Source organism: Diadema antillarum, unplaced genomic scaffold (genome assembly GCF_040938485.1).
Source record: "Diadema antillarum isolate AM-2024a unplaced genomic scaffold, OU_Dant_1.0 seq00001449_RagTag, whole genome shotgun sequence".
Lineage (NCBI taxonomy): Eukaryota > Metazoa > Echinodermata > Echinoidea > Diadematoida > Diadematidae > Diadema > Diadema antillarum.
The window spans coordinates 299,550-432,177 of NW_027272195.1; the positions used below are offsets into that span (position 1 = coordinate 299,550).

Consider the following 132,628-nt stretch of genomic DNA (forward strand, 5'->3'; position numbering starts at 1 on the left):
TTATGAAGTAAGGAACATGAAAATACCATGCAGATAATCATGATATATAGTTATGCTTACACCCCTAGAAAGTGCTGTATTTGAGCAAATCTCTCCTATCCGGCCAAGTTGATTATCCGGACGCCTGCCAGTCCCGATGTGGCAGGATAATCGACTTAGCGCTGGTCACCCCGAGAGCGTCTTAATCAGACAGACACCTTCACAGGGTAAGATTTCGCTACCCCAAGGCTACCCCGAGGCTGGCCACTGTGTAGCGTCTTAACAGACAATTTTCCCCGGGGAACAATATTTGCCGGAGGCTACCCCGAGGCTACCCTGATTATAAAAAGAATCCAGACAGACCCCTCGACTATGCTACCGCAAGTAGGTGTAATACTTCGTCGTTGTGTGCCGCGCCTAGCTAGGAGAGTTGGAAGCTTCCAGTCACAGGGATCTCTATCGACGGTCCTGTAGCTATTAGAAAAGGGCCGACCGGCACTCGCAAGCAAGCGATGGCAGCCCACTTATTTGGAGATATGGTGGTCGAGTAGTTGCCTCGCTGAGCTTCCGACGAGACGGTCTAGGATTCGAGTCCTACAAGGGCACTTGTGTCCTGGAGTTTAAAAAACAAGCACAAAACACACATACACACACAAAAAAAAAAAACCCTGCACAATGCTATACCAAGGTTTGAAATTGGGTAATCGCTGTAGGAAACTAAGCACCATTGTTGATGGAATTAGCATGGACATTGTATTCGCTGTAAAAATCAGCTACCGGGCTGCATGTAATGTTTTCTTGGGGGTAGGTCGAGATAGGCACTGGAGGTGCGGGTTTAATTCCAGTGGGCGGGTAAATGCTGCTTAGCACCGCGACGTGGTAGAAATGTGATGTATAAAACGAATGTTGCTATGTTATCAATGTTATTCAAATTCATGAAAATCTATCATGGCTACTACTAAAACACTGATCAATTCAGTGCTTATTTACGTCGATGTAGGGCAATTTGTCAATCAGTTGCAAGGTTATCAATGTTGTTGCTATAATCATCATTGGTGCGTGGTGCACAATCAGATTGGTTCCTCCCGCAAATGATATACAGTAGCCTATACTTATTGTTCATTGCCTGCTTAGAATTCTCCACCTCAACTTGCCCATGTTGCTGGAGGCACCACCAGCACAGAGACGAGGGTCATCCGTGAGTTGCACACCATTTTGGTAGTTACAGCCTCCCATATACATAGGCCTACCGGAAGGACATGCCTCTGACAATAGCTTACCTTAGACTTCCGCAAGTGATGTTGGGGGAAAAAGATATGAATTCCCGTACAATGTACCGGAAGTAGTAAAAATGGCTAATCATTACCATTGTGATGTAAACTGGATTGGATGCTGGTGCTACCCGGGTGCACCACTGCCGGTTGTCACGTGGTTGCAGCTGTGCAGGACGCCGGGGATAGCCAAGGAGTGTTTATCGTCCGTCCCCGCTCACATTGAGAGGTTGAACGTGGTGTCTATTTCTTTGTTTGTTTGAGATTGAGATTATGTTTTGTTTGTTGTTGCTGTTGTTTGCTGTTGCTGTTGCTGGTGGTGTTGGTGTTGGTGCATGTTGCTTTTGTGGTCGTTTTTCTTTTTTTTTTTTTTTTTGGAGGGGGGGGGGGGGGGGTGGGGGTCCTCACCAACCTCCTGCAAGTCACTTGTTGCAGGCTTTAATACCGACGGTGTTGGTCACCTTCCTGCATGAACCATATGAATTAACAGTATGGACATACCATTTAGGGGCGTAAGTCGAAGCGCTTCTGCATGGAGTACTCCTGGGCCCAGTTGTGTGTATAAAATGGGGTTTTTTATGCCTCCGCTACGAAGTGGTGCCGGAGGCATTATGTTTTCGGGTTGTCCGTCCTTCCGTCCGTCCGTCCGTCCTTCCATTCGTCCGTTCGTCCTTCCGTCCGCCCGTCCTTCCGTCCGTCTTTCCGTCCGTCCGTAATGAATTTTGTGGACAACGTAACTAAAAAACCTTCTGAGGTATCCTACTAAAACTTGGCATGTAAGTGTATTAGGCAATGAAGTTGCGCCTATTAACTTTTGGGTGCACATGCTGAAGGCCAAAGGTCAAAAGGTCAAGGTCAAATGCTTAAAATTTCACTATTTCCCCCATATCTATGCAATGCCTGAAGATATTTTCTTGAAACTTAGTGTATACATTGTATTACCCAATTAAGATTCTCTGGTGAAAGTTTGGGGTCATGAGGACAAAGGTCACAAAGGTCAAAAGGTCAAGTAAAATGTCAAAATTTCACCTTTTTCTCCGTATCTTGGAAATTGTTCAAGGTATCTTCATGGAACATAGTATATATGCATTTACTGACTGGCAGTGATTATCTAGGGAATTTGGATTTATGGGGTCAAAGGTCAGGGGTCAAAGGTCAAGGGCAACACACATTTATGCAATGCCAGCAGGATTATTTTTGTTAACTTGGTGTATGGATGTACAACCCAATAGAGATTCTCTTGGAAGTTGTTTTTCTTTTCTTTTTTGCCAAAAAGGTCAAAGGTCAAAAGGTCAAAGATCGAGTGAAAGTGCTGAACTTGCTTAGTTCCTCTATATCTTGGAAGCGGCTCAAGTTATCTTGAAACTTAGCACATATTTATGTATGTTCTGCCTGACGGTGATTCTCTTATGAATTTTAGGGTCAAAGGCCAGATGAAAATGGTAAAAATTTACTATTCAATACAGAAATTGCTCTTTTTCTCCATACCTTGAAAATTACTCAATGCATAAACTTATGAAAGGGTCAAAGTCAAGTAAAAGTCCTTAACTCCCCAAATACATGCTCCCCTATTCATCCAATTAAACCTAGGTCAAGTAAGGTGAACATTCAACACATTTGTGACAAACATGTCATTTTAATATTTTGCCAATTTTGTGAAAATGTAATCACACATTGTCCACGTGTACTATCGACCAATTAGAGAATCATGCATCATGGCGGAGGCATACCAGTCGGCATAGCGACATTTCTAGTTTCATTTTATGTTCCTGTGTACATTTTTTTGTGTCCTTGTTTTATGTCTGCTGACTGAAGTCCGGGGACTAGCATTGGTATTCTATTTTTTTCCCGACCTGTGTATCTCAAAATAACTACATGTATATTGTTATAGAATAGTATATCATTTACTCATTATTTATCTAGCGATCCACGTCCGGCAAGCTTTGCTTGCTAGTGGATCACTATTTTCCATAATCAAATTTATTTTCCGCTCGCTCACGAAGTTTTTATACAGTGTTCCTCCTAATTATTGTACATTATGTTGTTCTGTAATTCGTCTCGTATACTACATGAATCTTTTGCAAACGTTTGAACAATATTATTTCATGACATGTATACTTTGTACTATGTTTTTGATTTTCGGTGAATGGAAATAAACTATGATTGAATTGAATTGAATTGAATTGAATTGAAGCTTGAATCATAGCGCTATTTATTTGAGACCTAAGGCACTCTGTATAACATGGTAATCAAGAGTAATTACGAGTCAAACCATAATGAGTGGTTACTCCCGGATCTTGAACGTGTCCTGGCTTGTTGTTGTGAAACTTATTGTGAAACATCATGTGCGTGGATGCGTGCATGCTGTTTCGGGAGAAGCTATGATGGGTAAGGTTTCTTTATTCTCTTACACAGTATTTTATTCTCATGTGGAGCAAATGGGAAACTATAGCCAATGCTTACATTCATTTCATGATTATGTTTCAGAATAATTATATACAAGAACGAGCAAACATTTACCTACCTACTAGGGTGTGGACATAGAAGGCTCAAGTAATGTAGCAATGTCACTCAAATTTCATACCCTTTATTTTATATCAACTTCCCCTGTGTAGCATTCATACATGCTTTCTTCTTTTGTTCTGCTTCCATGAGCACCTAATCATGCATTCTGATGTGAAGCTGCTATGTCAGAATCCTCTTTCATCGTGATTTATTATGAATTTTGAAGACATTCTTATTCCTCATCCCAATTGCTACAAATCCTCATACCATGTTTTGACAGGTCTTACCCCGACAACGTCAGGACAATGTCCGGACAAAATAATAACAAGAAATATCCACGCCTCGGACAATACAACTGCAGGAGAGAGCGAAAGTTACCATCTTAAATAGCCTTTGGCCAAGGCCCTTTCACAGCAGTGTGGTGGCGAACCATCATTCAGCAGGAGGGCCTTGTCAAAAGGCTACGTCTTAAAGGGACATTCCAGACGATTTTTATAATTTCACATCATGTAGTACATAAATCGACAACTCCATGTACAGATTTGTAGAATTTATTGTGGTTCTTGAGAAGAGAAACAATAGTTTGAAAAACCTTAAACAAATTACACTGAACAAGGATGATGACATAGGAGGCTCACATATATTTCAGAAATGTACCAGTGTAATTCCATTACAACATAACCGCTTGCTTGCAAGTTCACCTGTGTATAATCTATGCATGCCTTCTTCTTTTGTGCTGCTTCCTTGAGCCCCAACTCATGCATTCTTATGGTGACTCTGCCATGTCATCATCCTTGTTCATTGCAATTTGTTTAAATTTTGAAAATATTCTTATTCTTCATCCCAATTATCCCAAATTCTGAAACTCTGTCCTCAGTATAACTAATTTATAGTTGTTCAAATGTCGAAATCTGAGAATCATCCGGAGGTCTCCTTTAACGGACACTGACACTGAAAACTTGCGGTTATACAGACTTCCATAACAACCTACTACATGTGTGAAGGGTGTGGTTTATACAGTCCATCCACGTGATCGGGGCGCGTTGTATCATATACTGTCTGGACTATTGCGCATGCGTGTTGAAGGTTTCAGGGGAATGTTACCTTAAGAGCGCCTTGACAGGAGACTGTCAGGACGTTGTCGCGGTAATGTCAGGGTAACGTTCGGGGGTAGTTACCCTAGTTGGCTATAGAGTGGAATTTGGCAAAGGTTGCCCGACAACGTCTGAACGTCATCTTATTTTTTACGTGAAACGTCTCAACAGACGCGTTAAAAAAAGAAAAAAAGAAAAAAGATTGTCCGGACGTTGTTGCTGTAACACTGGTTCGAAAGGCTCTGTTAAAACACGGCTTAAAACTCTGTACTCAGTACATGTATAACCAATTTCTAGTTGTTCAGATGCAAAGGTCTAAAAATCATCTGGAGGTCTCCTTTAAAGCATGTACATGGTTTAATATAATCTTTATCTGGTGTAGACTGATTATACTCGAATAATGCACACCACATACCACTACTTGTATAATGCAAAAAAAAAAAAAACAAGCACGAAATTCTAAAAGTAAAACTTAACTGACTGTGAACGTCCTCTTTTAATGAAAAAAACAAAACAAAACAAAATAATGACAAAATTACGTAGACCAACAGCCCAAATCAGTGAAAAGTGTTAACACAACAGAAGCAAGCATTGGTAATTCACATTTTTCCTTGTCAATATCATTATACGTCTATATGTGTGATAATTATCGTGTTCGAAAACAATCTGGCCGGAGGTCATTGAAGTGGAAAACAAAATACACAACAATCACTATATTATAGCGCATTTAAACATGTGTAAGGTAAAGTGCTTTTCTGTTGTAGCGGTTCGAATATCATTCTCGTGGCGCTGAAATTGAATCTACGTAATTCTTCGTACCTCGTCAAACTCAGAAATAAATGCTTATATACCTACTCATCTTTTTATCTACCACATTAAATACGGGAGCAAAATTATAGCAGAAATCATACTTTCGCCATTAAATTGGCACCTCTGAATTTCACTGCATATCTTACATTGGAGAAAGATTTATGGATGAAACTTATTGAAATAATTAAATCTTATCAAAATAAGGAAGACATTTACATTACCAATTTGACAGAGAAATAGGGACTGCAAATTTTCAAGATCTGTTGCTATAGTTCAAGACTTAGTTATGTATCTAGCAATTAAGAGGCTTTTCGAAATTCTGCCACGGAAATAAACACTTATATGAGACACAAAGGTCTCTATGAAAGGAATTCATCACACTTTCAATCTGCAGCAACAAAAAAAAAATAATAATGATAAGAGATAGAGCATCACAGCAAAACAGTGTGGTTTCTGGGTCTTCATAGTTAAGCGCATATTTCTTTATTGGAATAAAGAATCACCCACTTGAATGCCAAAACAGCTGGCTTGCTATATAATCGCTGCGTCACGCACAAACACGTTTAAAGTCATTATCCCATTTTACAAGCTTTTTAATAGTGTCATAAACGAGAGTAAGAGTATTGTGCTGCATGCTTAAATGCTTTCGCCTATCCTGGTCTGTATGACCGCAACCTGATCCGAAAAGGAGAAAGGGGGAGAGGGGGATACAAAGAAAGAATATAATGACAGTAACCATGCGTATGATAATGGTCAGTAAATGCATTTCTTTTTCCATTCTTTTGTTGCTTCCTTATCGTTGGATTTGTTAAAGGTTTTGGTGCAGTGTCAAGAGGCTCCAACGAAGATGATTTTGTTCAACACTTCATACAAACGTCGGATAGCTGGTTTTCAGATAGGTCCTTTGACGTCTGGGTAGTACTGTATGAACAAGAGAAATATTAGGCTATAATATTTACAAATTGATATTTCTTTATCTGCAGCACAGAGTATCGAGGCTTGATTTTTGTTCAATAATGAAAAATATTTGCAACAGAATAAATAAACGTGTTCTTTTGTAACACAATGTATGCTTTAAAATGGAAGAAACGTGAATGCATCGATATACAAAAGAAAAGACACACAAAGCAAAAACACAACATATCGGTCTCATGCAATATGCAATTGAAAAAAAGCTGGAGAACTGATGTTGTTTTGTGATACAATCGCGAGTCGATATGAAGCGTTATCATAGTTATACACTTCATTGCTCTTCCTGCATACACCTTGTATTGCAATGACGCAGTGCGTGGTTGAGAAATTCCTTTCATTTCACAACACGGATGAATTCCTTAAAGGAAACCAAAGAGCAACGTTGAGTAAGTGAAAGCAGCAACATTAGTAGAAACACGTCACTGAATGTTTGAGGGAAATGGGACAATCCATGCAAATGTTACGAATTTTTAAAGTTTTGGTGTTGCAATGACTGGATAAAGAGACTACTAGAGTTTATGACGTCATGTGTGGACAACAATAAGGAAAAAAAGAAGAATTCTACAAAAATCTTTTTTTTTTCATGAAAATTATGCATTCCATCAACTTGTTAATATCAAGGGTAATATCATTCCCCCTGCTTTCTGAAAGATGTTAGTCAAGTGTTCTTTTATTAAGCTAGAAAAGTGAAAGTATGTTGAATTTTATTTTTATTTTCTTTATATTGTTGTGCACACATGATGTCATAACCTGGATTAATCTTCCTATCCAGTCATTACAACACAAATCTTTAAAAATCCATAACCTATATAGCATCAATTGTGTGATTTTCCTCAAACTTTCACTGATGTATAATCTAAGAATGTTGCTGCTTTCACTCAATCCACACTGCTCTTTGGGTATTGGATTCCTCTAACCCGCGGGGCATCGTCTCTTGCACTGCACGGATGATGATACCAGGGAGGTGACCTCCCTGATGATACCGATGAATGAGTGTTATGTGATACGACTTGGTCAGAACTTTGTGATCATAGAGACAGCCAACAAAAACACCCAACATGATCCTAACATTTTTTCAAAGATATTCTGCCAGTCTGTCTATCCTTCATTTGCATATAAGTTGTTGTTCTTGTTTTTGTCCAGCAAGCTGATGATCAACCATATACAAGCATGATAACAATAAGAACCTTTTGGCTCTGAATTTCATCATAATGACATTGTACTTTAAGGTCCCGACAAGCCCATGCAGGGTCAATGCAAAGTTTCGCGCGTATGTCAAATTGATTTATGATAGATCTGTTCCTCCTTTGATATATTACTTTTCATTGCCTGTATATGAATTTCAACGTACACAATACTATATAGCGGTGACCATGGGTAAGGTCATGCGGTCATTTTTGTAATCTTTCTATTGCACCAATAAACAGTTTATGAATGGAATGGAAAATTATTACCAGCAAACAAAGAGACATTCTTTGTTTAAGAATCTACGAGGGTGAACAACGAAACTTTCTCAATTCTCGCACTATGCACGATAGCTTATTTATTTTCGTTTTTATTGGTTTGATATTCAGGGCTGGCAACGACTCAACGAAACTGTGCCTCCAAGGATGCATCCAGAAGATAATGGCTTTTTTCCTCATTAGCCAAACTTTCGGATGGTCACGAGAGAGAATGATACCTTATGATATTATGCCTTAAGAAATCAACAATCAGTTTATCACTAAGTCAACACATCAGCAGTGCACAACATCATTACTCTCCCGTTATAACCTTATATATGGTGCCTTTGTATATAATCGTATGTACACATACATTTCCACAGTGCATGTTTTAACATATCGACATCATCGTACTTGTAAGGTGAATGTCGTTAAATGTAAAAGTGAACGAAACGATGGGCGATATCCGGTTTATATAGTTATTATATCCCGTACAGCATCACTTGCTATTTTGCCGAGCTTTTAGCCTTTGCCGGCCTTGATTACGGCAGCGGTACAATGAAATTGATTAACAAATCTGAATCTGTAAAAATGGTCATGATTAAATAGTCTAAATGATAAATGAATGTTGATAGATCATACATGAATGAATGTAAATGATTCTGGTTGTTGAGTGTAGGAGATGTATAGGTGTGTAAGCATCTCATACGCGCGGTCATGTATTAGTAATACGTCCGTAAAGTCGTAACATTTTTATCATACAGGTGTACATTTCGTTTACAGAGCAACGGAACAGATTCACCCCAATAGTATGGTAATGTGAAGAGCATCTTAATCTTTCACCTCTTATTACGTGCGATGTATTTATATTGATTGATTTACATTCATTTGTCATTCAGACGACTTAACTTGACTGTGGACAAAGCTATACCTCTTGACTAAGCCCTAATGGACCGAAACTCGTTAAAAATAATCTCGCACTTAGTTTCATTCGCCATTATCTCTTCACTCTTCCAAAAGTTCAGAGTAGAAAAGCACTGTTTATACATTTAGGCCTACTTATACTTAACTTGTTACAACGTTGTCAATGCAAGACCGTTTTCATCATGTCAGCTTTTTTTTTTCTCCATGCAACGTGATATAAAACTGTTCTTAATGAAAATAATATAGGCCTATATCGTGTCAAGAAAAAGACATATATCATCCTATTTTGAAGTTCGTTTTAAATAACAACATCAGATCATGCATTTCATGCACTCATACTTGATGGCAGTACATTTTTTAACAATCGAAACTGGATCACTCTGTACATAGACCAGTTCAGCGCTCAAACAAGATTACGTAACACTTTGAAGTGTTTCAGTTTTCGGTATAATGTCCGGAAGATATCAGAGTAACCCCAAACTTCCGGAATACCTGGCAGACTTTACGTATGAAGCAACAATGGCAGTGTCAAAACAAAGAAAAAAATCTCTTTGTTGTCAGTGCAACTACTCTGTAATAAGTTAAAACAAATGATAATCCTATAGATATGACACTGGTGTAATGTTTACCATTGCATGAATACTAGGCAAAGCTACGACTACCATTTGCGAGAATATACGATATCATGGGAGTTAAAATGGCAATCCTGACTAATAGCAACAGTTTGGTCTCTTTTTGATGCAAATGTTTGTTGTAGACCATACCGACGCGTTGGGAATGAGTCAGTGGGGGGGGGGGGGGGGGGGGGTGAAATAAAGATGGTGCCTAGTAGTCAATTATTAGTTATCAATTGACTTATGAAAACCACTATACCGTGACTACAGGCACGTTCCTCATTTTAGGCCTAAAGGTGGAAGAGTTCGTTCCAACTACCGGGCTGCTTTGTAGTAATTATGGTAAATGTTGTTGTTGTTGTTGCTGCTGCTGCTGCTGTTGTTGTTGCTATGGTTGCTCTTGTTGTTGTTGTTGTTGTTGTCTTCCACATGACTTAACCATCTGCTTGTCACATTAAAACCTTGTCCATATAGCTATATGTGTGGAATCTGTGCACCTTTGCCACTGAAAGACTTAAAGGGATCCGTTATAACTACGTCAATCACAACCACTGCTGACTGATTTCAATCTTTCTTTCCTTTTTTTCTGCCGATTGTGGAAATAGCCGGTATATTGTGTGACAGTACCGCATGTTATGGGTTGGTTAGCAAAAACTGATAATGGTCACAGGTACAAGGAAAAAGGTTGATATAAAATAACCGACACTGCTTTTTCTTAACCAAAGTGATGTTTTCGTAACACTTACTGTTTCCCATCGAAACAAACATTATTGTCTTGTGTTGTTATTGTTCCTATTCTGTCGTCAACTCCTATTTGACTCACCTGCGCTTCATTTGAAATAATCAAGAGAGTTAACCTTTTAATGAAACCTGAGTTTGTTTTGTTTTTAAGTTGGCTTTGTGTATCGATTGAAATGTCAGAGTATTCCTTTATGAAACTTGTTGTTTGTAGTATCTGTTGGCTATCCTTGGACGCAATGCAACCTCAATGATTGATTAATGATTGTTTGTTGCTTAGCATGTAAGTGTGTGTGTTGTTGTTGTTATTGGGGTTTTTTCGATTTTTTTGCAGGGTATCTATACCAGATGAACTGTATCATTATCATTCCATCATTTTGAGTATAGAGTCGACAGACTTTAAAAAAGGATTGTTTTTACACGCAGAATGTCTCGTCTTACCACTAGTTCTCTATAGCCCTTTTTACACTTGTGTTTTTTAACCCCGGACTTTCTCTGACCCAGGACTATCGTTAGTCCCGTACCATTTTTTATTAGTCCCGTACTATCTCTTGTCCGGGGCTAAGGAGAAAACTGACCTTTTTACACTCGTATTTCTTAGCCCCGGACTTTCCAAACCACATGAATATTCATTATTACGCTGTGTACTGTACACGTACACGCACGCACCGGCAGCACGTGATTACCTCGTTTCTGATTGGTCAGAGAGGGTCGGACTTTGTCTCCGTCGCTTAGCCCAGGATTATTTTTTCGTTCTGTTTACACTCACTTGCTTGGCACTGCAATTGCGGTGCTAACCCTGCTATTTTGCAGGGCCAGATAGTACCGGACTATCGGTGGGGCTAGCCCACTTTGGCAAAAACGAGTGTAAACAGAAAGTGGGCTAAGAATAGTCCCGTACCAACGGTGGGGCTAAGGCCGCCCCCCCCCCCCTTAGCCCCACCGTTGGTACGGGACTAAGCAAAAATGTACAAGTGTAAAGAGCCCTTCTGAGAATGTGACCCAATTTAACCTTGGTGCTGCAGCAATTCCTACGGGTTGTAGACATTCAGACGGAAGTAAGAGCTCTTGAAATCAACATTTTATTGCCACTGTCATTCCTTCTTGTCTCTACTTAAGTTCCGTCTTAAAGGACAAGTTCACCTTCATAGACATGTGGGTTGAGTGAATGCAGCAATATTAATAGTAGAACACAACAGTGAGAGTTTGAGCAAAATCGGACAATCCGTTAGAAAGTTATGAATATTTGAAGTTTCTGCTCAGTCACGGCTGGATGAAAAGACTACTATAGCTTGTGATGTCACATGAGTACAACGATATAAAGAAAGAATAAAGAAAATTCAGCATATTTCCATTTTTCTCCCATAACAAAAGAACACTCAACTTCTCTCTTTCAGAAGGCAGGGGGAATAATATTACCCTTAACATACGTCAGTTGCAAGTCGAAGAACTGTGCACTTTATTCGAAAAGTAAAGTTTTGTGAAATTCTCTTTTTATTTTCCTTATATAGTTGTTCGCATGTGACATCATATACTGTAGTAGTCTTCTCTTCCAGCAGTGACTGCGCAGATACTTAGAATATTCGTAACTTTTGAACGGATTGTCCAATTTTCCTCAAACTTTCACTGATGTGTTCTACTAATATTGCTGCATTCTCTCAATCCTTATGTATATGAAGGTGGACTTGTCCTTTAATTTCAGAGTGCGAAGTCTGAAGCCTTAAATAGACGAGCGCAAAATGGATTAATTTTGGCGGCAAATTCAATCTTTTGCAGACACCCCAATTACTATATACATTATAGGCTACGCTTGTAAGATAAGTTTCTTTCCGTTCCGTCATTGGTTTGTTCAATTGATATCATCAGTTTTCCATGGGCATGGCCAAAACTGCGCAGCCACCCGTCAGTCGAGGATTTTATGCAATCTCTAAGACAGCCTTAATTGCAATCAATTTGTGATGCTTAGAATAAATTGAAATAGATAAGATATATTCTGGAAAAAAAAATCTCGTTAATTTGGTATTAAAAACTGAGCTAAAACGGAGTAAAGCCATGATAATGCAGTCTTGTTTATCGCATTCGTCATATTGTGATAGGGTTGCTCTGTCAGAAGATTATGCAGCTGTTTTCCTATACAGCGTCTTTGGTATGCCGAGTGTGGGTAATTATGATAATGGCCGATCAAAACGATGTACATTATTTGTTTTATAGAATAATGAAACACATCCTTGTCGTGTAATAAATCACCCTCATCTCAGAGTCAACTCGCGAGTAAATAAAATGATGAAATCTCGCCTGGTGACCATTACCACGTGAAAGTGCTAATGACCGGTCATTACTTTACTTATGACCGTTCAAAAGGAAAATACGATAAACAATATGGGTCCTCAACACCACGACATATTGTGATCAATAGAGATATGATTAATGTATAAAGTTTATGCTGTTTTCACCAACATAATGAATTGCTGCACACAAATTTTCGAGCGATTTTCGTGCAGAAATAAAACTGTTAGTGAATACAGCATGAACTTTGTCCCAGTTTTGTTTTTGATAATCACGCCAACACGTGGACAACCTACTCAATATACATACATGAATATATACTATACATTATAAACATTTGTAGAGCGTGCCATTCAACAAGGGTGCGCGCATAACAAACAAAGCCAGGTAACCGCTGATTTCCGAAACAAGAGTAGAATCCAACTGGTACATCATTATTATCACACGGATCGAGATCATCAAGACATCGAAACCGATCAGACCACAAACTGGCGTGAGGAGACTGGAATAATATGATATGGCCAGATACACGAGCAACGAAATTAATGTATGCGGACGTAACATACCAACGACAATAGTCCATAAATGCATATTCTCTTGCAGTCACACAAACAAACACAATCCGTACATATATTTAATACATAGATGCGTATCAGTATATATACATCGTATGCAGTTACACACAACATATATATATATATATATATATATATATATATATATATATATATATATATATATATATATATATATATCAGTGATGATGGTACTTCTTCGATGGAACGCATACTGTTACCGGGCATGTCCTATTTTTTGTTGTTGTAATATACTGTATGTATATTTGATATGTGATGTGATGTGATGTAATGACAAGATCTACAATGTGGCAGATAGGGCCTATAGTATCCGAGGGCAGTAGGCCCTATCTGCCGCATTGTAGATCTTGTCATTACATCACATCACATCACATCACATCAAATATCATGGTGGAAAGATTTTTAAAGGTCCTGTTTACCTTTGGGAACAGTGATTTTAAAAATTGCAATGTATGACATTTAATCCATATGTGTAGGTCTATTGTACCACAAAACATCCCACCATATACAATTTTCGCGATAAAGCCTAAAATATAAGGAGATAATAATCTAAATCTTTCTCAATAAACGGTAACAGTAGACGTTTAGTCTGGAAGCATTTTTATTATAACTATTGTTCACTTTTTGTATATTTAACAATATTTAACATTGATTTTACCGATTCAAATTTTTACAGTGCTTGTTTCTATCCCTAACTCACATTTTAGACCTATTTTAAAGCACTAATGATGGGTTTTTTGTTTCATCTGCAAATGGTGAATTATGCTTTTAAACATTATTATCATGACGACATTAACAAGAACGGGGGAATTATTACGTAACTCTCAAATAGAGCAGGTCCCCTGGGCCTCTCTGTGCATTCGACTATCAATATTATATCAACGCAAGGTAAATGTATTGGGTGTCTCCATTCTTTTTTCAGGCACAACATATCCTTGATAGAATCTGGCGTTACTGCCAGAAAGCTTCAGAAGAGTTCTTACCCTAATATCTTAAATAGCATTCTGCAGAAACGAACGAACATACATACAAACACCCAAATAGATAAGTAACGACGTGCACCTTTCTTCCAGCCAAGATTCATAATACATACATGCGGAGAACTTTTTTTTACAAGCCAATCGACTAATAACGTTTCAATACACAGATTTTTACTGGTTGTGAAAAGCAAGTGTATGGGGCGTATCGGGACAGTTATCCCCCGTGGACAATTCCCTTCCACCCCCAGCTATAATACCGGTTAGTGATAAGGTTAGAGTAGATAATAGGGTTAGGGTTAGGTTTAGGGTTAGGGTTAGAATCGGATTAGGGATAGGATTATGTTCAGGATGATGGTTAAGGTCAGGGGAAGGGTCTGGGGTAATTGTCAAGGGGTTAATGGTCCAAGACCCATATAGAGAAACTGTACGTCAGTCACCGTTCTGTTAGTGGATTGCTACGTACGCCCTAAACCGACACAATAGAATGGGTTAGGACACGTCTGAAGGGAGAATAGTACAACAACGTGCGACTGGAGTTTGATGAGCCCTCAGCCGGAAGCACCGAGCGTTCGTGAAAACAAGGCCGCAGAGCAAACCTTTCCGCTGGCTTTCTACCGCATCCTACGCAGTTCTGCAATCACCACTACGCTTTATATGTCATACCGATGTTGATCAATTCTTTTCGGAAGTAGCTATCTTCCTTCTTTGTACCTCCCCCTTCTCTATCTCTCTCTCCCTGGAAGAGTTTGTGGTCGATCAGTCTCGAGCTGGCACGGGACTACAATGCTAATTTCTGACAGAATCCTTCCGTACCATCCCGAGAACATACCAAGCAACATTGCTCAGGTTTATCAAGGTTAATTGCATTCTCATTGAATGATCACAGCCACAACCCTCCGTTGAACGCTTTCACGTCGTATATTCACTCGATCGGTATCCAGAGTTACGTGATTCCAAAGCGCTCATCGGGGCATCCGATTACATCGGAGGGGCTGGCAGTGTTTGATCGACGTCATCGTTCATTATTTTAACACCATCTGTTTTGCAACAACCACCCTGGATAATTGGAGCGTTTATCACATACCTCACTTTCACTTACTGTTGTCAGGATTTAAGAAGAGAAAAGACTCAAACGAAGCCCTTTAGCAGTTCTTTTCGCGGTGATGCAGGCGAAGGTACTTGGAACAAAGCCCTAAGGGATCAACAACATCGATCATGGCGTTTTGCAGGCGTGTTTTAAACATTGTTTTGGTGGTTACCACTTTCTTCGCGCACACCAGCATTGGTAAGTCGGGATTCCTTACCTCGTCTACCCGTCTCGAGACAGATATTATGTATGCCTGATTATACACACCACAACGTCGTAGAACAAGGTCCGATCTCCTCTTGTTGCCACGGGCGTCTTATTTGGTGGCTGGTCTAGAGTGTATATCCGAAAATGCTTTACTGTATTATTAATACACGAGTACCAGCAAACGTCGGACAAGCGTAGCTTGACATCATTTATGTGGGTGACGAATGCTTTCAACGTGTGTTCAAATGCATGTTGAGTTGAATATAAACCATATCGATTAGGGAACCTACACTGTAAAAACATCGGTGTTAGATTTAACACCACGGGTGTTAAATCTAACACCGATCAAACTTCAATAAAGGACCACACCCACAGGTGTTGAAAATGCACTGTGATGGTGTTGAAAAGTGTTCACCTGACACTTCGTGGTGTTAATATGACACTGTACCTGGTGTTATTTTGACACTGTACTGGTGTTAATTCAAAAATGACACCACATGGTGTTGATTTGATATTTGTTGGTGTTAATATTAATGGTTTAACACCCGTCCAGCTTCAATAAGAGACCACACCAGCTGGTGTTACTGTGGTGTAAATTTATTTTCACATTTTTTCAAAAATCTAGTATTTTAATGTAAAATTCTTGATCGTCTTGTTTAAATGAAAAATCAACAAGAAGTGCAGTTACTAAGAAACTCTTCAAAAAACAGTTTAAAATTTGGAAATGACACCCAGAGGTGTTAATTTAACACCATAAATGATCACCGAAAATTTAACACCAGCTCGGTGTTCACTATTTAACACCGGACTTTTTGCAGTGTACCTGACCATATCACAGTTACATCATAACAGACATACCATGTATTAATAACCCCCCCCCCCCCCCCCCCCAAAAAAAAAAGGAAATGGTTGGTTTAAGGTATAATGTTTCAAGGCATAAGGCATATTTTCTTATATGCCACTAGAAACTAGAAACCTAAAACAGCACTCAGAATACGGGAAGTGAAGAACACAAAGAAAATCACTTTCTAACGTGAAAAAAAAAAGATGTTCATGCCGATAACCCACAAGGAAATATCTGCGAAGAGTCGATATTTTGAATCATTTAGCATTGTGAAAGGAAACGCCGCCTTATGTTTATCATTATTCAACTCTCTGTTTTTTTTTAATATGTACATGAATATACTAAGTGTTATTTCCACTAGATTACATTGATATTGTTCAATCTGAGCCATTAAGTAAGAACCCAACCCTTACCACAAATTCCCACTATCATTGCGGTGGTCATTAACTTATACAATCAAAATAGAAGAAAGTGAGAATTAACTATACTTCATTATGACATTGCTTCATTTCGTTTACATAGTCTCTCAATACTCAATATCATCTACTCCCTTGAGGACTCAAACCGCTCAGTGTATAGGGATACAAATAGTCAAAGTATGTGTGTCTATTGTTGTACGATATTGTGTAACTTGTATATTTTTGTCAAAGAAACCGAAAGTTTTTGCTTTTCTATATTTTGGTGTAAGTTCAAAGAGCAATCGTTAGAGAGTACTCGTAACAAAGCGACCCGGCTCTACAGATAGAAGTCTGTAGAAACAGCAGCAGCAACCACAACAACAACCAAACATCCCACCTGATATAGAATGCTATATCTCTAAATCATCTACGAACACAGATCATACCAGCACATGTTTGTTACAGTTTCACCTGTTGAAGACACTCGAGAAACAACTCTTCATTAAACCACCACTCATTGTTTTATAGCTAACGCTATCACACCTCCAACCTGTTATTTGCAATAGCTCTTATACGCCCACTTTTAGCAGTACAGTACCACCTCCGCTGCACTAATTGTCACTGTTATTTCTGCTATAGTTTCACTAGTACGACAACTATAATATAGAGTTGTTAAATTTCATGCTACTTCTAATTGTGCTAGTTCTGTTTCTACCATTACTTTTACTTTTCCTATTTCTCCAATCTGCACTTCACTGGTATGCTCCTTTTTCATTCTACTGTATTCTGCTACACTACGGATCGACATCTATAATCCGGGCCCTATAAGATGACAACGTTTACTACTATATATACTTGTACAATGATATTGAACAAAACAGATCTCCCTTTGCCAATATCATAGTGCTGTGATAGTCAGTGGAATGTGTGTCCGTCTCTACAATGTATAGAAGGTAGTGATCACAACAAAGTGTATTTCTAACGGAGCCCTATTGTAATGATACACCGATGCCACCATATCATGACCCTGTTTGTGATACCGATTCCATCGTTACATACTCGAGTCAAATTACCATTGTACCGGTTGTAGAGTAGGACTACAGATTGTACTAGTGCCATGTAATGTACATGGTATATAGCTCGTCGCGTGGCGGAAAGGTTTATAAGGGTATACATATATGGCACAGAATATTCATTCTATGCTTCATAGACGGGCAAAGCCACGCAGTAGCAGGGCCTACGCATATCACTTTCATGATAGGCCCTCTATACGTATATACACATTTTTTTTTTTGTTAAAATAGAAGAAATGTAAAGAAAAAATGGGGGCGTGTGCGCCCCCCCCCCCCCCCCTTAATTTTTTGCACGGAATTCTTGGATCCGCCCCTGGTACAGATACGTTAAAGTCAGTAGAAAAAAACTAAAATAAAAGCACCTGGGCGGAGCAGATAATTTCCATCCATATAAACTGTGATTTCCACCATTTGATTTATAGTCCTCCATTGCCATTGCGTATATACTGTGTATACGCAATGGAAATGATACATGATTGAAAATGATTCTGCTACAGATCCTTATAGAACATGACTTATTGTGTCTAACTTATAAATTTATTCCGTTTTAAATTGGTCTTCTCTTGAATCTAGATATAGGAAGCAGTTGAACATGTTTGTATTTAGATCAACTCATAATATATTATCCTCATCCATGAATGATATATTCCAGCCTTCCTGTTACTCCTATTCTCTTCGTATAACGCAGGTAAAACATTGTTCTCCCGAAGCCTCGTACTGAGTATTGTAAAAGGACAACACATTGTAGGGGATCGATGCAATACAATTCACTGTCTTTATACCTTGAAATTGACCTCAAGTCCGGATATATTTTTTAAGGGATTAGAAAATTGTACTTCTGATTATTTATTATGATTATTGTTTATGTAACATGTAGGTGTATATTCCGGGTCTAGGAACAGTACCCCCTGGAAAACCACCCTCCGGATAACTACCACCCGGATAATTCCCCCCTCCCAGGACAATTCCCCCTAGGGCAACTACCCCCCCCCCCCCCCGGACAACTATCCTCCTAGGGCAATTACCCTCCAGGGCAATTACCCCCTAAGATAACTACCCCCCGAACAACTACCCTCCAAGGGCAATCACCCCCAGGGTAATTCCCCCCCCCCCTTAGGACAACTACCCCCTGGGTAACTACCCCTTGGATGTATACCCCCGGATGTATACCCCCGGGATAGCTACCCCCTGGATAACTACCCCCCGAGAACTACCCCCTGGGTAACTACCCCCCTCCCGATAACTACCCCCTGGATAACTGCCCCCGGATATCTACCCCCTGGATAACTACCCCCCGGAGAACTACCCCCTGGGTAACTACCCCCCGGAGAACTACCCCCCGGGTAACTTCCCCCCGAAAACTACCCCGTGGATAACTACCCCCGGATAACTACCCCCGGATAACTACCCCGGATAACTACCACCCGGATAACTACCCCCGGATAATTACCACCCGGATAACTATCCCCAGGTTAACTACCCCTCCCCCGATAACTAGGCCCCAAGATAACCACCCTCCGATAACTTCCCAAGGATGATTACCCCGGATAAGTTGGCCTACAACTCCCCCTCTCCTATAACTATCAAGAGGAAAATTACCCCCAGGACAGTGCCCCAGGTCAATTACCCCCTGGATAACCACCTCCCGGGTCATTGCCCTCCCCCGTCTTACTTTTACTAAAACTCTCGCTTTTAATAAAAGAAATAAAAAGACTATTATTACTTCAGAAAACGAAGTTCTTTGTATTATTTGTCAGGAATCACGGAGATGCCATACTGATACTTAACCTTATGAAAACAACATCTTAAAGATTTACGATTTGTATTGTTTGTATTTAGGACGATTTATGTACAAGCTTAATTTCTCCCTTCTGTATTTTGACTCTATGTTCATCAAAAATGAAACTGTCCCTGCATATCCTTGCTTATGTTAAGTGAATATGAAATGCAGTGAAACCAACTCTCATTTTCTTATGTCTTATGTGTTCTAACGGTAGAAAATGACACGCCAAAAGAGTAAATGATGACAGTGTAAGAGAAAGGTGCATTAATGTACATGACCTTTGTCTTCTGATATTATAGTGTTATAAACTTATGTCAGGACTGACAACTTTCATAAAACCGTGGCCGGATCCTAGCAGAAATTATGGCTTTATATCGAAGGGGTCCCTTGCTTATGTTAAGTGAATATGAAATGCAGTGAAATCAACTCTCATTTTCTTATGTCTTATGTGTTCTAACGGTAGAAAATGACACGCCAAAAGAGTAAATGATGACAGTGTAAGAGAAAGGTGCATTAATGCACATGAGCTTTGTCTTCTGATATGGTGTTATAAACTTATGGAAAAATTGCAACGGGTGGTAGCTTTCGGGGGGGGGGGGGGAGGAGGGCTGTCCATTGGGTAAGTATCCGGAGGCAGTGATGGTTGGGGGGGGGGGGGGTTGTCGGGGTATAGTTATGGGGTTTATATGGGGGGGTAGTAATCCGGGGTGGTAGTTATCCTGGGGGTAGTTATGGGGGGGGGGGGTAGTTATCCGGGTGGTAGTTATCCTGGGGGTAGTTATCCGGGTGGTAGTTATCCGGGTGGTAGTTACCCAGGGGGTAGTTATCCGGGTGGTAGTTATCCTGGGGGGTAGTTATCCGGGGGGGTAGTTACCCAGGGGGGTAGTTCTCCGGGAGTAGTTATCCAGGTGGCAATTATCCAGCGGGTAGTTCTCCGGGGGGTAGTTATCCAGGGGGTAGTTATCCGGGTGGTAGTTATCTGGGTGGTAGTTATCCGGGGGTAGTTATCTAGGGGGTAGTTACCCAGGGGGTAGTTATCGGGGGGGGGGGGGTAGATGTCCTAGGGGTAATTACCCTTGTGGGTAGTTGCCCTAGGAGGGTAGATGACCGGGTGGTAGTTGTCCTAGGGGGGTAATTGCCCTGGAAGGTGATTGCCCTAGGAGGGTAGTTGTCCGGAGGGGTAGTTGCCCCTAGGGGGGAATAGACCTGGGGGGAGGGGGTGATCATCCGGATGGTAGTTATCCGGAGGGTAGTTGCCAAGGGGGGTAAGTGCCCGGATACGGTATATTCCTCATTCAGTTTCTCTCTCTGCTGCATATACGTAAATGCCTATGGGGTTTTTTGTGTATATCTTTATCATCGAACTTATAACTGTGTCATTCTCTTGTGAAATATTTCTCGGAATGTTTGTATTTTCTTCTTATTTTTCATTTAAAGGACCCCTTTGTAAAACAGCGCTGTTACGATAACAGTGCTGAGTAGGGTCATCCATCCGTTGAAGGTCCATTTTATGTAATATGTCTTTTTAATGACGAAAAATAAATACAATACAACAATACAACACGCATTTCCAATAGACACCTGCCGGAGGATCCGAGAAGTAGAAAAAAGAAGAAATCTTCGGTGCATTGTCATATTTTACAGAGACCAAGTGGATTAACTTCTTGGAGATTTTTCTGGCAAAGATATATTTTGTGCCCCTCGTCACGTGAAAGGATTTCCGTACTCCAACATCTTCAACAACAGGAAAGTTGTTCCCCTCCTCCCTCCTCCCCCAAAAAAAGCGTGCGTTTGGAAACTTATTTCCGGGACTGTGCCCCACTTTATGTTTGTCACATGTACTGGAAGCCGAAACCCGTAAGGCCTGCAAGACATTAAAGGAACTATACCATGCAATGTACAATGTAGGCCTAAGTGTACGTTGACTTGTGTTAATTCATGACGTGCCCTCAACGTCACTCATGATGGTAAATCAAAATACATGTCATTATATATGTTTTATAATATTTTTCTACTATTTTTCTTCAGATTATTTGGATACGAACACACACACACACACACACACACACACACACAAATCCAAACCAAGATTCTGCCAGTGGCATATCTCCTGTCAATTAATACTGAAAGGATTAACAACAACAACAACAAATTCGCCGAGATTAGAAATAATTTGCCTGTTTCCATGTTATATAATTTTCAAAAGACATTGCAGGGAAGCATTACGTTCAGTCATAGGGGAAGCTGCAATCCGACGTCTTTTGTTAATCATAAATCACTATCTTACCTGTGATTGACAGATGATGTCATTGACAGAATCTTGGCATGGGAGATTTTTATTATCATTTTGTTTTTATTTCTTTGGCGGGGGCGTATCCAAGTAAGTAAAAAAATATATATGTATAAATAAAATTATTACAAAACATATGGAACATATGAAGACATATATCAGACATTGAGTGGTGATCAGGGTATAAAGAATGAATACAAGTCATCATGAATTTTCATTGGATAGTCCCTTTTAGACACAGGCACTTTGTCATCAACGGATTTTTGACCATTATAATGCAGCCTTCTCACGATAAAGTGTACACGCTGTTATCATTACTATGCAAGCGTGCCTGCGGTGTTATAGAAGGAAGCGCCTGTTGGCTGCAAGCAGTTTCGTCGATATACCAAGGCGGTATCGATGAACTGGGTCTCTCCCACCACTACACTTCTACGAAAATGCGAAAAAAAAATGCCCGCAAGACTGGTCAATTCCACCGATAAACGCTGTATAGTCTTGAATGTTTCTGTTATCAACCGCTTTTCTTATCCGCCCAAACTTGCAAGTTAAAGGACCAACTGGTAATGATAATATTTATTGTGTCACATGACGGCATATAGCAAGTTTATTCGATCGTGTGTGGTATTTGATTTTTATTTAATTTTGGTATTCGAACAGAACGCAACAACGCCATGAATAAATAACATATTCTTTACACGAGATGGAATACAAGGCATTGTATGATGGTGGATGGTCCTTTTAGGAAGTGATGCTACCAGAGGGGTCTGAAAGGAAATCACAAACTTTTTTGTTCCGTCGAAACAAAAACAAAACCCAGCAAATTGAAAGACTTCACATATCCTCCAAACGTGCTCGGACCGAATTGACTTAAAAGTAAATCTTCAACGGGAAACGTAGACCTGTTAAAATTTATGAACATATAATGGCTTGTCAACATAATATAAAGATTTCCACATACAACTAGAACTCTCTTTATTCACCTCATGTATCAACACAGTTGTCAGCCCAATGTCATAACATTTCAACTTTTATATTGGAAACTCTGTGGCCCGACTTCACAAAGGTGGTACAAATGAAACCATGGTTTAAACCATGAACAAAAACCATGAAGCGCCAAGTGTCACACGGAATATTTCGTTACGAAACAGGTCATTTCCATCGACAAAATGACCGTTTCTTTAACGAAATTATCATTTCGTGGACGAAATGTTAATTTAGTTACAAAATGTTGCCATTACATTACAAAATAATCATTTCACCGACGAAATGACTGATTTCGTAACGAAATATTCCATGCAACACTTGGCGCTCCATGGTTTTTGTCCATGGTTTTTGTCCATGGTTTAAACCATGGTTTCATTTGTACCACCTTCGTGAATTCGGGCTTTTCAGTTCAATTCATTTCGATGCAAGTAAATGTAATGATTTCATATGAAGTCAATATTTCATGTGCAAAGATGACAAGGAAACTACTAATAGGCCTGTAGCTTGAGGGTTGTGATTAACCTACCTTAAATGTTTGTTCGACGATATTGAGGTGACTTTCACATTCATGCCTTTTTTTATCAGGTCACAGTAAAGGTTTGCCTTAAATGTTTTGTCTCAATGTCTCATCAATATTCAGCGCATGGATAAGGAAAGAATAAAGTTACATGGATGACTCATCGTGTCAGAGTGCGACTTGTGTGCATCCTTTTCTTTTCTTTTTTTTCCCATGCAGTCTGGGTAATTGTCGTGTGTAAATATCATCTCATTCCATATCAACCTATATATTTTCATTTCCAACAAAGATTCAATTACGGTAAAACATTTGCACAAAATAAATACTAACAGCATATTGTTCTAAAGGAAAATAGTGTGAATGGTTTTTGTGTATTAGTTTCCTTTCAATCAGTTCTTTCTTTCAGAATTTAGGAAAATGAGGAATATCATAATGATGGTTCTGATGCACTCTTAAAAATCGTAATATTGGGAAAATTTAGTTGGGTAATTGTTGGCTGGTAAAAAAAGATCATCATTCTGGGCAACTATCGCCCAATTGAGCTTTTAGGTGATTAAACCAACATTGGGCAATTATTTTTACTTAAATATTGGGCGAATATTTACCAACAGAATTGGTAATGGAGAGCTGGGTACTTTTTGCCCCGCTGTTGTGTAAGTGACGCGTTCCCTTTGCGTGTTGGGTAATTTTTGTTGGGCAACTGATACTTGGGTAGAAATTCGCCTCATACAATTTACCAACATTATTTTGTTCATTTAGCCTGGGTATTTCTTACCAGTACTTGGATAATTTTGTTACGTTCCTTTCTAAGTTGGTAAATTTTCATGGACAAGTAAAAAAGTCTGTGCGTGTACGCGTGTAAGTGTGTATGTATGTGACGGTGTGCATGTGTGTGTATGTGTGTGTGTGTGTGTGTGGTATAGGCCTATGTACGGAAGGATGGCCGAACCTTACGATTTTGTGGGTACCAAGAATTACTATAGAGTGTTCTCCGTTTTAGGAATGGGAGGGGGGGGGGGGACAACACACACACACACAGACACGGTATTGTCTATATATATATATATATATATATATATATATATATATATATATACATCTATATATAAATATTATAATTAATATATAAAAGCAAGAGCTACATTGTGGACGTATTTTGACATAGTTTTCTTACGTTTCCCTTTATTCCGTCAACACCGGAGGGGTTAAAAAATCAACATTGTGGGAGTATCTGTCTGTGGGAGTAAACTACAGGATACTCCTACAATATTGCTAGCTTGTGTTTTGTGTGTGTGTGTGTGTGTGTGTCGGTTTGTGTGCAAATAGTTAAGTAGATGACACAATTTGAAATCCATATACCTGACTGTACTTGCTTACCACTTCATTCCAGATTAAAACCCAGTAACTAAACATTGAAATTTTGATACCAGTTGATACCAGTTGGTTTCTACTGGGTTTTTTGCTCATGAATATTCATAGGCTATTCAAGTTCTCTCCGTGAAGAAGATAAAATATTGTTAAATTTGGTGTTTTTTCATGATTTCAATTAACTCTGAAATGTCTTAAATGTAGTAGAAAATTATTGCCGTGATATTCACAATTTCAACTTGTACCTTTGATGAGGTATTTTCATATTTTTATAATAAAAGTGTAATCTACGTGGTAACCGTGTCTTAAAGCATTACAACTAAATGGCCATATATTATTTATTATGTGAACGAAATATCCCTGGTACTAACTAGGTCTAGGATGTAGGCTAAGCCTAGGATGTAGGCTAAGCCTAGATGTTCTTGTATGTATAGGCTTTACGACTAGCTGAAGGATTATGATAGGTTAGATATGAACAATGTCTAAGTGACATACACATGTTCTGGTAAACACCCATACATCAAAATTTAACCAAAATTCAAATTACTAAACAGTTGGACAAATGGAAGTTGGGCAATATCTAATTGGGTGAAATTGGTTAGGCAAATGATTACCCAACTCAAAATATAACCAACGGTTGGGAAATTGCAAAGTTGGGGAAAGTCTGATTGGTCAACAGCTGATGGGCAATTCAATTTGCCCAACCACATAGCAAACTCATTACCCAACATCAGTTGGGCAGATTTTAACCAATAGTTGTGTGGACAGTATGTTGCCCAGTGTTGGTTAAAAGTTGGGCATTTTTTTGCCCAACTATTTTAAGAGTGTAGTGATTTTTCTTAAATCGACATTATCGACAAAATTTGGTGTAATAGTACTGTGACCATTACATAAATGTGGCAACAATCATTTTCACTTTTCTCTTTGTCGTAAACTGGAACGTAAACAGGGAAGCACCGTTGATACTGCGTTTTACATTGTTATCGTATGAACATATCCGTTGTGTCCGTGAACATGAATACTTCCCAGTGCTCTTTGAGCATCCCTTCCTCTTTAAAAGAGAAAAAATAACTATAAAGTTTATATTTCTCTTGTTTGTTTCGTGGACCCTGTCGTGAATTGTTTCCGTGTCATAAGTGATGTCTTCCATATGGGAACGAATTTCCTGCCCTATGGTATCCTGCATCATGTAATATAACCCATGACAACAAAACGCTGCCACATGGAACAGTGATGCAAAACATCCATCCGAACTGAGTGAACCATTAAAGTGCAGGCAAGAAAGACATTTTCACATAACTCGGAAAGTCGACTTAATTAGGACGAATTTTGGAATTTTATAGTTCCACGTGTTTACACATAAGTATATTGGTCCCTATTCTGGTTACAGTTCGTTATTCCGAAGGTTCGTTGATCCGAAAATGGAATGAGATCGTAATTCCGAAGGGTCGTTATTCCGAAGGTCTACTTTGCCGAGCTTTGCCGAAGATTGGATATTCCAAAATTTCCTCTTTTCGGAAATGAAATAAAGTTCGTAATTCCGAAGATTTGTTAGTAAGCACCTTGAAGCTCTTCATTTTTGGATTAACAAACCTTCGGAATAACAAACATCACCTCAAAATTTCATCGAGCAGCTACACAGAGGTGATGACGTCATCAACTCGCAACGCGAGAGAAAGAAATAACGTAAGTGTAGTATACATATGCACATATTAAACGGGTTAGTCAAATACCGGTTAGTGATTGGCTAAACACAGTCACGTGATGGAGGCACATTGGCTATGTTCGCCCATTGGCAGAACATTTTGGTAATGTTCTCCCATGGAAAAACATTTTCACGTTACAAATGACAAACGATACCAAACGATTGAACGATCATATTTTTCACGCAGTAACCCATGATGGTATTTGACTAACCCATATAATATAACAGATGATTATTTTTATTGTCGGGAACATGTACCAAACGTTCCACCCTCAGGGTTTGAAATGCTATTTCGGGAGGCTATAAGTCCCTCGACTTCGTCTCGGGACTTATAAGCTCCCTCATTAGCATTTCAAACCCTTCGGGTGGAACATTCGGTATGTTCCCTCCCCCGCCAGTCATCATCTATAATCAATGATGTTAGGCATCAAGGATCTCGTGGTTCTGTTCGCTAGTGTAGCAACCACAACCATCTCTCCCTAAAAAGCATTATTGCTAGGTTACTACAATTAAGACAACGAAATTTGATAAGAAGAAAAAGAATGGTTATGACTTTATGTTACTAAAAGGAGGTAAAAATACATATGTGTAGGTCAGAAGAAGATTGTGGGGTTATGCAAACATCGTTGTCGGTAAGATTGATCTAAAGGAGAATGCTAAATCGCTGGCTTGCCATCCTGAAAGTTATAGGTTCTAAGGAGAAAAAAACGATCACATACACATATGTATCTATGGACAATTTCACGAGGTTTTAAATGGGGACCAAAGTTGTGTTGGTATTATGTCCTGCATGTTGCCCAACCCATAGTATCTTACAAGTTAGCTGTGTCTCTTACAAAGCACGGGATATATTTATTGGTACATGTACAGTGTATGATACTGACTATACGCATACAATAGCTGACGTGTATTCAGGATGTACGAGATTGGTTTTTACAGGATGAAGGTTTAAGGCAACAGACGGTAACATACCATTCGAACGTCTGGGCAAGTGCCAAAAAATATGAGGAAGGATTTTCTTAAGTTTCGTTGTTGTTGTTTTTTTGGGGGGGTTAAAGAACATTGTGGCTGTTCACTGCTCACACCCACACACATACAAACATGGCTCACCGGGCTTTTCAATAATGTTCAAGTAATAGCAAACATCACTCTCATTTCAATCTTATAATTTTGATTCATTCCTGCAGCTTTTTTTCAAAGGTACAATGTACAAAATGTAGATACAACAATAACATGAAGATAATGGTACAACTAGAATTTTGCAAACAATTCAGTGAATCACATTGATGCAAAATGCAGTGGATTACTGCATTTTCGTTTCTTCTATTATAGCTTGGTTGAAACTGTTGCAGTGGCCGTCGCAATTAATAAACACACAAAATGACGCTTGATGAGATGATAGTCCTTTTCTCAAAACAGAACGACTAAAAACTGTTTACACATGGCACAAAGTAATGAAACACTGGTCTGACTGTCCCCAACTGGAAGGGGGGGGGGGGGGAGGTGGAGGAAGAGGGACATATTTTTTCTCCCATCACATGCTGAACCTTCTGTTTGTATTTTGTATAACCTGCCATGAGTATCGCTGTTACATTGGCAAAGTCATTTAACGGTGTGGACACAACCATAGACAGACAGACATCCACACACTCACGCACACACACACACACACACACACACACACACACACACACACACACACACACAAATGGTATCGTTAGTCTTTTCCCTCCGAGATATGGTAAAACTCCCATATGGACTAAGTGCTTGACACATTGTTTCAGCGAGCCATGAGCTAACATACTGACATAATGCCTGCGTTGCCGAGTCTCCTTCTTGTTTTTTTTTCATTTTCCAGGACAAACCCCCCCCCCAAAAAAAGGATCACATACCTCTCTTTCTAAAACTATGTGACTTTAACCAAATTTTATCTGACCAGGGGGTGTTTCATAAAGCTGTTCTTAAAGTTACGAACAACTTAAGAACGACTGGTGATTAGTTCTTTCGCTGAATTATTGAAATATAGCACATCAAAACGTGCTCCAGTCGTTCTTAAGTCGTTTGTAACTTTAAGAACAGCTTTATGAAACAACCCCCCCCCCACTTCTTTTATTTGTACAGTGTTCAGTGCAACAAACTTTCTCATGGATTCACTCCCCTGTCGTAACATTCGAAAGCAAACATAACTGCTGTGAGTAGGTCATTAATATGGAGAAAAAAAAAGAGAAAGTTTTCACATCATGCAACACTCAACTTGTTAATAGGGTATTATCTCACAGTGGGATAGAGGAACAGTACACAGTGGGATAGAGGAACGTACCATTCAGTAATCAACTATTGTGTACATCAGCATTGTGTGCCTACGATTATCGACTATTGTAATGTACAACAGGGACAGCGGCCCGGGGGGAGGGGGTGACGGAGGAGGTAGGAGGGGGGCTGGTTAAAAAAATGAATAAATAAACACACACACACACACACACACACACACACACACACACACACACACACATGAACAATCAGAAAAGCCCCAAACCCGTGATTTTTCTGACTATTCCAAAAGTTTTCCCATATAATAGGCCTACATACGTGGATTCAGCGCATGCAGAATGAGTGGTGAAAACAGGAAATTTAGGAAAAATCGAAGAATTCGAAAAGAAAGGAATTACAGACATTCTTATTTCTACAGGTCGTCCGACTAGCTCTTGACTCCAAACTTCTCCTAAAGGTACATAATAAAGTGTATCTATACCTTGACCCATTTGAACGAGATGTCAAGGGCATATTATTGCAATTGATGAACAAATTTTGATCTGCGAAATTTCTCACTCATTCTTCAAAGTGGATATTAAAACTACTTTCACTCCATCACTTCTCTAGGCAATTATTCTGTATGGAAATTAAAGAGGCATTCCAGACGATTTTCATAATTTCACATCATGTAGTACATAAATCGACAACACCATGTATAGATTTGTTGAATTTATTGTGGTTCTTGAGCAGAGAAACAATACTTTGAAAAACCTTAAACAAATTACACTGAACAAGGATGATGACATAGAAGGTTCACATATTTCAGAAATGTATCAGTGTAATTACATTACAATAACGCTTGCTTGCGAGTTCACCTGTGTATAATCTATGCATGCCTTCTTCTTTTGTTCTGCTTCCTTGAGCCCCAACTCATGCATTCTTATGGTGACTCTGCCATTTCATCATTCTTGTTCATTGCAATTTGTTCTAAATCTTAAAAATATTCTTATTCTTCATCCCAATCATCACAAATTCTGAAACTCTGTCCTCAGTATAACTAATTTATAGTTGTTCAAATGTAAAAATCTGAAAATCATCCGGAGATCTCCTTTAAGATGTATAGCATATGATTATAATCAAAGAGATGTGTAAGGGCATATTAATTATATAGGCCTGCAATGTTAATGAAGTTGGTAAAGATTGATGTAATTTTAAAGCAATGCCATACAGAGGGTAAATTGAATTACATCAACTCAACTCCAATCAACTCAACTCAACGTAACTCAACTCAACTCAAATCAAATCAATTTATATCAGAGGTCTTGGTATGTTTAGTCAAGGCGGCATATGTCATGGAATTAACTAACGCGTTTAAATTTCATGAACGGATTTTCTTCAAACTGCCATGCAATATACATTGTATTCCAACTATCTTTCTGCATTTGCTCAAATTCACGCATGCGTTTGGACAAACGTTCATTTTATACATTATTTCATTTCCCCAATATATGAAACAATACAAAGCATTCAAGTATAAATGCATCCATCTACTGACACTGTCTGGTTGTCTTGCTGCAAAATTTGAGCGGAAAGAATCTAAATCCGTTCAATCCGATAGCCTACATATGCGGCAAAATATGCAGTATGTCCTGTGATGTCCAGAGTCAATCTTACGTATAATGTGTTAAATGGAGCGGCCTCGGTATTACATCAACTTATCTATCGAGGTTAACCTTCAACCTCCTGCCATGCACACAAACCATCGATGTGTATTATACGGAAGTCGCTTCGCCTTTACGCGTGTAAGACTTCAAATCTTTCAACAAAACGACCACGAGAGCGAAATAGCAACTGAGAACAAAACTTTTACAATATTCAGAAAACTACAGACCATGCAGGAAAGATGAACAAAGGCACAGGGAGCTCTGAAAACGACAAAGAAAGGGAACAAAACCAATGATAAAAGGGAAAACGGGTATAATCCTTAGAAGGTAAAAAAAAAAACCTGCTGTGAAGATAGACGGGGAAAAGCAAAATAACAATGATAGAGAAGAAAAAAAATAAACGTTAGCGCATTTTGAGCATTTGATAATTGAGAAGGTGACCTCGTGACAATTTAGGGTTAGCCCGGGGTACACGGAAGGAAATGGAGGGTTAGTCCTGACAGTGATAGTTCAAGAATTGATAATGCGGTTTGATATTGGGGAAAGGGACGGTTGCGAAACGTGTTATTCAAAATGTTGCACAAGATGTCCGAACACAGGAGAGCATAGCGGCATTGCTGGGCTTTCTACTACTGTGTACTACACTGTTAGAACGGCTCGTTTTCATACCATTGCCTTTTCAATCTTGTATCATATTCTTATAGGTTCGCGAACACATGTATAATCAGTTTTGTATTTTGATTCCGTTTTTGGACTTTGTTCTCGATTTCACTAAAGTAATTGTGTGAAACTGATACCAGAATGTCTGTCATTGTAGGGACTTTAAAGAACAATCGGGATTATCATGGCTTTTTAAGAAAGTTCGTGCCCTACATGGAAAAGACTCATAATTATTCAAAATTTTCTGAGTATTACCGTTGTTGATGGGTTTGGACGCGTGTAGACCTCTGCAGGGATACTTGTTGTTGTTGTTTTTTATTGGACATTCGTTTGAAAAAGAACAGATTGCGGAATGAGGAACAAAGAGTAGAGTCAACTATTTTCAAAACTCATTAATATTTTATGATGGCATGTTGTACACCTATCTCCTCGGCAAGCGGCTAATGTTCCTTCATTATGTACTATATGCTCACCATTCTTGTTCACACCTGACAATGTGTAAGTTATCCTGCCAGAAGTACGGGCTGTTCCCCCAATACGCAATCACGGATGGGACATTTTCCTTCACTAGATAATGGACATGGTTCCGCTTTCTTTACCATGCGTTTCTTATTTCATTTTCAGGACATCAAATATTTTTCCTATCTTTGCAACACAAGTTAGAGCAATCATAAAATACAGGTGACGAAAGCGCTTACAAGGATTGCGTATAGAAATTGAGACTTCTGTCTTGAGATTCTCTATATAGATTGGGGTTATGATAAAGAATGATTAATTGGTTACGTTCAGACGACAAGCCTTAACCTCGAGGTTAGGAAACCTCGAGGTTAGAGCTTGTAGTTAGAGACCGTGAAGACACACTCGTAGTTAGCTATAACCTCGAGGTTAGCTCGATGTTAAGAGCCACGAGAAATCTTATGGTTAGCGCTCTAACCACGAGCCGGGGGGGGGGGGGGGGGGTCCCCCACTCGTAGTTAAGCACCGTGTGGACACAAAAATCAACGCACTCAAAGGGGCAGGAATTTAACCTCGAGGTTTCGTAACCTCGAGGTTAAGATTCGTCGTGTACACACGTCGAAGTTAGGGGGCAAGAGCTTAACCTCGAGGTTTCCTAACCTCGAGTTTATAGGGCTTGTCGTCTGAACGTAACTGCCAAAAAAAAAAGAAGCGCACAAACAAACTTGAATTCAATAAGTACGATCCCTACAACATGGATCCCACATTTAAAGAAAAAAACTAAAAGAGACTGTACTTTCGTGTTTTGTATACTTGCTCTTAGTGACTTTTCTTGGAAGAGTTTGCCAGAAACTATCCATATTTTTTCTCTTTGCCAAGATATATGCTAGCTGGAAGTATGTAACACTGTGGGTAGTGAAATAACGTGGACAGCAGTATAAAATGCATTTCCTTATCGCTTTTTAAATCTATGTTTAGTGCAGTTTTATAGAGTAAAAAATGTATTGGAACTCAGCATTGAGGAAGGTTTACACTATAGTAATGATTGATGATAATATTATGAGACATTGAGACTGATAAAATCACCTAACGCGATCATAGTTACAAGATACGCTGTAAGCAGCCTTTATAAGTCATTCGGGACAAGACTGATTTCGACATAGTTATAACATTATCCCCAAACATCAAACAACAGGTTTCCCTTTCGGTGATCACGATATTAATGGACAAGTCAAGAGCCATTGTAACTTGGTTCGGACACAATACCCTCTTTGGCGAATGGTCGTGAGAACTCAATCGTTTCCTTGACCAAGACATTGACCATCACCTTAATTGCTTCTTCGCGTGGTGTATCAGTTGGAATGCAAATATATATATATATATATATATATATATATATATATATATATATATATATATATATATCTATATATATATATATATATATATATCTATATATATATATATATATATATATATATATATAATTCTCTATTTGTACCGGAAATGCATACTATTGGCCTTGGCGCCGCCTATCGTCCGGTTGATACCGTTAAAGGGAAATTAAACCTTAACCCATTTACTATACACGGGAACATGGCGGCCTGTTTATTAAGTCTTTGAGGATTTCAGAATTCAGCATGGAACGGGTTAACATGTGTGGATTGACTGATTGGAACAAGATTAGTCAAACACATTAGTGGAAGTTTGTGGAAAATCGGGAAAACCGTTCAAAAGTTATGAATTTCTAAAGTTTTGGTGCCGCCGTCACTGAATGAGAAAACTATTACAGTTCTTGACGTCACATGTGGAAAACGACATAAAGAAAATAAGAGAAAATTCCACACAATGAAAACGATATAAAGAAAATCCACAACACGAAAAGCATAGAGGGTCTACATTTTCCCTCGATTTGTTATTGACATATTACCGTAATGATTTATTCCATCTGCTTTCTAAGAGAGGTAAGGGACCTGTCAGTACAAACATACGATATTGGAAGTTAACATAAGATACAATCATAAAAAAATAACAAACATGAAAGAGATATGAATATGATAACAGAATGAAAAATATATGCTTTATAGAATGCAGGCAATCATCATATGCCCCCCTCTTTAAATCAAAACAATGTTATATCAGAGGCCTCCAAACGGTAATTTTATATTGTTGTTTATCACTCAACTGCATTCTGCACCCACACAAGTCTTACGATTGCATTGCACCCCATGGGGCAATCAATTTTCCCAGAATTATTATGTCGCTGAATATTCTTCTGATGAGGTCCCATTCGTCTCCAGCTTTGCTGCTTACAATGGCAGTATCCTCTCATCAGTTATCCCTCTCATTTACATGAACAGTTATGTCTTTCTGTTTACATGTTTTTATTTCGATTGTACAATAATATTGCTTTTGTTTATCTACTAGTGTCATTTCTTCATAATTCAATTATGATATGTACGATTGCTTATGTCATTCTTTTTGTCTTTGGAATCTATGCTGAATTTGTTTTTGCGTGAATGCAGAAATAAATCAATCCAAACCAAACTAGATTAAAGTAAAACAAACCAAACTTTAACAGATATACTAAAATGTGATTTGGCATGCCAGTGTCTTTGATATAAATGGTATTTTGCTTATACTGCCTGACTTACGAATATTCTGTAATCCCCGTATAGCTCAAGACTTAGAAGTTGCTGCGAACGACGGTCCGCGTCTGGTATGGACAGAATTCAACGATGAGCACAATCGCGCGCGCATCACCAGCCTGCCAGTCGATCTGGAAAGTTACGACGCATCGTCCGAGCTTAGGACGCTGTACTACTACCAAAAGACAGATACAAGGTTCATCGGGCTGGCCGGCGACTATCGCAATCGGAGCGCATTCTGGTCGTCGACGAGCGATCGCGGCATCTTCCGCGGCGGGCTGAGTGCCGGAGTCACGGGCAGTTTGATCTTTGGGGGAACGTCGAGCTCCGTCGACGGCATGGCTGTCGACTGGCTGAGCAGAAATCTGTACTGGGTGGATAGCACTTACGACTGGATCATGATCTCCGATTACAATGCGACGTATTACAGGGTCCTGATCGATACAGGATTGGAGAAACCAAGAGGAATCGTAACCTATCCTCAGAGAGGGTGAGTCCCTATGTGTATACCAGGCAAAAACAACAACAAGATAAATAATATATATACAGTGTATATATATATATATATATATATATATATAATATATACATGTATATGCATATATTCCTGCAATCTTCTAATATATATCTTTGATTCACGGAATTAGGTGGATAATGTTGCAAATAGCGATTGATGACTGTTTGCAATCGTATGAGGTTTTTTGCGCAATGTGCTTATGATTAGTTTCTAGATTTGATCAATATTGCATCATCGCTGTGTGCTGCATTTATCGTCCACGGGATTTTTACGGAAAAGGTTGGTACAAGTCGACATTGACGATATTAACGTATAAGAATATAATATTCCATTAGAAATTTGATAGTTGCATTTGAAATCTGATTGTTCCGTTTGCTCGTTTGTTTTGTTTATTTTAACACAACACCCAGAGAAGTAGGAAATATTTTAGCGTGTGTCGATGTGCAGTCATTTGATAGGCTAATGCTGGCCAAGGACTCTAGGAAGATAGCAAAATCGAATAATGACGTGATTTGATTTGTTGTGAAATATGGTTTCAATAGTTGAATAAGTGGAACTGAAGAGACTTTATGATGACCACGATTTGTAGTGACTGCGTCACACTTTTGTAGCGAGATATCGCTGTATCAGGAATAATATTTTGCTTGCTTGTTTTTTTTCTGTGCTTTCCTTCCAGCTATCTATTTTGGACAGACTACGGTGAGCCTACGATGATTGAAAGGGCGACTCTTGCCGGCAAAAACAGAACTACCATCATAGATACCGATCTTTTCTCTCCGAACGGAATCACGGTGGATTACGAAACAGACCGGTATGTCACAAACCACTACGTGACCATGTGGTCATTTCAGTGATCCGATGTGGTCTTAGGCAAATGAAGCTCCTCTTCCGTAGACAGGATAGATCAATGAAAAAAAGTCCTTTGTACCATTCTGTGAAAACAGACAAACTGAAGGAGCAGGTTGACATGAAGACAGAAGGGCAGGCCAACAGGTAACCAGACATACATGTATTGCAGCGTGCCTGCAGGAAAGAAGTTTACCTGTATCACTACATAACATTAACTTTGCGTACTAAAAGACATATTGGAAACGTTTATGGATCTTGGGATGGACCTTGCATGAGATCCCACTGGATCTTGGGTCTTGAGATGGATCTTGAGATGCCCTCATCTCCCAGAGTAATTTACAAATTTTACAAGCTACAATTATAAGCTTTTTCTTGTGAACTCCTCTTTTCCACCTAGAGTTGCTAAATAAGACTGTATTGTTTACTTGTTTATTTATCTAAAAACCAAAGTTGATACCATAGTATTGTATCCATATTTTGTTGAAACTTATGTAATTCAAAGTTTCTTAAAATATTATGTACTCATGTAAGCATTATGTGTATTGCTTTTTATTAGCTGAGGCTTACTTCATATGGAAATAGAGTCATTTGAATTGAATTGATTGAAGTGGAAACCTTTCCAACAAAAGTTGACAATTTTTTTTTGAAACTGAATACACTGTTAAACCTGTATATTCCTTGTCACTTCGTGTCACGACACATAAGCTTCATTATTATTTAAGTCAGTCACAGCGAGTATGAGAGTTTTTGATTATAAAGGCGCCACGGGCTTACAAATAAGTAGCGTACAAAATATATTAAGTGTGTGTGACATGTTCTCCAGTTCTGTATGAATTACTCGTTTTCTGGTTTGTTGCGTGAAATACACTGATCAGAAAATAAGTAAACACTTCTTCGGGTTCATAATTTTCACAGAAGATTTTGATGAAAATCAATGTATCGTATACCATATGAAAGGTAATGTAAATGGCTATCAACCTAGTAGGTCGTTGTACAGCAAAACTATACGTATGAGTGAACTCGTTCGTTTTTACCCTTCAATTAAAAGGCACAAACGTAAAAATGGTAAAAATTGACATTTTATCTTCCATTTGCAAATGCCCTTTAAGATAACAATGATAACAAAAGACCAGGTTAACACAATGAGAGACATGAGAGCAAAAATAAGTTATCGTCCCTTTATCTCTGTATAATGGCAAACAAAATAAAATTGAGAAATGTAAGGGGGAAAATAAATAAGAATTTTCTAACTGAAACTTGAAATGACATATAAGGGAGTAAGGGCACAAAGATAATTAAATGAACAGAATATCTTTATTTCATTCATTCAATTTAGTTATCTAAGAACTCATGAGACAAATTCAAGAACCAAATTGATTTCACAATTTTCCTAATTTGAGAAATCAATGAAAAATCCTACCATTTTTGTCAACATTGCTTCTCTCATTTCATTTGAATTCATCGTTTTCATTGTGTTAAATTTGACTTTTGTTCTTACTGTTTTATGGAAGAGCATTATCGCATGAAAAACTTGTTCATTATTTCAACATTTACTTTTGTACCTTGGAAGAGAAAAAGGTGTTCACTCATGCGTAAAATTTCCCTTTTCATTGACTTACCAAGTTGATAGCAAAATGGTATATTATACATTAACATTTAACCCAAAACTCCATGAGAAATATAAACTTGAAAAAGTGTGTATTTTCTTTTTTTCTTTCTGCTTAGCGTACATAATTATATTTGATTCTGCAGCTTGCTTTTTCCAGGAGGAAGTATCAGTGTGACTTAACTTGTGAATGTATAATGTTCATGCATGATCATCGCCAGAAAAAATGGAAAGAGACCAAACGTTACTTCTAAAGTCCTGTTTGCAAGAAGATGAAGAAGAAGAAAAAAAAAGAATTGTAATGATTAGACTCTAAAACTTACTCCTCTCCCCTCCCCTTTCAATCTCTTACCGTCTGCCTGTTGGTCTCTCTTCTTCCCCTCTGTCTGTCTGTCTGTCTGTCTGTCACTTTGTCCTTCTCCTCATACTACTGCCAGAATTTACTGGGTCGATCCGAGGCGACTTGAGAGCAGCAGGATTGAAAGCGCCAATCTGGATGGCTCCAACAGAACTTTGGTGGTCCAGATGCTTCCTTCAGATGCCCAATTCTTCGATCTCGTCGTTTTTGGGGTGAGCATCGGAATTGATTTGTCTCACACATCTTCTTTTTTTTTTCACGGAATGGAGGCTATCTTATTTTCGATGTGTTAGAAAATGCCAAGTCGCATTTATGAATAGCAGAGGCAACCTTCCAAAAAGAGCCTGAAGAGATGTGTTTCAAAACTTGCTTTCCAAACTTCCGACTCAACTATATGCCGTTCTTGTACCAGTCCATTCTGGAATGTCTTTAAAAGTGAGCTCATCTATACGATCTAACAAATCTCATTTATACAGGGAAGAAAAATTGGAGAAAAATAATCATACCCAAGAAAAATGAGATTATGAATGATGACAATAATGATAGACCATTTTGTTTTATCATCTCTCAGAGTAAACTCTTCGTGACGGATTCACTCGAGAAACTACGATGCATCGATAAAGACACCGGAGTTCCAGCCTTCTCCATCTCCATCGGAGCACGACCTTACGGGCTCATGACCTACGGACCAGGGGTGCAGCCTGACGTAGCTTGTAAGTATCATTGTCTTCTTTTCGTCTTCTTCTTAACTTCATTCATTCGTCTTCACTATTCTTCTCCACTTTTTCTCCTTCTCCTTCTTTTTCGGCCTCCTCTTCTCCTCCTTCATCATTTTTTTTTTTGTCTGTTGATGTGGAAGACTAAGAATATCGGACAAAATGTTTGTCCGTCTCCTTTACAAATTGGACGGTAGTATACCTGGTAAACTTCCGCTTAATAAATTACCACCTGTCACTCCAACTGCGAAGAATCCCGAGTCAGAGATACAATACTTTAAGGATATTCATGTCAGGGTACTCGCCAAGGTCATGTGCAAAGGTCACAAGTTCAGGTCACATGTTAAAGTTCACCTGTCAGACTATATTGAGACAGATAGCTTTGCATCTGGAACTCCGATTGGGAACAAATTTTGGTCAGAGATGCAAATGGGGCATCTGTTTAAATTTTTGTGTCTTTGTCCGAGATTAGGGCCTAAGCGCTATAAGGTCATTAAAGGTCACGCAATAAGTTTACATACCTGCTATAATCTTGAGACGGGATAACTTTCCAACTATTATGTATACTCTACCCGGGAACAAACTTGGGTCAAAGATGCAACTTTAGGCAATCTCCATGTTGTGCACTTCCTAATAACGCTTGCTAATGCTAAAAGGTCGTTTAGGGTATGCTAAAAGGTCGTTTAGGGTACCCGGTAACGCGATAAAGATAACCGTAAGACTCGTGCGACAGGTGGGTGATATTCATGTTACTCATGATAAACCACATTTCTTTACAGCGTACATGACCACACTAAATTGCATATTCCATTTGTTCAAATCCATATGCTAATGTCAAAAGTAAGTTAAAATTACATATAAAATCTACTTAAGGATATCTAAATTTTGCTCTCTCCATATTCTTCAATGTACGTTATCATTTATCATTGTATGTACAGCAAATAACAGCGTAGTAAGTAGGCCAACCACGCAAATTTAATATTTCCTCTCGCATTTTCCAGTGTTATTGTTTCCAAAACAGACCGACTTAGGCACTATTTTCTTGTTTACGCGGACTGAATTTTGCAAAATTTGCTCGTCTGTTCTTGCAAAGGCTGAGCATTCAAGTATCTGATAATGTGGAAGAGAAGGAAATAGTTGGAATCTTTGCCAGTTAAGAAATTTCTGTGAAACAGCGTACTCTTCATAATGGCAAAAAGTCACTAATGATAACATTGCTCACATGTGTGAGTTTCCTCCATTTGCCTTCCTATACAACTTAAATTTGTTAAGATGGTAACTGCTCATCTGTAAATTAACAAACATGTCGAGGGAAAAAAGAAACTAGTGGGACTCGAACCTGTCATCTACTGCTTTCCGGGCAGCGACACTATACTACCAAGCTGTCCCTGGTCGCCGGCAGTGACATGATGAACATGGAACCTTCACCCCACTGAATAATATCATTCTTTCAGATAATATCGCTGTCAATATTCTTTATGATGTCAGTTAACAATGTAACGGGTAAGGCTAGACTGTCATCTGACGTAAGCAGGAAACGCAAGGCACAGACAAGAAAAAATACGTAACAGTTGTTGTCACAGTATCATAAAGTGATTTTACAGAATGATATCTGAATCTGTTTAACCAACGTACATGCTTTTAGTGTTTGTGGCTTAGAGCTTTAAGTTTGAATCTTTACCAAGCTTATGGTGTTTACATTTATTGCACTCACTGATTCACTGACCTATTGCAGTTCTCTTAAAGTATACAGGGGCCTACACATGAATTTCTTGTGTACCAAAACTGCTTGGGCGTCCTGGATCTTTAAAGTCAGAGCGATTTCAGCTGTTTATAGAACAATGACTACTTGAAGTTGGACTTACCATAACGAGCTTTCGGTATCAATTCTCTGTGGTGATACTTGACATGGACAATAACAAACAAAAACCATCAACAAAGTTATTATACTCTCCAGTTTTGAAGAGTTTATAACTCTTTACAACTATTTTTGTCTTCTTAATTTCTTTTCTTGAACCTTTTTATCTTGTCAGCACCGTGTGATAGCAATCCGTGTCAACATCTCTGCACAGGAACACCAGAGGGCGACTTTCAGTGCGTGTGTCATTTCGGCTTTGAGCTGACTAAAAACGGGACCTCGTGCGTTCAAGGTAAGTAGCCGGGTTCACACGTACAAAATAGCGGGATGACGATCGCGATGCAAATCTCGAGATTTGTATCCCGCTAATTGATGTACGTATGAACCCGGCTTCCAAGGGAGTTCACGGTTGTGATTTGCGCATGTGGAGAACAAAGGTCAAATGAGAATGTCTGTGTACCACTGACTATAAAACGTAAAGAAATTTCGAGCATCTATGAGAATCTGAATTATGTCAGTACAATGTATGTGTTTCAGACTAAAGAACGTAGCGGTGTAAGTCATTCATCAACACTGTTTAGCATAATCTCTCCATGCACTTTCTCAACATTGATTTAATACAAGATGACATGCTTCAAGAAGGAATTCTTGATCACAACACATGTCCATGTTATTTCAAAGTCTGTGGTGTAGGGGTCAAATGAGGCACTAACCATGAACTCCCTTATACGATAAGGAAGCAAGAATTCCAGACATGACCAAGATATGCGACGACCGGATTTAGGATACATTAGCAGTCCTGCGTCAGTAGCCAGTTGTACACCTAATGCCAGTAAACAAATTGTGTGGATTGACAATGTCTTAGCAATTTTGAATCACTTGAGCAGTATCCATCGTATTACTTAGATTTCCTTCTTTTTTTTTGTGTAAAGTCGATATCGCCAAATAAGGTGGCCTTTAAATTGATATAATGATACACACTCTGTCGAAGTTTCTAATCTACCATCTCTGACAATCATAGTAATCGTTGAAATTTTGTTTTTCTGTTCAGACATTATCAACTCTTCCGTATACTAGTATACCCAGTTTGTATATCCCCTCCCCCCCAAAGAAACACAAACACGCATAATCATTCAAATTACGTAACATATCTCATAGAATGATTTTAAAAAAAATCATAAAAAAATGAAGGAGAACTAAAGCGCTTATGTTGCATTAAGAGACTTATCTTGGTTCAAATCAACATGTCTGTAACCAAACCAGCGACGTTTGAGTTTGGGGCAATCGTTATGATAATATGAATACGAATGTTTGCAGTTATGTCTTTTTGTCTGGCTGCGAAGAAGGTTCTACCATGTTCCCGTCGCTCCCCATCCCCATTTTTTTTTTCCAAGCAGTTCTGTAAGAAGGGAGAACCATGTCCCTGAAACACAACGTGCATGTCCTCTGGCACAATTACCATCCAGTCACTTAAGTCTATTTTGTTGTCTTGTTTTGTCATCATTTTGGCTTATGTTGACAGAATTATTTTGTTAGCAGGTTTGTGCTTGTGGCTAATAACACATTTGAGTATCCCTATAGCAACTTAAGATTCCGTACGTAATGGCCTATGGTTCCCTAAAAAGTACGGCAATATTACTCTAATGACCTTTGTCCTCTTTCTAATTACGTTATTATACATTCTATGAAAGCAAAAGTAGTAAAACATAGAACTATTAAAGAAAATAGGGGACGAGCGATTTGGAGCGTTTTAGGGAGTAATGAGACGGGCGGTTTCGGGCGGTTCAGTTACCAATGGCTTATTGATTGTTCACGTGTGTGTGTTTTTATTTTCTCCCTTATTACTCGATAACAGACCCGACCAAAATCATCAAGCCTCAGGTTCTGCTTGTGACGCGGCAAGAAGTCACCCGCTATCCAGCCAACTTCCACGACTATCCGCCGGACTCGGGCGCGACGGAAGGTAAGGTGATGGTCGGCAACCGAACACTCCTCGTCGCTATCGACGTCGACGCCGCAGAGAACACCATGTTCTTCACCGACTACGGCAAAAGGGAAATTTACCGCGTTCGTCTGTTCAGCGGCCGATCCATTAAAACCATAGTCGGAGGAATCGGAAGTGCCGAAGGTGGGCTGTTATTCTTACGCTCTCTGATTTTTATTCAGTTTGATTTGACTTGTTCTTTCCATTAATCATAAGTGATCTACAGTTGAAATAATATTGAAACACATTGACAAAAAAGCTCTCTTTGAACTGGCAAAAAAAAAAATAATACATGAACCGAAGACCTTCTGTGCACAGTGTGTTCACAGAGTAAACTCTGAGAACACACTTATGTCAAAACCAGGACCGTCTGTGCACAGCGTGTTCAAAGAATCAATGCTGCACTGTGAACGCACCGTCTCGAACCCAGGACCGTCTGTGCACAGTGTGTTCACAGATTCAACTCTGAGAACACACTGTGTTGAAACCAGGACCGTCTGTGCACACACTGTGTTCACAGAGTCAACTCTGAGCACACACTGCGTCGAAACCAGGACAGTTTGTGCACACGGTATTTTCACGGAATCAGTGCTGTATACAAACTGTGTCGAATCCAGTAGGCCTACAGTTTGTGTACACACAATGTTCAAGGAGTTGGCTATGTGAACACACAGTGGGCTTGGGACACTGTGTTCACACTCTTAAAGCACTCCAATGTAACGCTGTTTCTCTCTGTGTTCTTTCCAACAGCGTAATCATCACCAATACTATTTTCAAATATAAGTGAAAGCAGGCAGGTATCAGTATTACAGGCCCCTTTACTCGCGGTTGCGGTGCTGTTTTTGTCATATTTGATTATTGCGATGTAAAACTTCAGGATTTTCAGTCGATGGGAGACTTTTCGACGTTATTCGTCCCCCTCCATGTGTCTTTACCAGGTATCGCTGTTGATTGGCTGAACCAAAACTTGTACTGGGCGGATGCCTCGCGGAGACACATCGCCGTGTCAAAGTACGACGGGAACAACAGAAAATATCTCTTACAGGATGACGTCATCCGACCTAGAAGTCTGGTCATCCACGCCCCCCGCAAGTGAGTCCATAGCTGCAGTCACACTGGCAAAACATCGAGATATTAAACATTGCCAACTTAAACTTGGCGATAATTTACCAGTGTAAATGCGGCTACAGTAAATCTCTGAATGTTATAGTTTTAGTTTTTTTTTTTTTCAACTGACCATAACTCCTGATCTCTCTTATGGGATACAAAGAAGACAACTGTCTTTTAAAGTATTTCCTAACAGATGAGCAAGAAATTACTTTGCAACTGATTGACAAATTGCCCTACATCGACGTAAATAAATAAGCACTGAATTATTGATCAGTGTTTAGTAGTAGCCATGATAAAAAAAAAATCATGGCTACTACTAAACACTGATCATGGCTACTACTAAACACTGATCAATTCAGTGCTTATTTATTTTCGTCGATGTAGGGCAATTTGTCAATCAGTTGCAATGAAAACATCTCGACGAAAGAAATTCATGAATTTGAATAACAAAGCAGTACCCGCTGCATGCTATAAGGATTAGAACCAACACTTGCTTTCGGGCGAAAGCTCGGTGGTCTAGTGGAGATGACGCCTGTCCGGTGATCAGGAGGTCGTAGGTTCGAATCCTGCTCGAGTATGTACGCCCATGATTTTTTTATCATGGCTACTACTAAACACTGATCAATTCAGTGCTTATTTATTTACGTCGATGTAGGGCAATTTGTCAATCAGTTGCAATGAAAACATCTCGACGAAAGAAATTCATGAATTTGAATAAGAAATTACTTGCTGTAGTATTACAGGTAAAAATGATAAGCAGTGGATGACTACACACACACACACACACACACACACACACACACACACTCTCTCTCTCTCTCTCTCTCTCCCTCTCTCTCTCCTTTCTCTCTCCCTTGAGTGTGTGTGTCTCTCTCCTGCCTATCTGATACCCACTTCTGCTAACAGGAACGGCGCAGTGTTTTCAAAAGTGTGGGGGCCCACTTCCGGGTTTCATAAGCTAACAAAGTGATGACACCTTATGTATTCCTTTGTATGTATGGTGCACAAATCGGCCCCCACGGCTGCGCTGGCCCTGCTAAAGTCTTCTCTTCATAAAGGTAAAAAGATGTAATGATTTTACGTTAACTTCAACCAATCATAATAGTCATAATTATCATTCACATGATAATGGTATTTAAAGTCGAGAAATCTTTCCCAGTCATTCAAGAGATTGGTTGTCTCTTTGTCAAGCGATAGTCCAGTAAATGCATGATTGCTGTGTTTGTGTTTTCCCCCAAGATATTTATTCTGGACGGAGTTTGGTCCACCTTCCCAAATCGAGAGAGCAAACCTTGATGGCACTGGCCGCAAAATAATCAGCACCGGACTGGGCTCACCAAACGGGCTGGCCATTGACTTCATCAACGACAGGTGGGTCAATAACTGATTAGTAACTAGCAAGCAAATTAATCGCCAGTAACGTTCTGACGCCAATAATTCGAACAGACGTGTTGGCTTCTCAGCAACTGTGTTCTCTTTATTCTCCTCGCGTAGTACTAGTTCTTCTTCATCAGTTCTCCGAGACGTATCCTTGATTTCTCTTCAATGAATTCGCATAGTTTCTCATGTGTGATGGCGAATTTGTTTGTTTTAGTTTTCATACACAGTAATTGATTAAAATCCTCATTGTAATCGTTTATCATTGGTACAATTAGGATCAATGTATTTTCCTCATCAATATATCTGTAATCCCGAAATTATTAGGCATCAAATGTTATGATATAGCATATTAGATAGGCGTAAACATTCCTGTATGTAAAGAACCTGATATTATGCCCCATCAATGGTCTAAATATAAATTCAAAGTATAAAAAAAACCCGGTGTTTTGAATTTTCAGAGAAACAATGAATCTACTCACCCTGAATGAAATCATAGGTAAATAATTTGTCCAAGCCAAAATGAGGACTGTGCTCTCTCTCTCTCTCTCTCTTCTCTTTTTGAAGATTTACTGAATACATCAAACTTTAATCCTTTCCATATTTTCTAGATTGTACTATGCAACCAGGGACAATGGTGCCATTGACTTCGTTGATTTTGATGGCAACTCTTCTGCGAGATTCTTCGTCAGGCCCAGAGCAAAATACTTCGACATCGAACTCTTTCGTGTAAGTTTAGTTTGTTTGTTTCGTTTCAATTTCGAAGTCAGCATCATTCCATACAGTAGGATGATAAATATATGCAATGTACAGTAGGATAATGCTTTACATCAACAGTTAAAGGGGGAAAATATAAAAAGGGTACAGCCAAATTTCACAAGTGACAATCATTGTCACTTCTAGAGCCCGTTTCATAAAACTTGTCATCAGTGACAATTGTCATAGATGTTACAAGCTTCTGAAATCCTGGCATCTGATTGGCTGAGAGCAAATTTGTCATAGAAATGTGGCAGTTGTCACTGATGACAAGTTTTATAAAACGGGCCCCTGGTTTTCCACATGGGACCATGTCCATCAAGAATCATTTCACACAGGAAATACAGCGATAAAACATTACGATAGCGATAGATATAATCAGAATCAAATCATAAAGGATGGCATACATTATCATTACCATGTATGATTGCATCGATTTATGGTCATTCCAATCCTCTTTAAAACAAGGTATAACTTTCTGGTGAGAAGCTACAACGTTTTACCTAGCGAGATAATAAAACTATTGTTCAGGTCTTGGTCAAGATGGTTAGTAAATTATTAATTTGTAACCAAACAAAGTTGTCTTTGACCAGTTTATGTGTTAAACTAGTGTGTAGTATTGAGCAAAGTGATATTGTTTAGTAGACGAGGTGACAAAGTAAATTGCATCTTTGTGTGAGAAACTAAACCAGGGTTGTTCAGAAGCTCGTGTCCGATAATTCATAGCATGACAAAAAGACCTATTTATGTCACAAATGATATAAAATGTTGAATTAAAAACGATTGCTATATAGAATAAGCTATGACATGATCAAAAATAAGCTATGACACGATCAGAATGACCATAAATCGATTAGCACAGTCGTCGGTTTTTTTTTTCAAGGAGAGAAGAAAAAATACGGAAGTTCATCCCTTGGTGACTAGTCAGATAACAAAGTTTGGTTCTCGTTCCACAGAATAATCATATTCGTAGAATAAGCTAAAACGGCATTCATAAATCTGTGTTGTAATCGCCGATTATCTTAAGAACATTATAGCTTGCTAATGTCTCCAAGTTACAAGAATGCGTGATAAAGAAACCCTTTCTAAGATGCGGTACAATGGTATCATCCAGTTAACATTCTGTTTCATTGATGGGCATTATGCATTGGTCGTCGTGAGGGGAGTGGCAGGGATAGGAAAGATTATCATTTAAAAACCATGGAAAAGACAGAGTGACTTGGTGTCAAACATATCTTCTATATTATTTAATGTCTCTAAGAAAAAAATATGGATGAGCTAGCTTTCTACGGTAGATGTGAAGCAACCAGAAAATGAATACTGCGTCTCGCCTGGTGCTTTCTTGGTTTGCTGCAGCTACCGGTCTAAGGGCCTATATTAAGTCATCTGCTCATCTTTGCACTTTCTTTCTACTTCAGGATTATCTTTTCTTCACTGAATGGGGCACAAACAATGGTCTCCATGTTGTTGATGTTAACACTAAGAGTCTCGTGAAGAGCATCCAACTATCAAAGACAGCGTATGGAGTGCGCATGTACGACGACAGCCGGCAGCCGGACGGACCAAGTGAGGGCGCCCTATAGAATTAATCAATGCAATTCAAGTCTCGTTTTTTACAATATCTAGGCCTAATTACAATCACAACAATGCTTTTATTGTACACGTTCACTAGCTTGAGTAGCTGTGTTTACATAATATGTCCTTCCCTGTGCCACGGTGTGAAAAACGCTTTTTACTGTCATCATTACCCCTCCCCCCTCCCCCTCCCCAACCCTCACTGATGGAATCAAACCTGCATGAAAATAGATCGGATGTTCTTTGTTTCATTGGGTAGCATTTCAATCAGGCTACCGCGGCTTTACGGCACATTGACAATACCAGTACCAAGTAATGCTAAAATCCGTCCAGCCATACGAATGGCCTCACATACACTTAGTTGGGACCCACGTGGTCACCCATCTGTAGAGGGGAACTCTTTAATGAAATGTGTTACACTCACGAGGAAATCCCATTTTCACAGCAAAACTGTCCATTTCTTCCTCGACAGTATTTTGTACATACTACTATTTAACATTAAAACATGTATTTCTTCAAATCTCTCGGTGATAATCAAAAGAATATTGATAGTGCTCGCAACGTCCTTATGCATTCATTATTACCCAATAATCGGTTTGCACCAGCTACATGTGGATGAAGACAGAACTTTTACTGTGCTATGAATGCTCGATCCGTCGTTATAATCTATTGCGCACATATTCAGAGGCTAACATCTGCTTTTTTTTCTGTAGTGTCTGAGCAAGAAATTGTCTACACATGTTAAATTCAAATCATAACCATCCTTCATGTGCTTGTTGTGCATTTTTGAAATTTGATCATCAGGTGCGTGTAGCGAGGAGAGCTGTGACCAGCTCTGCCTGCCGTCCTCTACGGGAGGCTTCGTGTGCCACTGTAGCATTGGTTACACCTTGGACGATGACAATGTCACTTGCAACGTTGGTGAGTTATTTCAGTTCATTTATTTTTCATTCTTCTTCTTTCCAACAAAACATGACACAGAATAAATCAGGTATTATATCATAAACGTATACATTCGACTTTGCAAAGGATAATAGTTATAAATGATACAGATAAAGATATATGCATGCATATATACTAGCATAAAATACAAGGTTATGCTTCAGTTGCGAAAAAAAATATTGAGAGGTTTACTTCTAAAAGCAAGCTTGTATATTGTGAACCACTCAAAGAAAAATCGTACAAAATACTTATTTGCAAATACTAAGCACAATTATGATTTAAGACAACACGGAACAAAACAGGAGAAACACAACAACATGACATCACGACTTGACAGAATAGATGGAAAGAATGGAAGAAAAGAAGGAAAAAAGAGAATGCCTACACGCTGAACCTACACGCTAAACAAGGAAACGGAAGAGGGAATTGAAGAGTTTTATTCATTCATTCATTCATTCATTCATTCATTCATTTGTTTCCATATCAAAACATAACATTTACAAATATCAAAACACAATTGCCTCGGTACATTATACATTTTGAATGGAGGGATCATAGAAAGCACACACGAGGCTTGTTGGAAATGATCCTCTACAAACAATTATCAATACATTTCAACTAAACAATTATCATACAGAGTTTCGAACCTTGGATGCGATTCTAAACCCTTTCTGTACCGGCGACTTAATAAGAGGATATTGTGTGCATTGCTATGGAGTTTTCTGGACCAATTGGCACTCACACAAAGGGTTAATGGGATGACAATAATTATACGCGTTTCATCGCAAGAGGGCGCTCAAAAGTTCGCTTCGCTCTGGTTCGTTATACGGAATCGGGTACTAACTTTGAGACTCGAAATTGTACTCAGTATTCAATCAACCAGCAAAAATTATGCAGGAATCACCTTCCCTATATACTGTAAATGCTACCATCAGTGGACATGACGATTTGATCAAGAACATTTTCTCCCCGGAGTGAAATTTCCTTCCTTTTGCTTTTGAAAATCTGAAACTAAAAAAATAAGTAAATTGCACACACAGCACGGATAGGCTTTTTTTGAGTGTGACGATAAGACCAGTTTTATAATGGTCACCAACGAGTACAATCATAACTCACAATATGTATCATTTTGGGACATGCAGTTTAATACTGATATTATCTCATAGTAAAGCAACTATTTGTTTCAAGTCTAAAATATCTGCCTCTGAGTCACATTTTGGCTGATCACATTGTTTCGCGGCTTGCAGACATCGTGGAAGACAATTTCATTCTGGTGGCCGACACCCACCTCCCTGGCATCTTCCAGATCAGCTTGGATTCGAACATGGAGCGCTTCACCGCTCTTCCGCTGGAGGGGGTGGTGCGTCCCATCGCACTGGCCTACGACTACGTGGAGAACCGGGTCTACTGGACGGACGTCCGCCTGGGTTCCTTCAGCCGCGCCTACCTCAACGGCACGGGTCAAGAGACTCTAGGGAGATCTGGTATCGATGGTAAGAGAATCCATGAACAGCTCTTTCTTGCCGCATGTATTTAATCCATTTAGATTCAATCTTGAAATGGGATTGTGGGGTTGATATCCTTTGATCCTTTGATATTCTTTGCCAGTGTTCGTATAGTTTGTGTGTGTGTTTGTTTGTTTGTTTTTGAAACAATGCACCTGTTATCAAGAGAGTCAGATGATGGACTAATCAACTTTCTCAAGACACATAGTGTAAAGGAAAAACAAACATACATACAATGACCTTTCTTTCTTTCTTCATCATGTATGAGAGCCTGAGGTGTCGCGTGGTCACCTGGATGTACAATAAATAGGCTATGTAGGCCTACACTTTCATGTAAATTGTAAGTTTCTACAATGTATAAAACGTTGTAATGTGAGACTATTGTATTGTAGTTGCTAATTCAAAAATTTACTTCTTTCTGTTAATAGAACTTTTTTTTTTTACTCCTACACTATACCTATGTCTTCCTGCCTGAAGATTTTTAAATTCCTCTGCCGAGTTAGCTATAGTATGATCAAATTCGCGATATTGAGACGATAGCTCATTGTCACTTTATTTCATTTCATATTTTTCATCTTTTTACAAAATTAATGAAGACAAGATAAAGACAAATAAGTGGAATACGATTAACTGAGTTTAGAAAACATTACCCGGTAATATAAATTGACAGCTTCTCAAGGGGATAATGTTGGGGATACCAGTGTAAATGCCAAATATGATTGAACCAACAAAATGTTTAATGCAAAATGATTGAATTCCCGTTTAGCCATTGGTGTGATAAGATCATTCTTTGCGCTTATGTATAAGTGAAAGCTGAATGTTCTGGGGCAAAATCCGCAATTCTTACTTCTAAAATGTTATACTGCAAGTGAGTTGGTTGTTCAGAGTTTCCCACTTGGGCAAACATCTACACATTTGCTGGACGGAGTGCAACCAATCTGTAGGAAGTGATGACACATTTCTCAACAAAATTAATCGCCTACCACATCTCAGGGGCAAGATGTTACCTTCCATTACAGTTATCTTTGTTATTTATTCATCTGTTATTTATAAAGGGTAGCTTCATCAGTATATAAAAATGCTTTATAAAAGATCCCTGTACTACATAAATCAGCTAAAATAAAGTTAACAATTTACAACAATTTTTGTACAGTGAAATATTTTAATCCATAACATTGACATACAAAAGTATACATACAAAGTATACAAAAGTATATAAGTGAAAATATAGAATTAAAAGTGACATTGAAAAGAAATCGATAACAAAACAATTTTGTGTTTTTGTGTTTGTGTTTGTGATGTAATGTATTTTGTAAGGCAGCTCACCACAAGTTCTGCTTTTTTGAGGTTCTGCCTTGCTGTACAATAATTTCATGCATGTGATTTCCTATATGAAAAAGATGGAAAATAAATGTTTCACAAACTTGAACTTGAACTTGAAAACAATACAAAAGTAGAAATAGGTTAAAATGGTGGAACGAATGTGGACTTGAATGTAAAGATATAGGAATATTTTGCTGTAACCCGTTTTCTTTTCCTGTAAGTCCCAGAACCACATTTCTGTGCTTTAGTCTGGAATCACTGAATGATATTTTTGTTTTTAATCATTTATTTCCACAGTACTTGGTATGGTATACGTATTGAAACTGAAAACTTCTCATCAATTCGAGCAAGTCCTATAATTGAGCATTTCCTATTGTTTGTTCCAGTTGCAGAATGTTCAGTTCAGTTCAGATCGATTTTATTTCTGCATTTTTTTCAAGGAAATTATATATAAAAATGACAACACGTGTATCTGACAACAGAATAGGAAAAAAACAATAAAACATTCATAATATTATAATCACAATCTTTAAAGAATATCATATTAAAGTCTCTAAGCCGCTTAATTCATTCATGTCTGATCTTTAAATTGGCCACATATCTTAGAGGATTGAACTTGATGTGTTTGACTAAACTAAAGATTGTTTACTTTCTGCATGTTTCTCTGAAGATTTTGTAACTTCAATGAATAGACCGATTATGTAATGTATTCAGATTTTGTGCATGCTTTATTCACAGATTTGAAGTTACACCTTAAGAAACAAAAAGCTTGCAGGAGGCTTGCCCTATTTAGCAACAACTTAGTGACTTCCTGCCTAAATGGGAAAGAGAATGTAAAGGAAATACTGTTTACACTGTAGGCTGCAGGAAAAGGAACCACATCCATACATTGTAATACATAACAAAAACAGTGTAGTCCATGAAATCTTTCTCCGTTGCACCACGATGTGTGATAGAATTCAGAGTTGCCAATTTGATGAGCATGAGATCATAATTTCTGCGGTGAAATTACCCCATGAGTTAATGGATTGACTGCAAATATTGTGGATCATAAACAGCATGAACAAGTTAATTCTCGCTGTGTACGATGAATATGATTTGAATCTACTGGTATTTGAGTCCAGAGAAAAGTGCAAAAGTGTAGTGACGAAATTATTATATATGTTTGTTTGTTTTCCGTCTACATGTACACAAATGATTTCACACGTATGTTCATCCCCTCGCGTTGAAAATATAATTATGTCATGAATTTGCTTGAAGGACAGTTGTTTGTTCGAATAGACAATGATAGAATTATCAGACATTTTGATACATTTTGATAGAATAATGTTAACTGCAGCTCAGTCAAAGTATGAAGGGAAGTCAAACAAATAGTAATTCAGTTCAATTCAATTTGAACTTTATTTTCACTATTTTTAACAGAATGTGTAAAAATATAAATGAAATGTAATGCATTTTATGGAATGATACACATGGAGCAAATAATAACATACTCATGTTTCACTGTAGTCGTCACAAGATGAGGCATACTCTATATACAAACTATTTAAACATCCTGTGAAAAAAGTAAGAATATTTTATGAATCTTCTTTAAATCGCAGGGAGTCATCTGTACAATACCCTATCACGCGGTTAATGAAGCATGCAGGGCGGGGTCCGCTTTTGTTGACTGTATTAATTGATTCGACATAATACATTATACACAGTTCTTAGTAAAGATTCATTGATTAAATATGTATTTTGAAATGGAATAAACGAGATACGGCAACGTATCCCCATTCGTTCCCACATCAGGGGTTGAGCCATGGATAACCATTTGGCAAAAGGGGCCCTATGTTGTGTTTTCATACTACAATGAAAACAGTAATGGGGCGTCAACTGGTGAGTTCTGGTCCAGTGGGTATCCTTAACACCCCCTTTGTCACCGATCAACCATTTGCACAAGAAAAACCCCCAAACAAATGGTCATGCTAAGTTCGATGTCTGTAGTTTTCATAATTCATCCCTACTTCCATAGATATTCCAGTGAATTAAAAGTCCTAAAGAGATAGTTAAAAAGAACATAACCACAGTGAGGAAGTTATTGTGAATGACATAGATGAAACAAAACCAACAGGCCAATCAGAATGAGGGAAAAATCTGGCACGTGACTGTCATTATGTCATGCAACATTGCCTTCTTTCGGGACCATGAAGAAGCATTGTCGTGGTCGTGCGACTATGTGATATCATTTTTCAATCATTTCGTCATCATCTCGTGCAAAAAAAAAAAAAAAAACAGGTCAAATGCGCCCTCCATTCAACGAATGCCTTTGCCATACCCAATAGACACGAAAAATTCTTATTCTCATGTAGTTTTTACTTATTTATTTATTTATTTATTTATTCATTTATTTATTTATTTATTTATTTATTATTTATCATTATTTCTTTTTTCGGACAGCACCAAAGACACAAGAAGCTTTTTTTTCATGCAGCCCCCCCCCCCCCCCAAAAAAAAAAAGAAACATTGGTTCCTTGGTTCCTTTTAGTACAATCGCACACAAAAATGGCACGAATACCTTAAGATGCCATGTGGGCAACAGGATACTCAATATCTGTTACCGAAATTATCTAAAAAGTCTCCCAAAGGCGAAATCTTCAACGTTGTCCTCATCCGATATGCAAATGTATTTAAAGGAATAGTACAGTATTGGTGGAGATGAGAATTGGGCTTTTAACTTTTTGCGAGATACCAAGAAAACACTTATGATATAGTACAGAGCATACCATTTTAAGAGGAATTCAAAGTTTATTTGATGAAAATCGGGTTTGGAATGACTGAAACATCCAAAATCAAAGTAAAACAAAGCGATCGTAATGAAGTGTGGGTCCCACACTTTATTAGAATTGCTCTTTTTTTTTTGGATGTCTCAGCCATTTCAAAACCAATTTTCATCAAATAAACTTTGAATTCCTCAGGGAATTGCATGCTCTTTCATATTTCATAAGAGGTTTCTCATTATTCAAATTTATTAAGTTCTTCCGTCGTGATGTTTCATTGCAACTGATTGACAAATTGCCCTACATCGACGTAAATAAGCACTGAATTGATCAGTGTTTTAGTAGTAGCCATGATAAAAAATCATGGGCGTACATACTCGAGCAGGATTCGAACCCACGACCTCCTGATCACCGGACAGGCGTCATCTCCACTCGGTGGTCTAGTGGAGATGACGCCTGTCCGGTGATCAGGAGGTCGTGGGTTCGAATCCTGCTCGAGTATGTACGCCCATGATTTTTTATCATGGCTACTACTAAAACACTGATCAATTCAGTGCTTATTTACGTCGATGTAGGGCAATTTGTCAATCAGTTGCAAGGTTTCTCATTATCTCACCAAAAAATGTTAGAAACCTGAAATTAGGTCTCAACCAAAACTGTACGATCCCTTTAAATCATCAATGCATGTTCTCTGGTCTTCCCTGTACCACTGCCTTTCTTCAATTAAACTAACTTTTCCTACCAGGTGCCAGGTAGCGATTTTTCTTTAAAGGCAATCCGCAAAGTAAACTGCATTATCATCAGATTTTAAAGAGCGTGAAATCTATGACATAAATTGAAATGAGCATATTATGGTACCGTCAGACATACTGTACAGAGTACCAAAGTGTGATATCACACCGCCATGGAAACTGGTTTTAAACAATCTCATCTGGCACGAATGGCTATATACGCGCACCTGGTTCCTCTAACCCAAGGTAAAACAGAGAGTAACATCTTTAGTTCGACACTCTATCGGTTTCAGTGTTTCCCACTTTGGTGACTTCTGCCTATTATAGTATTAAGTATGGGATAGCAGAAATTGTAGCATCCCTATTTCCTCTTTAGAAACGAAAAATCTATGAAGGCAACAATCATTTTATTATTCTTTCTTAGGCATCATTAGCAAGATGTACTTTTAAAAGATAGATAAGATTGTTTTTGGTTTTTTTTTAAACATGCCACTGGTATTAACCATTATTACTCGCCTGTGTTCCAGGCATTATCAAGAAAAGATGAATTCCCCTTTCTTTTCACTTGTGGACCATTTTCTCCTGTGTTTGTTCACAGATCAGTTTCAGTTCCAATGATTTTTTTCAACCGTTTTATTCAGAAGCTGTAAATGATTCCGACATGTTTGTTAAATTACAGAAGAGCAGCTGCGATCTTACAAAATATAATTTCATTTGTTGGAGGGAGACAAATTGAAGAAAATTCAAACCTCAACCTCCCCCCTTTCTAAATTCGCTTGCATAAATAGTTGTTGTTGAGGTGAAAAATTCAAATTATACAGAGGAAGAAAATCCATGCTGCAAGCATAAAAAACAAGCGAAATAAAAGCATAAAAAGAATTCGTGCATATCAAAATCCGTTTATCACGTAAAATGCAAAATGTACCTGAATTTGTACCAGGTATGTTCCAATATCATTGTTTGCGGATCGTTTCCATGCCATCATGAAAATGGAAAAGGAACATTTTGTTCAGTTCAAATTGAATCATTTACCTCGTCTTTTTTTAGGGGGTCGTTGTAGCTGCCAGGAAGAGAGTAGAACTCCTGTTTTTGTTTTTGTTTTTTCTAGCGTAGCTCACATCACAACGTTAGATCAGTTTGATAGAAGGGCGATTTTAGCACTGTACATAAGCAGGTGAACTTTCAACCGTTTTGCACTAACGAGTAGTACTGGAGAATCATCTAATCAGAGACCTAGCCGTGAAAATGCAAACTCTTTGTTTTGTTTTGCATGTTTGTTTGTTGTTGTTGTTTTCATAAAAAGCACAGAACAATCATAAGTTGATATAAATTCTCGTCCAGCAGGCAGAAATCAACGATATTTCAGTGGAAATATTTTTTTTTTGATTCATTGATCCATCCGATCATCTTTTCGACCCACTTAACGCATGTGAAGTGAATTAAGTGGGAGTTCCATCACTGACTAATTTTCAGCTATCATTCTGTCACATCTGTCATTTCATCATCTGGAATAAATACATCTCCGCTATCATGTGCATCTTTTCAGGTTGTTTTTCATTCATTGCAGCAGATTTTGGGACATCCCACCGTCGTGCAATATACCATTCATCATCATTCCCCCATAATTTCCACGATTTTCCAGGCAAGACCGCCAGACGAGTTTCATGAGCAATGGATACTAATGAGTCATGTTCTCGGAGGTTTTGGAGTCGCATGAACATCAACGTTTTCTCATTCGTACATTCTTTGTTTACTTTGTACATCACAACATCCAAATAGTTCATGATTTCTTGTTGTCATTATCATCTACTTTTCAATCAATTCCATGTCGAGCATGAATTCAATGTCAAACGTTAGCTTATTGCACTCAGTGAACACATTGCATCTTGGATGTGTAATGTGCATTTTGAGAAGGTATGTCACGTCACCTCCAAACAGCTAACAAATCGATTTTCATCATACAATTCATTTTTTAAAAGTTTATTTCTACACGAATACATCACGGACAGCATGCACATACAAGAAACAAGTCCAACCGAAAATGCATGTCTGTGAATGTTACACGGGCAGGAATGTAAAGCCCCCGTTCCACTATCACGATTTGGACCCCGATCTGTCCCGATCTAGCAGATCGGGAGAGAGCGGCAAAAGCGTACGGGGATCGGAAGCATCGTAGCAGCAGCGTGTGGAGGTCGGGGTTGGAGCGGGCAGTTTTTCAGATCGGGAAGAAATTTTGAACCAGTTCAAAATTTCTTCCCGATCTCCCCGATCAAAATTGACATATTTTTAATCGTATGGCAAGCGGGGAGAGCGTAGTGACAGCGTAAACGCAGCGGGGAGAGCGTAAGACGGCGTAAACGCAGCGGGATGAGCGTAACAAGGTCTTTCTGAGCGTAGTAACATCGGCACAAGAACGGGAAGTAATTTTAGCTGTAATTTTCGAAGAAGAAGAAGAGATGAAGAAAAAGAAGAGAAGAAAGCAGCGAAGCAGCTACCCAAAAGGCGAAGAAAGAGAGACTGCACGTGATGCTGAAAGAGGAGGAAGAGGACATAGCAGAATTTTGAAGAATATGAAATCATCTACAACTGGAGGAAGACGGACTATAAAAGCAAGCACATCAAGAAAAATCCTTTGAAAAATCAGCACGTCTTTGTTTATACAATGCGTTGCTGCAAAAGAACCGTGAGTTGAGGAGGCTCTTCAAGTTCAAGTTCAAGTTGATTTATTTCACTTCCAACAAACAAATAATAAAAAATACAAAGAAACGCTCATATACACAGACGTCATGAAATCAGTACCACAATACGATGAACAGAATAACATTGTAAAAGAGGTGCAGGCAAATTATCAACAGAGATACAAATAACAGTTACGTCACTGTGGTAAATGCATACAAAATATTGCTGGAAATGGAGGGGACTGCTAAAAAGCAGAGCTTGTAGTATTAGAATGCAGTCCCCTCATAGAGAAAAATATATAATTGCAAAAAACAACAACAACAAATTTCCCTATAAGCGGTAGCAAAAAAAAGACAGACAGAGTAATACACACATACATGCACACATACGGACGCACATTAACAAACACATGGCGGCTCTCTTGTAAGGAAAAAATTGATGAAAGGATAGAAAGATATAGTAGTGAAGAAGGTAGTAAGTCCGAGGTGGACAAGGGGGGGGGGGGTGGAGGAGGGGAGAGGAGAGGGAAATGGTGGGTCATAACCAGGGCACTGGAGGCACAGAAGCACGGGCTCGCTGATGAAGAAAGAGTAGTGAGAATAACGAAGCAACAACAACTTTGAAAATCAAAAGTAAAAAAAGAAGAATGAATCTTCGAGGTCCACAGTATATTTCTTCGGTTCTGCATGCTAATAAGTTGACTGATTGCTGACCCACAGTCGAATCGGGGTACATCGGGGCACATCGGGCACTTTTCAGCTCTCTGAACGGGGTAACAGCGTGATAAGATCGTATAGATCGTTCAGAGCGTAGATACAGCGTGCATTGATCGGATAACATCGGCAACATCGCACTAACAGCGTAGCTACATCGTTCTAAAGCGTACCGGCAGCGGCAGAGATCGCAATGTCTAATTCCCGATCATCGTAGTAAGAGCGTAGCAAGCACTTGGTAGTCGTAACTGCAGCGTACTTAGAGCGTTCTAACATCGTACTGTGCCCAGATCGGCTCAGGTTTTACCCGATACTTCCCGACCTGAGAAAATTGTCAAATCGTAGCGAGAACGGCATAGTGGAACGGGGGCTTAAAGTTAGAACACACTAAAATAAGTTCTGTCCTATTGCAAACAAAGAGTGACTCAGTAATGTGACTTTTGGCCAATTCCAAACCCTCCAATTGTTTAATTCCAGCGAGAGATAGGAAAAGAAAGTGCTGGATCCCGCGCACACGCCACAGCGGTATTACGTGTGGCAAAGCAAATGGTATCGTGTTTAAATACGGTGAGTTCGATCTGATCAGTCACGGCGTTATGAATATATATCCTCACTCACCACAAGGCACCTGCTTTTCAGAATAAGATATTACAACACCCTTTATAACGGCAAAGACAAAAGCTTCTTCGTAGTATAATACATACGCACGCGAATGTGCAATGCAAAATCTTCAACGAGTCGTGACACATACTTCAAAAGTGAACTTATAAAGAGTATCAATTTATTATTCCAATGCCTTCGCTTTGTAGAAGAAAAGAGGTGTACACCATCCAATACATGTTAAATAGTGGCCAGAATAAAAGGGAAAAAATCTTTGGGGATGCTCGTAATCAGTTCTCATGAGTCACTTATCATTGCAATATGTTTTTACTCTTGCTAACGTGCGATATATCATTAAGGGTTATTTCAATCATGGGGGTTTGGTATTTTCCTTAAGTAATATGTCCACGAAGAGTAGAACTTCCCATAAGGGTCAAGGATGTGAGGCTAGAGTTAAGGTTTTCATTGCCATTATGAATGCCAGTATGCTTTCACCCGCTTTCATTTTGATTTGATCTGCACGACAGCATTCGGTGTCAGAGATCAAGAGGTCATAACAATCTGATAACCTTTTGACTGTAATAACTGACGTTTACCTGTTGGGGAAGATGTTGTTCGATCGTTCGTTCCCGAGCAAGGGAAGACAAACTTTGTCATTATTGCCGAGTCTGTGGAGTGGGACTTCAAGCCGTTAAAAACGTTGCTGCTAGCTTGTAAGCAAATCGCTTCCCTCAATGTGGATACAGAAACTATTTGTTTTTAGAACTCATCATCATCATCATCATCACCATCATCAATATTCATCATCATCGCCAGCATCATCACATTATTTAGCACTCATCCGTCATCTAATGCCCATCATCTGTTATTTGTTCGCACTTTCAAACACGATATGTCATCGTCATCTCGCCACATCATCACACAGATACACAAATCACACCACAAATTCGTGAAATGCATTCATTTCAGGGCTTTATAGAAACCCATACAAAGCAAAACAAAAGGTTTCTCACCTTCAATTCTCATTGTACTTTGATGTTGTTGGTTTTAGCTGGTCTGTAAGATCATAATTATAAATTTCAGTCATAACTTGTGTTTGCATATCGCAATATGAATTGTGAATTATGCAAATTTGGTTTAATCTGGAATAAGTAATGGAGTTTATGCATTTGCATAATCGAGTGTTTTCAAAAGGAAATATCTGGCATTTAAGACTTGTCGTAAATGAGTGCTATCTTTAAATGTACTGTATCTGTTTTACTGCCAAACTATATGAATGTTTAAGCATTTTAGGATGTACACTGCCAAACTGTTGGGTCTTCGATCAGATATCTCGCCACCTGGCCTTGTCGCATTAAATGGAAGCAGGCCTACATAGTATTAGAGGGAAAATTGTGGCGGCAATAAAGACCTTCCCGACTTTCAGGATATATGAGAGTTGTTAATATGTGTCACTTGCGATACGTCATGTAATAAGGTACAACGAATATATTGCATGGTGTGACAGGTCCCGAATCGAACTGTGGTGTGTGAAGAGAACTAATCCTCTAGCTTCTACCGTGCGCATTTCACAAACGCATTGCACCTTGGCCTCACTCATTACACAATTTGCTGCTACGGATGTCTCACAACTGTTCACACTGGTCCTGCATGGTTTCACAAACTAACATCAATTTGAATGTGCTTTGGTCCCACAAGTATATGGAAAGCAGTGAAGAGCCAAGAAAGCACAAAGCACAAACGCTATTCACAGATTGAAGTGACCTGACTTACTGAATGTCAGGGAAAATAATAACCAAAGAATTGTTTTCCTCTGAACCATTCTTGGTGGACGTCTCATATGTCATCAGAACAAAAATCCACGTGTGCAGAAATAGGCATTGTACTATCTGCAAACACGGTCTGTCCTCTCAAAAGTGGAAAATTATCATTCTTTCTGTAAGGAGTATGTAGAATTGGATTATGGAATTGCATTACCTCTTCGCTCCACAAAGCACACTGCCATGCAGGTTTTCACGCCTTCAATTCTGTGTATAAAACAAACAAGAACACACATAGCGACTCTCTCGATCTATATGGGAATATAAGAAGAGAAATGCTACGTATATAAATCTTCTTTTGCCTCGGCGGTCAGATAGATTTGAAATGTCCGGTAATAACTTACATGGTCAAACACATTATACAGAAGTGAAAATATCGTTCTTCAAATTGTCAGAGCTAATATTTTCTGAGATATGAATGTCATCGAACATAATATCAGAGAAGATAAAAATGCAAACTGGTTGAAATATGACAGGCAGATACTCCAGGGAAATAAGGCATTCCAGTCCAAAAAAAGAAAGAAAGAAAGAAGAAATACAAGCAAACAAACAAACAAACAAACGAACGAACAATATTCAGACTTAGAACTTTACCTAATGTCTTACAGACATTTACCGTTGATATTTTGTTCTTTGACATTATATGTATAACACTGATTGAAGAGTGCGTTTCACAAGTTTCGCAGTTGAAAGTCGACAAGCCCAGTGCCAGGTACAACACTTCACGTTTATAGGACCATGTCTACTACCCGGCACGCATTTCACAATGTCACTTGTTGTTGCAGCACTTAATTCACCTTCACTTCGCTCTTCCCTTAAAAAAGCAAAATTCTACTCCTCGTTCAAGATTTACTCCAATAACTAAAGCAATCATAGGTGCCAACAGATTTCCTGAAATCAACGCTTCATTAACGACACAAGGAATATAGGCCTATATGTGAAGATTCGAAGAAAGAGATGAAGCCACGTCATGATTGATTACAAAATTAATGTATACATAGATATGTCTGTGTGAGTGTCTGTGTCTGTGTAGTAGGAGGTACTTGGGTATGTGTGTTTGTCTGATTATCAATATTGGCCCAGAAAATCATTCTTGTACCACGCAAAACTGCAGTAAGCCATTCGCACGTTGTGAATAGATGAGTCAGTATGCATGAAATTTATTTTTATCACTTTTACAGCAACGGCCAATGAAGAAGTGCAAACGTCATGTAAAGGAAGTTATCACATTTGCATAGCAACGGTTGCATTATATCCATCTAAAAAAGCACAAATTTTGATAATGATCTCCAAGGTCCCGATGGTTTGACGATTGATCCAATAAGTCGTTTGCTGTACTGGACGGATGTAGCCCGGAACACTGTCACCGCTGCCAGTCTAGACGGGACTGTGATTAAGACTCTCATAGACACAGACCTGGACCAGCCCAGGGGCATAGTCCTGGACCCCGTTGGTGGGTGAGTATAATACGGATAGGCTGCAATTGTGCTACTAACTGTCAATCAAACTTGCGTTTAGCGACCGCTCAAGGAGAGCATGACTGGTATCTAGAGAGGTTTTACCATCAACATTTATTTCAAACATTTGGGGGTTTTTTTCCCGACGGTATTGCAATATTCAAGCTTATCCTTTTGATAGTAATTCCCTCCATTTGTAACTGCCTACTTCATTACCCATTGTTTATTACACATTCTCTAATACAAAGTTAGTCACAAGCAGTATCTCAAATTTAGATCTGCTGTTCTCGGTTTGTAAGTTGGTTGACCCTAACGCAGGTCATTATGAGAGATGCAGACACGCCAGCAGAAAAAATAGTAATTGTTGTGCTGTCGTAATAATATGGGGTTCTATTGATTCTCTGATTATGGCCCTGTATTCACTGTAAAGGCTTGAAGACATAATTATTGTATGGCGGATTTTGTTTATGGCTCTTCAAGGCAGGTGGTCTCTGTCAATAGTAAACACATTTTCTCCTCGGGGACTCTATTATGGATGCACATTGCAGGTGGCCACTACAGACGGGCATATATAGCGCTTCCTTATTTCTAGGTTTTGACGAAAATGAAATTGAAAATGTCTCAACATACATTGTATATTCCAAAAATTTAATGAGGTTGTAAATTCATGAATACAGACACATATTACGTCCATTGACTCGTGCTTGATAAGGAACACAAATACAATTAATTCCTTGTTTGATTCCATGCCTTCTAGGTATATGTACTATACTGACTGGGGGAAGGTGCCCAAAATCGAGAAGGCCCACATGGATGGTACTAACCGAGAGATTCTGGTCGACACTGAACTCTCCTGGCCCAATGGCTTGTCTCTGGACCTGACAGGTATATACGGTCAAACCCCGGGAAACTTTCTTAAACTCTCTGTCTCCCAATTTCAATATAGGCCTACTTATATCACCTGTGACAAGATGCACTAAAAATTATAAAATCTTTATTGATGTACAGTGTAAATACATAAAGTTTAATTTTGTTGATTTGCACTTCGATTGCCTCATGCCAAATGCTGCATGCAATGAAGCAATTCGAGTGTCACATTTAGATCTGAAATCTGTCTATAGGGGAAGTCATCATTCAACACATACTGTATAGCATTGAAGAAATAGATTAAAAAAACCCTCAATACTTTAAAGTGGAGGAGAAATGTGAGGAAAAAATGGCTAAGTGCATCGACTGACCATTAAGAGTCTAAAAGATTTCCTAGAATATCATATTGATTCAGTTACGATTCACTGAGCATGAATTATCATGTTGTGACATACAACTGAATTCTGCATGATTTTCTTATAAAGAATTAACCAAATGTTATTAAACTACACTGAATTTCATCAAACTGCCATGGCGATGATAGGCCTAAATAAAGAAAAAAGTGTAGATAATTCAACATATCTTCATTTTTCTTGCATAATGAACTTCGATCATCTGGATTGCCTTTTTCAGAAGCCGGGGAATATTGTTACCCTTAACATAGCTTATTTTAGTAACAAAGGAAAGGAATCTATACTTTCCATTAGAAAAAAGAAAATTTTAAGGAATTTTGTTAATATCGTTGTTAGATCAGCTGTGACATTACCAAGAAAAAAAAAACCAATCACTTTTGAACAGATTGTCTGCATGATTTTCCGTATACTTCACTTATGTGTTTCACTGGGTCTATAATTTTTCTGCATTAACTTAATCCACTTACATACATATGTTTTGAGTTTCATTTCCCTTTTAAGCCTCGAATGCTGTTTTACCTGACATGACAGACTACCTATAGAATTAAATAATAATAATAATAATAATAATAATAATGATAATAATAATAATAATAATGATAACAATAATGATAATAAGGTATTATTTACCCAGGGTAGCCTCTTCAGTGTTAACGCTGCTCTGCCAGAGTGCCCTGCAATTATTACTACCCTGGCGTTGCCAGGTACCCATTAATTTTTTATACACCTGGGTCTAGAGGGACATGGTGGGCAAAAGCATCTTGTCCAAGGACGTAAGCACTGGGCGGGATTCGAACTCGGGTCCTCCGATCACGGGAGTCGGGAGTCTTATCCACTATGCCACTAGTGTCTAGTTTACCTCCAAAGGTAACAAGTTTTGACATGATTTCTTCAATCAAATTAGCTCTGAATTGAAAATCTGTTAGAAAGGGCGATTTGAAAAGAACATCGTTTACGTGATGTGTAAGTACTAGTAGGTTTGCAAACTATGTTATCAAGAGTAACCGGAACTCGGAAAATGGTGTTCATATCAACTAAAACATCGTAGTGGCAAAGGCTGCGCCCTTTAAATCAACTTTTGCTAAGTCGTATAAATGGAGAATTATAAAATAATCTTACGGGAGATACACATCATATACTTTACAGGGAAGAAACTCTACTGGGGCGACGCTAAAATCGATCGCATCGAACGCATCAACCTGGACGGCAGCGGCCGAGAGATGATTGTCAACCTTGCCCCGCGAGGCCACCCTTACGGTGTTGCAGTCTTGGGCTCTCAGGTCTTCTGGAGCGATTGGAAGAAATACGGCCTGATGCGCGCCGACAAAGATACTGGAGAGAATGCCGAGAGTGTGGGGCCTCAGATCTTCACGCGGATCAGCGAGATTCACATCCACAACTCGACGCAAGAATTGGCTGGTAGGCCTACGTGTGTATACGTTCACGATGAGATGTATAGCAGCAGAATAAATTGTTTGTCATTTTTCTTCTGCTAATATGTCGTTGAGCTAATATCAAAGGACGTAGATCTACAACAATCAATTTTTGCTGTAAAAGACGGAGAACTTCAAGGTTAAGTGGGTTCTTTTTGGTTTTAGAGCTTGATCAACCTACCGTGTGGTCCTACGTCGTCGTCGTTGGGCCCCTTGTATTGTACATATATTGGTGTCTTGCAGTAGCCAACATAAATGCAGAGTAACGTGACTGTACAGCTTCTGCTGATCAAACCACGAGGATCGGGTGCTTTTGCAAAGGCTGACCCGTTACGCTGTTAGCACTGCCCAGAGAGCTGACACCACGCGCACCTGTCGCTGAGTCTTGGTTCTCACACTGCTTGTAATTGTATGGACTATGGTATTGGTGGCTTGACTTGTCCAGTCCGTGTGCTACGGCTCTATCTAGAGTGCATGCAATGATGATGATTCTGTACGATCATTGCAGCGGGAGGGCTATTGCTGACAAAGGCTACTACAACTTGTATCATGACAAATGTGTCATGTATGTTTTTTTCTTCTTATTATTTCTTTCAAGGTACAAATGCGTGCACCAACAGCAACGGGGGCTGCAGTCACCTGTGTATCCCTACACCTGTGGGTAGGACGTGTGCCTGCTCTGACGGCATCTCTCTGGATGAGGAAACCAATACCACCTGTCTTGTCTCATCAAGTGAGTGCGCCCTCAGTTGGCTAAAAATAAGCAGTAGATCTAGTCAGGCTTTGGTTACTAGTATGCCCTACGTCCGTCTTTGACTCTGAAGTTCTGTGTTCAAGTGTATCTGTTAAATTCGTCTCTTCAAGTAAAGTATGTCTTTTCTCTCTTTAACACACAAACAACTTCGATCTAATCGTAGTAAAGACAGAAGAATGACAAAATCTGCTCAAGAAGGAAGGCCGAAAAGTCTCCCAGCAGTAAGTTCACATCTTACTCTGATATAACTATACACAACCCAGTCGCTGTACGTACACGTAGGTACGTCGCGACGCACGGCGTACATACAGCGTCTGGTCGGGCTAGTAAACTCTGATATAACTATAACGTTTAGGGTAGGAAACTAGGAGGTCCATTCTGTGTAAATCCTAACTAACTAACTTGTGCTGACTTAGTGACTGCTTTGCTTTTAGATTGCAATGTGCTGTGTACTTCTGAAGGCTCTTTACTTTAAGCATTACAGGAAAACCTATAAGATTAGTCCAGAATACTTCCATGTCCGTTACCATGACGGGATGAGTGTAAAGTGCAATTTGTACCAGGTATTTAAGAGGTGCATGGTCTCTATGTTTTAGTCAAATGCGTACGTGGGTGCACAGCGCAAGTTTCCTCATATAGCGTATAGGGACCTACGCTATCGACTCCTCATTTGCGCTTACGCTTTGGCCCACTTCTGACTTCCCCGAGTCCGAAGAAGTCCGATTCACTGTAGACCTAGTCAGAGGTCGGATTTAGTTCGGCTCATGATCGGCTGAGGGGGATGACAGCTTTAGCAAACTTCTTTTGTGATGTCATAATAACAAGCAGTCATATGCACGCACCCTGGCAGTACTACAATTCAGAAAAAAAAGTACGGTTAAACATATTTTAGATGTCTACCTCCTAGAAATCTATGCCTATGCAGTCAGGCAGATGCACAATACTGTAAAATGAGGAATGTTGTCAATTTTGCGAGAGCCAAGATTTGCAAAATTAAAATGCATGCCAAAGTTCTTCTGTACAGTATATGCATTGAATGCCAGCGGCAATTTGCGAAAATTTCATGCTGCGAAGGAGACCATCGGCTCCAGTTCGCAAAAATTTCATGCCGCAAATAGGCCTATTACGTCTACCTGGTATATCAAGTTTTACAGTAATTGGCACATGAAGCACACACATACACAGTAAGGCCAAGGGTTGCGACTATAAAGCACAACTTTACATGAATATGCTCCAACCATGTGTTACCACTGATTGCTTCTTGTCTTGAACTAGTAGTACCATCAACGTGATTGCATCATGTCTAAGATTTGTCTTGAAGAGAGTTTTGGAGAGCTATCTTCTAGGAAACAATAAGATACACACGTTGGTTCTAGACCTAGCAGTAGCATTATTGTATTCCTAGTAATATTTAATGTACCATACCATGGCTATGCTTGCGTTGAGAAGTAAAGTAATGTTACTTGCCTCAATCAGTAATGACACCATTAACCCATTGAGGATGGACTGATTTTGCTATAACACGCATTTCTCATAGACACCTGCCTGAGTATTCTCGGGACTTGTCTTCAATGGATTAAAACTTAAAAGTAACCAAAACTCAATATTAATATGGATTGAGTGAAAGCAACAATTATTAGAATAACACATTAGTTAAAAATCAAAATTGAACAATTGATTCAAAAAGTTTTGGTGATGTCAACATATTTTCACTTTCAAAGCATATGTTCTGCCTTGTCACACTTTCCCCCACTGGGTATTTTTTTTTCTCCCCACTGCATACTAAAAAAACAAAAGACACCACCTGCCCGAGCAGTGTCTCGTTCGGCCAATTCTTGGAGGACTGCACGTTTGAGCCGGGGCGGCGGTGCACCGTGGAGTGTGACCCCGGCTACTGGTCAGAGAGCAAAGTCTACGACCTACTGTGTCTTGCTGATGGGCAGTGGGAGAATGACATGGATCAGTTTTGCACAGGTGATGTTTTGTGTGTGTGTGTGTGTGTGTGTGTGTGTTTGTGTTTGTGTATGCATGTGCCATACACACTTGTCCCACCCCCCCTCCCATACCCATTACAAAAAGCACACACACAAAAAAGGACCATCTTCATGTCGTAAAACTTGATCGGTGACTAGATTAAATGAACTGAGAGAAGCTGTTTTTCAAAATGCATTTCTGTGACATAGTAATATGCAAATTGGCTTTCATGAATAGAGTAGACTCAAAGTGAATGGTAAACGTCTCATAAGAATAGAGATGAAAAAATGCAACTTGATTGAATTAAAACATCTCATGTTTTCACAATACAGTTGCCATAGAGGCACAAATTTGACGAGGTGATCATCCCATCACCTCAGAACATCTTATGACAGGAGTCTAATTTTCAGGGCTGCAATTAATGGGACACACAAATTTTAATGTCCCCTTTGTTGGCCTGAAATTGGGTAAAATGTTCTTGGCACCAAATCTTTGTTGAGCCACAAAAAAAAAAACTAACCCCCCCCCCCAAGAAAAAAACAACAACAAACAAACTGGCAATAATATCTTTGGTAAGGAAATACAGTGTAGTTGTAGTTTCCCATTTATCAACCAAATACATTGATTTATGATCGTTTTCATTGCAAATTAACAAGAAAGTTTTGAGTAGATGACATCATTTACCCAAGCTAATTTACATAATGAAATTTTAACCAGTACAACTGGTCAATGAAAAATGTAAAACCCCAAAATTTTCACTATTTCCACCATATCTATGCTATGCCTGAAGATATTTTCTTGAAACTTAGTGTATACATGTATTACCCAATTAAAATTCTCTGGTAAAAGTTTGAGTCATGAGGTCAAAGGTCAAAAGGTCAAGTAAAAATATTAAAACTTCACCTTTTTTCTCTGTAAGTTGGAAATTGTTCAAGGTATCTTCATGGGACTGACTGGCAGTGATTATCTAGAGAATTTAGGGTTCATGGGGTCATAGGTCAGGGGTCAAAGGTCAAGGACAACACTTCAAAATTTTACTAAATTTCCCTCATGTTTATGCAATGCCAGCAGGATTATTTATTCTGTTTACACTTGGTGTATGCATGTATAACCTAATAGAGATTATCTGGAAAGTTTTTTTTTTTTTTCGTTTGTGTTTGCCTCAAAGGTCGAAAGGTCAAAGATCAAAGTACTGAACTAAGTTTTTCCTCCGTATCTCAGAAGTGGCTCTAAAGTTATCTTGAAACGTACTACATGTTTAAAAATGCATGTTCTGCCTGACAGTGATTATCTTATGAATTTTAGGGTCAAAGGCCAGATGAAAATGGTAACAATCTACTATTCAATACAGAAATTGCACTTTTTCTCCATACCTTGAAAATTACTCAATGCATAAATGTATGAGTGGGTCAAAGTCAAGTTAAAGTCCTTAAATCCCAAATACATGCTCTCCTATTCATCCAATTAAACCAGGTCAAGGAAGGTGAACATTCAACACATAAATTTGTGACAAACTTGTCATTTTAATATTTTGCCAATTTTGTGAAAATGTAATCACACATTGTCCACATGTACTATCTAGACCTATTAGGAGATTCATGCATTATGGCGGAGGCATACCAGTCGCCAAAGCGACATTTCTAGTTTTTTAATTGATACACAAGAACTGCATAATAATCCCAAACAATTAGAGATGCGTAGGATTTGCATATTCATCCATCATAACAATACACACCCAGCTGTAACTTGAACAATCAAAATTTCGAAACCACATCACACCATAGCAATTGTATGTGTTTTTACTTTTTCCTTTTTCTTTTTACAGTGGTGGAGTGTCCAGAACTCAACATCACTGACAATGCGTACGTCGTGTCGTGCCCGGTTCCCCCGATCCAAAACTCCACCTGCGTCCACGATTGTGAGGAGGGTTTCACGTGGAGCAGCGGTCACAAGGAGCTCACCTGTGAGAAGGACGGAACCTGGTCTGGTCCACAGCTCTACTGCAGAGGTTAAAGTTCACGTCCTGCTTACATTCATCTAAAGCTCAGCCACAGTTTTTGATGTGATGCCACAATTGATATCATACTATGCTTCCCTAGAATGCTTCACTGCAATAAAAGATCTATTTAGTTTCCCTAAATTGCTGTAATTGTTGTTTTTTTTTAGGTTACATATTCATTTCTTGTATTCATCTAAAGCCCAACCACAATTCAGTTGCAGTTATCAAGACAAAAGCTGATGTGATGCTTCAATATCAATTTCACACCTTACTTTCATAGAATACTTCACTGCAATAGATAATACATTTAATTTCTCTGAAATATATTTTATTTTTTAGAATTATGGTACTATGTGGCCAAGATTTTTTTCTTCAGAATTCTTCTTTATTTCAGTACTTTGTGATATGACTATTTCACACATAAAGAAGTGGTATCAATGTGTTTAACATGTGACATGAACATGTGTCTTACACGCTAAGTACTTACGTGTCAGAGAGATTCATCCAAGATGCTTCCATGAAGCAATAACTGGTTAATTCAAGATTCTAAACTTGTATTGATAGTCTCATTTCCTGTATTAGTCACATCTTTCATCAATATGCCTAGTGTGATGTACAAGAAATGTATATAGGCCCTACTTATTTCAAGAAATCACTTGAATTGAAAAGAAAAATTGTAAATATTATGCATTTAATTCTTCAAGAATGTGTTGTGTTTTTAAGAAGTGAGCTCCTCTTCACTTAAAAAAAAAATAAATGAACCCCATTTGAATGAGTGATTGATGCTGGGCATATGCATGGATTTGTCTGACTGTATCTTTAATTGCTCCCTCCAACAGCTGTGACATGCGCACCCCTAGAGACCCCACCAAATGGAATGTTCCAGCCCGAAAACTGCACAACGGTCGGGGGAAGCTACCAATCCACTTGCATGCTATTGTGTCGAAATGGTTATCAGGCTGGGGGTGTCACCATGAAGAGCTGTCAGCAGGACGGCCGTTGGAGTGATGAGGATGTTGACTCTCGCTGCGTGGGTAAGGAATCCCCGGGTTGAATTGTTCGCCTCACTTTTGTCCGTTCATTACCACCGTAATGCAAGGAATAGTGAAGGAAGTTATACTAATTGTGTGTCAAATTCAAAGGAATACAGTCAATAATAACCTCATGGAATTAGGCAATCCACTATTAAGTCGGGTCACCTAAAGACTGATCGTTTCATCACAGGTTGCATTCGTGAGATGGGTGACACTATTAGACTGATTGGATTGATTTCCGTCCATATCTGCGCACATAAACAAACAGTAGCCCACTGTGCAATGCAGAAAATATTATGTACTTGTCTGGTCTCATTTTTTTTAAAAGAAAGAAATGCTGACAAAATAGGATTCAGATAAACTAATTGTCATAATACCTTCAGCGCACAAATCATAAGATTTTGTATGATTTTGCAATGTTATCTACACAGCATTTCCAATCCTATAAACTGCCCAAGCTGAAAAAAAAAATGCAAATATTGCTACCTTTGCAACTCCAATTTTGCCAGACCCAATCCCGCCCTCCTTTGGCGACACCTGCCCTTCAAGCGTCAATGTCACCGCGGACAGAGGGAACTTGACGGCATTTCTGGACTTGCCCTCACCAACGGCCACGGACAACACCAGAGAAGCGATCATGTACTCCGCCTCCCACGAGGCCCCGTATCTCCTCGGGGAGGGAGAACACAACATACTAATCATCGCCCGTGATGCGTCCAACAACACCGCAATCTGTCAATTCGTGGTGATTGTTACCGGTGGGTTGTTGCAGTCTAAGCGTGCTCATTTACAGCCAACTTTTCTAGCTAGAAACAATATTATGAAACCATGTTTTGAGATTTATATTTTGCAATAAATGGTAGCTGTTCTTAAAACGTATTTGAAACATGGTTTTGAACCCGAAGTGTTGTCATTCAGAACCGCATTTCATGAGAAACAAGGTTATGAAAGTCCTGTACATGCAATCCTGAACATGGTTTAGATAATGTTACAGTTGCGTGCAACCTGTTTAACCAAATTGCCAAAGGTCAAGCTATACACATAATGAGAAGCCTGGTGGCATAGTCCAAAAGAGCGTAGCCAGAAACATGCTCAGCAGAAACTCTCGTAAATGCTCCTCTGTCAAACCATGTTTCTCAGTATGCAAAATCATGTAAATTCAGCCTAATTTACTTTTTGTCACTTGCTATTTCAGTCACCCAAACCTTTAACAGTATGTGAATCAGTTAATCAACTGACCAGGATATTTTTTTTTCTTCTGATGAAAAAAGAAAATGCAGACAGCGTATATCAAATGGTATTGTCCACAGTCCCCTCCTTTGAAAGAACAGGGGAAGAGAAGGGCTGATGTGTAATGTAACGCATGCTTAAAACAAAAACTTGATGAATGAAGGAAAAATCTAAATTCACAACATAAATAGCCATGAAGTCAATGGGGAAATATTTATAATGAAGTTCATTGTTGTGGCATATTCCTGAACTGGTGAAATCATTTGTGAGCCTTATAAATCAAGAAAGGTCAAAATGATGCCTATCTTCATCCTATTCTAATCACACTTCTGATCAAACGAAAGGCAGAGTTGACCTCCCATGGTCTTCATAGTGTTTATCCATCAGGGCTACAGCAAAACAATTTCTCCCAAAGAACATGGCTTGCATTATTCCTGTTTCATAATAGTCATGCAAGCCAGAGGGATGAAGGCAGGTATGAAACATGCAATTTCTTAATCAATGGGCATTACTTTTGAAATAGTGTCATTGAACAGCTAGCCTTTTGCAAACCATCGCAGGTGCCTGGCTGAAACAGGTTTTCAAGTGGACCTCCATCACACATTGCCAATGTAGAGTGACCCAAGTATGATTTTATACACAAAGCTTAATTCCAATGAGTTTGAAGAGACAAGAGAATTTAATCAGACTGTGCTAGAGAGAAATCTGAGAAGTTTTCATTCATGGAGCTTTGTCAAGTTATTGTGACAAAATTTGCTTTCTTTAAAAAAGCACATCTTCACAAGGTATTTGTGAAAGCAAAATTTGTTCATAACTCTAATAACAACCTCCTATGCCTAGAGTGAAAATTTGCTCAATTTCCATCCCTGTGAAGTTTCATTTGCCTTTGTGTCTTTGCAGAATGCATCTTTCAATATTTTTCCTGTTACTCAATAATCTTAAATAAAGTGATAATAAACTACAATTACATATAATCTGTCATGCGTATGATTATACACATCTCGATATTACATCCTGTACCTGCGTATATTTCTCCTTTGCTACGTCGTCTTCTAGTGGAGTACTGTGATTACTTGAGCATCCCTCTGAATGGACAGTTGGTCAACAACTGCAGCTTTTATTACGGCTCTGTGTGCACCTTTGCTTGCAACCCTGGCTACCGCCTCACCGGCTCCAGTTCCCGGACGTGCGACCGCGGGGTGGAGGGTCAGTTGAGGTGGCAAGGGGACAAGGCAGTGTGTGAAGGTCAGCAAACTAGGACAGAGAAAAAGAGTTGACCAATAAGGCATGGTCACTACAGGGAGGCTCTCATGTGCCGAGAGTATCAGTAATGATAGATACGGCGCATTATAAATGTACGTTATTATTATAGATGAAGTAGGAACTGACTGTTCTCCTTTAAAGTCACACGACCGAAAAGTTGCGATTAATTACTAAGACTTAAGAAGTCAGATGCTTTGGCAAAGAGTGATCATCAGTGACCAAGGCTAAATACTTTGACAGGAGGAAAGACCTCCCCCTACTACAGTTAGTCTCTCTTTCAATTTGCCAGCAACAATGAATGTATGAGCTTTGAATTGGAGCAGCAAATCAAAATGCAGTGTAAAAAGTTACACTTTCTGAACTGCAAAACGTAGAATAACACGCTGTAGCACATTTTAGCAGAATACTCTATTTGAAAGATCAAATGTGCTGAGTAAAATATAGGAAACTTAATGTGCACATCATTGAAAACTATTAATTCTAATCAAGGAAGTAATTAGTTATTTCATTTCATTTCAATTTGCACATTATGAGGACAACAGATTACATGTGTGTGCTATAACTCCAGATTGATGGAGCAGTTAGATTTGACAACACATTCTCCCACACTGAATTTGAAGAGACAAGAGTATTTAATGAGACTGTACAATTTATTTTTTTGGTTATTCAATCTGAAGTAGTACGTCTAGTAGTATTAATACGTCTGAGCCAAAGGCACATTAAGTATGAAATGATGTCATAATAGTATATACATGTAGCTGTTATTTGTTTTGAAAAATGTCAGCATTGCACAATATGACCTGTACGGACTATTGATTTTTCTGTAGTCATCATGATCTCTGTCAAATATGTCTGAGTAAACCAGAAAAACAAGCAAACAACCGAAATGCATTTGAATTAATTCTGTTTCTCCTGCCTGTAGCCATTACGTGCGAAGGTCCAGAAAGGGATGCCGAAAAGGTGTACATGTCTGGATGTGAAGCCCCTTATTTGGCCGGGGTGGAGTGCACGTACATGTGTGCTCCCGGCTACTACCACGTCAACGGTTCCGCCCTCAGAGTATGTCAAGAAAACGGCACCTGGTCGGAACACCATACTATTGCCATGGTATGCATCATTGACAGCAATTGTCCAGCGTCGCTCGCTACCTCTTAATGCCCTGATAATGTCTGTCTGTATATGCCCAGCATAATATCTGTCTGTATGACAAGTCACTTTGGTGATATTGAATTTTGATTTATTTTTAAATTGAATTGATGACAGTGTTTACTGGCAGTCATGAATCATAGAGTGGAATCAGCTCTAGGCTTTGAGTTTTATGATTCATTGTCGGGTCAAAATTTGATGCTTTTGTGGTGCAGTTTCATGCAGTACAACCCTCTACTCACAAAAGGAAGCAATAACTTTCACACAATTTTTACATTGGTTTGTGAGGAACGAAACTAAATTGCAGAGCAAAATGATACCGAGATGATTTGAACAATGCAAGACACACTTTAACTCATCCACACACCACATTTGAATTTGTTTTTCCCAATATATTTATTTCATTCTCTAAATTTGTCTTAATTCTTGAACACTGTAGGGAGCTGATGACTAATGAACACTATGACTTTTGAGTGGCAATTTACACTTGATGAAGTGTATATAAGTGTTTTTTTATCAAGTAAGAATGTGATAACTTTTAATACAATCGAAAATAAATAGAATAGAGATAAAATAGATAAAATACAGAATGTATATATATTATATGATGTAATAGAATGTAATATAATGTATAACACTTGACAGTTGAAGTGTTTATAAGTGTTTTCTATAAAGCAAAAATGTAATAATATGTTTAAGATACAATCTGAATAAATAGAATATAGAAAAAATAGATAAATTACATAATATAATATTATATGATATAATATGTTATAGGAAATATGTAATTCTTATAATTTGATTATCATGCAATATGACATGATATAATTTCAGTATGGTATGCATTATTGTATAAATATCTGGACTGTGATTCATTTTGGCAAACTGTCATATCAGGAAGGTAAGGGAGATACAGCATCAGAATAAATTGCACCCTCTTGTGATGTCTTTCTTTCAGTGCAAGTGTGTGACCCAATCCAACCATTCGAACACGGTGTCATCGAGCCAGCGTCCTGCCAGACAGTTGGTGGGACCACCCACAACGTCTGCACCCTGTCATGCCGGGAGGGCTTCCAGTTGCAGGGGCGGTCCCGGCACGAGTGCCTGGAGACGGGCCAGTGGAGTAACCTTGACGACCAGCACTTCTGTGAAGGTGAGATGGGTGTGGCTCAAGGGGAGGATGCATGCCGGTGTGAAGTACAGCCAAACCTGCCTCGGTGGCCACCTGTCTATTTACTTACTAACTGTAACAGTGAAAATTTTCAAGGTGTTGAAGGTTTCGCTCATTTCGAGCAACCCGAAACTAGCGCGAAAATAAAAGCACACGCATATTTTTGCTTCCCATATGTTTCAGTAGTTGTCTTGATTCCACGGAATTAAAAACACGCAAAACTCTTCTTGCCTGGCTAAGTGCGAAAAATGAGTTGCGCGCAAATATCCACTTTTACAGTACAGTTGAACCTCTCGTATCCGGACAAGTCGGGACCGGGGCTCATCCGGATAAGGGATTCGGCCAGATACGGGAGACTCAATGCTTTATACATGTACATATACATACACATGTACTGATGTAGCCCATTGTAGTACCACATGTAGTAATGTGTATACTGCAACCTTTTCATTGTTACACTCAGTAACAGACCCCAAAATAGAGGTTTGTGTTTGCAAGAATGAAATCATTTTCTTTTATAAATTCTTGGGATGATTTACCTAAATAATTATTAAGAAATGTATCAAGTATATGTAATTCATGTGTGTTTGTGTAGGAGTTCTCAAGGAGTTGGGAATCTCCCTTTCCTCCCGTAATTATTATTTTAAAAAAAAATCACAGCGAGATTGCGTCCGTATAATAGAGAGATCCGGATAAAGGGAGGCCGGATAAGAGAGGTTCAACTGTACTTGGATTTACTTGGGTGTAGATACGTTACTTTTCACCTCCCTTAGGCAGCCGCTTTAGACAAGTTTGACTGTGATTAAAGAATCTGAGCAACAGAGACTCGTGGTCTAGAATCCTCTGGGCCCTTTTCTGCAAAATCATTGCATTCTGTCTTGCGTAGTGACAGTTTTGAATTCCATCTCTCTGCATGTAATCTTTCGTTCATGTTTATGTTTAAACAACTTGTCCATGTCTACTTCTGGACCATGTAAAACTTTTGTTGGATGGTTTGTCACAGGATAGAAAAAAAACAAAATAAAACATCAAATATTTGTTTGATGACTTTCGTTCGCTTTGAAAATCACTATGGAAAAAGTTGCTTTGTACCTTAGATATGGTAGCACTAGAACTCGGATCGTGAGCTGAGCATAGTGCAATGACTATCATTTACTTTGGAAGAAGTTACTATCTACCTTAGATATGGTAGTACTAGTATTTGGATCCTGAGTTGAGCATAGTGCAATGAGTATCATTCACTTTGGAAAAAGTTACTATCTACCTTTGATATGGTAGTACAGTACTCTCCGCGTAATCGGGTATCGCTTAAACGGGTACTCCGTTTAATTGGGTAGAAATGTCAAAATTAGTTCCGATGCACATTAAAATTACCTGATAATCGGGTTGGCTCTCCGCATAAACGGGTAAATAATTTTCGTCTAATCTAATTTCTACCCACATTTTATCGCAGATATAATACTTTTAGAAACCATGAATGTCAAAATTTCCATTGCTAATCGCATTCTCTGCTTAATTTGCAAAGAAGACGGATCATTTTGCGAGTGACTAATCATGACAACACATGTACCAGTATACCGACTTGCCACATGTAAACGAATATTACACATGTAGCTGGCACTCGCAGTTGCATAGTCAATCAGGAGTTGAACACACTAAACTTGCGCTCCTCCCTTGCTCCGCAACATTTCACAATACGAGAAGTTTGCAACGAAAATCAGGTCATGCACCAGCTCCATAATTTTGCTTTTCCCCAGTCACTTCTCGAAAAGTAACCCAACATTCTACGTGAGAGAAGTGTTCATTTCGAAAAAGCCTGCTTGTTAGCGAAGAGTCCATATTCAAACGACAAGGTTTTCTGAAAACATATTCGTCCATACAAAGAGTGTAAATTTTTGCTCGTGACTGAGCAAATGTAGGGTATAAGTATAATGTGCCGTGCAAGCACGCATGTTAAGCATTCAGTGTAGGTGTTTGGTGCAGTGTTCAATGCATTATGTACGTAAGCATTGTGTGTGTCAATGTGAATGAGACGTGTTCTTCTGTTAATCGGGTATTCCGCTTAATTGGGTAAGAAACGCTCTGCTAGAGCCTACCCGATTATGCGGAGAGTACTGTACTAGTATTTGGATCCTGAGTTGAGCATAGTGCAATGACTATCATTCACTTTCGAAAAAGTTACTATCTATCTTAGATATGGTAGTATCAGTATTTGGATCCTGAGTTGAGCATAGTGCAATGACTATCATTCACTTTTGAAAAAGTTACTATCTACCTTAGTTATGGTAGTATCAGTATTTGGATCCTGAGTTGAGCATAGTACAATGACTATCATTCACTTTTGAAAAAGTTACTGTCTACCTTAGCATAGTTATGGTAGTACCGTATTAGTATTTGGATCCTGAGTTGAGCATAGTGCAGGGCCCCGTTGCAAGAAAGTTGCAATCAATTGCAAATAATTGCTAATTTTGAAACAACCATTCTGATTGGCTCAGGGTCTGCCCTATTAAGAAGACATGCATGCAACAATGATTTTGATTGGCCAGTGACAATCAGTTGCAAGTTGCGTTTAAACGCAAAGTTTCTAGCAACGGGGCCCTAATCTGTGAAGCTCTGGTGACTAGTCTTCTGTCATCTTCTTTTTGTGTATTTTGTTGATGTGATTGGGTGTGTGTATTTGTGTGTATGTAGTTATCTTTCTGTTTTGATTAGAGGAGGATGCAAGTTTGATTTTATTTTATTTTATTTGATTTATTCTCTGTATGACATCATTTACAATTCATTTTTTAGCAATATGGTATAACATTACATGTGTACACATACATGATAGTACACACTAAAGCTAATCTCTACAATCTTAATAATTTTCATTGCACAAGCATGACATAAGTACATTACATATGTTATGAATTACCACACAGTTTTGTTATTTGTGAAGAATGTTGTTGAGTTGTGTTGTTTTTTTTTTTCAAATGGCAAGTAAAGTGGCAGTGTACACAAAATAACACACATCTGCATGTGCGTGAAATTCCTAAGTGTGTCTTGAAATGAAGAAAAAGAGACAAACTGTAGATTAGGAGAATTTGAGCATTCTGTTTCTTTTTCAATAGGTTTTGACACTCCCTCTCAGGGAGAGAGCTCTAGTTACACTTTACTGTATACACCCAATATTTTGCGAGGTTTTTATCTTCGTGAATTTCGGGAGTCAGGTGCTATTCGCGAAATTAAAGACCCGCGAAAATATTTACTCTGATCCTGGTGTGGATGTGATGAACGCATGTACATTTCTCGGTTCAGAACAGAACACCACAATCGCAAATTTAACCACTTGCGAAATTGTCAGGTATTCCCGATTTGCGAAAAATTTAGACTTGCGAAATATGGCGTATACATTATTCCCCACCAGCACCCTAACCATGAACTTGTCTGTGATGACCTGTTTTTCATAGATGCGACCGCGCCTCACTTTGATGGGACCTGTCCAGAGGACTCCACAGTGACTGCCCCGCCTCTTTCTACCGAAGCTGTCATCACCTGGGAAATGCCACGAGCCGTTGACCGCCACAGCACCATTTGGAACTTGACGGCCTCGCGGCAGCCCGGCGACATATTTTCGGAGGGCTTGCACGCCATAGTTGTCACCGCTTCGGACTCTGCTGGCAACACCGCGACGTGCAGATTCTATGTGACAGTTAGAGGTAAAAACATGATGTCGCTGACTCGATGGAAACTCATGTGATGGAAAGAGAAAAAGACACCACAAAATATTTGAGGTTTCAACCTGCTAATGGATTAGGAATACATACTGGGTATAAAGTCAAACTGTAATGTCTTTGGTGTAATGAGGAAAAAGGATTTGGGAAATTTTACTGTGAGCAGAGAAGGCCAATTTTCAAGACCACTTGTAAGTGATTTTATTGAGGAAAAAAAGGAGACTCCCTAGTCAACTTCAAGCTGCAGTTGAATTGCTTTAAGTTTTCTGAAAACTAGATACATAAAACTTTGTTCTATCAATTGACAAATAATCCAGCCAGCCATCAGAAATGACAGAGAGGAAATGTTTGAAAAGCATGTATCAATTTATGCTTTCCTATATATGCTTCTGTTACCTAAGTGATCCGTTGCCCCGAGCAACTGCTGCCAAGCAACGCCCTCTACGTGGACGAGTGCTCCAACATTCAGGGTTCCAACTGCAGCCTGGCATGTCGCTTTGGCTACAACCTGTCTGGCTCCGGCACGAAAAAGTGCGTGTGGGACGGTGAAAGCAGCAGAGGCACATGGTCCTGGTTGGGCAACGTCCCCGTTTGCCAAGGTCAGAGGTCATTAATTGTATACGGCATTTATTTTTTGAGGTTTTTTTTACGCAAGTTTTGCAAGTCGAATGCTATGTCACAAATTTGAAAACGCTCAAAAATACCAACTCTGATCCCAGCATGAGTATGACATGTACACATACATTTCCCTGGTCACTACTGTACTCCAATATCGCGAATCTAACCACTCATAAAATTGCTGGGAGACGTGATTTGAAAAAAAAAAAAATAGACTTGCTAAATATATGGCGTAGATACATTATGTAATTCCAGTATGGATGAATGATGCTGTACTTGGAAAGAGTTTGGTATGTACCCCCTCCCTTTCCCCCCCCCCCCCCCCCCCCCCCCCCCCGTGAAATTATCTGCTGGTTTTTTTGTTCTGTTTTTTTTTCCAGGTGCTCTAAGCTAAAATTGTTAAAGAGGGTGACACTTTCAATGTGGTTGAATAAACTGGAATGCGGCATTTTTGTTGGCAAAATTATGGAAGAAATAATAACCCTAACTCTAAATCTAATTCCTAACCCTTGGACTCTAGGAATCTTGCAAAGACTCAATTTTTCCAACTTTTGTACTCTGATAAAAAACGTAGCTGCTGAAATTATCATTTCAAACCAGGAATGATGTATACATGATGCAAATTTTAATCTGATGGGGTACAAAAATAATATAAGTCTTTACCCTGCTTTGTTATGAGAAACTAAGCATTAACCTTTAATATTGTGAAAGTTGTGAATGCGCAGAGTGCAAACTCTCCAATAGGAAGAGAGCTGCAGATAGGAAGATAAGAAGATGTAATGCTCTGTAAGAAGAACTCTCATAGAAATTGATGTGTTAGACTATAAATGAATGAATCTGCATAAAAAATGTTCCTTGACTCGATGTTAGTTCAGTTTTTTTTTCTTACAGATATCTTTTTTCATGTTATATTTTTTCCTCTACCTTGCGCTGTGAGTGTAGCGATAACGTGTCCTCCCCTGCCACGGCCCGATCCCTCAAGCGTGCTGTTTCACCGCTGCTCCGCCGAGGACGATGTTCGGGGTCTGGTGGGGACTAGATGCAGCTACATGTGCAACCCGAGCGGCTTCATACGAGGCCGAATGTTCTTCTCGCGAATCTGCCAACCAAACGGGACGTGGAGCGGGAGCGCAGAGGAAATGTGCCAAGGTGAGTGAGGAAATGATGGCGTGGTCTCGATGATCGTAGGAAACCTTTTCCAGTGTGCAAAGCAGTGTCAGAAGTATGGGTGGGTGTCTAATACATCGACACCCTAATGTTTTTCTGTCTATAGAAACTTAAAAATATCTCACAGTTTGCCTGAAATTTTACTCATGTGTTAAGAAAATACTCTGAATTCGCAAGCGCGCATTAAAAACGCGATTTGGGGTAGGACCTACACGCCCTAAGATATCTGTGTCGAAAGCATGAGGTGTTATTTTGACGCACTCAGTTGCACTGCACTTTGAAACCAACACCCCTACCCTCTATTACCAATACGTGTGAAGTGCATGTAGGGCCTAATGCTTTTCCAACATGTATTTATAATCCACGATGCCATTGTTTTGCTGTTGATCTTGTTTATTATTGGGGTTTTTAGTAATATTTAGACGTTTTCAAATCCCCAGTAAATAACTGAAAACCACTGTGCATAGTCTCATGCATGTATGTTTGTTCTTTACATGCAATGCTATAAATAGAGGGGTGTCGGTTTCATTGTACAGTGTCGATGTGTTGGACACCTACCATACAAATATCAGAGGGGCTAGTCTCGAGTAAGGTTCAAATGTCAAAAGGTAGTGTCAGAGGGACAAATGCCAGAGGTGAAAATATCACAGGTCAAAATGTCAAAGGTGATGAAAATGTGAGAGGTACATTGTAAGATTATCAGAGGGCTCAATTCCAGAGAGTTACCAGGTACATGTTTGAAAACTTGGAGTCAAGGTGATGTGCAGCTTGTGCCAATGTCTTGACCGAACTCAGTGATTGAAGAGACACATGCTTTTTTCCTGCCATGGGGCTACATGTATATATTTCCTTTTTATTGTAATTGTGTTGTGAAAGCCATCTGACATGGTACAAATGAGCACTGCAAGATCATTATGTATATACATTATGTACAGATATGCCAAGTGTTTGGTAAGAGGTTTCAATCCTCTGCTACAGGTACAACACACCCGTAGGTCTACATAAGTGTAAGCATGCAATCTTCAAGCTGTTGAAATTGAGATTTGTGCCACGCACTTTCAATTAGAAGACATATCTTATTGAAGAATGTTGATTGTGGTAAGATAGGCAAGTGAAGTAATAGATAAAGTCAGTAATAATTTACCATTTAAACATTGTTTAGACCTAAAGAATGTGTTTTTTTTTCTCTCCTATATTCAGCTATTTATACACTAACACGTCTGTGCAGTTGTAACCCAGTACATTACATAAATTGCTGTTTCAAAATAAACTTGTTTGCTGATCGGAACCCTCATTTGACAATCGCGCATTTGCTTTATATGTGACCACAATATCCCAGGGTATCTTCACCCTTTCTATATATGCTTTGAGTACTAATTGGGACAAAAAAATAAAACCCATAGTAAGCAAATGATTAACGTTGGTGAAGGTGATGGGACAAACTATCACTTCCGAGGCAATCTGGATGTAGCTATCTTTCTGAAGCGCAGCTGAGGAAAGATAGCGTACACATTCAGACCGCCAAGGAAGTGATAGTTTGTCTCATTGCCTGAAACTAAAAGTTAATTATTTGCTCTATATTCCACACCTAGGGTCCTAGATATTCCCATTTTATTCCACATCTGTAACCGTTTTAGCTGTCTTTAGGTATCCTTAGGGCTTAGGCTACGTAGTTTACTTTAGACGTATGACAGAACAACGAATATGCTCAGTGCCCCGCTCTTTACACGGGAATAAAAGTGTGTTGCATTGTGGTCTATCACTTGACCCAGGTCAAATGATAGACCACAGTGCAACGCACTTTTATTTAGTTATATCACGCATTGGGACTCTGTGGACTAAAGAGATCAGCGAAACAAAATGACTATCATCATAGAGTGTAACAAACTTTTCTTCTCAGGTGATATGATGGGCAAAACTACGCTTTATCACACGATCAGCTCTTGACCAATTCTATAGCAAGATTCTTAGTATGTGGAATATAATGTACAATGTACACTGTCGAAAGTCAGTGCTAGAAGGCTGAGAGCAACTAAGGGTTGTGCCCCACATCTGCCACCGAGTCAAGCAGAGAGTAATTTCTACAGTGAGTGGGTCATCAGATTCAGTGTCTATGATATTGAGGAATGCAAGGTTTTGAGACTGTGATATTAAAAAAAAAATTCTCCATCTTTGATTTCTTTTGAGCGCAAGTTAATTAAAATTCGTTTCATTAAATTCCTACTGAGATTGTTATTATTCATCAGCTAGCTGGTCTCTACAACCTAAGGGTTCATCGTCAATCATTGAATTCATCATTGTATAATGTATATACATCATCTTATTTGTATAAAAATCTTGCTCAGCTGCTTGCATCAGCCACCAGCTGTCTGAAGCTCCTCAATTCCCTCCTCCGATCCGGATGTTCAGCATGCGGACTTTTCCTTTCTTTCTTTCCATGATTCTGTTGTGCCTTGTTCCTTTCAATGGTATACCCTTCTGTCAAGTCATGTCATGTTGTTGTGTTTCTCCTGTCTTGTTCTGTCCTGTCTTGTTCCGTCCCGTCTTTGTAAACAAATATTTTCATAAGAATCCTTTGAGTGGTACACAGTATACTAGCATGCTTTTCAGTGGACCTCTCTATTCTTTTTTTTTCTCCTAACATAACTTTGTATTTTGCCAGTATGCATGTATACTTTTATTTGTTAACCATTATCTATCATGTAAAGTTTTGTTGAATACATGCCTATGTTATAATTCCTGATTTATTCAGTGTTATGTTGTGCTGAAAAAAAAAGAATGAAACAAATGAAATGAATTGACTTGAATTGAATTGAGGAAGAATGATCCTATCAAAATCGAAATCAAAGGTCCTCAAGTGTCTTGTCGTTTGTTTGTTTGTCTGTCTGTTTAAGTGCAAAGGTGCCCAGCTCTCGTTCTGCCGCCTTTCAGTCGACTAGCGCGTGGGGGACCGGACTGTCTAGCAGGGGAAGCTGCTCCTTTTAGCAGGTGCCGAATAGAATGCTTAGAAGGCTATGCCACTCTCCGATCAGAGCTCGTCTTCAGGTGTATGTCGGATGGACAGTGGTACCCACGTGGAATTGAATCTTTGAGCTGCGAAGGTAGGTGGGGCAGTCAGGCAATCTGTGCTGTTAAGATGAAGCATCAGACCATCTTGATTCCAACTTTTTTTCTTCTAGTATGCAAATTTTACTTCATTACACTTGTTTTCTTTCTCCTGTTTTTTTTGTTCTGTTTGGTGGTGAGAGTAATTAAAGTGATCAGAGGCAGACTTAGTGGAAGTCACTGAATGTTTGATTAAACTTTTGTATACAGCCTTGGCATATCTACATGCTTTCCTTGATAGTTTTGAAGGAGGTGAGTGGTTGTAGACATGCCAAAAGGATTCACAAAAAGATTTTTTGGTAGTTTTAATAATTATATCTGTTATTTGGTTCCAGCAGGATGATATAAAGAATCAGAGTGACCATAAAAACATGTCAGTAAGATAAAGTACACATTCAATGTGATGTGAGTCAAATTCTTGTTTCTTCCGCCTCTGACGCAGATATTGCCCCACCCACCCTTGACTGCCCATCAGACCCCTACACATTCCAAACACCTCCCTGCTCCATTTCGGCCAATGTGACTATTCAGCTCCCCATCCCAACGGACAACAGTGGAAATGTGACGCTCCGCGGTGTGAACGGGAGTGTTTTCTCACAGATTCTACCGCGGGGCCGCCATCAAATACCTCTGGAGGCTGTGGACGAGGCCGGAAACACTGCTGGATGTACCATCGGCGTCTCAGTCATTGGTAAGTTTCGGGGTTGATGAGTTAATGTTTCACTTCAGAGCGTACTAAGGAGAATAAACTGTCATTCTTCAAGTTCTAAAAACCCCTTGTGATTGCCTCTTCCATAAAGGTGATACACAAGTTTAACTAATTGTCTACTTTTATGTGCACTTAACTGTATGCTCCTCCTACCTTAATAGTATCACCACATTAAGAAGTGATAAATTTAGTAGCTCGACGACAAGAATAGTAAGTCAATTCAAAGGCCAAAATTTCACATTTTAAACATTGTGTTGTATGATACAGAGTATTTGATGAGGTTGTATCAACTTAATTCTAGTAGCTTAGCATAAAGACAGATGATAATATATACCCTTTTCAAGATACTTTTAAATTCTTCACAAAATCTTTTCTCAAAATCATATTCGCAGCTTCTTGAATTCACGCTGTGCAATTGTCAACCCGTTCAAATTGGTTTTTAGAATTTGAGCTGGCCAAAGGTATTCACTACTCTTCTCCCACTTATAAATTCCCATGCTTCTTTGCAGCACCCACTTGCGAGAGACTCGCAGGGATTGACCCTTTGCTCGTTGTGAGGTCGACGTGCGGCAGCCTGCATGGATCGTTGGTGACCTTCGGATGTTCTAGGGGCCACAGGCTGGTAGGCTCTGACCAGCAGCTCTGCCTTGAAAGTGGCTCCTGGGAAGGTGCCAGACCCACCTGTGAATGTGAGTCTCACAGTGTTAGCCCCCGTTGAGGACAAGTCTCGAGTGTACTCGGGCAAGTGTCTTTGGGAAATGCGTGTTGTAGCAAAATCAGCTGGTCCTTAACGGGTTAAAATGCCAGTGCCGGGGGAATTTTCATATCCTCAATGATGATGCATACATGTTGACTCGGGGAGTGCAGAAATGTCAGAAGAGCGCATCAGTGAATTGTAAGGGAAATTGGAAGATCTGCTTAAAGTTTGTTACAGTTTTTACAATTTTTCGAAAGTTGTTACTGGATGAGAAAGCTACAGCAATTCATGTTGTCACAAGAGTGAAAATATGAAGGAAATTCAAAATTTTCCATTTTTTAAGCATGATTAGAAAGAATACTTTACTTATTGCCATCAGGAACAGAGGAAAATTAATGTGTATAGGTGAAAAACGTCTGACTTGTAATGCGAAGAGACATCTTGAAAAATCAACGACATAATTGGGAAATCAATTTTTGGCTTTTTAAGGCACAATAAATCCAAAACGGGAAAAATTAAATGATTGCATTAGAGCTAGGGCAGAAGGGTCTGAGTTTGTAGAAGCAGTGACATTAAAGGTAGGGGATACCTTTTACAGACCTCCCAAAATGCCGCAAAACATTAAATATGAACCTCAGGGGACTTGCTTAGGCCACTGCTTAGAAATTTGGAAGTCAACAGTTATCTAAAATTTGAATAATGCACAAAACTCAACTACTCAGTAGTTCTGTGTGTCAGCCACACTTATAGGCCTTTTTGTTGCATTCTTCTGTATTTGTGATCTATAAACACAAATCTAAAAGTACAAGAGCTGATGTAATAACATATAGAGTGTGTTGTAAGAATGTATATAGAAATGTTTGTAAGTGTTAATGAACTTTCTTCACAAAATATACATGATGGGCACACATGCAGTACATGGGTCTGCAAAGGTAGCCTAGTAATGTACTGGAATTTACGGTGAGCCCCGAAAACAATTCAATTCAAAATCTAACCGTCAAAAAAAATGTACTAAATGTTACCTTCCACTTTCAATACTTTATGGGAGTTTCTAAAATGATATTCTCTTCAACATACCACTGTATTTATACAACTCTTCATTTAAGGCGTGCAAATGGGATTCCCTACCTTTAAGGTTCCTAATTTTTTGACATTTTCTTCCAACACCATTGTAAGAGTGAAACTGCACGTTCATATTGTACATTATTGCAAAATGCTGTCGCTTTAGAACAACTTTGTAAGACAGAAAAAAGTTGGAGATATAAACCAGAGATGTGTAATAATCATTGTATCTGTAGGGGAAGTACGTGTGGAATTGATTTGTAGTAAGTTTGTGCAAGACCACCATTACATGCCTACAAATAGGAAGAGAAAAAAAATGTGTTTTGATTTGTCATTTTCTTTCTCTTTCCGTCTTGGAAAAGAGTATGCATTCCTCACTTTCTATTCAAATTGGATCTAATAAAGATAAGTTGGCCGCTGTTCTCTCTCTGATCTTACTTGTTCAGCGGTTTCCTGTCTACCGCTGGAGCTACCGCCAAATGCGGCAGTCAGCCCAGCCTCATGTGCAACAGGCCCCAGACCCAGTGGTCTCAGCCGGTGCACAGTTTACTGCGAACCGGGCTTCAACTTGTTGCCTCTCGGGGGCAAGAGGTATACTTCTTGCACGGAGAATGGGACGTGGACCGACGACATTAGTGATGCTCTGTGCGTAGGTAAGACATGTTAGATATAGACAAGGCTGCCAGCCTTGAGTTTGGGGTGAAATACTCCAAGAAGGGAGGTTGGTGGGGGTATTGAAGAAGGGGTGTCCTCCCCAGCCCCCTACCACAGTAGGGAGTTTTGACAATAACATGCATTAGATTGTGCATGCAATCTGGTGCATCTTTCAACACAAACATGGGACGGGTGGGCCTGTGAGAAACTGTGGGAAACTTTGGGCTCAGGCACATCAAATATTTGGAATGTCTCGAATTTTGGATAATTTTTCTTTTCTTTTGCTTTCTATTTTTTTGGGTTGTTAGCTTGAAAATTGGTTCAAGATAGTGAGTCAGTTACAACTGGGTGAATCGCTTGACCAAAAATGGGACTAGGTTTGCTGATGGTTGTATATATAATGCATTATCTGGCAGTATGTTAGATGTGATTGCTGAAAATGTAAAGTATTTTGTTTCTTCTTTTGTTTCCACACATTGTGTTCATAACTGGATAAGGGTTTTTGTGTTGTTTTGTTTTGTTTTTTGGTCTCAGATTAAATACCATAGTTGTCATACATTCATGGAATATTCTTCCCTCAACAAGATAAAGGTGCTGAGAGATGAAAGTCCACCCACAGAGTAATGTTTAAAAGTGTTTTGATTTTGGGGCTGTTAAGTCTACACCAACCAATGATTGAGAGATACTTCTATCATATTTTGTGAAACTTGTGTTTTGTTTTGTTTTGTTTTTTGTTTTGTTTTTTGGTTTATATGGCAGATATGAACACAATGAACTCAGCCATCTTATGTGCATGTTGGGGTTTTTCTTCTTCTCTTTGTTTTCTTCCAGATATAATGCCACCCACTTTCACCTACTGCCCAAGCAGCATGAGAATGACGCTACCGCGCGGGATGGGGAGCATGAGCGTCTCCTGGAGGCAGCCCGTTGCCATTGACAACAGTGGTAGGTGGTGACTCCCGTCTCCGTTTCTTTCCATCACTTGACCTCAAGTTTTACAGGAAAAACATGCATTGGGATACAGAACCAAAGGGGATGGAGGGGTAGAGGTTGCACCCTCCTTCAATGATTTTGCAACCCCCCAAAAAAACAAAACAAAACAAAACAAAACAAAACAAAAACAAAAACAATATACACAAATGCTCTCATCCTCTGTAAAAAAAATTACAACTTTCTGACACCAAAACATATCCACAAGCAGTTAAACAGATCCAACTCCTGTGGGCCTGTCTGTCAGTATTCAGTCAATTGATAACCATTCCTCTGTCCCTGTATCCAGGGCCCCATTTTATAAAAAGTTGATATGATAGCAACTCTTGCTGGAATGGCAATTGTCATAGTAAAGACAGGAATCCAGCTTCCTGATTGGCTGTTGGTATTGGAAGTTGTCATTCCAGCAAGATTTGCCGTCCTAACATCTTTTATGAAATGGGCCCCTGATGTGTGTGTTTTTTTGTGTGTGTGCCTTTCTGCCCAGATGAGGAAACTTGCAAGTATTGTGTATAGAGTGTTGAAGGAGTTGAACAGTTAGCAGTTGAAGAAACATGGGGAAAATTGAGAGATTCAAAGAAATAATACCATGGCTGAAAGGGCTATAGAAAAAATTTAAGAAAAAAAAATCAGCCATAAGGAAACAAAATCAAGATTTGAAACAATCCAAACGTAAGTTTTGTTTGTTTGTTTGTTTCTTGCTCCCTGTAGGCATTGTAGACCTGACAGGTCCTGATGTACAACTTCCAATGGAGATGGCACCCTCTTCGGAGGTATTGACGTACACAGCTACGGATGCTCAGGGGCTTGTAACACGATGCCGCTTTCGGGTCTCTGTGGTCGGTAGGTATATCAGAGATGGTCTGTTGTCGTGCGTTTTGATTGCCCTTAGAGTTTGTACTTACTGCAAACGTGTTGTTGTTAAATTCGCGATACAACTGTGATTTGCAAAATTCGCGAAAACTAAACCCTTGCGAAAATAACAGCTTATACAGTAAGTGGTCTAAAATGCCATGATGCAAGTTTTCTCTGTATTGTTCAACAAGTTTGATAGCATAATGTTGTGATGAAATTGGGTAGTACCCAGCATAATTACACATTGTATTTCTTCCAACAATTTGCTTGTTTGTTTAATCCAAGTTATTGTAGGGTCATAGTTCAAGCTCATCTAAAGTCATAATCAAGGGCGATATAATGTTACGATGAAAATATCAGACTGTAGACAGGATTTCATAGAACAACAGAACAAACAATCAAACATTTAAACAGACAAACAAACAAACATACCTGTCTCTTGTTCTCTCATATAGACGCAGAGGCTCCTGTTGCCATCAACTGTCCTACAGAACTTCAAATTGTACAAGCTGAATCTCTTCCATATGTCGTGAGCTACACGGTGCCTACATTTGAAGATAATGTTGCCGTTGCACAGTAGGTCTTGTCGGCAGTGCCTGTTTTGTGCGGCACATTCTACATTGGGTGTGATCTTTGCATGTACAATAATTACAATTGGATTGTGTACTGTAAAAGTAGAACATTTTTGTGCATTTTGCCTGGCATTTGAACAAGCGCAAAAGTAAAGCAGCACATTTTTTTTTTTTTTGCTTCCCAGTGATTTTTACGTGTAATTGTTAGTGATCTTAAATTTCTGCACGTTTGCTGGTTCTATAGCAGATAATGCAGACATGTTCGAATTCAATTCATTTGTTTCATTCTCATTTTTCTTCCAACAAAATAAAACAAAACAAAACAAAGTTATAACATTTTACCAAAGTATGAGCTGCTAAAGGCCTTAAAGGTACTGTTCAACCTTGGGAGCAGTGATTTAGGAAATGTTCAGGTTATCATATGTGATGCATATGTGTAGGTCAGTTGTATCACAAAACATCCTACCATAATATAAACATTTTGCAGTAAAACCGTAAATATAAGGAGATATCATTATTTTTCTCATTAAACCATGAATGTAAACAGCTGGGTGTAGAGACAGTTTTATCATAACTATTGTTCACATTTTGTTTATTTCACAATACTTAACATTGATTATACTGACTAACTTTTTTTACACTGGTTGTTTCTATCCCTAACTCACATTTTAGAACTATTTTGAAGCACGAAAGCTGGGTTTTTGTTTCATGATAAATTATGCCTTTAAGAATAACCATATAACTGCAGTCCATATCCAAGAGTAAAAACCCCACATCACAAATCTTCCTCGTTCCAGCATGAGGCACGTTCAATATTACACACGCTACCGCTGGTTGGACTCCAAAGCATACGAGTATGGGTACACACAGCTGCACTACAATGCCATCGATGCAGCCGGAAATGACGCTACCTGCAACCTCAAGTTCGACATCATTCAGTGTGAGTCTCTTGCTCAGTACAGCTAGAGTACTGCCTTGAAATAAACACAGACCTAGTGTTCTATATGTGACCCTGCACCACAAAACGAAGTCGCCAGACATCCATTTTTAGTTAAGACCATATTCTGAAAGAGCACACTTCAAGCTTTAAAATGATGTATACACGCTGTAACTCAAATCAAATGGACTCTCCTAACCTATCTAAATATTGGAAAGAAAACACACACTGCAGAAAAGTGTGAACTGAGAAAAGAGGCTCTGAAGTGCAGGGTCGATATTCAACCGTTTAATCTTCACCAAGCCGTGCTTCCTGTGTAATACATGGGACAAAACACAGGATGAAAACCACCAGTTTAATCACAATGAGGGTATTATCAGATTAAGCTGAAATTGAGCATGTTCTATGAACACATTCTGTCCATGATAAATGCTAACTTTCAAAGCAGTACCATCATCCTTTCTAAAGTTATTAGAGTTGAAAGTGAAGAGTGTGTATAGGGTTTTTTAAGAAATGAAAGGGGAACTCCATAGACACACCTAATCACACTATTCTAATAAAAGTGCCCGAGATAAACTGCTTAAAAAACACACTTTCCTGTTCATTTTATGATACCAAATTTTAGCATTATGTAGAAGAAGAATTGCTCTTTCAGAATATATAGAAAAGTCGAGACTGACCAAATTGACCTTTTTCACCTATTTTCAGTCCTCACACAAAACCAGTGCGTGCGACTTTTTGTTTGTTTTGTGATGCACGGTCACATATATGCAAAATGGCTGTCTTTATCATGTAGCTATAGGTTTCATTGAAACTCCAGAACAATCTAATGTCAAGTTGATTGACAAATTGCCCTACATCAACTTTAATAAGCACTGAATTGATTAGTGTTTTAGTAGTAGCCAAGATAAAAAAAAAAAAAAATCATGGGACTGGGACATGGACAGGTGTCATCTCCTGTCCGGAGATCAGGAGGTTGTAGGTTTGAATCATGCTCGAGTATGTATGCCCATGATTTCTTTTATCATGGCTACTACTAAAACACTGATCAATTCAGTGCTTATTTACCTTGATGTATTGCAGTTTGTCAATCAGTTGCAATGAAAACATCTCAATGGAAGAATTTCATAAATTTGAATGAATGCCAAATTCTTTGGCACTGAAATTTAATTTCTCATATTTCACAATAACAGCAAATTACAATACACATCAGTGGACTAAACAATATCAAATTCATCAATATACAACTCAAATCATCAAACTAATTACAAAAGTTGATGCAATGTAAGCAGGTAGAAATTAACACAAAGTTATGGTCAAATAAACGATTGAACCAAAGCTTTAGGTTATTAAACATTGAATAATTAAGATGTGACACAACCAACTAAAAACAATGCTTGTTGGTTTGTTTGTTTTTTTCAGTTGAGTGCATCCTTAGATCATAGAGAACAGAATTCTTGAGACATAAATTAATCATGTACATAAAGATATTCAGTATCTGCTGATATTGATACAATACAAATGAGATGTGGCTACCCCTTTATGAGATTAGAGCATATAGGAGATGCATCACAACCTTTTTTATTTCTATTTTTTGAAATAACAAATTCTGATAAAAGAGAATGTTTTGATAGATGTCTCTGTGCACTTCTACGAATGCAGCGCACGAGTGCCCCGCCCTGGAGCCACCCCCAAATGCCGACCTCACCTGCAACCCCTCTGGTACGAAGTGCACCCTCTCTTGTCAGCAGGGTTTCATCTTCGCGAGCGGCGACCCCACCCCCATCACCTACCAGTGCGAGACAAGCGGCGAGTGGAATCACAGTGCCATCGGCGACGAGAATCCGTATCTACCTGTCTGTACCCAGAGTGAGTGACATTTCACGGCATTGTTCAATTCATTCAATTCAATTCATTAATTTTCTCTCTTTGTTTTTCCAACAAAATATAACACAGAATAAATCAGGAGTTACATCATAATATAATTTTGCCCATTTGCCCCACTTCCTGAAAGTTGTTTTTGGTATGTCTGGGTCCTTTTCTTTTGGATGCTCTTTCCTTGTCCTTATTCAGTGCAAATCTTTCTTCTTTTTTTTTTAATGTGATTTGCAAACAATGATATAATGATGTATAGCTTCAACATTGTAAATTTGTTTTGTAAATTTGTTAATGGGATCAGCCTCAAAAGGCCAATGGCCTACTGATTACCACCACCATTACTCAAATTGTTATCATGACGAATCACACACTTTTTAATTATGACTATGTACTTACCTGAAATAATCTTGGTTTGTTATTTTGATTGATTGTCTGTCTGCTACATGTTTTTTAACAGAATTTATGGAAATAAACTTGAATCGAATAGAATAGAATTGAATAAGCTTATACATTCAAGTTCAAGTTTGTAAAACATTTATTTTCCATCTTTTTCATGTTGTAAATTGCATGCATAAAGTTGTACAAGGAAGGCAGAACCTCAAAAAGCAGGGCTTGTGGTGAGCTGCCTAACAAAAACACACTACATCACAAACACAAGAAACGACAAAAACACAATATAATAATAGTTCCCATGGCAATATTAATATGAGATATTCCTCGAAGAAAAATATTGCAGTCTAACAGAGGGGCTACAGTAAGTGTGAAAATATGTGACGAGCTACAGCCAAACAAAAGTTTGACTGTGCAAAATTTGACTGTGCAAAAGATATATGAAACAGATGAAGACATATATGCATACTAGCAAAAATACTAAGTTATGCTTCAGTTGAGGAAAAAAAAAATGAATTGAGAGGTCCACTTAAAAGCATGCTTATATACTGTGAAACACTCAAAAGAGTTCGTATGAAATACTTATATGCAAATACTTAATACAAAAATAATTTAAGACAGGACAGAACAAAACAGGAGAAACAAAACAACATGACACAACTTGACAAAATAAATGGAAAGAATGGAAGGAAAGAAAAAAAGAGAATGCCTTCATGCTAAACAAGGGAAGCGGAAGAGGGAATTGAGGAGGTGCTTCAGTGCTGCACGCAGCAACTGAAGCAATATTGATGAAAACCTCAATAATGATTATAAGAAAATCAGAATCCTTCCTACATTTCAATATTTTTAGTGTTTTGGTTAATTCCATGTGCTTCCCTGTTTACATAGAAACTCCCTAACAATATATGATATCACAGTAGTAGAATGGTGTAAATGAAATGTCAGGTGTTTCTCAAATTTTGATTTTTTGAATGAAAAATGTAGTATACCTTCTATATTGAATGTTGCCTGAGCATAAAAGGACTCAAATATTTTGGAGATACTAAATTTTACACGAAAATATTCTCTTCCACAAAAACGAGCAACATTAATTTAAATTGGGCAAGCATGAAAAGCTAATTGTGCCTGTGAAGTTTTCACTTGTACATTTATTCAGAAAAATTCTCCACATGTATCTTTGGTAATCTCAATGGTGGCAGGATAGCAATGTCAGTGAAAAGCTAAATGATGTGAGCTTCTCTAACTTTTTTGTATTGTTTATAATTCTACTAAATCTAAAACGCCCAGTCATGGATTACATTGCTACTTGCAACTATATATTTGTGTGTGTGTGTGTGTGTTTTCTCATGTACTGAGTTTGAAGGTGTGCTTAAATGCCAGTGATGTGTTTGTGGAGCTTCACATTAGCAGTTGTAAATTCAACAATGGTTTGAGTGGTTTTTACCAGCATCCTTTCTATCTGTCACCCGTCTGGCGCAGCGTTGGTGACAAACGGCATGATATGGGCCCTGAATGGTCAATTTGCTTTCATCACGAACGCAAGAAACTGCTCTCTTGTAAGGGACGAAATCGGCCAAAGGTTCATGGCTCTCTTCAGGACAAGCAACCTGTTTGTGAGTGCTGTGTTTCTTTAGCCATGTATGTGACCACAGGCACCTCTTAACTTTTAATAACCTCACTTGATTTTTTTTTTCATCAGCATTCTGTAACCTGTCCATAATTAATGTAGTTGTAAATTTTAAAGCATACCCACTCACATGTGTAGCAATGTGCCTCTGTCCAACTTGGAAAGTCATGGTGATACAAGAGGGATTAAAAATGGGAATTAACCCCAAATATACATGTGAATTGAGAGAATGCAGCAATATTATTAGAACACATCTGTGAAAGTTTGAGGAAAATCGGGCAATCCATTCAAAAGTTATTTATTTTTGGCATTTCGTGATGAGACCGCTGGATCAGACGACTACTACAGATCATGACATCACATATTATGTAATACGATGTAAAGAAAATATAAAGAAAATCCCACAAAATATCATATCATATGAAAAGTACACATTCCTGGACTTATTACTGACATATGTCAAGGGAAATATCATTCCCCCTGCTTTCTGAAAGGGTAAGTCTAGTACTCTTTCATTATACTAGCAAAGTGAAAAAAGTTCAATTTTCTTTATATTTTCCTTTCCAGTCTTCTCATTCAGCAATGGCTGCACTAGAACAATGCATAACTTTTCAATATTTTTGGATTTTCCACAAACCAAAATTCGTCATTGTGTTTTACTAATGATGCTGCATTTGGGCCCTCAAGCATACATATTTGGATTTCATATCTCTTTTATGTGTGGATCATATGTGAACTAACACAATAAAAGCCTGATAAAGTCATTAAACATACATTTCTTGGGTTTGATTACATTTCCAATTCTCCAATTCCAAGCTCTTCAATGCTTCATTGCTTTTCTCTTTTTTATTGAAAAAAAAAATTCACCAAAGTGGTAAAGAATTTCTGATACTAGATAAATCCAGTTTTGCCAACTTAAACAGGCAGAAGTTTCTTCTGAAAGGATAATAGAATATTACACTTTAGAAAAATATCAAATTTGATATTCATGCATGCATATGATCAGAGAGCACTAGTGCCTAAAGCTATTGTGTGCTTACTCCTTGGTCACCATCATCCCATTCAACATTTTTAAAATATTTGCATTTATATTTACGAGATCTGCGAAAGAGCTTTTTGACAGGGTCGTCGCACGTGTCAGAGATGGTAGCTGTGCTCATCGTCATGTGAATCTTTTTATTGTCATCCAAACAGAAACTGTGCCTGAATGATTCGACGAATAGGTGTCAATTGTCGGACACCATGGTGGTCTGTCCCCCAGACCCTGATGAGGGCCCATCAAGGCGCAGAAAAAGAAGGAGCATCGATTCTGACCTATCAGAGGTCTCAGTCTCTGTCACCATGACAACAAGGAGGTATGTAGGGTTCCTTATGTCTGTTTGTTTGTGTGAATGTGTGTGTGTGTGTCTATGTCTGTGTCTATGTCTGTGTGTCTGTATTTTGGGTTTTGCCCTTTTCAAAAATTTCTCTATGCCCATGGTAATGAAGGCAAAATCTTCTCCTTTTTTTTTTTTTTTTTGGGGGGGGGGGGGGATAACTTCTGCAGGTTGTCTGTAGGCCTATATCTTGTCTTGTCTGGATTGGTATTGTGAGTGTACTACCATACAACAGTTCACAGAAAGGAGAAGTACAAGACAGAGAACTAGTCTGACTAGGGAGGTGGAAATTTATCTTCTAAATTCAGACTTGAAGATAACGTGTCATAAATGTCTCAAAGTATTTGGCATTATTTCACTGATCTGTGTGCATGGATGTCTTTTGTCCATTCAATATCCTGATTTCGTACATACTTGGCAGTCTTGTATGAATTAGTCAGATGTCACGATGCAAGGATGAGTTATGTAATGGCACTGTTTTGGCAGTGGCTTGAGTGATTTTTCATACATTCATATTTTCATTTTTTCTTTCAATCCTGTGAAATGGAGGATGCTTCCATCAACTTGATTTTGTTTTTCTTTGGCACAGTGATGAAGAAAATGTGTTTCGATTAGATGCAAGTACTAAATGTTTCATATGTGACTCAATCTGGAGTACTGTGAAAGTAATACTACGTTACACTCTCGTTACAGAGATGATTATTTCAGAATTTGATGCTACGCTATGACTCGGTGATTTACCAACATACTTGTGGTCATAAGTTTTCTGGATTTATTCTGGTACACTCACTAGCAATCTCTTGACATTGTATCTCTCATTGTTAAAAGGAAACCAAAGCCCAAATATAAATGTGGATTTAGTGAAAGCAACAATATCTGTAGAACACATCAGTAAAATTTGGAGGAAAACCAGAAATCCATTTAAAAGTTATCATCTCTGGATAAGGAGACTCTAAATTTGAAAACGTCACTATGGACAACAATGAATGAAATATAAAGAAAATGCAATATTTATTCAATTCTCTAGCATGATGAAAGAGAGCCTGCCTTAACTCTTTCAGAAAGCAGGGAGAATATCTTCACCCTTATCATATTATGTTAGTAATAAGTCAATGGAATGTACACTTTTTATGACAAATGAACTTTTGTTGAATGCTCCTTATATTTTCTTTATATTTTTGCTCATAATGACATCATAAAGTGCAGTAGTCGTCCTATCCAGTGATGATGACACCAATACTTTAAAAACTCCTAATTTTTGAGCAAATTGTCCAATATTCCTCAAACTTTCCCTGATTTAGTAGTCCTTTAACAGTGAATGTGTCTTCATTAAAAATTCATCTTTTCTGAAGTGACAAGGATTCCAGATCAGCAAACAAGGGCCTCTTCCGACGATGATAGACTCAACGATGAAACATGTCAAGCTCATGGGATTTGCTTTTTCTTTCGTTGTAGGACGGACTCAACACCCCCAGCGTTCTTCAGCAGCTTTACCTCGAGCGTCGCCAATTTGTGGAGTGAGGAAAACGTGTCGCTCTCCCTCCCCAACCTGACGGCGATTCTCGATCCCAGCAGGTCCGGTCTGAGCGGCTTCGAGCCTATGTGCAATCCTCAGATGATATCTGTCGGCTTGATGTGTTGTAAGTGGCAGAAAGCCCCCCCCCCCCCCCCCTATTGCAAGTCACAAAGATTCATATCACTATATTAATGTGTGATTGTTGATGTTGCTGTCAAAAATATTAATAATCATTGTTTAGACAATGAAACATTTATGAACAATCATCATTATCTATTCTAGTTCTTGTTCATTACCATATCAGTATTACTTACGACATGTGCAAAGGTGATCTTTATCAGATCAGTATTGAGCATTTGTCTTCAATATGGAACAAAGGAGCAAAAAGATCAAATTGTACCATTGAACAGACTAAGTGATTGAGGATAATTTTTAGGGATTGCTTGAAAAAGGTTTAAGTTGCATGTCCGCTGGTGCGAGATCATTATCCTCGTGCAGTGTAAACAGAGATATTCGTACTGTCTTTGCTATGAGCCAATAAATGCTGAAAATTGTGCTCTATCTATTGAGGATTCTGCCATGGTACATGATCATATGATTTGCATTGCATGATTTTACGTTAATTTTAATTTTTTTTTTTTTTTGAGGGGGGGGGGGGGGGGGGTAATTTTGCAGGCAATCAAAAAGATATTGAATACTTGGACACTAATTACTCATTAATTGTGACGGCCCCAGACCCTTTAATCTACAGTGTAGGTGTTAGTACTGGAAATCCTATACAAATAGTATAGTCTCAAGGAGAGTTGGTCCTGTATTGATTATGAACACATATTTGTTAGTGGATGAGATGAGTTGCAATCACAGAAAGTTCATATCTGCCTTAGATGTACATGTGTACACTTACACATAGCTAAGAAGTGATACCAGTCCCAGCCCGAGGCCTGAGATCTAAGACTAGACACTTATTACCTCCTCCCACAATTCAAACTGTAAAGCACTGCAGAGCAAAAACAAAACAAAACAAACAAAATGAAACAAAGCAAAGCAGAAACACCACCACCACACCACCAACAGCAACAAACAGCAAAAAACAACAAACAGCTAGAAACTGCAAAAAACAGAAACAAAACAAAACAAAGCAAAAACACCACCACCAACAACGAAAACAACAAAAAACAAAAAACAGCCAGAAAGAGCAAAGACAAAAACAGAAACAAACAACATTTCATACTTGCGCTCAGATAAAAAAAACTAAGTATGTTTAAAAAATAATTGTCTTAAAACACAAAAATCATGATTTTTTTTAAACAAAAAAAATGCATGTGCCAATCGTATTAAATGAAATTATGAAAAATATATAGGAATTTTGTTCAAAAAGCATATTTTCTTACTCTTTGGATATAACAAAAACATACTAAATATCATGAAAAATGTACAAATTGGCAACTCTGCCAATCTCCTCCCACTTGCACAAAGTGAGCTGCCCTCCGGGGACCTACCAGACCGACCCACTGAACTGCAGGCCGTGCAGCAAGGGGTCGTACCAGCATCTGCCTGCTCAGACCAAGTGTAAACTCTGTGGAGCTGGCAATTCAACCAGAGCGTCGGGCGCCTTCTCGGCTGACCAGTGCCAAGGTAATGCTCCATCAGCAATAAGCAAGGCAACAACAGTGGATGCACTCCTGAAAAAGACTCACCCAAGTTTTCAAATCTTGTGTAAAAACATGATATTGCATAACTTGGCTTGTTTATGCTCTCTTGTGAAAGAAAAAAAAATCATTCATATTTTGGGACTACAAACTGGCATGCATAAAGTGAAAAGAAAGTCTCCCATTTCCTGTAGTTTTTACATTAGTTCTGCTTAAAATTTATTTCACTATTTATTTTTGATGAATTATTCAGTTGACGTGCGTATAGAATATGGACGTACTCTTGCACCTGTATTTGAACTGTAGATGTTACCATATGCAAAGACTGGCTCTCTGCCTTATGGCGGGAGAGCTCCTACGAGTCTAACTTTGAGGCCATTTTCTGAAAATCTCCTCCCATTCTGCTTGAGTTTTAAATTTCTCAAGCTTTGCTTTGATGTAAATCGTATGACAAATCTATGATTGCTTTTCTTTCTAACAGCGAGAAGCTACATGATTGTAGAGGTATGACTTTTCACGCAAAACACTGATAGAAACTTAGAATTTACATTGTACCTGCAAATCCAGTAGGGAACACCACTTAATAGGCAATCACCACATTAAATACAAGCAAGCTACATGTGACAGGAATGGAATTTTGAGAAACGCTTTCATTGTACTGCGGCATTTGGCAATTTATTGATCGGTTTGGGCGGGTTAATTTGTATGTTTGAGCAGAATATATGACATTTGGCGATCTATCAATTGGATTGGTTGGGTTTGTGTGTTTGACCAGAATATGCGAACTTACTTGGCATGCCGTCAACTGAGTCAGGTGTTTGAACATGGCACATGAAGAGTTGAGAGATTCTTGGGGGGTTGGAGTCTCTGCATAATGTGATCAAAATATCATGTCTCATGTATCACAAGCTGATAATGAAAGCCCGCGGGTAAGATGTTTTGGCTACTGGTGTATTAATGAAGAAAACAATAATGAATCACACATTTAATGACTACAAAACAGATATTGGTTGCAGCAAACGTTAGAAAAAAAATTTAAAAAAATTCAGAGAGATCGTTTTGCCACAGAGCAGAGCAGAGTTTTTTCCACACAGTGCATATTGACAATTATTTCACTTTCGTTACCTTAGCTCCCATTGCAATGCATCATTACTGTAAGTTTACAATTTGTCTGTTAAGAATGATAAGGGCGTTAAGTTGCTACTAAACCCAGAGTGTTCGAGAAAACTTAACGCCCTTCTCATTCTCAACAGACAAATTATTGTTGTTTTCTCTGTACAAATGTACATGTATCATTTCTGTCACTGAAGAAAGTGAGATTTACCATTAAATATCATATTACTGTGGAAAAATGGAATAAATATAGACTTGGACTTGAACTCTTAAACTGTCCTCTCCTTATCTTCGTATGACTGCATGAAGATATGTGCCAGCCAGGTACATATTCATACCTTGGGCTGGAACCAGGCTGCTTAGCTTGCGCTGTTGGAACATACCAAAATCTGCTCGGGCAGAGAGGCTGTTCGCCATGTCCAGTGAACACTACGACAGCACGTGAAGGGTCAACATCGTCATTGGATTGCATGGGTAAGTTGTATTCTTGTGTTTTGTGTGTGTATGTTTGTGAGTGTGTATGTGTGCTGAAGGCAAAGGTTTGGCTTTATGTGCGATAACAACAGCAACAACAAATGTGATGAGTTCAAAGGTCATGTGTAAGTTGTTCCTGTTTAAAGGGTAGGGAACATGGTGAAATGTTTAGCTGTTGATTACTCCACCATGATTCTCCAGACCAACAGTCAGAATTATCCAAGCCTAGAAGTTGTGGATAGATGCAGTCAAAGTTGTCAAAAAATTAAACTTTGCATCTTTGCATTTAAACATTTCCTGAAATCTGTCTCACTTTCAGTTAGTATGATGGCAATCAGTCATTATTGGTAGACTGCGCCTCACGTCCACACATGGAAAAGTAAATAAAAGAAAAAGAAGAGGAAACAAAGAAATTAAAGGAAGGGAAGGAAATGTATGCAATACAAATTTATTATTAAAGGGAGTGATAGGGGCGAATTAGTCAAATTGTGATGTTCTACCCTTTCTTTTTGTCAATCAGACCCAGCCGACATAGTGTCCACATTGTCAACATTGGCCACTGGAACCACAACTCAAGGTGAGTTATTTTTTATTTTGTTTAATTTTTTTCTTTGTCAATAAAGGAAACAAGTGTTAGATACATTGTCATTATGTGATACAGTAAATGATCCAGCCTCTAGCTGACACCTCACTTAAGCAAGTGTCGCTCCTTCAGAAATATGCTGTTTAAACAAGCTACGTCTCTTCTTTTTCTTGCTTTATCTCCCCCATCTCTATCTATCTATCTATCTACATGTATCTATCTATCTATCTATCTATCTATCTATCTATCTATCTATCTATCTGTCTATCTATCTATCTTTCTTTCTTTCTTTCTATTTATCTGTCTGCTGTATCTATCTATCTATCCATCTATATATATTTATATCTATTCATCTATCTATATATCTGTCTATATACCTTTCATAACTAGAAGCTTGCTTCGTTATAGTTGGTGAAAAAATAAGTAGATTAATAAATATATATAATCATTTTAAGATATGATATGATATATATTTACTCATGTCTGCACCCATTTGATGCAAATTGTGGGAAATAGAAGAGCAAAGAAGAGACTTAAAGGTGCATAGTCCCGGTAGTGTAGAGGGTGCTGTTGATGATACTGCCGATCACCGTTTGCATTGATACAAAGATTACCGAAGTTGAGCTATCATCAAGAGTAAAGTGCGTAGGTGTTGCTAAGAAACGTTGCCTTCGTTGTCTTCTCTGCGCATCGCACAGTCTGCAGTAATGCCAGGGTGCGTGCGTATATAATGTGCTTGTTGTACATCACAAAAGAAGTTTGCCAAAGTGGTCATCCCCCTCAGTCGAATCATGAGCCGAACTGTGATTGGACCACTGACTACAGTGAATCTGACGTCTTTGGACTCGGGGAAGTGGGCCACAGCGTAAGCGCTAAAGAGGAGTCGATAGCGTAGGTCTCTCTAGGAAACTTGCGCTGTACTCCTGCGTACGCATTTGACAAAAAAAACGGGACCATGCACCTTTAATCTAGCCCTACATTAACAACTGAACAAGGTTTGATTCCAATGATAGATTTCCATATATCATAAAAATCATCAAGTCTAGCTCTTCATGTTTTAAGGATAGAATCATGTGTTCTTGATTGGTAACTGCCCACAGCTACCACTGCCACCCAGCCATCAGCCAGCGTCGCCAGGACAACCAAGCCCGTTTCCACGGAGACGACGACAGGCAAGACTATTCCCGGCAAAAAGGGAGCCCAGAAACGGAAAGGGGGCAGCATGGGATTGATCATCGGCATCTTGTTCGGGGTGCTGGTCTTGGCAGCCATCATAGCCGTCATTGTTGTCGTCTGGCGCAGAAATTCAAGACAGTAAGAGCGATTAATGACGTTAATTGATGGTGCAACTGCATGCTGGAGTTTGTGTATGAATGCGGGGAATATAAAGTAAATTTCAGAATTGTTGTCACTTTAAATCATTTTCTTTTTAAATGAAAATTTATGCCCAAATGATGACAGGAATAGCATGTACATGTAGCTTTTGTTGGGAACTGAAACAGACGAAATCATCAATTTAGCTCTAAAATTCAAATTATTTGGCCGGCATTACTAATTCATGTTCTTTACAATTGACATTATCGCGAGGAGTAAAAAAAATCTCATTCAGTTGAACACTCTGCAAGTCATTTACATGGCAAATTTTTCAATACTTTTTTCCGATGCAATGTAGAGTTAAGCACCAGATATTCTTCGACCAAGGTCTAATAAGCTGTTCAAGTTGTTGATTTCAAGTTGATTTATTTCATCTCCAACAAATTAGGGATATACAATGAAATGTTCGCATATATGCAAAAAATGACTAAAGTCTAAGAGAAGACACCTGGAACATTCCAGCATCATTATAGTGCCATATCACTTCACGACTTTCTCCCCTTTCCGCTCAAACATTGAAAGGATTCCCATGATGAAGCTGACCAACATCACCCTCTCGTCTCCCGAGGACTATGATAGCGATGACGATATCGCAGATGGCAGGTACCATCAGTTCCGCGAGACGGATGATTTTGACTTGGAGCGTGTCACCCTAGAACCGGAGGACCACTTACAAGGTATGGGTGTGCCCCCCCTTCTTCCGACCCCGTCATATGTTTGATCTAAAACTTAATGACCCTCTTAAAGTGTGGTTCCACACCATATTTATTGTGGCTTTAACTAACAGATTAACATCAAATGAACAGTGGCAGAGCGGCAGAGGTGTCATTAATATATAAAGAGAATTTCACAAGATTTCATATCTTTCCAAAAGTACCATCCCCTTGACTTGTTACAGGCGCATGTAAAGGGGGAATATTGTTCCCCCTGCTTTCTGAAAGAGGTAAGTCAAGTGCACTTTCATTTTATTGGAAGTATGAAAATGTGTTTAATTCTGTTTATACCTTTTTTCTATTTTTTTTTTCTGCAGTGACGCCATAAGCTGTAGTAGTCTTCTCATCCAGCCATGGCGGCACTGATACTAAATTCATAGCTTTTGAACAGATCATCCCAAATTTTTTTCATATTTTTACTGATGTGTTCCACTTCTATTGCTACATTCTCTCAATTCTCACAAATATTTGGGTGAACTTATCCTTTAGGCTGACAAGGCAGACAATGCACACAACATTCAAAGGAAGAAAGGAAAAGGAACTGGTGAATGTAGCAAGACTATCATCCTTTAACTCTTAATGTGCCAGGCCCAAAACCCCTAACGTGCCAGAGGTTTTTACCTAAAGCTAGAACGTTTCGAAATTGGACCGACAATGAAATTTAAAATCGCCATATCTCTGAAACTATTGACTGTTTTGAATTGAGTTCTACACAACATATATCAAGAACTGTTTGTTCTTTCATGTCATGTAGTCAGTTTGCCATTATTTCTATCTGAACCTGAAATATTGCAGAAATAATTGACACATCATAAAAATTATTAGAAATTTTTGTGTAGTATGGAAAAAAAAAGAGTCAGTCGCGGTTTTTCTTCAATAGAACGCTCCCTTGACTCTGTGAGAAAGTTTTAGAGCAACATCTCCTCTTTCAAATGATAACAAAATTGCCTTCTAGAATTGTATGATTCCAAAGATACTAACAGTTTATTTTGTCTAGCAATTTCTCTTTCTGCCTCAGTAATTCATTCCCAAATGTGACTTCTTTAGTCCCAGATCCTGTATTTGCAACTGAAGTAATGTCCCTGGCCCTGGAAGAGTGTCTTTTGTCCACTTGAGAAGGAAGAACCTACTAATCCTCCTTTTGTCTAAGCGGACCAGGGGCGGGCGTATTCTATTGAAATCGGCTGGCCTTTGTCTGCGCGTAATTCCTATGCTAGCGTGGGGGACAATTAGTGACGTTTACCAAAACAAAAGGATGAAAGACTTGACCGACGAACGAAAGCTGACCCTCTTTCAGGGACAAAATCAAAGCAGCTTCCCGCAGGACAGCATCCAAGTGGAACAATGCGAGTGGAACCGCATAGACAATACACGCTGATTCAATAGCATACACACGCGTGGTTTACCAATGAGACTTTTGGTCCATACACATCTTGCGGAGGGTGTGCTCACTGCGGATTTTCCCGACGCGAAAAAAATACATCTAGCTGAAAAATCATGTATTTACTCAAAAATTTCCAATGCAAACATGGTCATATTTCAGTGGAAACGATGGTTATACTTATCAGCTACCAGTACATATCATTGGCAGTTTCTTGGTGTAACACATTACTGTACCACAATAACTTAAATGATCAATGCTTTTCTCGCTCTTCTTAGTCGCCGATCGGCGACCATGGCACGTCGGGACTAAGGTCGCCGTTCGGCAACCATGGCACGTTAAGAGTTAAGATCCAAACTGTGAAAAAAAAAGATGTAATGTTCTATCATATCTTGCTAACTGCCCTTTGAAGAACTCACATAACACTTTTCCCATCTTTGTTTTATCTCTTTCTCTCTCTGTCTCTATGTATCCCTGTGAACTGATTCTGCCTTTCCACCCCACATCCCTCCAGTTAAGCGAAACAGTTTCAGCAATGCCCTATACGAGTCCATAGAGGATCCAAAACAGGACCAGGAATTTGGGCTAGTCCAGACCTCATTTCAGGATTTGTGAAGCTGTGGAAAACTTTGGTCCTAGATTGGATCAACAACGATTTGCTCCACAATGTATCTCATCTTTGTCTCAAAGACATCCATCTATGCAAGTACAATGTACGTGAAAGTTGTGGTTATGGATTCGTTTGTTATTGTTGTTTTTTTTAGCGTGTCGCTGATGACTTTGTGCCAGATTTTGTTTGTAGACACTTTTACGTCTTACCATCCTGTATCACACACAAGTAGATTTGAATTGCTGGCATTTTGGGGGAGTAGATTGGATTTTTAGATTGCTTTTGATATAGGTCCTCCCTAACTAACTAAGTAAATATGTGCAGTTTATTAATTGCAAGTTTGAAACATTTCTAATTATTTTATGTTGAGGATGATTAGGACATATCTAAATCAATTTTGAAGAACAAGAAAGTATTTACCACTGATATTTGAAACAAATATTTTTGCTGATATCTTTTATAAATTCTCGTATGTCAGTTGAACAATGAGTTGACATTGTATGATAAATCTTTACTCTTGTTTCAAAGAAATTGACCTCAACAACTAGCTGAATTTTGAAAGTCAGTGATCTTTATCAAATATGTATTGAAATATGAGGGTCAGTTTCTTTTCAATTGGAATAATGTTTACAGGTAAATAAATTTATAAGAAAATGCTGAAAGTTCTCTTAATTTTCTCCTCATCATTTACAGTTTACTCGTGTTTGATACTTATTAGATTTTAAGTGGATTCCATGTCAAACTGTACATTGATGGTCAACATTTTCTACAATATATATATATTTTTTCAAGGATTTTGACAAGAAAATAACGACTATCTTGCTACAGTACATCAATATCGCATATGGTAGCAATATCTAATTTCTTTTCTTTCTTTCTTTTTAAGTCAGTATGATTCCTTTACGTTTACGAGCTAACTTCTGACTTCCATGTGAACATTGAGAACTCAGTTAGGGAGGTGTGTCAGTATAATCAATGTGGGAGTAGAAAGTGATGTCTGTTTGTGTGTAAAAAAAAACCCTGATGATTTGTTTGATTTCTTGTCAATGAAGTGTCAACTACTGATACCCATAAGCTTTGCAATAGCCATGCAAACTGTATTGTGATAGCACTACATATATTCTTCCATTTTTTTTTTGTATCCTGATGAAACTGCCTTAATTTTATTGGAACTTTAGTATCAAACGAGAGCACCGCTGTAAAGTGTTAATATCATGGTGTAACATTTTCAAAACACTTATTTGACCTCCGTAAACAGAAGGAGATGTTACTTTATATGAAACACATCATGTTTGTAAGATTTTCAAAGAGATATTGCATCACGACTGAGGAAGAATGGTCAGTTTTGTAAAATGTAGCTAGGGGCACTGAATACCATTTTTAGCCGTCATGAAATCTGTGTATATGAAGGAATGTTTTACGCTTAAGATATGCTGCTGAACAGATCCAGCTTTATGCAGTACACCCAATTCACTGAGCCCAGTTTTTAGCCATATTTGAACTGTGCTGTTATGAATTCATAATTGCTCACATCAATCCCTATGACAATTAAAGTTTACTAGATCCAGCATTTTCCATTCCAAGCAATGTCAGAATTCGTCTGCGATGCATGTAAACAAATCACAGAGTATGGGCTTGCCAGTTATAGTATTTAAGCACATTTTGATGTAAGGTGAAGGCCCATGCATTGTATTAGCATAGTATTTTAGGACTCAGTCACTTTAATTAAGGGTGGTCTTTTGTAATTGGAACCATTAGCTCTTACTCTCTAGTCCCGAGAGAATGATGGCAATTGTATACTTATTGAGTAAAGTTCAAATTCATGTACATTCCATTGTCACTGCAATAATACATAAAAAAGTATGCATACATTTTTTGTTTCACTTTGTTTTAAAATGCAAGAATATTCTGATTTCTGCCATGTATATAAAGAAGGAAGATCTGATTCATAAATTTGATGCCAATTTATGTATATATGATAAATATATATATGTTTGACATCCAAGTCTGATCATGCTTGTAAATTATGCCTCATTTTAAAGCTGGAATGATGAGTACAGCTTAACTACTGCAGCTAGAAGAAAAATTTCTTGATGTCATGACATGTGATAAAATAGATTTATCTACAATCTATTTACCTTCTTGTCAAGCTTGAGATCGCTGATAAAAAGAGACACATTTGTCATAGTACTCATTAAGAGCTCTGTAGCATGATGACAATATAGTTTGGTGTTCATATGGCTTTTTTTTATCAGCATGACTTGGTGCTATAATTGTGTTGCATCATAGCTTAGTATGCATAGCAACGAAGGACTTATGCAAATAAGTAAAGCTTCAAGCAAACTTTTGTAAAGAAAATATTTTGCATTCTTATGTGTTTAGAAGCATTACATGCATTTTAAATTCTTGTACATGATGAGCTATTTTTGCATTCTGAGTCTAAATCGAATAAATTTCCCTTGTTCATATTGATATGAATATTCATAGGGAAAGTACACAGAGGTGAAGTCTTTTTCATTCATTGCATAAGGAATTCATTTTTAAAACTATGTATGTGAGTATGTGTGTATGAGCTGGAGGCCCTATATGTGACTCTGCATCACAAAACAAACAAAAAGTCGTCAGACATGAATTTTAAGTTAAGGGTAGAGTAGTCAGGCCCCTTTTCATTTCTTGATAACCCTTTGCACACTCTTCACTTTCAAGTCTGATAACTTCTGAAGGGATAAGGCTACTGTTTTGAAAGTTGGTATTAATCATGGTCAGAATGTGTTAATAGAGCATGCTTCATTTCAGTTTAATCTGATAACTCCTTCATTGTTGTTGCCCCAGTGGTTTACATCCTGTATTTTGTCCCATTCATCGCACAGCTAGCACGGTTTGGTAAAGATTAAGCGCTTGAATAGACAGATAGACCCTATACTTCAGAGCCTCTTTTCTCGGTTCACACTTTTCCAGAGAGCGTGCTTTCTTTCCAATATTTAGATAGGTTAGGAGAGTCCATTTCAATTGAGTTATACATCATTTTAAAGCTTAAAGTCTGCTCTTTCAGAATATGGTCTTAACTAAAAATTCATGTCTGGCGACTTTTTGTTTGTTTTGAGGTGCAGGGTCACAAATTATCATTAATAGTGGAAATGCCAAAAATAGATATGGAGAATATTTTAGACATGCATGTGTGTGCGTGCGCGTGTGTGTGTGTGTGTGTGTGGGTGGGTGGGTGTGTGTGTGTTCCTATAGGAGAGGTATGATGTAGAGGGAGATGTTGAGAGGGTAGGTTCTTGTTTTCGTTTTGTTTTTAAATACGTGTTTATTTCATTTCATTTCTGATATGTTGCATAATCATTAATTAAGACCAGTTAGTTAATTGCTTTCTGTGAAGCAATGGACAGAAAAATGTCTCAATTATTGTTTTTTTTTTTTTGACACTCTAATTTAAAAAAAAAAGGGGGGGGGGAGTTATTTACTTTTGTGCAATTGTATTACCCGGTATGTAAATTGGATGAAATAAAAATAAAACAGAAAGAATTCAGGGGGAATAGATATAAGTGAAAATCTGTCAGTTCAGTTCAGTTCAGTCCAATTTGACATTTATTTCTATTTATCCACAAAACCGTAACAAAATACAATGTATACATTGCATAACTATTATTTCATCATTTGTAGAAAATACATAATAAAAGTACCATAAAGTATAATAACCTATAGATACAATTTTGTTAAACAGCCAAGAATAGTTATAGACACTTTGAAAGATTGACAGAAAAGTAAAATGGAAAAAGGGGGCCCACCAAAAAGGAAAGCTTGTATTAAATATCATTTGAAATTAATGCATGTGTAACAGGTTAAACAAATTAAAACACTGGCAATTACACTGTTAAAAGCGACAGACAGATAGACAACACATTGATAAATACATACATCAGACATACATACACACAAACACACATAAAATAAACACATTCATACATAATACAAAAACTAGGACACAGCATCATACAAAGAAGAGAATACAATTATGATGTTACAAAACAACAATGAACAAGAAGAGAAAAGATAGGGGAGAGGAGAAAAAACACCCCAGAGGAATAGGTCTGTATGATTGCATTTTCTACATCCCACTCTATTATCAGGATAGGTGACAACAGAAACATTACCACATACAGTAATTTATTCAATTATCCAATCCCAGGGTATGTGCAGGGGTGACTTCCCAACTGAAGTGACAATTTATTTTTACTAGAATTGTATACAAACTAGAAGAAATGCTTATGCCCTACAGGTGAGTCAGTCGTGTTGGATATGATTGTTGGATAATTTATTTTATTAGTGGTTAGTTTAGTTTATCATTTTATTTTATTACAAGTACATGGCCTATGGAATAAAAGAGAGAGAGAGAGAGAGGGGGATGATATGATTTAAGTGTAGAAATCAGCAACAGACTACTTGGGTGTAGTGACAATTTTGAATCTTTGTAAATGAAGAAGTATATAAAACATCTTTGACCATCATACATCATGTACATTGATTGTGCCGACAAACCGACGTGTTTGTTTTACGGTAATATAATTATCTGTTCCTTTCTTTGTCAAAAACCATAAAAAAAACCCACATAAATAACACCCAAGCACACACACACAGGCCACGGATGTCGATGGCGCGCTGCTTGAATCCACCAACACAATGTACATGTAAGTACGTACAGCCGGCCCAGCGCATACGAGCAGCCGTCACCAGCTCAAGCTCGATATCGGCTCGCACCGACCACCTCGCATCGCTCAGCTCAGTTATTCAGCAGAGAATATCGGACCCGCATTTTTTCTTCGTTGTATCGCCTGGACAAAAGTATGATACATATATGTTTGCTCACCTTGTATTCCTTCCTATTTTCCTCATAAGTTAAGATTTGTATTGCACTGTCTTTAATCAGCTATTCACTGCTTGTTTTCTGTGGAACTCGGCCCGGCTATCACGATGTTTTTCACTTAGTCCCACATGTGTCAGAATATGTTTTCAATGAAGGTGTACTGATTGATTTGGCTCAGTCGGCACGAAGCGCATCTTGCCCCAATCCAAAATGGCAGGGGGCCTGTCTTATAATGACTTGCGTTAGAAATCAGTCACAAGTTTTTTTGTGTGTGCTGCAATGCAAGTTGCGATTGATTTGGGGACTTGTGATTGATTTGAAGGCTTTATAAGACGGGGCCCTGGCTTCAATTCCCGAGGGCCGAGTTTCTAAATTGAAGGCTTAGCGATGTTGTGTGTAATCCTATCGTCCCCTCTACTAACTAGACTAGAGTCTAGTTATAAGCAAAACACTAGACTCTATCTATGTCCCTCAATAAAATGGATGTCCCACTAAATCCCAGTGCCAGACTTCCCAGGACAGGTGCAGAGGTTGTGGAAGTTTTCAGGAGAGATACATTTTTACTTTATTTGACAACCATCATCATCATGATCATGCCCGTGGCCATTAAGCATTGGCATTGCGTTTAGAAGTGGAGCATGGCCATGGGTAACTCTCTGCTTATAGTTTTGCATTGGAAGTTGTTATTAATGTTGAAATTTATCAGAATCATAACTATATTCCTATAGTATAACCATCACCCTCTCATAATTAATTTGGTACCGGTACTCTGCTTAGGTTAGCTTTCTGAACAAAGAAATCCAAGCACCAGGTTCGACCTCTGTCTCGGGCCAAAATTTGACTGCTCACAAAAGCATAGGTTTCTACATGTAGCTGGTGGTCAAATTGTGGATGGATTTGTGGTCAAATTATGGGCAGCTTACATATGTACTATTTAGACTGGCTCGTATTTTGAATATGTTCTAATATAAATTTAGCACATGGATGAAGTCTCATAGATTTTATGTGAACATTTGTTGTTGTAGTAGAGGTAAAGCTGAAGCGGCTGTAGATATTGCTGTATGGTTGTCAATCCTATAATGCACATTGTTTCTTGTTTCTCTCTTTAAAAATGGTGAAAAAGGGACATATATAAACACTAATGTTACAATTGGAGCAGTTTTACTAATGTTACATTTGTTATTTCTGTTTTGAATTAGGAAGCTATGGCAGAACACGTCGCGACCAACACCAGCCAAGCATCGGACAGACATTGGGTTGAAGATCTTTTCCCACCGCATTTCACCGTAAAATTGTCAGACTTGACCGAGAAACCCAAGGCAGCAGATAAGGGGACCCTTGAGGCGTGGAGGCTCTCACAACGAACAAAAATGAGGGACATCTATGAGGAGGTGAGAGCCAAGATGGAAGCAGAGGCTAAAATCCCCAAAGATAAAAACATCCAGGTGGGGGCACCCATGAGTAAGACACAACACAATGTCCAGCTTAAAGGTCAGGCAAGGAGGACTGTGGGGTCTTCCAAATCCGGGGTACGTAGAAACTCATCAGGGAACAAAGAAAACGGTGCAGATCCAGACGGAATGTGGACGTCGGACGAAATGGCCGTTCTTCGCAAAGAATTCCAAGACAATAAGGAAGAGAGGCGTATCATCGGTTTGGAGCTGAAGGCACTGCAGAAAGACTTCAGGGAGCTTGATACGAAATTCAGAGAACAGACGGCATTGTTGAATGCTAAACTGGCGGAACTGAAGCGAGCGCAGCAGGAGTGCAAGCGTTTGCGCGTGCAGCAGCAGTTCACGGCGAAGGAAGTGAAGCTTCTCGAGAGTAAGCTAGCCATGGCAGAAGATGACTACAGGGAAGTGGTGGAGCAGAGGCTGTCGCTCAGGAGGGAAATCGCCGAGGCCCGGACGGACCGGGCTAGGGCGCGGCAAGATGCCAAGGAGCTGCGGATCAAACTGGCAGAGGCAGAGACCGGGTATCGGCTGGAGATGCTGGAAAGGGAGGAGACGATACGCCTGGAGTACGAGTCTCAGGTCGCCGGCCTCTACCGGGAGCTGGCAGAGGCGCGGACCGAACTGGACCGGGAGCAAAGTGAGCACAGGCGGGCCAAGAAAGCTCTGGACCATCTCCGTGTGCATTTTGCCCAGGTGGCCAGCAGTCAGGGGCATGTACCACAGTCAGACTCTGATGCCTTGATGAATATGCAAACATTTTAATCTTTGAGATTACACTCTTGGGATGGTTTGAGTCAGTATGAGTGTGCTCAGTACATATGTGTAAGTGATGCTTGCCTCTCTACCCCCCCCCAAAAAAAAAATATATATATATGTATACAGTATACAGTGTACTCCCGTTATAGCGAACACGGTGATAACAAAATTCTGGTTGCAACAAAGTTAAAATTCAAAAATTCATCTATGTATTTTTATTGCTTATTTGTTTGGTTGTAACGAAATTTCGATACAACGAAAGAAAACCGCCGGTCTCGAGGTCTTCGTTATAATGGGAGTCCACTGTATAATAATGTAGCAATCTTTTCTGACGGAAATCTGAATGTGCTGCCAAAAAATCATGTTTAAGGTGTAATCTTGTAATATCATTGGCCCCTCTTTAGGTTGCTCTAATCTCCACTGTCTTGATTTCATGAGGTTCTTACACCTTCCACCTCATTGAATCACACCATACTGTAAGAGTGCATATTTTCGCGCGGCAAATTTTTCGCGCTCGGTTGGGTTAGAAGAGTTTTGCGTATTTTTAATTTCGCGGGATCAAGATATCAACTCCTGGAGCATATAGCAAGCAAAAATATTCGAGTGCTTTTATTTTTGCACTAGTTACTGACTGCGCGATATGCGTGAAAATTTTGACACCGCAAAAATTTCCACTTTTACAGTAATTATATGTTTAGCAAGCCTAATTTTTCACAAATTCGCACTGCCTGACAATTTCGTGAGTGGTGAAATTTGATGTGGAGAACAGTAATGCACAGTAAAAATGAATGCATACACATCAAGTTCATGTCATGATCTTTCACGTGTTGTGAAATTCGCAAATACCCATAGCACTTGACTCACGAAAATAAACACCTAGTGAAATATGTGGTGTATAATGTATCTTTCTCGTTGCTGGTCAGCATAAACGCTCCAACCCCATCATGACTGCCATCTTTTATTGGCTCCTTCCTGAGGGGGAGCAGTTATTGGATGCTTTGATGCCTGAAACCACAGTGAGGCATCAAGCAGGAATGTGATGCTGGACCCGAGTGAGCTCCAGTTCCCCCCCCCCCCCCCCACCCATCCCCCACTCAGATCGTCGTCGGGTAAGGGGTATATTTTAGGGGCTCAATTTCAAGGAAAAAACTCTTGAAAATCATTGAAATATGGGGTCTTCTAGTTTTTTTCCATGACATATTTCTAATAAGGAGTAATTTTCTAATCTTTCACAAATAATCCTGAAATAGGTTACCAAATGAGATTAGTTTCAACTCCCCCCCCAAAAAAAATCTGAAATGGGGTTAGTGGGGCTTCTTGTTTTGCTGCAAAGCATGCTGGCCAGCCTTCTCTTTGCAGGACATATTGCCACATGTACATACTGCACATACATCATGCTGCTTTGCTAGCTTCCCTTCCAATAACCTTGATATTCTGGAGTTAATTTGCTGGCTTCCCTTCAAAATGCCTGTGATAGGGGGTCAATATCCTAAACCCTTCTCATCCTTAACCCATTGAGGACGAGCCCCGAGTATACTCGGGCAGGTGTGTATGGGAAATGCGTGTTGCAGCAAAATCAAACCGTCCACTACGGGTTAGAGGGGGTATCTCTAAGAATCTGGAACAAGCATATGTGTATGGTTGATCGCATGAGGTGGGGGGGGGGGGGGGATGGTGGGCAGTGAGTAACTTCATGCCCTCTGTTTTCACAGCCATGATGATGGCATTTACTGTAGCACTCTTCTGGTACAACTCTGGCAGTAAGGCTAATATCAAACAAGTGATATGTTATACATACAGTTGTGCCATATTTTTTTTTGGCTGAGAACCAGGAAGGCAGTTATTGCAATATTTGAAGGTATTGAATTATCATTATTGGTATCGCATTATAGAGCTCTCTCTCTACATTATGGTGTTAGTTATAAATTATCTTCATTTTCAGTAAAATTTTGAAAATCCAAATGGTAAACCCCAAGGGCACTATTTTACCCGATATTTGGAACAATGTTCATAAATTTACCCACTTTTGAGTGAATAAAGTTTTGATTTCATGAAAATTGTTTCATTTTTATCTACACTCAAATCTTAGAATGTGATAATGCTCTACTTGGTTCTCAGCCGATGATATATGGATTTACAGTTCATCTGTGCCAAAATTGCAAAATGTTATGCATTGTATTCTCAATTGGATTAATTGGTGAAAGTTGCATGGTGGAATTTTCTCAGTTGTCATCAAAATGCATTATGAACTATGTTCTTGTGAACCATGTTGTGTAGGTGCAATTGAAAAAGCTGTAAACTGGATGGCAAATTTAAAGAGTGGAGTGAATATGTCCAATGTTCAATATGTGATTTTTCAAGTCCATTTGAACATGTGCTGACCATAATACTAAATTTGCTTCTGCTGTTTTCAGTGTAGCATTTTATTTTTTTTCATCTTATGTCTATTGCAATTACACAGAGAGTGAATGCATGGTATACCTAGTCCATGTGTTGGAGTCAGCCTAATAACTGCAGATATCATAGTTCCCAATAATCTGTGTAGGAATTTTCCCTTCAGGTTGGTCTCAATTTACCTGAAAAAAAAAAATGCCTTTATTTATTTACAGCATGTGCTGGGTATGTATTCAAATAAATATGGGTTTATTTGAATGTAATGAAATTCTGTGTGAATTGCATTATATGCTGTATTCATCTTCAAACCTTATATTAGATTTTATTACCAAGCAGGAACAAAACTACACTGTATTCACATAAAAAGGTAAATATACACTGCACAGCCAGTATTACACTTCTGCTTACTGCGCTATTACGGGATGTGTGTGCGTGTGTAATTTGTGAAGTTGTCAGCCTGGTTGTGAATCATGTATTTGGAAGTCAAGTGTTTCCCCTCCCCCTTGCAAAAAAAAATAATAATAATAAAATAAAATGATGATAATATTGATAATAAAAATTCTCACAATTTGTAAGAAACAAAGCAGTATTTTAGGGAATACATTTTTACTGGTGAAATCATTTGATATTATATAACGCCTAAATAGATCCTTGTCATTTGATTGGTTGTTTGCTATTGACCATTCGTCCTATTTCACTATGACGTCATCATCAATGTAATTGTTGCTCCATTTACCATGCAATCTTGGATCCATACGATTTGCTCCATTGCACGCACGGTGAAGGCTGGCACACTACGCATGTAAAATGCTTGCGTTTACAGTGTGCATGTAACAGCATATACAATGTATGAGCGCGCTAGTGTAGACGAGCACTCAGTGCGAGTTCTCTCTTGATCGTAGATCTTGCACATTCTCTCGTTTCTAAATTCATGAAACATCGAATGACAAGGATCTATTTTAGGTGTTATATAAAACAAATAATAAATATTTTTCATTCGTGCAACGGACAGAATATTTCATATTTCATTCGGTGTAGGATGAAATTATTGATTCATTCAAATGACAAGGATCTATTTTAGGTGTTATATAAAACAAATAATAAATATTTTTCATTCGTGCAACGGACAGAATATTTCATATTTCATTCGGTGTAGGATGAAATTATTGATTCATTCAAATGACAAGGATTTATTTTAGGTGTTATATAAAACAAATAATAAATGTTTTTTATTCGTGCAATGGACAGAATATTTTATTCGGTGAAGGATGAAATTATTGATTCATTCAACGAGGCGCAGCCGAGTTGAATGAATCATTTCATCTTTGATCTCATGAAATTTGCACTCATAAACATGCATTATTTGTATACTAATAACACCTCATGTGTTATTCCAAAATTAGTATGCTATTAATGTGTTATAGACATGTCTGTGAAAAAAGCTGTACTGGGAAAGGCTTCTTGCAATACCAATAATGAAATTTTGTATGGTTGTTCACTAATTTGGGGTTTGCCCATTTCTCTTTCAGGGAAATACTGAATGCTTCATTCTTCCAACAAATAAACTCCCAAGTGCAGCTTAAGACAGATAGCTTTTATTACAGTGGTTGGCCTTCTTCCAACAAATCACCTCTCCCAAGTGCAGCTTAGGACAGATACATTGTAGCTTTTATAACAGTGGTTGACCGTTAAAGGGATGGTGAAGTTTTGGTTGTGGTCCAAAATAGAAGTTGGGTCCCACCTTTTATTAGGACCACAACCAAAACTATATTATCCCTTTTAAGATGTTTTTTTTCTTGTTTTTAGGCCTGCACCAGGATGCTCCGAGTTGCAAGGAATGTTGTATAAAATTATTGGAGTTGTCTCCCCATATGGCATATTATCGTAGACAATGTTACAGTTGCTCACTTTTTTTTCTAACTATATGTATTATACATTTACTCCCTTCTCATTCTCCTTTCCCCTTCCCCCACCCCCCCCCCAAAAAAAAAAAGAAAAAGAAAAAGTAGTAACAAATCTGTAACCCACATTCATACATGCGCACTCAGTTGTAAAGGCTATTAAAATTTTTCTGATCCAATACCAGGCAAAGGTAGGGTAATAATACATTGTAATAACAGGGCCCTCTGGTAGACCAGTGGCAACACTGAAGAGGCTACCCTGGGTAAATTAGACATTATTTTTATCATCATCATCATCATCATCATCATCACCATCATTATTATGATTATTATTATTGTTATTTACATGACCACAATGTTATTCCCCAAGTTGGATTAATTTTTATGTATTTAACATGCTGACATGTACTGTAGTCCCAGAGAGCCTGTTCTGGATCTTGGCACAAGTGAGGTTGTTGTATAGGGCCTAATATCATACACTCATAAACAAATGCACTAATCTACACTCAGAAATATGTCATTCCTGGAAGTCAGCACAAAATTTCAACTCACAGTGATTCTTCAGTTGCGTCTCAGTGTAATATATATTTTGTTTTTATTTTCATAGGAAACTACATATACAAAAAGTACAAAGACTGTATCACCTTAATATTTACAGCATTAATGTCCAGAAAATATGAATTTAGAAGAGAAATAAGTGCAATAATGAGTACATATGCATTTAATCCAAATTATTGGCAAGGAGGGAAAGGGAATTATGCTAGAACCACTGGCTTGCTGTTGTGGGTTCACTGTGTTCACCTGCAATGCATGAATCAAAGATTTACTAGTCACATCCATTATTTCACACACAATAATGATAGACATGATGTTTGGCAGATTGCCCTTGTTTTCTTATCAAATGAAATGTGCATAAATTTAACTGTCTTTATGCAAAACAAAATCTAGTTTCCAAAACTAATGTACAGCACATTCAAGTAACTTACTGCCCAGAAATACAGTATGTCCCCCAAAAAATTACAATCAAATTTTCGCATTGATAACACCCGATATGATTTAACTGTCTAAATGCTACTTCAGGGTCTTAAAATATAAAATCTTAGCTCTATTTTGCAAAAAAACCCCATTCAATTTGGTTAAGCGGTCACAGAGAAATGTGGAATGTTGGAAAGCATGTCATGAGTCTGATTCTTCCAAGTTTAGCACTTTGATGCTTTTGTTTGTAAATACAATAGACAGAACTTGGAGGGAAGAGATTCTTGACATCCTCTACAAAATTCCTCATTTCTCTTTAACCACTGAAGCAAATCGAATGGGGTTTTCTGTAAGACGTGGGCAATGAGTTATAGTTTCATACCCTGAATTTGTATTTGGATTGATTCACTATCTTTAAAGATATCATTGCGGAGGGTCCCATTGTAATTCTTATTGGACATACTATATTTCTTGGGTGTGAGCAGACTAACAGCTCTGGCAGATCAGAGCAAAGCTGCACACACATTGCAGTCATCACCATATATTGAATTTTGGTAAATTGTCTTGCATAGTATCCAGAGGTTGTTCAAGGCATAAACATTTGTGTCAGTTATGCTTGTTTCCAATTATGCTTGCCTGACGTAAATGTGTTGTATCTTTAACTGTAATACAGGATAGAATAAGAATAGGAATAATCATTAAAATAATAATAAATGATTACAGCACCACTGTTGTGTGAAGCTGTACATGGGTAAGAACTACTATGTTGCAAATGTAAGATATGGCAGGACATTTTGTAGAAAATGACGCACTATATTACATCAAATCAGTCTACAATGGATATACCTTGAAGATAATTTGGAATGCTTCGATACATTCAACAATAATGGCAGTAATGAGTCACAAACTGATTGCAAAACATTTTGTGTGTCAATGTGCAGACAGTGCATCTCATATTGTGTGTTTATGTGTGCATGGGCAGATGTGTGCATCCCCATGGGGGGAAAAATCATCAGCAGAGAGAAGGAATAAAAGCCAACTCCATGTATTTCTTCTTTCTGTGGTTGAACTTCGCATATTTTCTGTAAATTCATTCACACACCTTCTTACACCCAAATGATGTATCAAATTCTAATGAGCCATTAACTGCAAGTACACAGGTTCTCATTCAATGCATTTGTATTATTACAAGGCTACTTTGTTCTGCTTCCTGCTCACACTACTTATTTTTCGTTTCCAACTGAATACAAGCAAATTTCTTCTAAATCTTGCTGCAATATATTCGTCACAGAATGCAGTACTATTTCATGCATGATTGCCTGCTGGTTGGTAGGGTGTATAATAGCATTCACAGCAATGGATGATGATGTTGACTCTTATTCTGGCTAAAATGTTGACTCACACAAGTCCAAAATTACTGTCATAAATCATTATGAATAGAAGAAAACCTTATACTCTTTATGATTTTCTGTTCCGAGCTTTTTTCCTGCTGTTCATTCCTCAAGTCCTTCAGCATGTCGCTTGAGGCACGCCGGAATTCAAACAAATGCCCTTCGCTGGCGACAAGACTTGACAGGAATGCAGTAATGTGTGGTTGGTGAAGCCGGCATTCTACTCTTCTTTCCATCATAACAGGAACATGCTACAATGTAGTTCGAATTATGGTACTGTAAAAGCTGTTATTTTTGCGTAGATATTTTCGCAAATGAGGAGGTCACAAACATTTTCGCGAGCTGTCGTTTGCGCGATTTGACACTGAGGCTATTGTCAGTGCACTTTGATATGCCTGTCCATTCACTCCGCAATCAAGATCGGATGGTGATATTTTTGCATGTTGAATTCACAGCCCAGTAGTGATTCGTGATATTTGCAAAATTCGCAAAAATTAAACCCTCATGAAGATAACAGGTTTTACAGTATCACTAACGGCTCTGACAAGCATCCATGTCTAATCAGCACTCGGATCGGCACTCCTGAAGAATGTTTGCGTTTTGCGTTGCTGCTGGAGTATCAGCTGATGCAGCCACGGTGCCATCAGGATGGCGTTGTTAGCCCAAGATCCTCGACGGACAAGTTTTGAGTCCAGGTGTACAGCTTATCCGCTTCATCCTCCCAGCCATCACCATCGTCGTCATCCCCGATGTCGCCCCCCTGGTGAAAGTCAATGGCGTCCCGTCCGTCGTCGTGCCGGTGCGGACTGACGCTCGACGTATGGCGGTTGTCGGCGTCACCATGCCTGTCGGAGATGACAGTGTTTTGCGGGGCCAGCATGGATTCCTGGATAAACAACATTATGTCAAACCAAGTAATGGCACATGACTTGAGCATATCTCAATGCCTTACACATAAAAATGAATGATATCAAATAGGAAGATGTTGGACAAACCTCTCCATTGACATAACTAACAATGGTATTTTAAAGTGTCACAGGAGGTCATCAAGATATGACTTTTGAGTTCGATTTAAAACAGTACTTTTTCTAAAAGCATAAACTCGAGCAACATAAAAACAAAACACCTTCAAAGCTAAAACTAATCATCAATGGCTCTTGGAATGTCTAATGACAGTATCAAGAAACTGTCTAGCTGGCAGGCTGAGGACATAATTGCAATGTATTTAAGAGTCATGCTAACACAAGCAGAGCACACTTTCTGATTTTCGCAGGTAATCAAATTTGAAATGACAGAGGTACAGCAATAAGAGTGACCTGTGGGAGCTTCGTTTGGAACACGGATTGCTACTTTCATCTCTCAGTGTGTTCCACCAAATTGTGGAAGAAAATGCAGCAGAGTAACAGATATTTTGATAACCTGTTCGTGACATTCCTACTTTGGCAGAAAGTTAGCACAGTTATTAGGATATCATGCTTTTCAATTTACCCTGTATGTGTCATGTCTATGCTAGGGCCGGCGCTACATTTTTAAAAGTGGGGGGGGGGGGGGGGGCAGTTTATGGGAACACGGACGTTGATTCATTTTGAGGATAGAGGGGGAAAGACATTTTGGATAACATATTTCTGGTGGCACTTAAAAAGATTAATTGGCTGACAAGCACCCCCACCCCCCAAAATGAATGGCTTAACCACACTTTTCTGGTGCCACTTCCAGCATTAAAAAAAAAAAGGTGGGGGGGGGGGCAAGTGGTGTATTCCTATGTATTATGCAAAAAAAAAAATGTATAACTATTATGCAAAAAAAAAAATGCCCCCCCACCCCAGTTGTGCCAGCCCTGTATGCAAACATAAGGGTACCTTGAAACACAATCCTTGGGGGCAATTGCAGGAGCAGACTACTGAAAAAAGGGAGGGGGAACCATTTTCCATTTTCGGAGCTTGCTGAGTCTCCCTGATTTTACAGGAGGCTGTTTGAAAACTTCAATGTCTCTTCATGTCCTGAGAAGATCAAATGAAAATCTTCCTGATGTGGGAACTATTTTGTTCACATTACGCGAAACTATGCACAGATTCACTACCTGCTATTTTGCTTCGCGAACTTTGGGCAGTGTGACCGCAAACTTCTCGAGAAGGTACCAGCAAAACTTCCTGCATACACTTGGGAAGTTTCTCACTTCTTGAACAACGATGCATAGTTTAGTGCAGTGCGACCATGCGCGGCTGAAACTTCGAAAAGTTTGTGAAGCATATTAGATCCATTCATGTTATTTACACGCATTGAGTATTCTTTTGTACGCTGCTGCGCGCTTGCATTTTTTCCCCTACTAGATACCAGAAGTACAAGTAGTTTCCTATCACTGAAACTGCTCTTTATTCTGTCTTTAGCATGACCGCATGCTTAAACTTATGGAAGTTATCAGGAAGCAAACTATGAGTAGTTTCACATAATGTGACCACAGCTATTGAGATACATGTAACACTTGGTCTTTCCCTAATGCCCTCTTAGAATCTCCCTGGTTTTGATGTGGGAATGTTGGCAACTTTACATTCAAAACACAATGTTTAGAGCAAAACTCACATCTGTTGGGGACATGTAGAGTTTCCTCATGCGCGATGCCCTCTGTCGGGCCTGCCTTGACCGCCTGGACGTCATCCCAGGGCTACTGGTGGGGGTGGCACGGGACGACGTGAGGGTACCAGGGGGAATGGATGGCAGGAACGGTGTCCTAAAATCGAAAACAGCAAAGGAAAAGTTTGCATTCGAATGAAAGGGACCAGACATCAACATCAAAGCAAAATCAGATATTTTACATTGTTTTTCTCATGACAGAAAATCAGTTGTGTGAATTCAGAGACTTATACTTGGATCCACATACCAAGTGGCTAGATTCAGCCAGAAAGCCTGTTTTAGCTATGCATGCTGACAAGAATACTTAAATTGTGTCATTATAGTAAAAAGACACTTAACACATTCGAGTTGATATAACTGATGACTTGTCAAAATTTTTGACAAGTAATCAAAATCAGAGTAAATATAAGAAAAATATGGTGCTTTGAAATTAAATGTCTGAGTAAAACAGTGATATCGGTTATAGACCAATCCAACCTGGCAAAAACAAACAAACAACAACACAATTTTTGCAGTGTTTGAACGGCACACAGGGTATCCTGAATGCACGATACATATTGAAGTGAGTGTGAGCCAGACGCAATATACATGTACATCATACATTTCCATATATGAATGTGCGCATGGGATACTGCAGTAATGGCAAATTTCACTACCAGATCAAATTGATTCTTCTCTGCATGGTAAAAACTAGACACCTTCTTGACCGAGCCAGTGTGTATGTAGGCATGACTGGGTACTCAATCACAAGGAAAATATTATCACCTGAGTTTTGAGATGAGTTTGATGTGTTTCAGCTGCATCTCCTGCGTAATCGGACGCGCGGTAAGGACTGGGATCTCAGGCCGCAGGCGGTCCGACGGGGAGCCTCTACTCAGGTAATCGATGATGTCGTATAGGATGGTGGTCCTCGGAAGAACTGGGAAATGATTTATGGTGCACATCAAAGGAACGGATAAAATCACATGGAATATGAATGATTAGAATAACAGGGACTGAACAAAAAACAAAATTACATTTGTATAAATATACAGTATGTCAAAAAAATTACAATCGGATTTCTGCATTGATAACTTTCAAAATGATTATAGAATTTGAATGCTATGTCAGGGTATGAAACTATAACTTCTTACCTACATCTTGCAGAAAATTCCATTCAATTTGCATAAGTGTTCACAAAGAAATATAGATTGCTGTGAAGGATGTCTGGGTCCGTTTCTTCCAAGTTTAGCACCTGGATACTCTTGGCATCCATGCGAATAAAAATATTTTGCTCACAACTGAGAGGACAACTAAAACATATGAATTCAAATTCTGTGCATGATATCATTATATTACTAGGTAAATACATTAATACTGGGTATGTAAATATGCAAATATCATTGTTCATGGTTATCTTGAAGAAAAAAAAAACCCAGAAACCCCCCCCCCCCCAGAAAACAGAAAGTCAAAAAAGGAGGAACAGCTCAATCCAACTTCCATGGGTTGACAATTTGACATCTCTCCTTAATCTTTCATTTTTCTGAACATGCACATATACTGTGAATTTATTTATGTACATTTTATTTCAAATGAATGTACCACTAATTCATGTCTTATTTTCATGGAAAAAGCAGAAATAAATCAAACTGAAACTTAAATATAGGCATTCATGTATTGAGAAGTTTACAAACAGATGACAAGAAGGAGAGAAAATGGGGAAAAATAAAAGACAAGCACTAGAAACAACAAAAAGAAGAGAGAGGAGATGGCAGACGTATGAAATTTGAAGGGACAAAGGGTGCAGTACTTCAAATCTACCGTCACTACCTTACAAATTGTGGAATCATCAGTGATACTAAGAGCAAAACATTACGCACTTATGAAATACAACCAGTGCTTGCTACAAATGTATGATTGTTCATCTCATTACCGTTTAAATCTAGTCTCCTCCACAGGTTTTCCCTTCCTCCCATGTACGCTGGCATCTCATCAAGGTTGCTAAGATACTAGAGAAAGGAGAATGAGGAGGCATGAGTCTTTGTATTGGAGAATTGCAAAGAGTAAGAAAATGCTCGATGTTCCATTAAAAAAAACAAAAAACAATGCTCTAGTGAGATAAAAAATATTTCTTGGAGTTCGTGTCTAACTGGCATTTCAGTGTCCAGAGTTGTATTTACAGATCAATTTCCAGATTTCTGCATCATTGGAAAATTCTTCATGCTCCTTTGACAAAGATCACCATTGTATATGTAATTTCTCATGACAAATAGTATTTCCAGGCACATAACCACTTTAATATAAAATACAACAGCAATAACAAATATTGACCAATACATTCTCTCTTATGATAAAAATAAACTGTCAAATGTTTATATGAAATAATATATATAATGGGAAGAACAAACTGACTCAATAACAGAGAACAGCTGATGTATCCTTTTTTATTGTTTCACTATGGTTTTTAATCTATTCATTTGCCCAATCTTTCTTTGTGTTTACATTGTACTGCTTCGTTGGATATTTCCACTAACTTTTTTTTTTTTTTTGGGGGGGGGGAGGGGGTCCACTGTAGTACAACTAGGCTGCATTGTAATACAATGGGACATTATTGTAAAAAAAGTTGACTATAACAAAAGCATCTTTAACAAAAACATGGTGATTTTGCAGTTCCTAGCTCTCCATATTTCTTTGTGCTTGCACCCTACCACAATGAGAAACCTGATATGACAGTGTAGTTGTCAGGATTGTTATAGCATTGAAGGTTCTCCAGAATTATATTTGCCAGAAATATTCTACATATAACAATTTTATGAAACCGAAAACAGCCAATCAAAAACACAACACCCAGCCTTGAAAACAAATGAAACAAATGCAAACAACTGAAAGCAGGTCACTACCTGCATGTAGTCCTTCACTGTCGTTACGTCCACTTCGTCAGTGATCTTATCCCGTTCGTACTGGCAGGTATCGGCGATCATCTGGTCATAGAACTTCCGGTTGCCCATCTCCTTACAGGCATCAGAGGCAGCCTGAAACAATGGGGTTAAGACATAAGCTCTTCAGTGGTATAGCTGTCCATGCTTAAAACAAAAATATAGCTTGGCAGTTCTTGATATCAAGTGGGCTAAGTGCCAGTGAAAATGCTGGCTCATCATGTGCATATTTTACAGTGGTAATGAGGTACTTGTAATTACTTTCATTAGATTGCCAGAGCTAGAAAAAAAAAAAATTATGATAACCCTTGAATCTTGGTTTTCTTCTACATGATTGCAATATGCCCTGGAATCCTTGCAATCCGTGATTTTCCATGAATATCATTTATCCCCTATTAAAAACATTGGGCCCATCTGGAATTATCCTTTTCAGCTTGTCACAGGTACAGTGTGTACATGTAGGTTGAACAAAACTGTTTCTGCACACATTATCACATCCCTATATGTTGTTTATTCTTTCCATAGTCCCAACCACAATTCTAGGCAGGGAACACAAAAATTATTCCACTGTCATCGATCACGAACTGCCGAGCAAACGGGCCGACACGATCACCATGTTCACTGTAAGAGGTCGGGGGTCAATTTACCTCTGAGGCTGGTTTGATGACCTTCTTTCCACTGAGATACTTGAGGCCCCGCCCCTCTGTGTGCGTGTAGATCTTGAAGAGGATGACTGGCGGAAACTCTGAACCAGCAAACCTACATGAAGAAGAAATCAAGTTTTGTTTAATTTTATATCATATACAAACAACCGCTTCATCTTTTATGAACATTAAAATAAATGTCATGTTAGTGTCAACTTTTCATTCATTCAGTGTGATTTATTGCACAACCAAATTTTTCTGGAACCTTAACATACAACCTGATTTAATACTTGTTGAGTCATTATAATGAAAAACTTCAAGAATCACCAAAGAAAATGATTGAATGTTTGGTAACTCAAAACAGTAGATATTAATGTGATTATAACTACTGTACCAATTAGTCAGCTTTCAATCTATATCTCACACTCTTTGTATGGACCATGCATTATATTGGTGAATTGGGCAGCATAGTCCCACACATCAACATCAACGTAGGTAGGGCAGTGGCCATGCTTCATCTGACAAACAAGCATAGCATACCTGAATCTGACCCTTGTTTTCATGCTTTTGTCCTTCAGCAGCTCTGCCTCAGTTGGGCAAATCTTTCTCAAGATTTCAAAGGTCATGGAGTGCTCCTGCAGAAAGAACACAAAACATATTTGAGAGGCATTTGAAGTGTTAAGAACACATATAGAGCTTTGACATCAAAGATAAAATGAAATAAAGCTGCACAATATTTATTCTTTGAAAGTACGGATGTGAAATCTTCCATGCCCATGAGACTCTGTGAACAAGAGGAATTCCTTCCAAACATTGGCTCTTGTAGAAATAATGTTATTAACATGAGGGACGGCAACCAGTATTGATCTAATTTTGCATTAATTCGAACAAATACAATTTTAAATGTTTACTAATATTTTAATGCTAACGATAGCTGCGGCCATTCAGTCAAACAAATATGGCAAATTATCAGACACACATTATCCGAGTCTTTTTCATTTGTCTCCAGGTTTAATCATGTTCTTTCCTCTGATACTTGATACATCACTGATCAGTAAATGATAGAACACAGACTGTGGAAAATGGAATACAATTGTTTCATTTCTCCACCTCCCCCAACCCCTTCCCAATTCTCCAGTTCAAGGGAAGAAAAACTTACTGCAGCACAGATGGCGTGCTTGAGGAGGCGGAACATCTGCTTGTCTCTGTATGCACACCAGCTTCGCTCTATGGTTCTTGCAGCCAGGAGATGGGTCATTCTATGTGGAAAAACAAAACAAAACAAAACAGAACAATTTTCCAATTGTGAATGAATGTTGGTTGATTGAAGACAGTTCTACATTTTCAGAGCAAAAAAAAAAACAAGGTTAAAAATAAGAGTTCACACTTTAATGATGTTGACAAAAAATCATGTAACCAGCAGTCTCAACTTTTTCGTTTTGATGTGTCTCATCTCATTATAGATAATATTACCCATAATGTACACATTGTATCTCCATTATCACTGTTTTTATCATCACTCCATTCACTGTCATTCATTTCATCAGTGGATATAATGTATAGTGGTGGTATCTCCGTAGACACATCCATACAATAAAAGGTGATTTACTTCATGTTTCCGAATAGGCCCCACCTACAATTATAACATAGGGATATACACAATTGGAATATTCTCACCAAAAACAAGAATGTCCCAAGTAGTAGTTAATGCCCGCAGAAAATACAGATCTCGCGCTCTACTTTCACTTACTGCTTGTCTCGCTGCTGAACAGGCTGCGACTTCTTTCCAGGTCGTCTGCCTTCTGCTGAACCCACAATACTTCCACTGTGCTGACTTGGCAGGGTGACATTGATGGTGGACCTGCTGGAACTTCGTGCAGCATCCATTCTGGAAAGCAATAATTTTTTAAGAGGAGAGTTGACAAACAAACCCACAAGTTACAGTGTATGCATAAATTTCCATAAATTGTACGTGTAGGCCTACCTGCTTACGGGTACATTACGTTCTGGCTCTGCAACAAATGTAATATCCATGATAACTGCTCATCCATATTTTTTATTTTTTTTTTTTGGGGGGGGGGGGGCTTTATTATTGAATGTTCATTCTTCAAAGCACGAATGGTTGTGCTTGGGAAGGTTTGTTGACTTTGAAGTGATGTCTTTGATAGTTATCATGTCTTGTTACTTGCCCATGTATGATGTAATGCCAATTAACCTTTCTCTTGGGTCTAATAAAGTTCGTAAGTAAACCTTGATTTGAGTTGACCTACCTACATGTATAGATCTAACAATTCAATTGCACGGCATCTGGTCGGGCTGTTACATACTGATATATAAGTAATACAGAGCAGTGGTGGATGCAGGTGGGGGCGTGGGTGCACACCCCCCCCCCCCCCAATCTTTGTTAAAACAAAAGGAATAAAAAAAATGGAGGGGGGCGCATGCACCCCCTTTATACAGAATTCCTGGATCCGCCCCTGCAGAGAAAGATAGAGAGAGAGAGAGAGAGATTGGGGGATGGTGAGAACGAGAAAAACGGTGTGAAGTTGAGATGCTAGACTATTTTTTACACAGGTTAAAAAAAAAGACTCATTTTACTTTTAGTCATTAGGGCCTACCTTCTAATTTACTGTATCTTGGTCTTGTGTGCTGCGCCTATGCGTTTAGTAGTGTCTACCATCGAAGACGAGACCAACTGCACCTCCTCGTAGACCTAGATCCAGCTCTAGTAGTAGTATTCAGGGTAAACGTCTAGTAAACGTAGAAATTTATTTCTATACACTAAGGGTTAGAGACTTCACTCCGTCTTCAGCCTCAGCCGGCAGCCGTCAGTGCCGTCAGGGCAGGGCATGTCCACCAGAAAAGGTCCAACGGCAACGACACCAAGGGCAAGGATTCCAGCATCCAGACCAGGATCAGATTGCTCGTCTATCAAATGGCTATTTAAACTCGTTTCCGTTGACTCCGTTGCGTTGTTACAGGATAACATCAAATTTTAAAGTCAGGATGAACCCCTCTATTTCTATTAAGGATACATCTTGTCTGTTGTGTCGCACACGGTATAGGAGGAGGCATTGATATTCGGCCTAAAACTTAAAAGCGCCTACGCCCCGTATACGGTACGGTGTCGGTATCACACACAGGTCAACAGCCGGTGGCGTAAGGTGTCGTCGCGAGGAGTTTACGGGTAGATGTCCCACGAAGAGCTGCTGCTGGCACTTGCACTCTCGAATGATGTGGGTTGTTTATGTGCTGTCAACGGTGTCCACTGGTTGGCAGGCTTTGCGCTCGTTCAAACAAATGTAGATTGAAATAATAAATAGGAGATTTTTTCTTTATTTTTTGTCAATTATTTGTCAAATATAATAACTGTAATGATTTTATAATTTTAAATGGTATAAAATATGGGATTTTTATTGAAATTAACTTAAATAGATTGACAAATTAGCAATCGTTTTATACTGCGCATGCTCAGATTTTGCATTCCTAGATTCGCTGAGATTCTTTCGTTTCTGGGGACGCCCGTGAGCGCTTCTAAGGTAAAGATTTCTATCATATCTTCAGTTTAAGTGATATTCGAATGAGATATCGGTACAGCCTGTTAATTCCTGTTATGCAGCCAGTTTTGGTATGCATTTCTCTATCCGATTAGAAAATCAAATTTGGGACAGAAGCAGCATTCGTTGTGAAATTTATATTGCTTGGTCCCATACATGTGTATATATGTGATGATGTTCTAGCAGACAGTGAAGTGCAGCAGCCAGCCAGCCGCAGCTCAACCTCAGGCTCAGCTCAGAGTCGATTGCTCACTTTTACTGACATTGATAACACTGGGAACTATTGGGACTGGGTAGCGTTACTGAGCGGTATATTAATACATGTATATTGTTCTCTTTCAAAGAAGTGCACATCATTTTCAAACCCTAGATTTATCATCTTAGTAGGCATATCACACCATTTTTAAAACTTTTTTATTTTAACTTAAAACCGTTTGCAGAGGAAGGAGGGGCATAAAAGAAACACAAAACAGAAAAAAAAAATTGAAATTCGTTTTTTCGTTCTCGAGTTATGCGAAAAATAAGACTCGAAAAAAGACCCTAAATTCAGCCATTTTGGGAAAATTGCATTTTTGGCACATTTTGACCCAGTATTTAATTGCCCAAACACCGTCAAGTTGCTAGAAAGCTGGACATACCACAAAGAAAAGAAAAAATGAGCATTCAGAATTTTGTAATTTTCTTGTAATAAAGCGTGGAAATACCTCAATTTGGTCATGAAATCACTGACGGGCCAGTCAAATTTGTTGAAAAATAAACTAAGTCCAGCTAACATGCGTAAATGATAGGCATAGCGCTGCACAAGGTCAAACCCTGACTCGTGGTTCGCGGCCATAGCGTAGCGTAGGCAGTTCTGCAAAAAAGAGTGGAAGGCGGAAAACAATAAGCTGTCCCAAATGCCATGAAAGTAATTGAAAAATAAATCATCAAATGAAAGGAAAATACTTCAAAATTAATAATCTGATATCGAAATTTAGATATTCGAGCAAATTCGGGTAAAAAAGTACATCTTCTTGCCTTCCCGTCGCTTGCCGGAGCGAGTCGCTATCTTGGAAAATTTCGGGACTCGGTACCCGATGCCAATGTTTATAGCTTGGTGATTGGCTACCTCATTTCCAGATATATCAGTTCGGGAAACCCACTCACAAGGGGGGCCCCTCCTTATAAGTAACCCGTCCCCCTTATAAGTAACCCCGTCCCCCTTATAAGTAACCCCCGGGGCACCCCTTATAAGGAGTCTCCACGCTTTTTTGCAATGCAACGCGAAAATGAAAGGACTGCGGCAATTCGCTTGATTATGTCCATAAAGCTTCACAAGTTTCCTAGTTACTCACGAAATTTGAGCAAAATCGGTTTGAGGCATCATATCTAAAATCATGGATTTAAATGCGATGTCGAACGACCCATGCGAATGCTGACATGCGAGCGATTACTGGCGTGAGTGTCGCCAGGCGCGGCGGCGCGGCAATGCTTGAGTGCAGACGTGGCGACTGAGTAACGTACTCAGTCGCCACGTCTGCACTCAAGCATTGCCGCGCCGCCGCGCCTGGCGACACTCACGCCAGTAATCGCTCGCATGTCAGCATTCGCATGGGTCGTTCGACATCGCATTTAAATCCATGATTTTAGATATGATGCCTCAAACCGATTTTGCTCAAATTTCGTGAGTAACTAGGAAACTTGTGAAGCTTTATGGACATAATCAAGCGAATTGCCGCAGTCCTTTCATTTTCGCGTTGCATTGCAAAAAAGCGTGGAGACTACTTATAAGGGGTGCCCCGGGGGTTACTTATAAGGGGGACGGGGTTACTTATAAGGGGGACGGGTTACTTATAAGGAGGGGCCCCCCTTGTGAGTGGGTTTCCCGAACTGATATTACGTGTGGCACCCGGAAACGATGCAGAAAGCACACACAAACAGGTTACGAAATTGCGTGGCGCAGAGGTTGCCACCGAGATATCGCCGTTCGAGCTTCCCTGACCGTGTCGGTAAGCCGCGCTTTAAGCCTCTTTTTTTCGTATTTGTCATCAAAAACGGACACACATCAACACAGACATGCAAGAAACAGATATTTTTTTCTTAAATATGTATGTTTTTATTTCTCATCATTCAAAAATTTGACAAAACAATCATGATTTCTCACCCCAGTATCATCACTCACTTCACATGAAAATGGCCGAACACGCACGATCATTTTGAAACGGCTGATTTTTGGGTGCGCGCGAGTGACATGCCTAATCTTAGTTCAGTTCGGGAAACCCACTCACAAGGGGGGCCCCTCCTTATAAGTAACCCGTCCCCCTTATAAGTAACCCCCGGGGCACCCCTTATAAGGAGTCTCCACGCTTTTTTGCAATGCAACGCGAAAATGAAAGGACTGCGGCAATTCGCTTGATTATGTCCATAAAGCTTCACAAGTTTCCTAGTTACTCACGAAATTTGAGCAAAATCGGTTCGAGGCATCATATCTAAAATCATGGATTTAAATGCGATGTCAAACGACCCATGCGAATGCTGAAATGCGAGCGATTACTGGCGTGAGTGTCGCCAGGCGCGGCGGCGCGGCAATGCTTGAGTGCAGACGTGGCGACTGAGTACGGAGACTTTCGTTCATTCAGGTGGCTTTCTATGAAAGTCGCCACGTCTGCATTCAAGCATTGCCGCGCCGCCGCGCCTGGCGACACTCACGCCAGTAATCGCTCGCATTTCAGCATTCGCATGGGTCGTTTGACATCGCATTTAAATCCATGATTTTAGATATGATGCCTCGAACCGATTTTGCTCAAATTTCGTGAGTAACTAGGAAACTTGTGAAGCTTTATGGACATAATCAAGCGAATTGCCGCAGTCCTTTCATTTTCGCGTTGCATTGCAAAAAAGCGTGGAGACTCCTTATAAGGGGTGCCCCGGGGGTTACTTATAAGGGGGACGGGGTTACTTATAAGGGGGACGGGGTTACTTATAAGGGGGACGGGTTACTTACTTACCTACCTACTACTAAGGAGGGGCCCCCCTTGTGAGTGGGTTTCCCGAACTGAGTTGGAATTCTAATTTGACTCCGAATGAAAGTACAGGTATATGTTAAAATTACCGGTTAATTTAATTAAATTTACATGTAAGTAAATTTGTTCATGATTTAATTTTGCTAACTTCCAGTTTTATGGCACAGAATTCAATCTTTAACGTTAAAGCAATGTACGTTATTTGGAAACCTTTTATTGTCTCTTTCAAAACATTAGGCTTGTCGTCACTCTCATGTCCTCAAAATTTCTCACATCAGTATGTGAATATCAGTGGTGTGACAGTGTCAGTGATTCACTGGATTATATACACGTTCTCATGCCATGGTAGTGGGCAATAGAGTTGATTGTTTGATCTGAATGTAGTGATCACTTAGCCTATTTAGTGACAACAAGAAGTTTTTCTGAAGTATCATTAAAAAGATATTCTAGTTTCATCTTTCCATGCTGTAACACTAACAGTTTGTTTTAGTGCTTGTAATAGGCCTACACTGCAGTACCGTTACAGAGCAGTGCAATTAAGTATATTTTGTTTAACATACATCAAAAATGATTGTGATGTTTGTACTTTGTCATGTGCTGGGTGTGTGTGCATCCCTTAAACTTTTCTTTCTTTTTGGTTTTATACTACCTCCTTTCATTTGATTTTTCAAGTACACATAATGTGACATATATCCTTCTCTTTCTGTCCTATTATTTTTTCTTTCTTTCCTCCCAATTTTGTTTATTTCTTTTTAATATTATTTTCTTCTCGTCTGTTCTTTGTTTTCTTCCATCTGTCTTTCCTGACATCTGCATTTTCTTTCTTTCCTCTCCTGTCTTTTTCTTCTCACATCCTAACTATTAATAGGTAAATTTTGTCTTTCCTTTTCAAACATATTTTTTCCTTGTCTATTCATCTTTTCTTTCCTTATATTTTAATCCATCTCTCTTTCTCTCTTCCTTTCCTTTTTGATCAATCTTTGATTTTTTTCTTTCCTACTTTCTTTTGGAAACCATTTGTCTCATCTTCCCTTCCTTCCTATATTCTTTTCCTTTTCATTTTAGGGCTCTTTTCTATCCTAATTTTTGTTTAATTTTTGTCTTTTTAGTGCTGTATATTTGTATTAACATTTTTTTTCTTTTTACCCCTTTTCCTGTCCTTTTTCTTTATCGCTTTCCTTGTCTTTCCTCTCCTCTTTGTCTCTCTTCTCTCACCCGCCTCCCCACTCTTTCTCTTTAATTTCTAATCTTCCGAATACCATTATTCACTACTTTTCGAAATTGACGTAAAAACATTTTTCCCCATTCTTATTTCATTCAAACACACATAGAACACAGAACAACAAAAACCTCAATCAACCGCTTCATATTAAACAACCATTAACCACAAGACTTGGTACAAGCTGAGGGAAGGAGAAAAACAAGTACTAGCTGAAGTATAAGTTTTAGAGATACCATAGAAAACTAGCTGTGCTCTCTATGGGATCGCTGCATTCAGATCAAATGATCAACCGCATTGCGTGCTGCTATTAGAACATGTACCATTGATTTTGAGGATTTGAAGTTATGACATTGACAAGCCCAGAGAGATTATTAAAAAAAAAAAACATTTTCAATATTGCTTTGAACTACAGATTGAATTTTACAACATAAAACTGGAATTTAGGCACCTGGAGCGAATCTGTACTTTCGCCCAACTACTACTGCT

The 132,628-nt window shown here is 38.8% G+C and overlaps 3 protein-coding genes across 3 annotated transcripts; 2 read left to right on the forward strand and 1 right to left on the reverse strand.

Annotated features, from left to right (window-relative positions):
* The first annotated feature begins 14,961 nt into the window (after positions 1–14,961).
* On the forward strand, positions 14,962–106,248 carry LOC139709548 (uncharacterized). The gene is made up of 45 exons (XM_071621504.1): positions 14,962–15,496; positions 34,179–34,638; positions 35,342–35,476; positions 37,558–37,690; positions 38,050–38,191; positions 40,228–40,344; positions 41,908–42,180; positions 42,975–43,128; positions 44,386–44,517; positions 45,135–45,252; positions 46,698–46,845; positions 47,659–47,775; positions 49,044–49,289; positions 61,224–61,386; positions 62,144–62,271; positions 63,813–64,085; positions 64,698–64,832; positions 66,651–66,827; positions 68,653–68,835; positions 69,666–69,860; positions 70,370–70,618; positions 72,147–72,335; positions 73,276–73,482; positions 74,464–74,652; positions 78,120–78,368; positions 78,785–78,982; positions 79,944–80,150; positions 83,063–83,269; positions 83,716–83,964; positions 84,492–84,671; positions 86,188–86,394; positions 87,227–87,340; positions 88,097–88,228; positions 88,696–88,816; positions 89,610–89,752; positions 91,412–91,618; positions 93,497–93,630; positions 94,839–94,999; positions 96,476–96,660; positions 98,013–98,171; positions 99,608–99,772; positions 100,293–100,349; positions 101,456–101,669; positions 102,252–102,406; positions 104,338–106,248. The coding sequence occupies exons 1-45, from the start codon at positions 15,427–15,429 to the stop codon at positions 104,436–104,438; spliced, it is 7,878 nt and encodes a 2,625-aa protein (XP_071477605.1). The 5' UTR covers positions 14,962–15,426; the 3' UTR covers positions 104,439–106,248.
* A 4,257-nt stretch (positions 106,249–110,505) lies between these two features.
* Positions 110,506–111,516, forward strand: LOC139709551 (uncharacterized). Its single transcript, XM_071621508.1, has one exon. The coding sequence runs from the start codon at positions 110,506–110,508 to the stop codon at positions 111,514–111,516; it is 1,011 nt and encodes a 336-aa protein (XP_071477609.1).
* A 7,298-nt stretch (positions 111,517–118,814) lies between these two features.
* Positions 118,815–126,248, reverse strand: LOC139709552 (uncharacterized protein CXorf58-like). Its single transcript, XM_071621509.1, has 9 exons — positions 126,112–126,248; positions 125,521–125,620; positions 124,902–124,996; positions 124,365–124,476; positions 123,682–123,813; positions 122,715–122,790; positions 121,568–121,721; positions 120,752–120,899; positions 118,815–119,057 (listed from the first exon to the last, which is right to left on the reverse strand). The coding sequence occupies exons 1-9, from the start codon at positions 126,246–126,248 to the stop codon at positions 118,815–118,817; spliced, it is 1,197 nt and encodes a 398-aa protein (XP_071477610.1).
* Positions 126,249–132,628: the final 6,380 nt, after the last annotated feature.

Excerpts from the sequence above, each read along its gene's own strand:
- LOC139709551 (XM_071621508.1), top strand. The coding sequence starts at position 110,506 with ATGGCAGAACACGTCGCGACCAACACCAGCCAAGCATCGGACAGACAT.
- LOC139709552 (XM_071621509.1), bottom strand. The coding sequence starts at position 126,248 with ATGGATGCTGCACGAAGTTCCAGCAGGTCCACCATCAATGTCACCCTG. Across the intron at positions 124,477-124,901 it reads AAAACAAGGGTCAGATTCAG|GTTTGCTGGTTCAGAGTTTC; the intron begins GTATGCTATGCT and ends TTCTTCATGTAG. Across the intron at positions 120,900-121,567 it reads AAACTCATCTCAAAACTCAG|GACACCGTTCCTGCCATCCA; the intron begins GTGATAATATTT and ends TTTCGATTTTAG.
- LOC139709548 (XM_071621504.1), top strand. The coding sequence starts at position 15,427 with ATGGCGTTTTGCAGGCGTGTTTTAAACATTGTTTTGGTGGTTACCACT. Across the intron at positions 64,086-64,697 it reads CTCGACGCAAGAATTGGCTG|GTACAAATGCGTGCACCAAC; the intron begins GTAGGCCTACGT and ends ATTTCTTTCAAG. Across the intron at positions 74,653-78,119 it reads CGACCAGCACTTCTGTGAAG|ATGCGACCGCGCCTCACTTT; the intron begins GTGAGATGGGTG and ends TGTTTTTCATAG.